General features: G+C 35.8%; 1 protein-coding gene across 1 annotated transcript; it reads left to right on the top strand.

The window, feature by feature from the left end:
• Positions 1 to 4,098: 4,098 nt before the first annotated feature.
• Positions 4,099 to 66,342, top strand: LOC308263221 (SAM domain-containing protein SAMSN-1; the record flags this gene model as incomplete). Its single annotated transcript, XM_080696133.1, has 8 exons — positions 4,099 to 4,155; positions 28,823 to 28,894; positions 33,611 to 33,754; positions 38,241 to 38,370; positions 41,456 to 41,607; positions 47,312 to 47,518; positions 50,200 to 50,350; positions 66,140 to 66,342. 8 exons carry the CDS (start codon positions 4,099 to 4,101, stop codon positions 66,340 to 66,342), a joined length of 1,116 nt encoding a protein of 371 aa, XP_080552259.1.
• Positions 66,343 to 144,179: the final 77,837 nt, after the last annotated feature.

The following is a 144,179-nucleotide window of genomic DNA, read 5'->3' on the forward strand; positions in this document are numbered from 1 at the left end:
TGAATTTTTTTCTTTATCATAGGTAAATGATATTCTGCATATTTGAATAAAATGTCCATTTTTAAAATATCATTAGTCTATTTTACATTAAATGTTCATTTTAGCGATGGAGCCCACCATAGCAATATTATTTCTCTTATTTTTAAGTTTTCAAAAGATGTATGTCTGTTGTCTTCTTCCAACATAGCATTTGAGGTATAGACATTAGTATTTCAGACTATAGTTACTAAGATAGCTCTTGTCAAGGTCATCCTGATGATACATGGAGCTCTAAGTATGAAGGCAATGCAGAAAACCTAGTCTCATTATGAAAGGTTTGGTTTTGAAATTCCTCATTCATTCAAATGTTCTAAAATAAAATGTAGATTGGATTCATCTAAATGTCACTAATTTGGCTTTTCAACTTGATGGTAGGAGACAGAAAAATATATATAGAGGTCTTGGGCAATCAATGGCTCAGAATCAAGGTTATCAGACAGAATTATCCTATGACACCTGCTTTTCTGACCTCTATAATTTGAATTTGATTCCTTCTTTAATTTGGATTTGATAGTGTATTAGCAATCCAAGAAATATTTGTTCTGCTAAATGTGCTAAAAAGTGCTACAGAAAAACCCTTTTATGACTCGTGTTAGTTTTATATACAATACACTTCTATTTCTGCCTTGTGGTTGCAGTTTCTTTAAAATTTTGAGTCACCATCCATGACGCAGATAGTAACCAATATATATGCCACAAAGTCCCAATTTTGTTTCATCCTGCCTGGGTCATGTTACTGTTAAGGTAATGTGAAAACAAGCACAGACACTGTGCTTTTGCAATTTTCTTGTCTCAGCTCATACCTTAAGCAACATGTAGCCAACTGATTTAATTATTATCTGGAGTTAGAAGTACTCAATATTGATTTTCGTTTTCTTTTTTCTTTCTTTCTTTTTTTTTGTTTGTTTGTTTTGGTGGTACTGGGGTTCCTGGAAGCTCTTCTACCTCCGAGCTACACTCCCAGACCTTTTTTTAAAATTATTTTTATTTTGGAAACAGAGTCTCTTAAGCCAGCAAGGTTGGCTTTGAACCTGCGCAATCTTCTGTCTCCACCTCCCAAGTGCAGGGATTACAAGCGTGCGCCACCACGCACGGCCTCAATATTGATTTTCTAACCCAGTCCTATTGCGTATGCCTTTGGCTTTGAGCTTGCTGGATCACCCTAGGTCACTCATTAAATACTTACGTATTCTTTGAATCATAAAATAGAAGTGGATTGATTTTAAAAAAGCATTTGAGACCTAGTTATCTGGGGTTTCTTGAACCAAAGAGTTTAACATGGTTATACTGTAATAGGACCTCAAATGTCACATTTATCTTTTAATCCATAGAAAGCATTTTCTCCAGTAGAAGTCTGGGAATTGTATCTTCCAACTATAATCTGGAAGGAAAATATTTCACATGCATTCTAAATGTTTCTTAGGGCCTTAATGATGATCAAATGTTAAAGATGATGAGCTGAGATTATATCTAAACTGCTTAAGTATGACACTTGTAGAAGTGCCATACACATATGTAAATATGGGCACTAGGAATGTGTTTTCTATTCATTGGTTATCATTGTACAAATGCAAACAAGGAAAACACCACCTCAAACACAATTTTTTGATATTGCATGCTTCTATAGGATCCACAGTTTTTAGCACAAATCTTTTTTTTCAAGTGATGTCATGTAATAATTATGGCTCTTTTACCAGGCATAGTAGTGCATGCTTGTAATTCCAGTACTTGAGAGGCTGAGATCTTAGCCAGCCTCAGCAAGTTGTGAGGCCCTCTGCATCAAAATAAAAAATAAAATAGGGCTGAGGGTGTAAGTCAGAGGTGGAGTGCCCCTGGGTTCAATTCCTAGTACCAAAAATATGTATGGCCTTTCTTTGGTGTTAGCTTTTATTCTCAACAAAATATTATATTGTATGCATAAGTATTATCATTCCCATTTTACTAATTGGACTCCACCACATTGAATTAAATTTCTATTTATAGATACAGAAATAGCAGTCATAGGATATAAATGTTTCAATGAATAAATATATTTTTCATGATTTTCCATTTTTCAAGAGATGGAACAAAATATATGTTTAGTTTTCTGCCTCAACTAAATCTCAAATAGAAAGTTTTTTAAAAAGGTATACTTCTAGGGAATTACCCAACCTCAGAGTTCTCAGATTTTCCAAAGTTATTCCCCTACTGGTATTTTAAAAATACTAGCCCATTAATTTTCAAAGTAAAATTTCACTCTGTGTGTGTGTGTGTGTGTGTGTGTGTGTGTGTGTGTGTGTGTGTATTTTTTTGGTGATACTGGGGTTCCTGGAAACCCGTCTACCTCCAGGTTATACTCCCAGACCTATTTTTTTTTTTTTTTTAATTTTGGAAACAGGGTCTCTTAAGCCAGCACAGCTGACTTCGAACCTGAGCGATCCTCCTGTCTCCGCCTCCCAAGCACAGGGATTACAAGCATGCACCACCATGCCTGGCCATTTTTTATATTTGATACAATAAGCCTATTATCTATAAACTTGACAAGTATATATATTCAATCTAATTGTAGGGAAAAAAAAGTGAAGTGAATTTTATTGGGTTTTTTTGTTTTTTTTAGTCAAAAGGCTTGATATAATGTCAGATAGCACATAAACTTACTATTTCTTAAATGAATTAGTAAAATTTGAACACCAGAACTGGGCCTCAGGAAAAAGAGACTTAGAGGTATGATAGAAAATTGAAGAAATAGAGCTGGTTGATGTGGTATCTGGGCAACCTGTTGACTAAGAAGGTAGGACTGTGGCTTTTCAAACTAGGGAATTTATAAACAGAAATATGGGTTGACTTTCTTAAACCAGCCTGTTTTACTAGAACACACAGTCTAGATATTCTGCACGTCTCTTTTTGGTCAGTCCTCAGTAACAAGAGAGCTTGAAGTTCTTAATTTTAAAGCTGGATATCTTGGTTTTAAGTTTATAATTAGAAATTTTAATGTGAAGAGGAAAATCTCTAAATTATATTAGTGCTATTCCAGGTGTAAGAAGTAAAAACTCTTAGCACTTCATTTAAAAGGACCCTTGAGCCAGGTGTGGTGGCACACTGTAATCCCTGCGCTTGGGAGGCAAAGACAGGAGGATCACGCAAGTTCGAAGCCAGCCTCGCTGGCTTAAGAGACCCTGTTTCCAAATAAAAAAAAGTATATATATAATAGGTCTGGGAGTGTACCCCGGAGGTAGAAGGGTTCCATCCCCAGTACCACCAATAAATAAATAAATAAATACAAATAAAGGACCATTGATCCTTTGGATCATCATTGGAATATTAATTATCATAATATTGCATTATAGTTTGTAGTAGAAATACAATTTGGTTAATTGAGGATTCATTTAAATGATTTTCTTATTAATCAGAACTTTACAACATAGTAATACATTTAAAAAGTAACCTATATAATAATCAGTTACTTCTAGAATCAAGTTTCCATTTATATTTAAGTGAATTTAATCCATACTCTTAAGTATATACATACATGTTTAACTAGAATACCTATTATTTAAATTATAGTGCATTTTATCTTCTAACAGTGTTATTTACAAATGTAAAATTGAATAATCTGAGCATTTACCTGTTCTTTTTTAATAAGAATTTAAAATCTCAAGTTTTATTTCATTTATTGGCTCACATAGTTTCTTCACTGTACTCATAGAATGTGATAGAGGTTTTTATTTTTATATAAGAAGAGAAAGTGAGTTTTGTTTTAAAATCATTAGGGCCCTTAATGATCACTTCAGGCATGTTAAATTGTAAGATTTGAGAACCTATCTCAGAACGGAACAGAGGTCATAAAGAGTTACCAAAGAATTACGGTAAGAAAGAAAGGAAAAAAAAAAAGAAAGAAAGAAAACTTTACCCCTGTAGATGTTGAAGTCACATCCTGATGAAAGGAGGAAGTGACAGATCTCTGGGTGCAAACTTATCTGATGCTGTACATCACAGACCACAGACGGCACACTGCGAACCGTTTTCAGTTGTTTTTGTAACAGCAAAGAGCACACTCATTAAGAGCAGTTTGAAGTCAAAATGCTGAAGAGAAAACCATCCAATGTTTCAGAGAAGGATAAACATCAAAAACCAAAGGTAGGTAATTTTATACACAGTTAAAGCCAAATCTTTTAATAGAAAATACACACAGACAAACACATATGCAATGTTCTTGTCTGTCGGTCGTAAGTGAATTCAGGCATAAAGCTGAATGCTTCATGGCAAGTGTAGAAACAAGCAAATTACAAAGTTGGATGTTGACATCCATCCAGCAGTTACTGTCTCTGAATTGTGCCTTGTATGTGATCATTAACGTCTGTAAGGAAAGTTTGAGTTCAGATCACAAACTTTGAAAATCAGTTTGGTGGTCTTTGTTTGAAAGGCTGATACTATGAATCTAGCATATTTTACATGACTCTGAGTTTTTCAGTGTCTAATAGTCCATAGAATGAAAGCTTCTCAACATTAAGTAATGAAAATGTAATAAAACGGGAGATATTTTGACTTAACTATATGATTTTCCTCACTTATAAATGTTAAAATATATAGATTGTTATAGATATATGCTTTATTCCTGTTTTCTTTCTTGAAAATTATCTCTAGAGAGGATTGGGCTATGTTTTGAGAAATATCAAAACCCCGTCAATTGCTATATTTGACAAGTTAGCGTTATGTAGAATATCACTCTATTCTTTGTCTTGAAAATAATGTCCATTTTTTTTTAAAAAAAAGTGGGACATAGGATAACCAAGTTTAGATTCTATTATAGAACTCTAAATTAGACGTAGCATTAAATACAAATATTTATGAGATACTAGTGCCACAATTTTTCCAATACTTGTATGTTCCTTGACTTTCATAGGTAAACTTGTTTGTGAGATTAAAAATGACCAAGTTCAGATATCTATTTAAACAATTGATTTATTGTTTGCTATCAGCATTTATTTGTTGGAAACATATTTTCAGAGAAAAGGGTTAGGAATTGATTGTGACCTTTTGAATTGATAGGGAATTGGAGAGTGGTCACTGTTTCTGAAACTCTGAAATTTTCTATCTAACATCTCTGGAGGAAACTGAAAGTAAATTATTTCCTTTCTTTAAAAACTAAGAATAAATGATTTTAATACTAATTATTTTCTGATACAAAAATCTGATAAAAGATATATAAGCATGTTTAGTTAAAAATATGGCCAGATAACATCACAATTTCTTTTCTCAAATCAAATAAAAATTGAAGGTAACATTTTCTAAAAGGTACAAAAAAAAGGTATTTTTTAAAGAAAGTGTCACTTATTCTTCTATCTAGGATTAATTTTACATAAAATTTGCCTGATTAGATGTAATGAATATTTAATTGAAAATAACATATTTGGAAAAAAGTTAATGTGAAACAGTAGTTTTCTTAAAAGTAAATAAACCAAGCCAGGCATGGTGGCGCATGCCTGTAATCCCAGTACTTGGCAGGCCGAGACAGGAGGATTGTGGTTCTTGGCCAGCCTCAGCTACTTAGTGAGGCTTTTTCAAATTAGTGAGACCCTCTTTCAAAATAAAGAATAAAAAATAGGTCTAGGGATGTAGCTCAGAAGTAGACTGCTCCAGGCTTCCATCCCCAGTACCTCCAAAAAAAAGTAACTAAGCTATAAAGTATCTTATCATCACTATTATATATTATAATGTAGTCACTACATATGTATTATGTACTAAATATATTAGTCTTAATCCATAATTTAATAATATATAATTTAAAATTATTTTGAATTGTTTTTAGAAGAATTCTTTATCATTTGTTTTAATAGCAGTAACTATTATAATACTTGTGAAATATTGTTAATTTTTCTCATTCATAAAATAAAAATGTTTGATAAAATATGCATCAGGAAATAAGACATATCACAAAAATAGCCACATTGAAAACATAGTAACATTTTTATAAGCAAATTCTTATTTTTTTAGATACATGGTTTCATTCTATGTGAATTTAAAGGGATATTTGAGTTTATATGCTCAAGTGTGTTTTTCTTAAATTCCAGATCAACAGGATTCTTTCTTTCAATATGAAAGTAATATTTTACAATTATTATAATTATGTCTTAGAAACACTCTTAATTCATACTTATTCTATTGTGAAATTTTATTTTCATATTTTAAAATAAAGAGTAGAATCTATAAGGGATAGCAAAGATAGGTGTTATTATTATGATCCACACAAATAAATCACTAGAAGAAAAAGAGAATACAAATGTTTTCATATGCTGGAAGGGAACGTAAAGTTTATGTTTAGAAAGACAGACTAGGACCATTAAAAAATTGGTCTGGATGGGAGTGGTGGCACATGTTTGTAATCCCTGCACTGGCAGAGACTGGAGTATCGCACAGCTTTGAAGCCAGCCGCTCTGGCTTAGGAGACCTTGTTTCCAAATTTAAAAAGTATAAAATAGGTCTGGGAGTGTAAACCGGAGGCAGAAGGGTATCCAGGTACCCCAGTACCACCAAAAAGAGAAAAAAAGAAAAAGAAAAAATTGGTCCGAAATACAGAATATCACTTTCACACTGATTACCCCTGACCAAGAAATATGCACTATTGTACTATACGCTCAAAATTTTGAAGATGAATTTATTTTTTAAATCATAAATGCAGAAGTAGGTAAAAAGTGACAATAATAAAAATATGAAAAGTATATCTAGTTTATGTAAAGTTCCATAGGTTATAGTTCAGGTAACTCAGTACTTAGCTCAAATGCAATGTATATTATATTTAATGTTACCTCAAAATTTATAAAACTGTTTATTTAAAAGGAAAATCAATGGGCAAAAGTTAAGTTCTGGCATTCTCTTGCACAATAGGATGACCATAAATGATGATAACTTACTATACACTTTAAAAAGCTAAAAGAAAGGACTCTAAATATTTTCACTATAAAGAAATGATGAATGTTTGAGTGTATGTTTAATTTGATCTAAATATTACACAATGCCTATATGCAGCAAACCATCACATAAACCCATAGATAGATTGTTCTTATGTTTATATACTAGTTAAACATAAATTTAAATTAAAACGGAATAAATGGAGAAATTTATTATTACTATTTTTAAAAAGGCCCTACAGTAACCAGAAAGTTAAAATCATTTATGAATATACTATGCAGTAATGGATTTTCGTCTATATCCAAAATAATATATTATTTTCTTATATTCACAATACTTATCAATAACCATATTGAACAAAAACATAAAAAACATATTAAGATACTGTTTTACCAACTATAATTTTATCATTAATGGACATTTTTCCCTTTATTCCTCTGTTTCTCTATTTTTGAATAGCTGATAAACAAAAGCAATAACATTTGGATTTGCTGAAAAGCATTCATAATATAGGCTGAGAGTCAGAGATCAGAGATATCTCATAAAGAAAACTAAAAAAATTTGTTTAATAATTAGTATATAATAAACCCATTACATACTGAAAACATACTAAATTCCAAATAAGTTCAATAAGTTATGGTGTATGAGAAAATTCCAAATAAGAAAGAAATTTGGCAAATAGTGATTAAGTATTCTACATTTAGATCCATTAAAATAATCTTGCTTAACATATTATATTTTCCTTCTTGAATTTTTTTAATCTTCTTACTACTATTGCCCAGTACTGATACTGATCATAATTTTAGAAACTTTTAAGCATATCCAGGATTCATATCTGATAAGGTACTATTACAGCACGTTCTATAAATGCTTAAATTATAGAACACAGTTTTACTTAACCAGGCATCAGAAAGAAGTATTTGCATGCATTAGTGCTTACTTGAATGTTGCATGAGAGGCCCAGGCCCATTTGTTTTCTATTTCTTTCGTGTAATGGTGCCGTACCAAAACTGTAACGGTGCCCTTGTTGGGTGCCGAAACTGTAACAGTGTGAGATGTAGCCGCAGGCTCTTGCTCTTAGCTATTTGTAGAAAACTGCCAGAACTGCTGCAAGCTTAAGAAACTTTTATTATTACAAAGGCAGAAAGAAAAAGACAGAATACAAAGCACTACATCAGAAGTATGTAGTAGAGTAACTTGAAAATAAGTCCCTGAAGTTTTTGAATACCGAATAGTTTTTATAAAGATACATTATCCTTCATCTAGCCCAACCCATAATCTCTGACCCAAACGCCCACTAACTTTGTGCAGGCTCCTTTTTTAGGATTATGATTATGGAGATCTCTTGCTTGCCCAAAAGCCTTCTTCCTGCCTTGATGGGGTTTAGGCCCTGGTCTATCTGCCCCTCACCCCAGGCCTGTACCCTCCTCCTGCATTCTTGGAGAATGTTAGCCTATCTGTTAGAAGTTATTTATTATATAAACTTGTCTTTAAAATATGAAGGTCCTGGGTCCCAGCTCTTCTATGTACTTAACAATTATTTTGGTGAGGGAACTCTGCATTATAACAAGTGGCCTGAGTGTTTGGCAGCAACCAGACCCTGACTACTTATTTACACTTGGAATTGGTACTAGAGCAATTTTCCACTGTATTTTGAAATTAGCACCAAAACCATTTCTGGGACATTATTTTATGCCAATTGTGCTCAGAGATATTTGCATATTAATTTATTAATATTTGTAACAACTCTGTGAAAGAATCACTCTTAGCCTTATAAAGAAGTCTAAGAGAAAGAAAAAGTTGATTGCCTTAAGCAAAAACAATTAGATAATAAATAAAGCTGTGTACTATAAAATACATATGATATCAATTTCCAATATTACTTTTCTTAATTATAATATTGTCACTGTAGGCAAAAGGATTATTGAAATTGTTTCTGTTTTAATATCCTGATATATTTGAAGGAGAAAAGAGAGATCTTGAAGGACCAAAGTGACGTCATGACAGGCTTCAGTTAAAGCTTTAAGTAGAGTAGGCCTAAGTTTCTGTCCAAAATTAAGTTCCTGATGCCCTGTAACCTTTTCCCTATTCCCTGGAATGAAGCTTTTAACTGTGCTAATCTGATCTTCCCCTAGCAACAGCCAATCGGTGCAGCGTATATCTGGGTCTGGTGGAGCTTATATCTGGGTCTGGAATTTGCATGTATCCCAGGCAAGGTCATGCTGCCTGGAGTTAGAGACCCCCACTCATCCTGAACATTCCTGAAATAAGCTTCCCAAGGCTGAAAGCTAAGGGGGGCGGGGTGGCAGCAGATTTATGTTTTAAAATATCCAATCAATGCAAAGGTGGGTTGGGCAGCCTTTCTTAGGGAATATAAGCTTTGTTCTTGTGAGGCAAAGGGCTCTCCCCCATGACCACTGTGTTGGTGAGTGTGGAGAGACCAAGCTCAAGCTTAAATCAACAGTCCTTATGCCTTCTAGCATCAGACTCTCCTGGTGATCAATGGTGGATAACTGACTGGCATAAAAATCTTTAAGGGCCTTTGTAAATTGGAAAGGAATTTAAGGGTCCTCTATTCCTTTCTGTGACTAAGCACAGAAAGTCCATGTAAGAAATCTGTCTATATATCTACTCAAATTTAAACATTTAAAATTGAAAACAAAAACAAAAACAAAACAGTACTTTCTTAATATTGAAATAATAAAAATTATGACAATTTTGAAATAAGTATAGATGTGTTTTTTTGCACTTAGCTTAGCACTTTTAATGTGGTAGACTCTTAGTAAATATTTATAAAGTGAATTAAGTTTCTTGAGTATAGTAAATGAAGCATTGTTCAGGATGGATATCCACTAGGGCTATATAATTTCATTACTTTTTGTACCAAGTCTATCAGTGCGTATTTAAAAAAATAAGCCATGTGTATGTATATAAATACAACTATAATTCATTTCTGAGTTTTAAGAAGCCTAATTTACCAAATATTGTGCAAAATCCCTAGAGGGGCTCATTATGACATAATAGTAGAGCTTTGTTCCAGGTTACAGAATATGGTAGATACTTTGAAAATAATTTTAAAAAAAGAATAGATTCCACAAATAAAACTTGGTAGTTGTAATTAGAACAACTTGGCCTCTCTTTGGCTGGGATTAATGATCTGTGTTAATAATTATTTTAACTGAGCTTTTCTTAGTTAAAGAAATTCCAGTTATTGTAAAGGGAAATATTGGAATGATGGCACTTCTTGAAATAGCTTTTTTTTTTTTTACTGTTCTTTTTAATCTAAAGTGCATACTAAATGAGACACCATTAGTGTCACAGATGCTAATTTTCACTAGCAATGACTGAAGTGGCATTCTTCCCCATTTGCATTTGATCCTAGCAATGATGAGAGGTGATGAGTTGATTATGAGCTGTTTTCACTGCGCTGCCCGCTGTGCAAATTTATGCTCCTAGACAAGGATGACACATAGTTGTGCCATTAAAGAGCTTTCTTCACTTTTGTATCAGGACTGTTAAAATACATTTTAACTCTTATTTAACCAGGTATCAGGAAAAAGTATTTGCATGCATTGGTGCTTACTTGAGGCCAGAATGTTTCATGAGAGGCCCATGCCCATTGTTATTTTAAATGTTCTCAAGACCCTTATGAGATAGGCATTATTTTCCTCCCAGTATATAAAAGGGAAGTCTGTCCTGCAGATGTAAAATACTTTGCCCACTGTATCGTGCCTGGTTAAAAATAATTTGATTCATATTTTTTTTAAAAATTAAAAGTTGATTCATGAGACATCTTTTCTGCTCCTGTTTCTCCTTCATCTGGGCTGTAATTTTTAGACATTTCTCTGGATTTGGTTGACTAGATTTTCAACGTAATATGTTGATTTGCATTTTTTCATTTTAGAAAATGTTAATTTTGAATAAATATTTATTAATATTTATTATTATTATTCCCCCTAAAAAAAAAGAGAGCTATCTCAAAACTTTCTCTTCTTTCTATGAATCTACTTAGTACTGAATGTGGTCCTATGGACCAATAACATTGGCATGCCAGGAAGACAGTTTCTGACCTGCTCCAGGACTACTAAATCAGAATGGATATTTTAGCAAGATGCTCAAAGTTCTGTAAGCATTTTAAATTTTGGAAATGAAGTAATAATTGGTGATTCACCATCTAGGTTGACTATTTAAATCACTGGAGAGCTATAAAAATACTGATGATTCACCTGCATCCCCCAAATATTCTGATTTTCCTAATACAGAATATGGCTGAGTACCAAGAATTTTAAAAAATTTTCAAGTCCAAAAGTGTTTTTTTTTTATTTTCAAAAGAGCTAAAAGTTAATTCATTAATTCATTCACTCATTTTCCAATGCAAAAAATATCAATTGAATGCTCACTATGTATGATTTTTAGGGTAACTTAAATCTGAATGAAAGATGGACCTTACTTATTTCACCATATTTAATTGACTCAAAGTATTGAATAAATTTTATTCATGAACACATCTTTCCAGCAAAGTATTTATTTATAGCTTTTCCATTTTATAAAGTATAAATCTGTAATTTAGTTTTATTTCAAGCAAGTAGTAAAGGTTTGGGGCCTTTAGACCGGAGACTGGAGCTTAAAAGTGCCTAGATAATATTCCAAATGGCCAGAGGATAAATAGCTGAGAGAAATGGCAGGGTATAGTCTCTCGTTTGTTTTGAAATTTGGATTTTGTAGCCCATAGGAAGAGTGTAATGTCATGACCCTGATTACTAATGCATTTGATTTGATCTCTTAAAAGTCAATTTAATCAGGCACTTCTATCCCTATTTTTTTCTTGCTTTGCTTTGGAAATAAATGGCTTAATTATCCATAAACATTGTAGTTTTTTTTAAATAGTGGAACCAAATCTGTACTCTATACATCTAAGTTTCCATATTTAGCATTACCAAATTGATGGATTTCTCATCCTGCTGGTGTTCAGGACTTAGGTGAGCTTTCAGAAACAAGACTTTCATATGAGCTGCTTAATTGAGAAAAAAAATGGTCTCCATTAAGAATTGGTTAATAAGAATAGAAAAATATGTAGCTAGCAATGGCGCCACATGCCTATAATCCCAGTACTTGGTACATGCCTATAATCCCAGTACTTGGGAGGCTGAGATAGGTGGATTGAAGGTTTGAGGGCAGCCTCAGCAATGACGACTCAGCAATCTACCAAAATCCTGTTTCAAAATAAAACAACAACAAAAAATGGGTGAGGGTATAGTTTGGTGATAGAATGCCCCCCAGGTTCAATTCCTGCTACAAAAAAAAAATGTTTTTAAGCCATCTTTGATGGTAGAGGATATGGTTTATGTATATAGAGAGCCATTGTGACCATAGGTAGTAAAGCCCTTTCTTCTCATGAGAAAAGTTTTGAAAGTTGTTACCTCATATACATTATTTTTCTAGGGATGCTGTAACAAAACACCACATTAAGATGTGAGCAGGGATGGCTTCTCCTTTGGGCCATAAGGGAAGTCAGTCTCTCTCTGTCTCTCTCTCTCTCTCTTTGTCTCTCTCTTTGTCTCTCTCTCTCTCTCTCTCTCTCTCTCTCTCTCTCTCTCTCTCTCTCTCTCTCTCTCTCTTGTCTCTCTCTTTGTCTCTCTCTCTCTCTCTCTCTCTGGCCTATGGATGGCCACCCTTCTTCTACCTCTTTCTCTTTGTTTTCAGGCTTCTGGTACATCAGTGTTCAGATATTCTTTTTCAAAGACATGACATGTAGAATTAAATTAGGGCCCACCCTAATGGCCGCACTTTTAACGTAATTATCTCTTTGAAAGTCTTATCTACTCATACAGTCACCTTTTGAGGTTCTGAGAGTTAAGACATCACTACATAAATTTTCAGGGTGGGGGGGATGAGGACACAAGTGAGCAAATAGCATAGTCTATTGCTCCAGGTAATTGGAAGTAAGGATTTGAATTCCTTCCTTTCAATTACCCTAGATCCCTCACCTTTTCCAGGTAACTAGTACCCTATGTCGCCAGTCTTGCATCTGACTCAACTCTCACCAAGGTGCCTCCCTTTTTGCCTACTCTCTCCAGTCTTTTTCTTATTCTTTCTCTCTCCCAAATGTACCCGTTACATCTCACTCGTCATTCATTAGGAATCATTTGAAAACTAGTAAAAATAAAACATCTGTTCTACCCCACTGGCCAATGCTTTCTGCCTACATATTAGAATCACTGAAGGTGTTTTCCAACAATTCCTATGCCTAGGCCCCTCTACCAGGTATTCTGGTTTAGTTGGTCCAGGCATGGCTCATATTCTTGATACTCTGATCACTCTGTCTCTGGTTCCATTAGTTTTGAATGCCTCTGTGCATTTTTTTTAACTCATAACCATTTAAATACCTAGCTAGACTTTCACCCTCTCAAGAAAGCATGGACTAGATACTCTAAGACAGAGTGTTAGGAAGTTGACAACTTGAAGTAAAGTCTCATAAACGTGGGTTTGAATGTCAGCTTTGATATTTCTTAACCAAGTGGCTTTGAACATTTTTAAACCTCGTTTGCGCCTCAGTGTTGTAATCTGGAGGAGAAGTTTTAGACCATTTAATTACTGTATGTTAATTTACTAGCCCACGTATGTTTTTGCTTAATAATCTCTTCTTTTCTAATATCATAGCTCTTATTCTATGCCTCTGTGTTTCTCTTGCTAGAGTTTATTTCATTGTGTTCTGCAGCTAGATCCACTATCAAGAACAGGGGATATGTTTTTCATATTTGTGTCCCTGAGATTTGGGAGAACTCAAGAGAGATTGAACCCAGTGTGTTTGAATTTTAGACTCTATATACTTCTATCATAGAATGGCTGTCACCAAAAAACATTTCTAGAACAGTGCATAGTAATGATTTCTCAATGCATATATGATGAGTGTGGAATGACTAATGGATAGTATTACTCATTTACAGACTGTAGTTTGTAAGTAGGTCAACACTTTCATCAAAACAAAGTAACTGATTCTCGAATCAGAATGTAAGAAGCAAAACAATATTCAAAAATTGTGTAATCTATCTGAAGGACAGAAAAGTGTTAGCAAAAGAGTATTGCTTCAAGAGCCTAGAACTGTGTGGTAGAGTAGAAATGTGCCTTCTTGTTTGTGGAAAAGTACAGAGTAGCTAAAGCAAATATTCCGTTTAGCTCAGCAGACTTACTCACCTTGATGAGATGTGTACTTCACACTATTATAATAACTTCTTATCTCTAGCCTGGATACCACCTAACTGACTCCACTGTGACTCTACTACACTAGTCAAACAAACTCCCAGCAATAATCTGTCCCAAGAACTGTTTCTTCCAGGGGAGATAATTCTGTACCATAGGCATTCTTCTTGACTGGAATCTATCATAGCAAATCAGTACTTGGTATTGCCATTTGAGGTATCTTATCAGTTTGGTTTATGAGTCAGTTACCCTGAGGTTGCATATTGCTACAAACTTGAGGTGAGGGCCTGATAATAGACATAAAAACTGCCCAAACTGTTGGCTTTCTAAAAAGACTGACCCAAGTTGCCAAAAGGTAACACTTCCAGTAACTTTTCTCTACATAAAAAAAAGTGAAGAACTGATAACCATGACATTTCTTTTCTGTAATATTCATAATTTTACTAGTCTAACTTTCTGAAGTAAGATTCAAGGAAGATTCACATTGCATGAAATTTTGTTTTACAATACGTAGTGCTACCACATTAGATCTTTATTTTCCAATAACAATAATTAAAAGAAATGGTAACAGCTATTGTAACAGTTTTCTAAGTTAAGGAAAAGTAATAAAATACATGATTAAATATATTTCTTACACTTGTGGTTGCATTTTATTTATATTGTTACTTATTCCATAGCTATCACCTTTTGTTTGTTAGCAGCATTTGTTTGATTTGCTTAAATTTGAACATATACAAATTTTAAATCAGTTTAAGATTGTATCTCATTATAATTTCCTGTCAATTTTAAAGCAGCCATTACCAATGAAGCAAATGTTTATGATTTTAAAAATATACTTCTGGGGTCTGAGGTACAGCATCTAAACAGCATGTGTGAAGCAATGGGTTGGGTTCCCGGCATTGCAAAATAAAATCATTTGTATATGTATTTATATATATACATATATATACACATATGTACACATATACATACTTATACACACATATGCATATGTATGCACACACATATATATGTATATATTTATGTACATATGCATATAGGTATATACAGAGAGAGAAAGATCCTTTATAGATTAATATTGTGCAAATACTGGACATGACATTGTAGATCAAGGAATTTTCAAAAACCAACTATTTATACCATTACTATATCATTAAAATGAGTTGATTTCTACTATATTTTGTCTCTCAATAGAGTTAAATATCCACACAGTCAAACCCAAATTTGCTGAAAAGAAAAATAAAGAAAAGAAAAGAAAAGAAATGTTAATAATGAAGAAGTTAGAGAATTCAGTCATTCTTCCAAGTACCCTACTACAAACATACTACTATTTTTTCCACCCATTCTTTCCCTGTTTGGGATTACATACCATATATTTACCTTACATAAACATGTCTGTTCTTACCAAGAAAAAATGTTTAAATTCCTGAGGCTGGTGGCAGCGGGTGCTGGTTGGAGAAGGGAATGTTTATAAGCTTTATGATATTAACTGCGGCACTCAACCTCAGGTGGCATAAAGCATGCAAAAAAGAACTTTCTGTCAGTTTTATTATTTCTAAAAAGGTTCCCCTTGAAGCAGAAGAGTGACCTTGCTCTGCTGAGCTGACATATGCCACTGGATTAATGGTTGAGCTCTGCTGGAGGGAAGCTCACGGAAACATTACAACTCCAGAAGCTGGGCTGGCGGTGACCATTAATCAGGGGGACCAAAATCATGCATCAAATACACTCATTTAAAAGTAGTAAAAATGACTTTAAAAAAACTTTTTGAGAATTAGCTTATTGTTTGTCATTACTTGTGTTCAAGGAGATGGCTGCATGACTAAAATATCCCTGGGGAGACCTTTAGAAAGGTTTCTATGTACCCAGAGAGCAAGAAAATGCAGAAGGCATTTAAGACTAACGAAAGTGACAAGAAGGTTTTGTTCCTGAGAGTACGATGGGAAAGTTTATTAAATGGACTCTATTTTCTAAACTCAATTTTTATATTTCTATTTAACCATGATTTTAAACTAATGGGTAATAAGACTATGTGCCTATTTGTGATTGTTTATCAGATTTTTTAAAACTGGGGTAACTGGATTTCATGGTCTAATCATGTCACTGTTAAATTTATTAGGAAAATTTGCAAGGATCTAATGTTTGAGTCAACATATCCAACCACAAAATACATTAAAAATATCAGAGACTTGAAGGTACTGGACATTCTTCTATTGTGTTGCCTAATGAAAAACACATTTTATCTTTCTCATTGAAAAGAAAAATGGACTTACATCTAAGATACTTAAAGATATTGTTTAATTTAACTAAGGTGGTAATAAGTTGCCATTGTTTTTAAACTCCATTTGATGTTAAGCTTAAATGACATAATTTTGCTTTAATACTTTAATAGTTTGTATCATATATTAGTACTATTATGCTTAACATATATGATTTAATTTCACTAATAGGTTGTAAAATAGAAGAATCAAACACTTATTAAGAAAAGCAGCATAAATTCAATATTTAAGTTTTCAGTTAATTTGGTAAGGCCTGTTACAATCAGTGTTTCAAAGTTATTCCTTTTTTGTGTGGGTCTGGGAATGGAACCCAGGGGAATTCGACCTCTAAGCTTCACCCCCTGCCATATTTTATATTCTTTATTTTGAAACAGGGTCTCACTAAGTTGCAGAGGGCCTCACTAAGTAGCTGAAACTGTCCATGAACTGCGAACTGCGCTCCTCCAGTCTCAGCCTCCAAAACACTGGGATTACAAGCGTGCATCACCACACCTGGCTGTGATTCTTCTTACCTTCTTTTACCATTACTACCAATATACCTTTTGTTATTAGCCATAATCTACATAAAACTACATATTCAGAATTACTTGTTTGCAGAAATATTAATTTGAAAATTATAGTTATTGAACAAAAATAGTTAATAATGGTGGGACAAGTTAAAATATCATTTAATAGTTGATTATAAACAGAAAAAGTACACGCAACAAAAAGTTTCTAAACTTATAGGAGGATTAGACTTTTGTAACTGGAAATTTGAATCACCCATTCTCAGTATCATCCTCTCTTAATCAAAGCATCTGAAAATAAAATAGTAACACACAATTTGCTCAAGGAAATTACTTAGGGTAAGGATGGCAAATACACGAAACATATGTAATCTGTATTTCCTGATTTATCTCCTTACCACTTTCCCCCCAAACACCCACTCTATGTGTAACAATTGTTGACAGGGTAAATCATGGCCTCTTTAAACCTGGAAATGGCTCCAGAACCCTTCTCAAACACAACTCTCCACAGGCTTTTAAAACTATTAATTAAAAACTTCTTTTTGGTTTGAGGTTGCAGAGATAGTTGATATAGACAACAGAAAAAACTAGTGAAATATTCTTGTACCAAATTTGAAAACACTTTTTATGTGAAAAAAATGATCATGTTCACAAGACATGATATTTCACTCTCTCCTTTGGAAGTATGGGAGGGGATTATATTAGATATTAGATATTTTGTTATTTCATCATTAATTTAGCTATCAGCATCTTTGGATTTGGGGATTTCTCAAAGATTCTTTCTGCCAACAACTACACAATCTCTAAAAGTAATTTTTGAATGTAGCTAAACAAATTCATATTATATTGATTTCAGCGAATTTAATGCTCATGATATGTGATAATTTTAATGTATTGTTCTATAGACTATAAATAAGTTATAGGCACATACACATAAAATCCCTATCACACACTAAGTTTATCAGTATTGTTCAAATATTTGTAAATGAAGCGGTATAAATTTCCCAGTTGACATCTATTATACATCTATAAAGTATCTTTGTTTTATGTAAAACTATAATTTCCTTATAGTAATTGCAGTTATATTTGTGTACTTTCATTTGAACATATCTCCATTGAGCTCTTATGGGATGAAATGATTGAGTCAATGGTACCCACAGAGTAAAACATTTCTCTAGGATAGGTACTTATTTTATTCATACTGAATCCCTGACCCCAAGTCCAAAGTATAGCCATACATGCCACTTAAGTTTGTTCATGCCAAACTACATGATAAAAAAATCTTATATTCTCTAGTTAAACACCAGTAAATTATTTTTATCAGATGTGACATGATTAAGTTATGATTACTATTTGTATAACTATAAAACATTTGCTATTTGATATTTAACTTAAAGAATAATGTAGGACTTCTTATCTGCTATAGTTTTTTCTCAAATGTCATAACTAGATTTGTTTTCTCTAAAAATGATACAACACTTAAGTTACCCTTAAGGTAATCAATGTGCACTGAAATGACATCAGTAAATAGCTTCACAGGGAAGAGAGGCCTTGTTCTTGTCCTTGGCTGGGATTGAGTAGGTGGATGAAAAGAAGACTGACATTCCTGGAATGAAAAACAAAATGAGCAAGGGTTTAGCAACATACCTGAATATATCCATGCTAGTCAGAAAGGAATGTGAAAATTCGTGCTTGAACAGATTGACGAACATCGTTAGTCTCTCTACCTTGGAGAGTCATGAATATGCCATATCTTGAGTTTGAGCTTTATGTTGTAAACTAAGAAAGAGCTTCTTAAACATTCTGGACCACAGTTTTCTCCATTTACAAACTAAAGAAATACTGCAAAGGGATAGTCATTCAGTGAAATAATTACAAGTCAGCTTGACATGGAAATTGACACATAGCTTCCTCTCCGTAACCACCATGACCATTTGGAGTAGATTTTGCATTTTGAAGGAAAGAATGGATGATAAAATGAATACCTTAGGAAAATTTGGTTAGATGCTGGAAAGGCAAGAATTTGAAGATGAAAGAGTGAAATTTGACGCATTGGTTCAGGAATTAACATATATTTTCGTAAACACTAATTGGAGAAAAAAGTTCTTCAATAAGATTTGGGGAAAAAAGCCAGGTGTGGTGGCGCATGAGTGTAATCCCCGCACTTGGGAGGCAGAGACAGGAGGATCGCGCAGGTTCAAAGTCAGCCATGCTGGCTTAAAAGACCCTGTTTCCAAAAATAAAATATAAAATAGGTCTGGGAGTGTAGCCTGGAGGTAGAAGGGCTTCCAGGAACCCCAGTACCACCAAAAAAGATTTGAAAAAAATATTAAGCAGATGCGGAAGCTAGAAGTGTGTGTATGTGTGTGTGTGTGTGTGTGTGTGTGTGTGTGTGTGTGTGTGTGCAGTGCATTGCATGTTGTGTTGTGTGTTCAAATGCCCCAAAGAAAGCAGTGAGAAAATTCAAGTTGTAACGGCGTAAGAGGAAGGTTCAGAGGGAGGTCAAAACAGATTTCCAGGAACCGCAGGACAGAAGTAAAGCTTCCTTTGGCTTATTCACCTTCCAAAAACAGGTAGAATGTGACTGTGAACTACATAAGCTAGAAAAAGTATTTCCATGCAGAAATTCCTGAAGATTCCAGGAAAGTGGTAGCACAATGAAAGAATTCCAGGAAGATCAAGAAGGAGCATTTATTGTCGTTCTTTATGAGTTTAGTAGTGAAGAAAAGAGAAAAGAAATAAAAATTTTGCAACAAAATAATATAGGAGTGACTAGGCCCATTAGAAGTTTTCTAGTAGGGAAGTCAATAATCTGAGCAGGTTAAGGTTGTATGATTGTGGTCACTTTTTAAAGCTTTTTATTTCTTTTATTTTTATAAGTTTTTAAAGAATGTGTTATAACAAATGACTCAGCTTTTGCCACGTTATGCTTTTCACTTGAAAAATAATATTTAAGAGATATCCACATATTATTTAAGAACTTTCAATGAAAAAAAATAGAATATTATTATTTCTATTCGGTTTATAAAAGCATAATATGACTTAGTCTTTGGGTGTACTGTAAAAAAATTATCTTTTGTTACTGAGGGTTGAATACATGGGCATTCTCCCTGTGAGTTATAGCTCCAGATATTTTATATTTTTAAAATTTAAAGCAGGGTTTCATTAAGCTGAAGAGGCTGCTCTCTAATATACAATACTCCTGTCTCTCACTCCCAAGTAGTAGCACTATAGAAGTGTACCCATGGGCCCAGCTTGGATGTAGTGTAAATAATAAGACTGATTGTAAATTATGGGAAGGTATAACAATGTTTTAAACATTTGAGGATTTTTAAAAACGTATCAAATGTGTAAATGTTTTGTTATATTGAATAGAATGACATGAATAGCCACTTTCGTTGGTTATGGGTCATTCTGTCTTGTTTTTTTTCTTGTTTTTTTTTTCCATTTAGGTATTCTGTGAAGCACTTTCAATTAGCAGAGAACATTGTAGTGGGACATCAACTTCTGAAAGTAAAGTTTTAGCATGGAAATGGGGACTAAACGTTTAAAAACCACAGTAGACTCAGATTCTGCAATTCCTTTACATATTTAGGAGTTGACTTGAAGGCAGCACATCAGAGAGATAAGTACACTCGCTTTCTTCTCAGAAGCCACACGTACATCGAAAACCTGTAGGGCACTGATACATGTCTAAGCTTTGGGTTGTCATTGTCCAAGGTTAAAATGTTAATGTGGAAAGCAAGATTTTTCCAGTTCTGATTGTGCTTTAGACGTTGCTTCTCTTGACACCCCATACAACTTCCATGGGCACCACATGATAGTGTCATTATTTGACACTGAGGCAATTCTAACAGATTATTTTCAGTGAGTTAAATTTAATTCACACTCTTCTAAAGATCTTAGCACCTGAGTTAGTTAAAACAATTAAATCCTCGAATGCTTTTGGATAGTCTGACAGGCTTATTGAGATTTAGTATTTCATAATAGAATATTCATACAAGGGTGTGCTGAAGCAGAATTCTGATCTTCAAGAGCATATTACTAACCAACACTTGGTGAGCAATATTTAGAAGATGTGAGAACTTGTTGGCAGAGCGTGTGTAATTTTTAATTTGCCAGTGTATTTCAAAGCGCTGCAGATGTCTGACTCACATATGCAAATTTTTCTTTGCAAAAGACCGTGAAACTTTTCCACCAGTGACTTACCCAAACATGAAACAATGCTGAAGACATAGACCCCCCCAAAGTTGGTAGCTGGTAAAGAAAGAAAATAAAGGCCAGTTGTGATTTTTGCCAAAAGCTTGATTCACACTTCTAGAGAGGAAGACTAATACTAGTTTTCCTGCAAGTTGACAAATGTAGGCTGGTCGTTGTTTTAGGAAATTTAATTAGTTCCACTTCTTGTCAAGCTAACTTGCCACATCTCCCATCCTGATCAGACAGCATGTTTATTTGAAAGAAAGATCAAAATTCTGTAATGAAATAAAGTTTTTCTTTTTTTCTTTTTTTTTTTAGTACTGGGAATTGAACCCAGGGGCATTCTACCTCCAAGCTACATCCACAGCTCTATTTTATTCTTTATTTTGAAACAGGATCTCACTAAGTTGCAGAGGGCCTCACTAAGTAGCCGAGGTTGGCTATGAACCTGGGATCCTCCTGTCTCAGCCTTCCAAGTACCAGGATTACAAGCATGTACTACCACACTCGATTCAGAATATAAAATTAAAAAAAAAAAACTTTTCCCGAGTTGTAGTTTCTACAACAATTTCCTCGTTGAGAAGGATTAAGTTATTTCTAAGAAACTGCTACCTTTATATCTTAAAAAGATATTCTATAATTTATTAAAATTTTATGTGAGCAGGGCGTGGTGGCACACGCTTGTAATCCCTGTGCTTGGAAGGCAGAAACAGGAGGATCACGCAGGTTCGAAAACAGCCGCGCGGGCTGGCTTAGGAGATCCTGTTTCCAAATAAAAATGTCAAAATAGGTCTGGGAGTGTAGCCCGGAGGTAGAAGGGCTTCCAGAAACCCAGTACCACCAAAAAAAAAAAAAAAAAATTATGTGAAATTAAAGAAGAGGTATAATTAACAAAAAGAACAATATTACCTTCAATTACTTTATGATATTTATTGTGTTGTGTAGGAATATATATATATATATATATATATATATATATATATATAGTGTTCAAATGCTCCAATTAAAGCTTGCTCAGCACTGTTTTTGTGGAAGCCAAGTAGACTATATAGAGGAGTGTAATCTACACTCTGTAATCATAGATAAAATTCATAATTAATTAAAAACACCAATGTATAAAATAGGTGCACTAAAATGAATTTAAATTCAAAAACTTAATTTTTTCTTTCAATGGCTATACCTTCAAGTAACTATAAATTAAGCAATATTATGATTTTTTACAAATAGGTTTCTTAACACAGTTGAGACTATTAATTATTTATTATCTTTTAAACTAGGTATTATACAATATCTTATTTTAGAAAATTCCAAGCATTTGTAAAATAAAGAGTAGTACAATTTATCCCATATACATACTATCCAGCTAATCATTATACAATGGTCAATTGTGTTTCTTCATTATGCCCCCCCACTTTTTGCCCCTCATTAGATTTTTTGGAATTAAAAGGAAAATATTTAAGTACTTCCTCAATAACATCAAATAATCATTTTTAAATTTTCCTTAGTTGAGTCAGGCGTAATGGTCCACGCTTGGAAGCCCAGTACTTGGCAGGCTGAGACAAGAAGATTGAGGTGTGAGGCCAGCCTCAGCTACTTAGTGAAGCCCTCTGCAACTTAGACCATGTTTCAAATAAAGAATAAAAAATAAATAAAAGAAGAAGGCTACGCCAGGCGTGGTGGCACACACTTGTAATCCCCGCTCTTGGGAGGCGGAGACAGGAGGATCGCGCTGGTTCGGAGCCAGCCTTGCTGGTTTAAGAGACTCTGTTTCCACATAAAAAAATGTTAAAAAATAGGTCTGGGAGTGTAGCCCGTGGGAGTGTATACCGGAGGTAGAAGGGCTTCCAGGAACCCCAGTACCACCAAAAAAAAAAAAAAAAAGAAGAAGAAGGCTGGGAGTATAGCTTGGAGTTAGAATGCCCTTGGGTTAAATCCCTAGTATTGCAAATAAATAAATAAATAAATAAATAATAAATAAATAAATAAATAGCTCAATTGTCTTTTGGATGTTTTTGGTATACTGGTTTATTTGATCTACATCTAAACAAGATTTACAGATGACTGTATTTGGTTGATAAAACTTGTAAATACTGTTAATTTCTACTCTACCTACCTTCTTTCATTGTCCGGATTTTTCTTTTTTTTTCTGATTGACTGAATCCTCTTGGCTATTTTGTTACATACTCCTCTGTTTCTGTATTACATGAAATCTGGTCCTTAGATACAAAATCTTAGTGTGATTGTTTTTCCCCCCTTCTTTCTCTTCTCTCCTCTTTCATGTCCTTCAGAGAATATTTTCATAATGGTATTAAGTGTTTTCATCACCAAACACATATCCTTGTTGTCTCTCTTTAGTGTCCATTGATAATCCATTATATTTTATTAGGTGTTTGCAAAAATGATAATTCTATAATTTCATCATGCTTCATTTATTAACTAGAATATATACATATACAGAGCAATTTCCATGATCAGTTGTTTATGCTAAAATATAATTCATATAAAAAGACATATTAAATGTTTAAGTGTTTCTCCTTACTTGCCAATTTTCATATACAACTATAACATTCCTCAAGATAATCACATGGTCACTGGTACTTTTCTTTTCAGTATAATTATGAACCCTTGAATATTAAAATGTTTTATAAATTATTCTTACATATATTAAAATTAGACTATTTTTATACAATCTGCCTCACAAAGAATTTTTAGTATGCCCTCTAAATTGTTTTGGAAAATTTGTGTTATGGTATCACAAGAGGTCCAAGCTTACCTTCTATATTTTCTGTCTCACTCCTTGAAAAAAAAAAACCTGATTCTTTTTAAATGAAAGTGCTTGGTGTTACTATCTGAGCCCTATAACATCAGTTACACTAGTTTGTAATTATTCCAGATTTTTTCAGTAGGCAGAACTAGAAAGTATATTTAAAATAATTTTTTTAAAAAAATATACTTTTAGTTGCGGGGCGTGGTGGCACACGCTTGTAATCCCTGTGCTGATCCTGCAGGTTCGAAGCCAGCCATGCTGGCTTAAGAGACCCTGCTTCCAAAAATAAAATAGGTTTGGGAGTGTAGCCCAGAGGTAGAAGGGCTTCCAGGAACCCCAGTACCAAATATATATATATATATATATATATATATATATATATATACACACACACACACACACACACACACACACACACACATATACTTTTATTGGTGCATTTTAATTTTAATTCTATATCATAGTGAGGGTCAATGTGATACACATATGCCTCTATATCCTACCTCACCCTATATATGCTAGTGAAAATGGTAATGATACCTTCCTATATGGACATAGATTTATTTGAAATGTTTTCTTTATCAAACCTCCTTCTTTCCCTCCCCAGTCTCTTGACTATTCTACTGGTCTCTTTTTTCTTTATTTATCTTAAGTCCCTTTTGTTTCCTATTTTTTTTCTAGCTTCTATATAGGAGAGAAAATATATGATCCTTGACATTCTGAAACTGGCTGATCTCAGCATAATATTTTTTAGTTCAAAACCATGTAAATGTTCTGTATATTCATAAACTAAATTAAATCAAAATAAAAATAATCCCTAATTCTTCAAAATTAAAGTGAAATAAAGAAACCTAATTCCGTATTAAATTGGTTAAGAGAGAAGAATTCCAACACATTGGAATAGATTGCTTTTTTATTTTGATTTAATTTATATTATAATTCTTTGGAACATTTACATAGTTTTGAAGCCAAATCTAAAAACCAAGGTTTATCCAGAGAATTATATATATTTTTCTGCCTATTCTACTTTTTATTTTGCCTTATATCTCTAGGCACAAAAATATAAACTTACCTAAACTAAAACACATATGTATTTCCACATTGAAATAAATGATAGCCTATCTGTAAATTCTTTTCCATTTTTTTCCACTTGTACTATATCATAGAGAGCATTCAATTGCATTATGAAAAGATGTATTTTATTTTTTTACTGCTGCATGCATTTCCATTGTGTGTATTTACCACTTGTTATTAAACCAATATTCTTGATGAAATTGAAATTTGTAGCTATTTGATAAAAATGGTTCAGTTAATGTGGGTGTAAATCAATTCAGATCCAATTGTATTTCTGGCATAAACACAGAAATTTAATTGCTAACACAAAGGGTAAACACGTGTAATTTTGCTATAGATGTTGCCAAATTTTCCTCCCTAATCATTATTTCATTTTAGAAGTGAGTTTCTATTTGCATAAGAAAAGACTGTGTTTATTTTTTATTTTCATGGGGGTGGTTCTGGGTATTGAATCTAGGGCTTTATCAATGCTAATCATGAGCTCTAACACTGAGCTACATCTCTTGTATATATTTATATGAAGCATACAGACCAAATATGATCTAATGTTAATATAAACTAAAGAATTATCTAAAATGTGAATTTTTTTACTCAAGCTAATTTTTCTGTTGATAGCTATTTGTTTATATATTAGGTTTGTCTTGACGGGGCTTCCAGCACTAGATAGTTGCAAAATCTGATCTTTTATGTATATACAATACAAAGTTATCCATATTCTCATTTGTTAAGGATTATTATATAGAAAGAATATTTTGCTTTCATAATGAAAAGACTAGTCAGTCTTTTCACCAAAAATAACTTATCTGTAGAAATTATGTTTGTTCTTTATTCATACCTCAAAGTAGAAATTAAACTCCTTTCATCATAAGCTATAACCTATAAATACATTATGAAACTTCAGAAAGTCACTAATTTAAACTATGGAACAATGAAGTTTTGAAAATATCCTCTTCCTCCCTTAGATAAATGTCTTAAGAGTTTCCTATAAAGTATTGATACACTCCTCTAGCTTAAAGTTGTCCAGTGATTAGCAATGAGATGACTGACAAAACCCAAAGTAATAGTCTTCTATCTTTCTAAACCACTATACCTCAATCCGCTTTTCTTCATTGATAGGCTGGGGGGGGAGAATTAATTTTCAAAGGTGGTGACTATTGATTGCTTAATGGAAGAAGATAGCGTAGAGAAACGCTGAAGCAGGTCTATTTTATACCCTCCTGTGCAACAGGACCCATTATCCAGCAGTGGAAATCATTCTGTAACTCTCATTAATATTTAAAAGGCAGGAGGCAGGCTACAAAATTGCCATAGGCATGGGCTCCAATAAGCCATAAGAATAGTTTTAGGAATCTAAAGAGTAATAGGTTTCTCTGTATTCAGATTATTCATAAGCAGGACAACAATACCCTCCATCCCCTCTGTCATCTCTGAGTGACTGTGATTGAAGGAAATACCTATTAGGCTACTAGACTACTAGACGAATGCTTTGGTTAGTCTCTTTAGGTTAGTAGGCACTGCATGAAAACATGTGGTATTCTCCAGTGTGGATCTCAATTTCAGGCCTTCCTCTTCTCTCACTAGAAGTAAGGAGGGCTGAAGGGCTTATTCAGCAGGGGTGGCAAGTCAGCAAAAGGCGCTAATTGTGTCTAACACAGCCATCATCCTTGGGGCAGATTCTGTAGCACACTGACTGTCAAGCTAAGCCCTTGTCACATGTCAGGATCTTTTTATTTCAGTTCATTTAAAAGAGAACAAGGAGTTTTAAAGATAGCTGATGGGGAAATGTGTGTGTAAGAGTGCTGCTAGGACTGGGAGACTTTGAAGCTGACGCAAACTGAAATGAATCATGATTTCTAAGAGGACAATACAAGGTCTTACAAATTACTGACCTCAGTTATTAACTTTTTAAATTACCAGGTTAATTTTTTTTAGTATAATTGGCTTGTTTTTAAAATATGGTGAGTTTGAAATGAGATAAAGTTCTTAAACTAGAATGTAATCTAGTTTTTTATAGATTTATAGGTACACAAAGAACGTAAGATCAGATATCTATCATCCCAAACAACTAGTAAACTTAAACATAACATGAAGAAATATCAATTTTTTGAATTAGTGACTAAAGAATTTTTTAAAATGTGTTAAAGAGAACAATTTACTTTGTAACATATCAGCAGTATTTATAGTCACCTACCTAGACTGACTTGCATAAGAATAAAACTTTAGACTTGCAGGCAAAAACTATCCAAGGAAATAGTCTCTTATTAACATGTTGAGCATATTCTCAGAATCAGTGGAAGAAACTGATGCAGAAGCCTCATCATAATTCCATGTTAAATGTGGAAAAATTCAGTTTGTCTCCAAGTCTCACCCTGTGAGAGCCTAAATGCTACTTTCAGTTTATTAGTAGGTCTAGTTGTCTGTATTCTTTTTTTCTCTACTCAGCAAAGAATTTCATATGATCAAAGTCTAGAAATGAGAGCTGGGTGTGATGGAGCATGCCTCTAATCACAGTACTTAGGAGGCTGAGACGAGAGGCTCTCAGGTTTACGGCCAGCCTTAGCAACTTCGTGAGGCTGACAGCAACTGAGTGAGACCCTTTTTCAAAATAAAAAAATAAAATGGGCCTGGTAGTGTGGCTTAGAGGTAGAACACACCTGGAATCTACCCCAGTACCTTCCTCCCATAAAAGAGCTAGAAATGGGAAATACACTGTGTTTATTTTATTTATTTGTTTATTTTTGTGTGTATGGTACTGGGGATTGAACCCCAGGGGCATTCTACCTCTAAGCTATACCCCCAGCCCTATTTTATTTTTTATTTTGAAACAGGGTCTTACTAAGTTGCAGAGGGTCTCACAAGTTGCTGAGGCTGGCTATTAACCTGCGATCCTCCTGTCTCAGCATCCCAAGTACTGGGCTTGAAAGCATGTGCCACCACACCTGACTTTTCATTTTTGCTTTTATAAAAAGCATGATTTGCCGGGCATGGTGGCCCACGCTTGTAATCCCCGCGCTTGGGAGGCGGAGACAGGAGGATCACGCAGGTTTGAAGCCAGCCGCACTGGCTTAAGAGACCCTGTTTCCAAATAAAAATATAAAATAAAATAGGTCTGGGAGTGTAGCCCGGAGGTACAAGGGTTTCCAGGAACCCTAGTACCACCACCACCAAAAAAAAAAAAAGGATGATCTTTATGAGGCATAGTGGTGGTTCTACTCATGTGCTTGTTTTTTATTTTGTTTGTTGTTATTGGTTGAATGGCTAGTTGGCTCTTTGGTTGGTTTGGTAATACTATCTGTCACTATATACTGGAAATAAGTTAAAGAAGTTTAGCTCATTTAAAGAAGGCTCATTTTTTGAATTCACAGACTCTTTAGATGCTACTCTTAGAAGCAAAAGTAGCTGAATATGGTGGTGCACACATGTAATCCTAGTACTAGGGAGGTAGAGACAAGAGGATCCAAGGTTTGAGACCAGCCTCAGCACTTTTGAGAGACCCTCAGGAATTTAAGGAGAGCCTGTTTCAAATTAAAAAATAAAGTAGGGCTGGGGGCATAGCTCAAAGGTAGAATGCTCCTGTGTTCATTCCTTAGTCTCAAAAAAAAAAAAAAAGAGTGGAAGTTATACTGTAAATCAAAAATTACCAACCAAGATTTTTCCAAGGTACTTAACACTATAAAGCATAGGAAGATATTGTATCAACTGTAAAGATTAAAAGGTTAATACTTATAACTTCAATGCTTTTAATATTCCAGATATTCTTATAGCCCACTATGCAAGACAGTGCTTGTTAAATTGTAATCAAATATATTTATTAGTTTCATTACCAAAGTTTACAAAAAAAAGTTTCCTTTTTCTTTCTAATTTTACAGCGCAGTAGCAGTTTTGGAAATTTTGATCGTTTCCGGAATAACTCCATATCAAAAACAGATGATTCAACTGAGGTTAGTACTTTATCCCATTTCTAGGAATTTTGTACAAAATCATATTATAAAAATTATGAAGACATTATCACTTTGACAAAGTATAGTAAGAAAAATATATTTTGAATTCATAACCTTACCTACATATTTTAAATAAACAAATAATTATTTAGTACTTAGTACAATGCTGAACATTAAGGTAAACTACTAAGATGCCTAAGAGATATTTGAGAAGGCAGAACATAAATTTAAGAAGATTATTACAATTTAAAGTAACACTAAAAATTTTGAATTTTCTAGGGATTTTCATCATAAAACAATATATATGTGTGAGTTATAAATGTTTTACATTAGTAAGCAATTTAGTGGCTGGGCTATAAATTTGTTAAGAAAAACATATGGCTACTAAATTACATTATCAAGTTTTTTACTATGCACATTGAAATGTCCCACTGGTGACCATTATACACATTTGTAAACAACACACATTTTTAAGCTTAAGAAAAGTTTCTCATAAAATTAAGTTTATATTGTACTATAATAATAATAACAGCAATAGTAATATATTTAATTGAGAACTTACCATGAAGTAAGTGCAATGTAAATACTACTTTCCTATAACATAGGACCTATTAGTATTTGTTCTGTTTTATTATTGAAGAAATATACTTGCTTCATTGAGTAAAATTACTTTTATATTATAGAGCTAATAAATGACAAAGATAAATTCTGTTATCTCATAAAATTGTGGCTATCTATAATAAGTGATTAATGAAAGGCACAACAACTAATAAAATAGTACAGAGAAAGCCAGGAGGCATGCATGGTGGCACAAGCTTATAATCCCAGTTCAGTACTTTGGGAGGGTGAGACAGGAGGATTGAAGGTTCAAGGCCAGTCTCAGCAAGGTAGCTAGAATCAGAAAAATAGACCCAGGACCCTGTTTCACAAATGAAAAAAAGACTGGGATGTAGTTCACAGATTGAATGCCTCTGGTTCAACCCCCATTACCATATACACTCACACATACACACACACGTACACAAGCACACACATATACACACACAGTACAAAGGAGAAATATGTGTTGAGCAAATTTAAAATATAGTACATGTTTATCATTTAATTTGATTCACCATCCTCACAGATGATACAATTTTACGTCCATAGGCTATAGATTTTATTCTTACATACAGATGTATCTATAATATTTGAAAATATTTTATTTTAGTAAGAGACCAAAAATGAAAATAAAATGTCAACTTTAGTAATTTATAAATACTTCTATTAGAGTATGTATAAATGTATGTATTTATAGCATATCTCCTTTTATCTATTTAAATATGGATATACATTATACATACATATGTGTGTGCTTGTGTGTGTGTCTATTCAGGGAGAGAGAGATGGGAGTTGTTATAATTTTATCTAGAATTGGCATCTTATATGAACTTTTAACTTCCCATAATCATATATAGCAATAGTCTAAAATTATTTAGTTTACAATTCTAGAGTTAACATATAAAAGTAGTTCTGGCTCATTCCGGTTCTTTGATATATTACAATAGCCTAATAATTTGTGAAAGAATATAATAAACCTGATAAAGTAGTTTGCACATTTTTCAGATGTTCAGCATTCATTTTTCATCCATCCAACAAATATCTGCTCTATGATAAGATTTCCATTAGGCACTTAGGAAATTCTATTGCAAAGCAGATGAAAATTCTCTCTTTGCAAAGCCTGGAGGTTAGAGAAGGAGTCACATCTTAAACAGGCAGCAACAACAAAACCATAAGTAAATACCTAAATAAAAATGTGGCTCAGGCTAGAAGAACTACATAAAAATTGCAAAACTTAAAATTATATAAATATATATCTCCTTTGACATTTCCATACATAATAATAGAAAAACTGAAAAAATTCTTGTGATACATTTCTTGAAGCTTAGATAATGGTGAGCCATTATCTATTATAATAAAATATACTTTCAGATATATTTTAGTTATAATTTAACTAAATTTTATAGTGAAGAGAGAAAGTTTAAGTAGAGAGGGAAAAAAGGTTAAACTTTTAAAGTCTTCCCAAATTACATTTTATTCAGGCTTTTTGAATTAAACAAAGAATCTTTGCCCTTACAACCTTGAGTGTAGAGATTAATAAAGTGCAGTGAGGGCTTAAATGTGCTGTCCATTCATATTTGTCATAGGCAATTTGGGGTAAGATACAAAGCAAAACAGAATATTGATTGAGAATGATGTTAACTATGTGGTTAAACTTTCATATTAAAATTGTCAAAGAGAAGTCTCCCATTTTTTACATTCAAGGACTGACTGGCTGTCCACCTGTTTGAAATGGTGGGCAGTGCTAAGCTAGATGACCTTCAAGGTTTGTTTCTTGCAAATCAGAAATTGGGAATGTGCAATCCAAATATGTCTCCAAGAAAAAGGAATGTTGTGAAGTTTTACATAATGAGTTTCTTTTATTCAAAAAAAATCATATCAGATATGTGCTTGGAAGTATTTTAGACAAATAAAGATAACAGTTCAAGCCTCTATTCTCATGGAGCATACCTCAATTAAGAGACACAGACTGTAATTAAGTGAACGAACATGTATTATCAGGTGATGTTTAATGCTTAGAAGATGAATAAATCGGGTTAAACAAACAGGACAGAGAGACAAGTTTTGACAGTAATCAGAAAATTTTTGTCCTGTCATGTGACATGTGAGTAGTAACCTGGGTGATTTAAGGAAGAAATCTGAGCTGGGCATGGTGGTGCAAGCTTGAAATCCTTGTTCTTGGTAAGTTGAGACAGGAGATTCACAGGTTTGCAGCTAGACTCAGCTACTCAGTGAGACCCTCCAAAACAGAGTGAGACCCTGCTTTAAAGTAAAGATTAAAAAATAAGGCCAGGCGTGGTGGAGCATGCTTGTAATCTCCACGCTTGGGAGGCGGAGACAGACGGATCGCTCAGGTTCGAAGCCAACCACGTTGGTTTAAGAGACCCTGTTTCCAAATTTTAAAAAAGTATAAAAATAGGTCTGGGAGTGTAGCCGGGAGGTAAAAGGGTTTCCAGGAACCCCAGTACCACCAAAAAAAAAAAAAAAAAAATAGTGCCTGGCAGTGGTATAACTCAGAGGTAGAATGCCCCTGAGTTCAATCCTCAGTACTGCAAAAAGAAGATAGGAGAAGGAAAAGGAACAGAAGGAGGAGAAAGAGGAGGAAAAGGAGGAGTAGGAAGAGGAGGAGGAGGAAGAGGAGAGGGAGGAAGAGGAGGAGGAGGAGGAAGAGGAGGGGGAGGAAGAGGAGAGGGAGGAAGAGGAGGAGGAGGAGGAGGAGGAAGAGGAGGAGTAGAAGGAAAAGGAGAAGGAGAAGGTGAAGGAGAAGGAGGAGAAGGAGAAGGAGAAGGAGAAGGAGGAGAAGGAGAAAGAGAAGGTGGAGTAGGAGGAAGAGGAGGAGGAGGAGGAGGAGGAGAAGGAGGAGAAGGAGAAAGAAGAGAAAGAGAAGGAGAAGGAGGAGAAAGAGAAGGAGAAGGAGAAGGAGGAGAAGATGATCATCTAAGGGAAGCCAGGGCAAAAGCCTTGGCAAGAACCTAATAGAGAAATAGTAAGGAGGCTAGCCTGGCAAAAATTTAAGATAGCTACTCAAACAGTAGTGTGCATCTGTCCATCCAAATCATATGAAGAGCTTGTTAAAACACAAATTGCCCCCAAATATGTTGATGGCGCTAGTCCTGGGAGCACATTTTGATCGTTACTGCCCTAGTGAGCAAGACACTGCTGAGAAGTAGCCGGGTATGAGATAGTAAGGATATTTTATTTTCTACTGATTCCATAGATTGCAATATATTATTATTTTATAATATATAATATAGTAATGATACTATATTGCATTGTTTTGTGTTATGATATTGAACTTGGTGGGCTGTGAACATTTTGGGTTTTATTCTGAGTGAGTTGAGAAGTCATTGCTTTAGCAGAATTCTTAATGCACCATGCAGAAGCTGACCAAGTAAGAGAATGAATTAGTACAGCCTATGAGTTACATGAAGATTGCAGTGCCAACAGATGGAACCAGATAATATTTATTATAATTTGAGATGTGGACAATGTGCAAGTGTACTCGCCTGAGTAGGTGAAAAAACTTTCAGGTTCTCAGTTGATTTAATTAACTTTGAAACTTCTTAAAGATGATGATCGTGCCCATCTCGATTTCTATGCGTTACATTAGGCTATATCAAAGCTTACTCAGCACAGATGCTACAGGTTTAGAAACCCTCCAACAAAACACCAACCATCTATGTAGACACACACTCACATTTGCTATTTATTTCTATTGTTCTCATCCCAAAATCAATGATTAAGAGGGCTCTTAAAATTACTTAAAAATACTCAAATTAAAAAAAAGAAATCAGTTCAGGGACTACGATGTAGCTCAAACTTAGAGCACTTTCCTAGTATGTACCAGACTCTGGGTTTCATCTCCAGCGGGAGGGTGGGGGATTTTAGATGTAAAAGTTGGAATCTTTACCATCATAAGTGGTACTTTTTGAATTTTTAGTAACCAGGTCAGGATAGCTCTAATAATGTGCCTTTTGCCCATATTGTTTGAGATTTGGGAAGCTGCTGCACAGAATGTATAAGAAGTCCATCAACTTGGAGTCTTTTAACAAAGTTTGCAAATCAGTGCTCGTTAGAGCTTTATTATTTGTCTTTTTGAAAACAATTCTAACCCAGGTACCTGAAGGGGAACCTATAAATGAAGAACAAAATAAAACATCAAATAATGGAGGAAGTCTGGGTAAAAAAATGAGAGGTATTTCATGGACGATGAAGAAAAAAGTGAGCAAAAAGTACATCAAAGCCCTTTCGGAGGAAAAGGTAAGTGTACCCTCTTCATCATTTATATTTTCTATTTTTTCAAAAAATAATTCAGTTCATTTTCTAGATGGAGATAAAGTATTTTGTGCTTTATGAAGTAGTTAAAATCTATTTTCTCTCTCATGTAGGCAAAAGAAAGTATTATCGACACCCTAAAAGTTCAAGCTTCTATTATGTAAAGAACATTATTCTTTATGTTGTAGTGTATATCAGGACTTTATTTCTGTTTATTGGCAAATAATATTTCATTTTATTAGTAAACCACATTTTATGTATCCATTCATCAGATGATGGACTTTGAACTGTTTTTACTTTTGAAGATTATTATAAATAATATTGCTACACACATTTTTGTGTAGTTTTTTGTGTGGACATACTTTTTCATTTCTCTTGTTTACATGGTAACTCTATATCTGATAGTTTGATAAACCAGAAAACTGTTTTTCAAAGCAGCTGCCTCATTTTATATTCCCACTATAAATGTATAATGGGTTCCAGTTTCTCTATATTCTTGCCAGCATTTATTGCTGTCTGTTGTATGTGTGTGCTGTTGCTGTTTCTAAAGCTAGTCATTCTAGTGGAGGTAGAGTGACATCTTATTGTGAATTTGATTTACATTTCTCTTGTGACTAATGGTTTGATGGTTTTTCCATGAACTTATTAACCACATCTATATTTTTGGAGATGTGTTTATTTAACTCCTTTGTTCATTTTTTAAATTGGGCCCTCTTTTTATTGCTCAGTTTAAATATTTTTATATATTCTGGATATGAGTCTTTTATCAAGGATGACTTGCAATTTGCTATGTTTACTGCCATTCTATAAATTGTATTTTTACTTCCTTGATAGTATTGTTTGCAGCATGAATGGCTATAATTTTGTTGTAATTCAAATTATCTTTTACTTTTGTCAATTATTGTACTTTTGATATACTATCTAAGAAATCATGTTCAAAAATAAGATGTTTATTGGTAAGGTCAAAAAGCCATACTCCTGTTTTCTTCAAAGACTTTTGTAATTTTGGCTTTATAATTTTGGTGCATGATTAATCTTGAGTTAATTTTCCTATTTGGTATATGAGGGGAGTACAACTTCATTCTTTTGCACATGGAAATGCAGTTGCTCCAACTACTTTTGTTGAAAAGACTATTCTTTCCCCATTGTATTATCCCTGCACACTTGTTTAAAATCATTTGGCATATAAATATACAAGCGTATCAATCATAAAGATGTGGGTTTATTTATTTACTCTCAGTTTTGTTCTGTTGGATTATATGTCTTAGTTATATTCTGCTTTTTACCACCTCCATATAGTTTCCATCCACATTTGGCTTTCCTTCTACATGGCTTCCTTCCTTGGCTTCTCTTTCTTTTTTTTTTTTTCCTTCTCTTTTTTCTCTTCTCTTTTTTCCTTTTTTATTCTTTTTCTCTTTTTTTCTCTTCTCTTTTTTTTGTACTGTGCCTGAGGTCCTGTATACTCTAATCATTTTACCCTTTTCTTTTGTGTGATCTAATCTAGCCTCCTAACTTTGTTTTCCACAATTACATATCTAGCTAATATCTCCTTATTTATCTATTATACTTATATAGCCCATTGTTTATTTAATATCATTACTTAGATGTCCAAAATGTACCTGAAACCTAGGATAGCTAAATTTGGAATATAAATTATCTCTACTTTTAAAAGAAAACAACGCATCATTATCTAGTATTTCCAGTGGCAGCAGACAGTACTTTTGTAACTCTAGATATAATGGGCAGGGTGAGGGTAGAGTATGAATCAATCTAAAGTCCTTCTTTCTGTCACTTTTCATATCAATTTATTAGCACATAATTTTGGTTCTTACTCTGAAATATATTTTAAACTCTTAATTTCTCCATGCAAACTGTACCTGCTTGAAACTAGGTAATCAAGCACCCTTGCCTGGATTACCATAAAATCTACCAATTTTTTTTCCTTTCTTCTACCTTTTGCAGCATAAAATCAATTCTCCACTTGAAAGCTAGAAAAAAAAAATCACTGAAAAATAAAAATCAGGACACATCACACTCCTGCTTAAAAAATCAAAATGTCTCCAAAATACACTCTCTTACTACAGTGTATTCAATTCCATCCTCTTAGAAGGAGACCTTAAGAAGGGAAACATCAAAGATTTATTGGGGGAAATTTCTGTGAATGCTATTGAGGAAGAAGAAATGGGTGGGGAAAGCCTTTTGACTGTAATGTAATGCTAGTCTGACTTTGTAAAATGAGAGGGAGAAGGAGGAAGGACAGTTAGAGGTTCAGATTTCAAAACACTTTTGAGAAACCTTGGCTAGGTGAAGGGGGAGTTCTTAAACCAGTTTTTTTTTTTTTTTTTTTTTTTCAGTACTGGGAATGGAATCCAGGGGCATTCTACCTCTGAGCTACACCCCAAGCCCTACTCTTTATTTTGAAAACAGGGTCTCACTGAGTTGCAAAGGACCTCACTAAGTAGCTGAGGTTGTTTGCGAACTGCAATCCTCCTGTTTCAGCCTGCCAAATGCCGAGATTAAAAGCATGCACCACCATGCCTGACTCTTGAACCAGTTTTCCATTATAGGAGCCCCATGTCCCGCCATAAAGGATTCAAATAATACTCCTACTGTTTCAGTCACTGAGAGGAGGAAGTATGTACGGCCTCAGTGTAAATACAGTGGTGGATGAAGAGGAGAAATGACTGAAACTGTTACTGTTTTAATCAATTTCCTAATGCTAACAATTTAATACCATGAACTAGGCAAATTATAAAGATTAGAGGTTTACACGTCTGTTCCAAGATTGTGGGATCTCATTTGGCAATGGCCTTTTTTAGGTGAAAAGTCTCAAAGTGGTGCATGGCATTACAAGATGAGAAGCAGTGAACGGGCACATATATGTTCTATTTTTTCTCTTTTCTAATGAAGCCACCAATATTTGATCATATTTGATCATGGAGGCTCTATCCTGATATCTAATAAACCTAATCACCTTCCAAGCTCCACTCCTAAGCACTATTGCCAGATCAAATTATTTCCCCTTAATACTTCACTATATGGATTAAATAACAACATGGAATTTTGGAGGGTTCAACACGTGTTCAAAAAAGAACATTCTGCTCCTGACCCCACGGTTCATGTTCTTCTCACATTATGCAATATAGTCACCAAAGCAGAGTCCTCCAGAGAGAGAACTCAGTGCCTCTTGATGAAGCTGCTCTGGTCCTCTTCTCTGAATTCATATATTAATACTCATTCTCTCACTATATTGGCCTGTTTAACCCAGGCCGATTCTGAGTTCAGTTCTTTTGTTTTTATGTTTTAGAAGTTATCTCCAAAGATTCATATAAGTTATATATTCTTGTCGTTCAGAACACGTTTTGCTATATAACAGAATTATTTGGACATTATTCCATCTAAGTCAATCAAGCTATCTAATCCTAGGCGCTAATTTTCTCACACAGTCTGCTTTTATTTTCTCCATAGTACGTATAATTCTCTGAAATAATCTTGCTTGGTTTTTGTACACATGTCTACCCAAATATTCTTGACATACATGCATGTAGACACACATGGTCTAAACATTAGAATATTCTTCAGTAGAGAAAGTACTCTTTTACTTTGTTATCTGGTTTTCTTCCCATGGTATCCCCAGTTACTAATACAGTGGTGAGTACCTAATAGGTAGTCTATGAATTGCATTGAATGTGTGGCTGAATAAATACAGGAATCAAGCCAAGTATAGAGCATATGTATATTCTCAAGTTAGAAATGCCCCAACATGGAAATATTGAATAATATCTGGTGAATATAAAGAAATTCATGGGCTTTGTCTAAACTATCTAAGTATGGAAAACACTTGAGATGTTTTCAAGAAAATATAATTTGTTTTGAAATTGTCTGTCTTTTCTAATTTTATGCAAGATTTGCTTTTTACTTGAATAGATAGCAAGCACTGTGTAAGATTTGTAAAGCTCCCTAGATAAGCTTTGCTTTAGAATTGCAAAGTGTGCATGTTTTATTCATATCTAGTGATCTGGTAGGGTGCAAATAACTGACGTGAAACAACTGTGCAGAGTTTAAACCTGTAGTATCAGATCTCAAAGGATTAGTAATTGTGGTAAATAGAGGAGAAGAAGAATATGAAGAAATAAAACTGCTTTAACAGATAAAGCATAGAAATCAATAATCCTAACATTTAGTATTAGATCGTCTAATATGATATTCATCCTAATTTGCAAAAATGAGCCGTTCAACTTCAGCTGAATTCCACAGTAAGGAAAATATCATCTAAGAAATCTTTCGAAATATACTTTAAAATGTTTTGCTAGAAGCTGAACTAAAGATTAATGGCTCTCATATTTTATGCTGATGTATTCCTAAGTATTTTATTGCTTAAATATTTTGTGTTTGTTACATCAATGTACACAGTGAACATTTCCATGGAAATCTGCTCTCTGCACTTAACCTCTGATATGTTTCTCTGAAGGATGGAGAAGATGGAGAAGATGCCCTCCCATGTCGGAATAGTGACCCAGTGATTGGGATCCACACAGAGAAGGTCTCACTTAAAACCAGTGATTCCATGGATAGTCTCTACAGCGGGCAGAGCTCATCAAGTAAGGCTAATTATTAAGGGAAATGATCCTAAATGTGAGGTCTGGGTTAAATTAATTAAAAGCAGCAATTCTGCCCTCTGGGGTTTATTTATCAAATTAGCAACAAGGTTCCAGCTATTTGAAAAAAGAAATGGTGAAAAGGTAGGATGTGTTGAATCTAGATGGAGTTATTACCATTTAAAGTGATACCAAAAAAATTCAATTATGTATTGCTTTACATAAACCCAGCCTGGAATTACCATGATGGCCCATGTGTTATCTTACGCAACTTAATTTTTGATATTAGAGGCAACTCATGTTGCTTTCATAGGAGTTCATGTTTTACATGAGTTTTAATGCTATCATCAGATGGGCTTTGGGGAATGTGACTTGAAAAAGTAGTGCTTGGTAATTAAATCTGAATCCCTGTTTCAGTTAACATTCTTAGTGCTACAATACAAAAACCAACCACACAACTTAGAGAAAGGAAGATTTATTTGCTCACAGTCTTGGAGATTTCAGGCTCAGTCCATGTAATGCTGGGTTCTACAGCATTCAGGGCAAGGCAGTGAGGAGCAGAGACAGCGAGAGCAGGGGTAGGAGAGAAACATATATAATCCCTAAGGTGACACCCCCAGGAACCTCTCCTTAGCAGTCAAGCCCTGTTTCTAACATTGCTACCTTGTTTCTGTAAAGGCTAGGAGACCAGTCTAAATCCAAGCCATTATAATCCCTAAAATAAAAACATGGGGGTAAACTAGCATTATATTGATGCAATATGTTTAAAATAAATTGAAAACTTTAGATAAATACAATCCTGTTCTTTATCTCTCTTCTTCTCTTCTTCCTTTCCTCTCTTTCTTTCTGCCTCCCTCTGTCCCTTATTCTTCTCTCTCCTCTTTTTTCTTCCTTTCCTTTCCTTTGTAACCTTGAAATTTTCTAAAAAGTTCAGGACATTTTTATCAATTTTATCATTTATTGTTAGCATTAGTAAGCAAAAGGTGACATAATATGTAAATACTAAATGTCAAAAATGTCACCAATTAGATGACAAAAAAGGAATGAGCAAAGAACCAGCAAGGGTTTTTTTTTTTTTTTTTTTTTTTAACAAATCCTTGATACTTTTCTAAAAAGGAAGCACTCAAGATTTAGTCACATTTTCTGCTACAATATTTGCATGGGACAACTGATAATATAGGATGCCTTGTGATTTTCTATATGTAAACTGTTACACATCCCCCTAATCTTTTCAGGGGGTTTATGTGTCCTTTTACATTGCTTTTTTACATCAACTCCTTCTGTTATTTGAAGATGGATCATGAAGACCAGATGTTTCAAATATGAGTAGGAATATCTCATTCCTACTTTTCTATTGGCTGTAGGACAGCTATTTTGAGAAAAAAGCTTGTGCAAAAACATTTGAAGGATGCATTTGTTTGTGTGAGTGTGTAATTCAGACTTCATTTGTACTCATTTCTCCTGGAAGTTTTAAAATTCTAAACTGTGATGCTGAATATGGGAAGAATTTTATGAACTATAATGTACCATAAAAACCCAGCCCATATTTACCGGGGAGGCCCGTGTGTTATTTTATACAACTTAATTTCTGATATCAGGGCAACTCATGTTTCTTTTACACAAGTTCATGTGCAATACTGAGATTCTTGAAGAATCTTTAATCTTCTTTCCATAATGGATGATATTGAAACCTGCCGTGATGCCTCCCTGAAGAGAGCAGCCTCAGGCCAGCCTACAAGTGGAAGTAGGTTGTGCTTAGGACCAAGGAGGAGAAAGAAACAAGTCACTCCCACTCTCATTCTGGTCCCCAGGCCGGCCCAAAATTGGAATTTCTCCTCTTTTTTTTTTATTTTTTATTTTAGCTAAGGCTCAAGATCAGAAAGGAAGAGGATCAGAAAACAAGGAGTGATTTTCTGTTGTTTGATTTTGTTTTAAAGTACTTAATTACTCTTAATTAATTGGTACTGAGCCTAAAGACTTATTTATTTATTTATTTATTTATTTATTTATTTATTTTGCTGGTACTGGGGATGGAACCCAGGGGCATTCTATCTTCAAGCTACACCCCAGCCCTATTTTTTAATTCTTTCTTTTTTGTGTGTGTGGTACTAAGGATGGAACCTGGGAACATTCTAGTTCCCAGGTTCTATACCCCAAGGTATATATCCCAGTTCTATACCCCAAGGTATAGCCCCAACCTATTCTTTATTCCTAATTTTGAAACAGGTTCTCACTGAGTTGCAAAGGGCCTAAGTATCTGAAGCTGTCTGTAAACTAAGATCCTCTGTCTCAGCCTCCCAAATGCTGGGATTACAAGTGTGCACCACTACATCTGGCTCCCCAGCTTTATTTTAGTTTTATTTTGAAACAGGGTGCCACTAAGTTGCTGAGGGCCTTACTAACTTGCTGAGATGAGCCTGAACTCTGTAATCCTCCTGTCTTAGCCTCCCAAATACTTGGATTGCAGGTGTACACCACCACACCTGGTTAAAACAGTTTTAAAAGCTCAGTTTAGAGTGGTTTCAAAACATGTTTTGGGGGGATCTGGCTTTAAATGCACTTCTTTCCCTCACAGTCACACAACAAGCAAAGTTAATCACCTTTATATACAGATTTTTGCCTGAAAATGGCCTCTGGAGTCTTTTTGCTACAATCTTGATAAAGTTGTAGGGAGCCTGGTAATGCTACCTTTGACTGTGCATGATTAATAGAATTCAAGGATCAAAATGTTGCTTGCTTTCAATTATTATCTTACTCTATATGTATTAAATTATCTGGCATGGTCAAAAGCTAAGCCTATGCATTTCTTCACTTCAGTAAGTGTCTACTGCTTAATAAGCTGCGTGCTGGATCAGATCATAGAGAAGAAAACAAGAGGGTGATTGGGTTGGTGACTGAAAGAGAGTGTCCAGATTGGCAAGAAGAATATCAGAAATAACTAGAGGATCAGAAATGTCCTAGAGGACAGAGGTCACTGATAGAGTATGGCTGAGAAGTAAAGCAAGCTGGCATCCCTTGCTTCAGTATTCAGAGGATGTTCCGAATGTCAAAAGCCTTTGGTGACAACTGCTACCTTTGCTTCCATCAGGTGGAATAACGAGCTGTTCTGATGGTACCAGTAACAGGGACAGCTTCCGACTGGATGATGATGGCCTCTACTCAGGACCATTCTGTGGCCGTGCCAGAGTGCACACGGATTTCACACCAAGTCCGTATGACACTGACTCTCTCAAAATCAAGGTGGGCTAACGTCAGTCACATCTGCCCTCTGAATCATTTGTCAAGTGCTGGTCTGTGGTCTGTTCCAGGAGGTATAGTAAGTTTACCACATGGATGGCTATAGGGATGTGTGTTGTTCCTTGTGTTTAAACTGGGGACTAGCTTATAGTGTCAAGAATTTGAACCGAATGTGTGAGATGGGTTTAGAGGGACCAATCTCTTTAGATTGTTAGTATAAATTGCTATTAGGTAGATAATACAAGCTCAGAGTCTATGGCAAGAGGAAGAAACGGCCTAGATTTTTTTTTTTTTCTGAAAACTTAAAGCTTCATAGTTTTCTGGTAATGAATAGTTCTGCCTGATACTTGGTACATTAAAAATAATGATAAAAGAGAGGGAAAGAAAATGAAATTATCAGGCAGGAGCCCAGCAGTCTGAAGGCCTTGAAAATCAGACTAGGCTGGGCATATAACAAATTACACCCAACTGATAGACTTACAACCACACAAATGTATTACTAGATCCCAGTCTCTGCAGGTCATATATCTGGGCAGGGCTTGGCTGAGTTCTCTGCTTAAGGATTTACCTAGGTGAAACCAAGGTGTCAGCCAGCCAGCTTAGGACCTCACCTGAGGATTGGGAGCCTATTTCAAGTGCACTTGCTATTGGCAGAATTCAGTGCAAAGTCCTTTCTATCACATAAGGTCATATAATTATGAGTGTAAAATCCACCATTTTTGTAGCCTTGCTCATGCTAAAGATGAAAGGCTGGTTACATTAGTCCAAATAAAAGAAGGCTTCCTGTTAAAATGTCTTACAGCTGTTAAATGACAACCTTTTAGTATCACACAATACTACTAATGAAAAGACATAAATTATGAACTTTCTATTTCTGGCAATACCAAACCATTGTTAACTCATGATTATGACATGTTATGAAGTATCACTATGAGCATTTGACATTTAAAGACATCTGACATATATTCCTTCTATGATATCAAAGCAGGGTAAGTTTAGAGGAAAAATGAGAAAAACATTCTTCCCCATAGTCAGCTTCCTAGTCACTTACGTGAAATGATTCAAAGTCTAAGTTCAAGTCTCGGGGAAAGGATGCTGGCAGCCTAGAATCCTTTTCAAAGACAGGGCAAGAAAAGGGAACAAACACAATACAGTTTGACTCAGGATAGCTTTTCAACTTCTTAAGACACAATGCTGTCCACCACTGTTGGTGCTGCCTAAGGTGATTTTTGTGAAGCTCTTATAGGACACAATAAGGATCTCACAGTTACCACAAAACACTGAAACACTGTTACTTCCAGCAAGGGTATTACCAAAATGAAATTGAGTCTCCTTGGATAACTTGTGGGCTTTCACAGAACATGTAAGTTTATTCATTTAAAGGGCATAAGTTACAAGTATGAGTGTAAAGGATACTACAAAGGATTCAGTATAGTGCTGCCACACCAAGATAGTTTGTAGATCATCTGGGAAGTTTTCTGGTTTGTTTAGTAGGTAGCATCAGACTGCGTGTAGAGGCCCAGAGAGGCAGATGACCACAAGTCAGAAAGACCAAATTTTCCCACCACATTAAATTCTACTATTACAAATAAAATTTGTATTGTATGGGAATTTTTTTTTATTGGTGCACTGCATTCATACATCATAGTGGGATACCAACTTTTGTAGACATACATGCACACATCGCCCAATCAGTCCCCACCCGATCCCCACCCCATTCCCTCCCCATCCCTCCCTCCCATGCTTGGCTTAGTGGTTGACATCTAGTATTATAGCAATTTATCAAAAATTAAAAATGATAATCTCACATAACAGTTTCATTTGTCTGATACCAAGCTTTTGATGACTTAAAGATAACATTTCAATATTTCTTTTTACTTTCTTTCTTACCAGAGAATTTTTTTTCTATTTTTTTAGGTGAAACTATCATATATTTATATATTTATTTTTCAGAAAAAAAAATCTATCCTAATATGGAATATGGACTCTAGATACCCAAAATGATCTTGAAAAAGAACAAAGCTAGAAGACATATATTTTCTGATTTCAAACTATATAAAGCTACAATAATTGAAACAGTGTAGTACTGTTCTAAAGGCAGATATATAAACCATTGGAGTTAAATACAAGCCTAGAGCTAAATTCTTCCCTATATTGTCAAGTTATTTTTGACAAGGTTTCCACGAACATTTGGTGGTAGAAATATATAATCTTTTAACTAAATATTGTTGAAACATAATAATTACATGGAAAAGAATAAAGTTGGACCATTACCTATCCCATATACAAATATTAACTCAAAATAGATAAAAGACCTAAATATAAATCTTAAGACTATAAACATTTAGGAGAAAATCTGGGTCATAAAACCTCACAACACTGAAATTGGCAGTGATTTCTTGGATATGATTTCAATGGCACAGGCAACAGAAAAGTATACAAACTCCCTAAAAAATAAAAAAAAAATTGTATATCCAAAGACAATGTACACAGAGTTAACAGTTACTAATAGAATTGGATAAAATATTTCCAAATGCTATATCTAAAGGTATATTAATATTCCAACTAGAAATCCTAAAAATTAACAACAATAAAGGCAAACAATACCATTTAGAGATAGGTAAAAGACTAACATAAGTAATGAATCTCCACAGATAACCAATCTTAGTTGACTGTTGAATGGAAACTCTTGTTTCTCTGGTTCTGGTGTGTGTTACCTATTTCTTCTTTGTAGTTAATCTCTTTGAGTATATTCTCTAGTGCTGGTTTTGAAGACATAAATTCCTTCAGTTTCTGTTTGTCATGGAAGCTTCTTATTTCTCCATCTAATTTGATAGAAAGTTTTGCTGGGTAGGAAATTTTTGGCTGGAAGTTGTTTTCTTTCAGAGTTTGAAATATGTTACTCCAAGCCCTTCTGGCTCTCATGACTTGGTTTGGGAAGTCTGGAGTGATTCTAATTGGTTTGCCTCTGAATGTCACTTGGCCCTTTGTTTTTGTTGCCTTTAAGATTCTCTGCTTGGCTTCCACATTGGTCATTTTGACAATTATGTGGCGTGGGGATCCTCTTCTCCGATCCTGTCTAAAGGGAGTTCTATAAGTTTTTCTGGACCTGCGTATCGACCTCTTGCTCTATGTTTGGAAAATTTTCTGCTATTACTTCCTTGAAGAGATTGTTGATCCCTTTGGTTTCACTTTCTTTTCCCTCCTCTATTCCAATTATTCTTAGGTTAGCTCTCTTAAAATGGGCCCATATTTCTTCAATATCAGATTCCTGCTGTCGGATATTTTTTCCTAGATTAGAAACTATGCGTTCATTTTTGGAATGATCATCTTCTAAGAGCGAGATTCTGTTCTCCATGTGGTCTAATCGGTTGTTTGTGCTTTGAATTGAGGCCTTTACTTCATTAATTGCATCCTTTATCTCTTTTTGGCTCTCTCTGAGTTCTTTTCGAAGCACCTCTATTATTTCTACAGTTATTTTCCTGATCTAATCTTCTAGAAATCTCTGATTTTCTGTTTTATCGGGTTCTCATGTTGTGGGGTTGTGGGCATTGATTACTCCAGTATTATTCCTCTTTCCCATTATTTCGGAAGTTTGTGCCTTCTCTGGGTTCTTCCCTTGGGTCACTATGACTTCACTTAAGGTGATCTGGATCTCGAGTCAGTAGTATCTCAGACCCCACTACTCCTTTACTGGGTTGTATCACAGAGTCTCCGACCCAGAGAGTCGATAGAGGCTGCTTTAGACTGTGGGGGGTGCCAGGTTGCATGTTCTCCTATGGTGTGATATCTCTGCCACCGCCCCTCCCCCACTGGGTCAAGTCCCAGGGAGTACAGTACTGGGATTTCTTCTCTGTGGCCCGCAATTTGACTCACTGTTCTTGAGTACGCAGATGTAGCTGTACTGGATTCGGTGAATTCTCTGCTGCTGCCGCCGGTGGCAATATGGCGCCGCTGCTCCGCCCTCGGCCGTGAGGCTGGCGTATTACTTCTTGGTTTTGATTTCCATTCTGAATCCCTGCGGCGTGTGCTGAGCTCAGCCACTGGGAGCTTTAGATTTTACCTGCGGCGAGAAATCCCGCCTGGCTGTTCCGCAACGGCTCACCTCAGCTTGCTGTTGCCGTCTGGTGAATTTGCCGCTGCCGCCGACAGTATGGCACTGCTGCCGCGTCTTCGGGCGTGAGGCCGGTTATCTCCTCTGTGGCTCTGAGCTCTGTTCTCAGTCCGCTTTCTCTCTGGAGCCTGGTGATTTTTTTGTTTCTCTGGTGATGGTGTTTTCTGGCTATGAAAGGCGCTGATTTTGTGGTAATGGAGATTGGTTGTTAGCGGGGCTCTTAAGCCCCGCTTTTCTCGGTCGCCATCTTCCCAGAAGTCCTGTATGGGAAATTTTACACTAACAGATCATCAGGAAAATATATTTTAGTAGCATATTTAATGTTACTAAAGGAAAGAACTTTAAAAGTGGAAAATATTGCAATCCGTAATATTCTTTCTATAGTGGAAGATTGTAAGACTTAACGAAGTACCTATGACTCTTAAGTGTAGGCACTTATTTGCATAGGAATCAATTATATTTATAAGGATATACCCCCAGGGAATTTTATACTCTTGTCAATAATTGGCAGCCTATAAGCAAGTATGGTCTTATGTGTGAATAAATTATATACCACTTGGTGTGAACATCCCAGTGTGTTTCATTCTTACTTCAGTAAAACTTGGTTGTAGAGGCCAACCTACATATTACCTTCTGTTAATTAGAAGAATGGCATTAGTACCTTGAGAATCGAGTAGCATAATTTAGTACACCCGTATCTTGCTACATGTTTGGTGTGTTCTTCATAATTAATTTCATTATTCAAATGGCTTAAATACTTTTTGTGGCATTATGTTACAGTGCAAGTGATGTTTCTCAGGCAAACTAGAATCTCTGATAGAGTCACAGAGACTGTCCTTTCCCCTTCCCAGCTAGAGAGCCCATCCAGGAACGATGACTTGATCTTTGCTACATATAAAGTTTTGACAGTATGAATGTAAAGAACATCATTTTGCAGTTCAGAGAATTTAGGATTGAGTTCTGGTTCTATCATTAACTCTTATAAACTCTTTGAAAATTATTTAATATTCTTGTTCTTTTCCTGTAATATTTAAGATAATATGATACCTCACCTATGTATCTAATGGGTATGTTGTGAGCATAATATGTTCTCTACAAATACAACTTGATATGATAATTAAACCCAAAATGTTTTCTCAAATGTATACTTTATATTTATTTATTTATTTATTTATTTATTTATTTATTTATTTGTGGTACTGGGGTTCCTGGAAGCCCTTCTACCTCTGGGTTACACTCCCAGACCTATTTTATATTTTTATTTGGAAACAGGTTCTCTTAAGCCAGCACGGCTGGCTTCGAACCTGCGTGATCCTCCTGTCTCAGCTTCCCAAGTGCGGGGATTACAAGTGTGCGCCACCACGCACAGCTCAAATGCATACGTTAAAAGTGGGGATGTTGTTCAAGCATGTTTAAGTTCACTTTATTATTAGTAAACAATTTGCTTGAACAACTAAACTCACATCAATTTCTGTTATATGTGAACCCTGTTGGCACAGTATCCTCTGCTCAAGTTTCCTGTAATTTCTTTTGTTACCACTTTTCATTGCACCATAGTTATTTAACATCTGATTTATATGCTTTTGGCCTTAGAAAGGAGACATTATAGACATTATCTGCAAAACACCAATGGGAATGTGGACAGGAATGTTAAACAATAAGGTGGGAAATTTCAAATTCATTTATGTGGATGTCATCTCAGAAGAAGCAACAGCTCCCAAGAAAATAAAAGCATACAGAAAGAGTGAAAAAGGAAATCCCAAAACCCTGCAGGAATTCTTAGAGAACATTCACCTTCAGGTATGTAAACATTTGGCCTGTTTGATTTGGGGTGCATGGTGCAAATGTATAGCCTAATTTGAGGGGATTGGATCAGGATTCGCATAAGTTTTATTTAATAATATAAGATTTACAGCAAAGAAAAATATATTTTCCTGCCAGGCGTGGTGGTGGATGCTTATAATCCCAGCATTTAGGGGGGCTGAGACAGAAGGATCATGGTTCTCAGACAGCCTCAGCTACTACTTAGTGAGGCCCTTTGCAACTCAGTGAGACCCTGTTTGAAAATAAAGAGTAAAAAATAGGGCTGAGGGTGTAGCTTGGAGGTAGAATGCCACTGGGTTCTATCCCCAGTACCGCAAAAAAAAAAAAAAAAGGAAAAGGAAAAGAAAGAAAAAAAAGAAGAAAATACATTGTCCTAGAACAGCTTTTATTTCTTCTTTATTACTTTTATTATACAAGGACAGGTCTTGATATAACTTTCTTTGGATTAAACCCTAATGGTACTTAGCAGTGATAGTAGAGATTAATGTTGAGAAAGTGCAATGAAAAATAAAAAAATCTAAGAGAATAAAAGACCTAGGAAAAATATCTAAATGAGACTGATAAAGAGAATGTGAGGAATAAAGTAAAAGTCTAGGGAAGTGAAATGGAAAATGAAAAGAAAATAGTACTTTCAAAAAAGCAGAGATCAAAAGCAAGTTCAGAGATGATAACTAAATACAATCATTTTAAAAGTAATTTGTTAGAAAATAGTGATCATTAAGCCCTGTAATGATTCAGTTACAGAAACTATGCTGTCTGCTTTTATAATCCAATTATTTCTTGTTACATTAGCAAAATTTTTATGAAATGTCTGCCTTGTTAAATGGTGTGTACATATAATTTACCTAGGTCTAGTCAATTTACAGTTTTTCAACCCATTTCTAAAATTAACTTAGCAGCATTTTGATAATTTTCAAAATTCATCCAAAAAGTAGCCAATTAAAATTTTCCTAGGCGGGCGTGGTGGCACACGCTTGTAATCCTTGCGCTTGGGAGGCAGAGACAGGAGGATCGTGCAGGTTCGAAGCCAGCCTCCTTGGTTTAAGAGACCGTTTCTAAATAAAAATATAAAATAGGTCTGCGAGTGTAGCCCGGAGGTAGAAGGGTTTCCAGGAACCCCAGTACCACCAAAATAAATAAATAAATAAATAAATAAATAAATTAATTAATTAATTTTCCTAATTGATTTCTCTGAATAATCTGGCTAATGTTTTGACTATAGACATACTATCTAGCATTTCTACATTACCATTGCTTTGTTCTAAATGTGACCCTTTTTGAAGAAAGTGTGGGTTTGAATCCTACCTCTGCCATTTTTTTTTCCTGTGACCTATGGGAAAAACCAATGTCTGAGGTAATAAAATGACTTGCTCAAGAACCCAAAGTCAGATGGTTGTGTCAGAATGGGAATTTTGGTGTTCTCTGTCCTAATTCAGTGCTCTTCTAGGACACACTGCTTTAAAAATAAATGTCACTCTTTCCTTCCTTGGTTACAATAAGGTTGGTAATAAGTTCTTCCTGATTACTTAAAACTTTGAGACTTCCTCTTTCTTATTCAATTTTAGTAACTAAAATAAGGATATTGAAATTATGATCAAGTAAAATGAGAGGATGTTTGAGGAAGTTGACTTTGTTTTGCATTTTTTATTCTGTTAGGGAAAATGGTTATATAAATAACATACCTATTACAACATCAGGAGTTGTGAATTTTATTTTATTTTGTTTATTTTATTTTGCAGTACTGGGGATTGAACTCAAGGGCATTCTACCTCCTACCTACATATCTTGAAACAGGATCTCACTAAGTTGTGGAGGGCCTCCCTAAGTAGCTGAGGCCTGCAATCTTCTTGTCTCAGACTCTCAAGTACCAGAACTACAAATATGTGCCACCACACCTGGCTTGAATTTTAAACTAATATATACTGGTAAAAATGATGGACAAAATATACATACTGAGAAGAGGAAGTTCTTTGCCCAACTACCCTGTTTCTATGTTTAATAAAGATGTTACATTTTTTTTTAAAAAAGTCTGTGATTCATTAGATTTACACAATGCCTTTCAACTAAAATGCTAAATTCTGTATATAGAGTCCTGTTTCAAATTCATTTTAACCTACTGCAAAAAGTTAATGAGAATAAATTTGTTTGTGATCAACCAAACAAGAAATGGAGATTCATAAATGTTAGTATATTTTTAGAGGCATTTTATTGATAGACTTGAAGAAACACTAGCTCTGTCAATTTAGCTAGTTGAGAAATATAAAACACCAAATGGTATGAATAATCCAGCTATCAAATTGATCCATTATTTAGCATTACTTAGCTTAAGGTAATCTTTTCTTCTTTCCATTTGCCCTTCCAGAAGTTGAGAATTATTCAACAGATTCCTTTAAATGTCCTAGCGTTCATATGCAGAAAACTAGTACAAGCAAAATAAATACAAATTTCTATTGGCAAAGTTTTTGGCATATATATATATATATATATATATATATATATATATATATATATATATATGGAAGTGGAAAGCATGGCTCTAAGCTAATAAGCCTTCCCACCACATATATATTCCTATGCTTTCTTTAAATCTAAAGAGAATGAAAAATAAATATTTTAATCTGATTCTGTTATGTGATACATATTTTCCTCCTCCACAGGAGTATGCCTCGACACTTTTGCTCAATGGTTATGAGACCCTAGAAGATTTAAAGGATATAAAGGAGAGTCATCTCATTGAATTAAACATTGAAAACCCAGAAGACAGGATGAGGTTGTTATCAGCTGCTGAAAATCTTCTTGATGAAGAAAGTAAGTATGCATACCTAATCCTCCCCCTAGCTGGTAATCACAGTTTAATGTAAATAGTAAAATCATTAAAAGCAAAGCCGTTTTTATTTACTGAAAATCATACAAAGCATTCTTTCTCCAAAATAAGAATGTTCACAGAAGCTTAGAAACAACAACTATGGTAAAATCTATAATTAGAGAAAAGGAATTTATCTCCCCCATTAGACCCTTTGAAAATGAAAGAACTTTTCTGGGTCCCTCATTTTAATTCTTCGGAGCTGTTAATTTACACTCAAGTGGATGCCTGCATTCCCAAAGACTGAGAGAGTTAGAGACAAATATTTAGTGACAGCATGAGCCATTAGTGAGAAATGTCACACATGGCTTCTGTAGAACAACACAGAGCATGGCTCTAAGCTAATGAGCCTTCCCACCACATAGAAAAATTCACTTCATTACCATATAGTCACATCTTGTGTGTGTTTATAGTATTCTCTCGAAATGTTATAATAGCTTGCAAAAATATTCAGCACTCACTTTTATTATCTAAGATGGTTCTCTGTATTTGTAAGTATAAACTGAAGAGGGAATAATACATGAAGCTTCACTGTTGGCAGAATACAGCTCTGTCTACTGGGTCTGTAAAGACAGGATAGGTTTTACTTTTTACAATTAGCCGTCCAGAACACCCTTCTCCCTAAATCTAGTCAGATCCACAGACCTTGAATGAGGGTGTGCCAAACCGCAAAGAATATTCTGAGAAGGGGAAAAAAAGAGGGTACAGAGTTTAATTTAAAAATGAAAAAGAATTTAGATCATCTGATCCAGCCTTTTCCTTCAAAAACATTAATAGAGATTCTTAACTACTTTATTTGAACATGTGCTTTGAGTAAAATTTTGGCCCAAGGTCTTTATGTTCATTATCTTACTTAGCGTTCTTCGCACTTCTCTAAGAGAGTACTGCCTCCAGGCTGAGGAGAGGCTGAGATGATAACATGTCTTTAGATCAAATTCTTAGTGAATTATAGAGATAGGATTCCAACCCAGTGTTCGTGAAGCTGTGCTCTACTTTCTAATGCTACAAGTAACAGCCCAGATGGAGAGCAAGTAAGAGAACTGTATTTAGCATCCAGACCTCCTGACTTTCTTTTGTGGGCTATTCTATACTCTCTCTCCTAAGGCCTACGAAATTGAGAAATAACACATGTTTACTATTCGCATGCTTTTTATGTAGTAGGAATTAATTTACTTTTTTAGAAACCATTCCTTGCTTGAATCCTACTTCCCATCTTGGGCTTGCATAGATCTTCATCTTTTCCAAGAGCTTTCACATGCATGAATAATTGAATACCAAGCAGAACTGATTTCATCATTAGGCCTAGGTTTTTATGTGCTTTCTTCAAAGTTTTGGGGCTGGAAAATAAATACAAGAGGACCATAGTGTCACAGAGGCAGAGAAAGACAAACTTTAAGAAGGTAGTCAGTTATCCAGGCGTGGTGGTGCACACTTGTAATTCCCGTGCTTGGGAGGCGGAGACAGGAGGATCCTGAAGGTTCGAAGCTAGCCTCGCTGGCTTAAGAGACCCTGTTTTCAAATAAAAAAGATTAAAAAAAAATAGGTGTCTGGGAGTGTAGCCGGAGGTAGAAGGGTTCCCAGGAACCTCAGTGCCACCAAAATAAAAAAATAATAATAATAATAATTTAAAAAAAGAAGTCAGTTAGGTGTGGTGATGTATGCCTGTAATCTCAGTACACGGGAGACTGAAACAGGAAGATCGCATGTTCTAGGCAAGTAGGAAGTTAGTGAGTCCCTCAGCAAATTAGTGAGACCCTGTTTCAAAATAAAAAATAAAATAGGGCTAGGGTTATAGCTCAGAAATAGAATGCCCTTGTGTTTAATAGAACCAAAAGAAAAAAAGAAAAGAAGGTAGCCAATTTACTCAATAGTTACAAGCCCAACAACATTGATCTATTGAAAAACAATATGACAATTTCTTTCAGGTAAGAGTTTCTTTTTATATCTTCTTATTTGAAGTCACAGTTCCTCAGTAAACAATTTTGCCCAAGAACCAGATTCTGTACATTTCTCGTATTGATCATGCACAGTGTTATTGTGAACATTCTCTTAAATTATTTGATCATGAAGTGTAAGGAGGGAGAAGACCATTTGTTTGCTTTGATACTGAGGATTGAACCCAAGGCTGCTTTATCTCTGAACTACACTACAAGCTCTCTTTTATCTTTTTAAATCTTTGGCACAGGGTCTTTCTAAAGTTGCTGAGGGTCTAGCTATATTTCTGAGGCTTGCTTCAAACCTCTGACCCTCCTGTCTCAGCCCCAACTCATAGACTGGCATTACAGATATGTTCCACTGCTCTCAACTGAGAAGAGTATTTTTCAGAACTCATAAATTATTTTATACAATACATGTGTTTTGTCTAATGTACAGATGAGGAAATAATTCAGAGATTAATTTTAAAGAGGCCTAGCAGCTAAATAAAAAGAAGTGTGATTGTGTGTGTGTGTGTGTGTGTGTGTGTGTGTGTGTGGTGCTGGGGATTAAACTCGGGGCTATTCTACCTTCGAGCTACACTCCCAGCCCAAATTTTCTTTATTCTTTATTTTTAAACAGGGTCTCACTGAGTTGCAGAGGGCCTCACCTGGATCCTCCTGTCTTAGCCTTCCAAGTACTTGGATTACAAGCATGTGCCACCATGCCCAGCTAAGTGGGATTTTAATGAAAGGAAAACTGTTTTAAGCTCAAAATCCTATCTCCCACATGGGTAAACTAGTAAATATGGAAAAAAATGATTATGTTGCGGGGGGGGGGGTGCGTGGTGTGTGTGTGGGGAGAAGTAATTCCCCCACCACCACCACACACACAGACAAACAGAAAAACCGTGGATTCTTGTCCTAAGCTAAGAATAAGTATTCATCGCTTGGACAGCTGCTGAAGATTTAAAGAAGTTTATTAGAAAGATAGAAATACAGAGAATAGAAATACAGCCCCATGCCAAGATGGCATGAGGGGATGACTCGAATGAGTACACCAAAGGGCTTACACGTGGACCAGACTTTTTATATCCATGACCTCCATCTTGTTTGTGTGGCTCTGACATAGTGAAAGTCCCTGTAAGGTACCTCCCCTTGCAGGGTGTGGTGAGGTGTCTCCTTTCATAAAGGGCAAGGCCAAACCCTGCCCCATCCCCCCTTGATCATGTTGATCTGTCTTTAGAAAGAGGAAGCCCTAGCTCTCCTCTATTGACTTGTTAAGTACTTTGAGCTAGGTTGATTTACACTGGAATAGCTGCCTGTTTTTAGGCCGAAACCAAGTCCTTTCTTTATCCATGTCTGCCTCCATTTTGACACAACTATTTTGAAATATAGCAATTATTTTCTTTTGAAATATATTAATAATCAGAGCTTTCCCAAATCTTCCTAGGTCATTCCTCAAACTGGCACAGATTAGTTGAAAATTGAAATTTTCTCCTACTTCACCAATTTCCTTAAGGTTCAGTGTCCCAACTTAGAAAATGGAAGTTTATGTTTAAGCAGAAATAGATACCTGGCAACGGCAGGACATCTGAAAGGTGAGAGGCCACCCTAGCTGTCTCACAACAGGGTTTGTGAAGAGAAGGGGCAGAGAGCCAGCAAACATCACTTTCAGTGATAAAACAGTCCTCATTGGGGACACACACAAGGAAGCTGGGTCCAGGGCCAAAGGCTTTTGTGTACTTCAATTCTTCATTCTACTTCCCTCATCACCTGTCTAGTTTCTCTTTAACCAAAAAAACAGTGATTTACAGGTGATAGCTGTATGAGAGCTGGGTAGTTTTAAAACCACCTGACCCAAATTCTTTCTTTGCAAGATGGCGAAACTAAAATCCAAAGAGAGAAGCAGCTTTCTCCAGCTCATCTACTGGAACTCAGTCTCCTAATTCTATTAGTAACAAATTCCACCATATCCTGGTCTGGGGGAAAAAAAAAACACAGTATCTCCAGGCAAGACACAATTTTCAAATGTTTAATATATATATAAAAGGACAAATCTCAGAAACTGTTTTCCTGTATAAAACTTTAGAAAGTGGTGCCAGAAGGTCAAGAGAAGCAGATCACTTAACAATAGTCAGTAATGTACAAAAATACACACCCAGGGCCAATCTGGGAGATGAAAAATAGAAAAATGCAGATTCAACAGTGTTACTTATCAACATAGAACCCTGAGATTTTTCTTATTTTAATCTTAAGGTCTAAAATAGTATTAGAATATACGTGTCAAAAAGATGCATATTGCATGTTAGGCTATTGTGACTGAAAGCTATTTATCTTATATGAAACTGCTTTGCTCAAGAAATAAAGAAGAATGACTTCCATTCGTTGATAAGATGGCGAATTCTGATGATTTGGCACCATGCTGCTGCATACTTATTTTTATCTATCCAGTACTCTGTGAATCATATCTTCTACAACCATGCTCAAGATTAAATGCACAACCTTCATGTACCTTCAATGATAAAAGCCTTGAATGTATGGCTATATAAAACTGAGACATTATTAAAAACAAATGCATGTCACAGTCATAGGCTAAAAATAGTTGGCTTCTTTGTTGCTGTTGAAGAATGGGGTATGCAAATTGGCCGAGATTGTATGTATATATTTTTTATTTTGATTATTGAATAGTGCCAGTGTAGGGAATGTCAACAAATTCCTGGCTTAGGGGTTGTTTGTTCCACTGGGAAGTTACGCTATTTTTCTATGCTAGTTATCTGTTATGAAAATTTGAGTGCACTGGGCATGTGTCTTGAGGATAAGCATTAAAACCTTGAGATAATGTGGAAAAGACCATAAGTCCCATGTGAGTCTTTAATATATCTAGAAGAACTAACAAGATAGGGAATGGGACTAGGTAAAAACAGAAATCTAAGGTTTAGAACAAGAAATTTTTCCTTTTCTCTTAGTCAGAAATCAATAATGTTGTTCCCATTTTGACCTTGAAGTTGTAAACCGGATTAAAGTTTTTAGGTCACTGCGTGGCAGGAGGTAAAGATGCTTCTTCAACAAGCTGATAGAAGGGCTGGTGAGTGGTGTTAGAGCTGATCACAGGATTACAGCTGAAGGGGGATAATGACTTTGGGGTTCTGCAATCCCAGCAAGACAGGCAGAGATTTTCAGAACTTGCTCCCTTATTGCATTAGAGCTGAACAGAATTAGGTCACTGACTTCCTCAACTGGGAATCCAGATAAGGTTAGAGAGAGAAGAAAAATTGTGGTGAGATCCGGCTCTTGAAGGAGCAAAGAGAGTGGCATCGTTTACTTTGTGCACATTAGAATTTCTATATTTGTTGTATGCATTTAAAATTGTTTGTTTACTTTGGGAGTAAATATTCCCAGCAAGTAAAAAAGAGAAGAAAGTGTGTGTGTGTGTGTGTGTGTGTGTGTGTGTTTGTATAAACACAAACTTCAAAGTCCCTTTGCCTTATTCAGAGATGCTTCTTTAGAATAACAAGTTAACTACTGCTTATAGTTCATATTTTCTATCTATTCTGCACTTCTCTCTCTCTTTCTACAGTTTAAAGCACTTTGATGTGTTTAAAATTATGTCTACTACAATGTGTACTATTGTCCTTGGGGGGAAAGAGTGATGGAAATATCTTGCTTTCCCTAGAGTACAAGGATAATTAAATTTTAAAGTGAAAAAAAAAATAGTGACAAAATAAGCAAACTTTACAGAATCTGTTACAATATATTTTAGGTGCCTGAAAATTCTGGTCACAGTGCCAGATGAGGAAGAAGGGGAGAAGGTGGGCAGTGTGCCAGGCCGCTGACACCAGCTGTGGTCACAGCAGCCCCTCATTGCTCAACCATCCCCAGTCGCGCCTTCCTGCCTTTCTGCCTGCCCAAATCGATGCAGGGCAAATGGCGGGGCCCAGCCAGGAGCTGGAACATGAGCCGCTGGCAGGAGAGCTCTGTAGTTATGCCAAGCAGCAGTCCAGCAGTTGGCCTAACAGCGTGCCAGCCTAGCCTGGGGCCTTAGCCCCTGACATGTGTACCTGGGGTTTCTGACTCGCTTGCCATATGATGTGAATCTAGATTCAAGAAAGTACAGCTTTAAAAATAAAAAAGATATGGTAACTATCCACATATAAAAAGTAGAGGAGGCATGCCAGCATTTTACCTGTATATATTTACAAATACGTATTTAATATTTATTTCTAGTTATATCTGCTTGGCTTTATGCAATTTCATTTCTTCAGATTTATTTCTGGTTTTACTCTGTATGATTTTATTTATGACATATATCACATTCTATGTAATAAACGTATAAAATAAGACTTATAAGATAAGCATTTTTACTCTTTTGCCAGGGAACAATTTCACAGATTTTTTTTTTTTTTTTGCCTTAGTCACCCATGGGCCTTTGTAATGAATATTTATATAGAGCACTCCTGGACTTTTTTATTTTTATTCTGCACTGTGATTGTTTCCTAGGTATGGCTTTGTAATGGGTACCCCCGCCAAACAAGACAATAATCATCTGTTACCATGTGCTTTCCAAAGCCCCCAGTCCTACACTTTGCATCCCGTGGATGATTAATAAATACTTATAAAATGAGTGAATGCTACATGAAGGGATTTGCAAACAGTAATCAATACTGTTTTTCTGATGATAACAAAAACTTGGCTACAATCTCTCCTCACACATACAGATTTTTATAATAGGCAATTGGGTATTGCTTGGTGTGTGCAAGATTCATTTTATGTATATGCTAACTAGGAATGTATGTGTTTGTGCAAAAGTGAAAATAAGTACGTTTATAGAGAATAATGTTAAAAACTCAGATTTGAAAATGTGTTTTTTTTTATATCCAGAAATTCTAGTCCTAGAATTTCTAGTCCTAGAAATTTCTAGTCCTAGTCTCCTTATGGTCTTAAGTTCAACATAAAAATACAAGCTGAAATACTAGTATATTTAGTCAAAAACTTTAAAAAATGCAAATTTCCACCAATAGTGAATTGTTAAATAAGTTAAGATATACCCAAAAAATAAAATAGATTTAAATTGTTAAGGAAATTATATAGTGTTCTGAGTGTACTGACATGAAATAAGAACATATTAAATGGTAAAAGCAAATAACAAATAATATTCAGGGTAAACAGTAATCAGATTTACCATTTATGTTTATCTTTTTTAATGACTAGACCCAAGAATTAAATTGGCATAAGACAGATAAACAGGAACAAAACCAAAATTTTACTAAATATGTTTTCCATGGCAAGTGAGCTTTCATAAGAAAATTAAGACTCAGTTACAATTGAGAAGTAAACTGTGAAAATATGATAATGCAAAGGAGCTTGGGATTGAAGAGTTAATTGGACAAAAGGATGTATAGGAAAATAAGAAATTGTCTAGCAGTTTGTACGGATTTCCCTTGGCCTCAACTTGTTGTCCTTGATAAGATTGATATTTTTCTCCTTATGGTATAAGGAGGACAACTTTTACATGGGATTTTCATCTCCTCATTTTAACTAGGTGATGGAAGATCAGAGTGATCTTGTACCTGCTTTTTTTTCAAGTACCTTTAACTCAAAAGAATCAATATTTTAAAGTAGCCTATTTGGGGATGGCATGCGCTTACTTTTTCATCAAGAGAACACGATTAATTAACCTTTCACCTTTTGGAAACATGAAATTGATTCCCAAGTCCCCTAATTAAGTAAAATATAATGATAATTTTTAATGCTGTTTGATCATTATTAAAATAATACAGTATGACAAAAATTTAACCAACAGTTGAACTGGAACTAAAGGCTTCCATATATAGTTGGTGTCGCCCAGATAGGTGATCAGTTACGGTGAGATCCAGTGAATATACCTCTGACCCTACTGAAGTACCCGACACAGTAGAAGTGGTGTTTGCTATGGATATAAGTGAAAAGATTTCCTCTCCAGTGCACATCTCATTAGACAATAGACTATCATGCTAGTCTGCAAAGATGTGCAAAAAAAGAATCATCTCAATCCACATTCACTAAATGCCTCAGGATAACAAGAGCAACTCAACTGGTTGTTTTTTCCATGAATGGATTTCTGTTTCCCATTTTTTGTTGTTTCTCCCCAAAGATGAATAAATATTTAGGTAATAAAAATAAAATAGTCTCTGTAATTAGAAAATTTAAATGTCCAGATATCTTAAAGACACAATTAAGATAAAATCAAAAGTACCCAAGAGCCATGTTATAGTACTTGCTAAATTTTCCTGCATAAACAAAGCTGCGTTTGTACAGAAAAATACAGCTAGAGCTACCTGAAGAATGACTAGGTTTTAGTTTGAGAACTTAACTGGATCTAATACCTGAGGCTTATGTTTATAGCCATCAAAGATGTGTTTGGTTGGTTATCCTCTTTGGAGATGGCACTAGGCTGGGGGAGGGGATTATTCAGAGCCAAGAGGTATCTTCACTTGAATTTTATCAAAATTTCTATTTTTATCTTTTTCTGTTCTTATTTTCTTTCATTAGTCTAAACATCACTTTGTTTACTAAAAAAAAAATGTTTACTGAGCACTTTGGCCAGGCACTTTTCTAAACCCTCTAGGTTACATTATTTTATAGTATTTGGCCCAAAGAAACAAATGTCTGATGGCAGAGCAAATAAAATGCATCAAATTCTGGAAGATTTGGATAATGAAACCTGAGAAAGTTAAACAAAAATTAGTAGTTTTCATTTTTATTGAACCTTAACTTTGTAATATGTGAGTATGCGGACGATTTCTCTCCTTAGAGTATGAGAACTTTTTCCCAGAATAAGAATCTCATTTTATTTTCTTAAAGCTTTCTTCACTTTTAGTATAATTGAGATTGCCCACACTTAATTAATTAAATGTCTAACTCCAATATAATTATTTTATGAATAATTATACTAGCTGTCTTCTGTTTTAATCACATGCCACTCTTTTCAACAGTAATAACTAGCTTAGAATGTTGATCCATGGGATTTATAAAAGTTTATAACCATTTTGGTAGAAAAAATATTTTAATTCTCAGATTTGTTCTCAGTAACAAAATATTTTCTAAATAAATTTTCCTAAGATAATAATTTTATTTTCATTTATAGAAAACAAGACCCTGCTGCTTTTCGATTTCACATTATCCCTGCTATTAGCTGACAGCTATAGGAGAAATCCTTATATCAATCATTATTAATAAATCTTCAATATACTCAGATTTGAAAATATGTAGCCTTTTGAATTTTTGAAAATGATACAAAGTTTATGCTGAAAATTGTGTCATTTTAATTTTTTGTTATTTAAAAATAGAATAAAACATTGTTGGTAATTGAAATATAAAGAAACCTATGTAAAATTTGAACATTTTAATTTATAAATTACATATATATGTGTATATGTGGTTATAGAATTGTAGTGATAGAATACATACAGTATGTATACTTTTTAAAAACTTAACATGTTGGAAACTCTTTGGTATGAGAAGATGCGCTCAGATATCCTATGGGAAGTCTGTAATTTTGGAAGCAAACTGTTTCTTATTCCAATGTGTTACTTGCCTGGTTAGCTCAGATGATTGGACCATGGGAAAAAACTGATGAAAGTTGTGGTTTCAATTTCTGGGTAGGCCAGTTAGCGTTACTGTGTTTCATGGTTATATGAAGGGGCTAAATGACTTAGAAAGAAAATGTGAATGCATTTCATCCCCTCTGCAAGAGGAAAAAAAAATCCGTAGCATAAGACCTAGGGTTTGTGCCAATCCTTGTCATCAGTGTCAGGATGAAAAGAAACAAGAAGAGAAAAATCTTGACCCTCCAAATACGAAGACTGGATATCATCGAGCTTTCATTTCCATAATAAAACATAATGACCTACCTTTTCTTTTTATAGTTACAGTTGAGGGGCCCCAGCTGATCACCTGCCTGAAATTATTGCAAGCCTGGTGGGAAGCGTTTGAGGAGGCATAGTTGTATTTTCATTTCACTAGGAAATCATTTAGCAAATTACCGCTTTTCTGTAAATTACTGTGCTGCATAACTTTCATACTGAGAAACTATTTCTTTTTTCCATAAGAATTGCAGATGAAAAGGTTCTACAATAAATAACCTGTATTTAAAACAAAGCAATCCCTAGAATTTAGAGAATGTGATATAGCATTTCTCAGGTGGAAATAAAAACAAATACATTTTTATTGTTTATATTAAACAAGGAAATATTCTCCAAGAAAGTCGGTTTTTCATTTACTACTTCTGTACTTTGTTACCCTTTGAAGTGGATCTGTAAAGGCATTTGAGGATGAAATAGCAAGTTAAGTACTTAGTTTTGAAAGGAAAGGAGATAATTTTGGAAATCAGAGGTCTTTAAGCCTCAGTTTTTCATCTTGAAAGGAGCTCCACAATTGGTAATCAACCTCAATAGAACAGAGTCTTAGGAGCAAACAGATTTTATTTTACCATTTCTTGCTTAGGATATCAGTCTGAAGAAAACTAGATCAGTCCTTTTAATTTTGCACTGAGGTTAGAGGCCCAAATTAAGTCTGGGGAAATGTGGCCTTATACCCACAACTCTTATGAGTGGAGGGTGGCACTCCAAATGCGACCCTTGCTAAGGGGCCAGGATGCATACAAAGGAACTAATTCCCCTGGCATTTTCCAGAAACACTTGGATAATGGAACACAGAACTGGCTCATTTCATCTCAGTAGCAATAAGATAGAAAAGCAGAGGCAGGAGAGAAAGCAATTCCTTAGAAAATGAGTTCCCATTTCAGTGTGGCCTTTTCATAAAGGAAGGGCTCCAGGACAAACGTGAGTGACTGATACTCATAAAGATGAATGAGTGGTAAGTAAAACTCCAAATCTTAAATATCATTATGACTGATAAGTAGAAAATACTTCATGGTAGCTAAAATTTCAAAATAGATGCATATTAAAATTAAGGCTCCTAGACTTGTTTACAACATTACTAGAACTCATAGCTGATATTTGGGGTTATAGTTAAAGTTGTGGCACGTCTGGAGAAGATTCAGAAAAATGGCATCAATATGGTTTTGCTGTTACAGATTAAAGCCTTGGGGAAAGGTTAAAAGAACTGTTAACATTCATTTTGAAGATAAGTAGCCTAAGAAGCAATTTTTATCATTTTCTCTAGCCTTTCTCAATCAGTATTCTTCATGTAAATCACAGGACCAAAAAATGTCTTAAGTGATAGCTTTTCCATCCTCCCTTGGATTGTACATAGTTATTACCATCCTGACACATATTTAAAGAGAAGTTAATTTGTTTTGTACTACAATACAACAGGTCACAAGGGCTCAGTTTTTAGGTATAACAGAGGGTGGATGACAATTGGGTATATAGAAGAACATATACTAATGTTAGCAAACTATCTGAAACCTAAAATATGTATTTTAAAAGCAGAACACACACACACACACACACACACACACATATATATATATATATATATATATATATATATATATATATATACATACATATACATACATATGACATACATATGTATATATGTTCTTTGGGAGGAAAGAATCTAACTTGAAATTACTTATTGATTCAATTTTATTAAATGTATATTATATGACCTATATTCTGCTAGGTGTTAGAGAAATAAGTTCACACTTAAAAAGGGGAGGCAGGTGACCCAGAAATCAATACAAAATAGTTTGGAGTTGGGTAAAGTGGCACATGCCTGTAATCCTAGTCCTTGGGAGGGAGATAGGAAGACTACAGGTTTGAGGACAGTCTCAGCAACTTGGTGAAATCCTCAGCAACGTATCCAGAACCTGTTTCAAAATAAAACCTGATATAGATTAGGTTATAGAATGGCCCTGAGTTCAATCCTCAGGGCCATGTCAATTAAAAAACAATTAAGGGCCCAGAAAATTCTACTTTTCTTTGCTCTTTCATATACTCTCTTCAAGATATACTTTCTTAGAGTTTCTGATTGTCTGATAGATAATTGATGGATTAATTGGTTGAGCAAGCATGCACGCTTATACTGAAAACATGTGTTAATAAAGATTTCCTTTGTCTTTCTCTGTTAACTATTTTTCCACAACTCTTTTGTTCTTTTTCATGCTCTAGAAAAATAGCATGAAAATTTCCATTTATCTATATGTATATATGTGTGTATGTATGTATACAATATACAGAGTGGGTTTCCTAAAGACAAATTAATTTGCATTATAATAGTCCATCAAAAATTATATAGTTTTCTTCTTTCAAGGCTTTTAAAGTTCAGATATAGTTTCTTCTGTCTAGAATTAAGCACAGTGGAATGGGATGAAGTTTCTGAACGGATTTGTTTCTGAAGGCAAAGTTCAGAGTTCTTGTCCCAACTTTTTTTTGTGTGTGTGGGTATGGTGATGTAACCCAGGGGTATTCAACCTTCGAGCTACACCCCCTGCCCTATTTTTTATTCTTTATTTTGAAACAGGGTCTCACTAAGTTGCAGAGGGCCTCACTAAGTAGCTGAGGCTGTCCTTGAACCACGATCCTCTGGTCTCAGCCTCCCAAATTCTGGGATTACAAGCGTGCACCACCATGCCCAGCTTGTCCCAACTTTAATGTATGTGCTTGGTTCTCTCAGTATGGGGCATTTCCGATATCTAAGGAGAAGAAGCCTCAATATTAAAAGGGGAAAGAGACAGAAGACATACTAACATAGCTAAGATCCATTTCTTCTCTAAAGAATTTAGTTTGTGATGCAGAGAAATAATCATCTACTGATGTTAGGGAAGGCAAAGAATTTGATAGTGACAAAGAGAAAGCCAATGCTAACAGAATCTTGAGAAAAGTAGCATTATAATATTGTTAAGGTTTTTCAAATACCTCTCATTGGAGCTCTGACATTTTGCTCTAAAAGATAATGCCAGTTGAATATAAGAAAACTGCTTTAATGGTAGGCTCATTCCCATTCCAAAGTGGTTGGACTGATTTTCAATCCCACCAACAATATTTTAGAGTTCCCACTTCTCTACATCCTCGCCAGCATTTGTTGCTGTGTTTTAAATGATTGCCATTCTCCTTGCAGTTAGGTCAAATCTCAGGGTAGTTTTGATTTGCATCTCTCTGGTTGCTAATGATGTTGAACAATTTTGCATGTATTTATTGGCCAATCAAATTTCTTTTGTGAAGTGTCTATTTAGTTAACTTGCCCATTTTATTAGGTTATTTGCTTTCTTAGTGGTGAGTTTCTTTAGTTATCTGTATATTCTAGATATTAGTCCTCTATTGGAGGAGTGGTTGGCAAAAATTTTAATCCCACTCCATTGGTTCTCTGTTGAGGTTCTTGATAGTTTCCTTTGCATTACAGAAGTTTTCCAGTTTAATGCAATCCCAGGTATTGATCCTCCTTTTAGTTTCTTGTGCCTTTTGGTTCTTGTTGAGAAAGTTTCTACCTGTGCCGATGTGTTGAAGGATCTATGACCTCTTCAAGGAGCTGCAAGGTCTCTAGTCTGATTACCATGTCTTTGATCCATCTTGAATTGACCCTCGTGCAGGGTGAGAAAGTAGGGTTTATTTTCATTTTTCTTCAAATGTTTAACTAGCTTTGCCAACACCATTTGCTGAAGACACTATCTTTTTTTCAGTATACAATTTTGGCCTCTTTGTTAAAAATCAGTTGGCCATAAGTGTGCGGATTTGTTTCTGAGTCTTCTCTTCTGTTCCATTGGTATATGTGTTTGTTTTTGTGCCAATATGATCCTGTTGTTATTAGTATAGCTTTGTAGTATAGTTTGAAGTAAGGTATTGTGATACTTCTTGCATGGTTCTTGTTGCTGGGAACTACTTATGGCTATTCTAGATCTTATGTTTTTCCAAATAAGTTCGGAAAATAGACTGAGGAATTTAAGGACTGATTTTTTTTAATTTATGAGGAATGACCTTTTTAATTTAATGGGTATTGTATTGAATCTGTAGATCACTTTTGAAATAATGTCTATTTTGATAATATTTACTCAGCCTATCCAAAAACGTAAAAGATCTTTTCATGTCTTAATGCCTTCTTTGACTTCCTTTTTTAATGTTTTATAATTTTCTTCATATAATCCTTTTACCTTCTCGGTTAGGTTTAGCCCTAAGTATTTTATTTTTTGTGTGTGTGGGATATCCTGATTGGAAGTAGTTTCTGGATTTCTTTTTCATTGATTTATGGTTAGCATAGAGAAAAGCTTCTGATATTTTTAAAATCCAGCAATACCACTTTTGGTTATCTACCCAAAAGAATGCAAACCAAACTACCAAATTAACACATACACATCTATGTTCATACCCACACAATTCACAATTGTCAAACTATGGAACCAGCCAAGATGTTCATCAATAGATAAATGGATTACAAAACTACTTTGTATATATGTATATATACAAAATTATATATAATTTCCATTATATATATTTTTATATTTACTCAGCCATAAAGAAGAAAAATATATGTCATTTACAGGAAAATGGATGGAACTGGAAAACATTATGCTAAGAGAGATTAGTCAGTCACAAAAAGTAAAAAATTGGATGGTCTTCCAAATATGTGGAAGCTAGGAAGAAAAAGGGTCACATGAGAAACTCTAGAGAAAGGAGAAGCCACAGATGAGCAAATAAGGCAACCTAATTTAGGCAGATGGGAAGGGGAGGAGGGAAATTCCCTAATGTACATGATATACATTCACAAACATATCAAAGTTAATCACTAAGCTAACATGAGATGGAGGGAGAGGGAGGAATGAGCTGAGAATTGAAGAAGGGCTAATTGGGTGACTTGTGCATGTATGCCTCTACCATCTTGTGCCTCATTAAGATGTATGACTACAATGCACCAGTAAGAAATTTTTTAAAAATACAACTGCTTTAATGACCCAGATAATCAACTAAGCAAATGATCATTATTTGGTACTACTAAAATATGTAAAACAAACTAAATATTCATATGACAAATTTGATGAAAAAAATTGATGTATTATTCTCTAAAAGCATCCTGGTTTCTTATGTCTGTATTCCCAATGAACACAGACACAGGGGATTTCTGGATGCTTAAAAAAGCTTTATTGGAGCCGGGCGTGGTGGTGCATGCTTGTAATCCCTGCATTCGGGAAGCTGAGACAGGAGGATCACAATTTGAGGACAGCCTCGGCTACTTAGTGAGGCCCTCTAAAACTCAGTGAGACCCTGTTTCATAATAAAGAATAAAAAATAGGGAAGGGGGTGTATCTTTGAGGTCAAATGTCCCTGGGTTCCATCTCCAGACCCGCAAAAAAAAAAAAAAAGCTTTATTGGTCACATTCCAACTAATTGAAGTCCTACTGTATGCTGTTGCCCATAGTGGTTCTTTATTCATTAATCCACATTATAGTGATTCTGGAATTTTTCAAAAAGATCACTATTTACTTGGATTGCACATTTAAACCATCAGTGAATTTTTCTAATGATATTTTAAGGAGTATTTGGACAAGGAATCAGTCATACTGTGGCTACAATCTGCTTTCTCTGGCAACTAATTATTAATGAAAATAAAAGTCCATACCGATCTTTGCTTATGTAGGCAGTTCACATGAATTCTATGAAGCTACAAGTGAGCAATGAAGGGCAAACTCTGTGCTCTAAGAACACAATGGCTTCAATATTTGAGTGCAAATATCCCTTTTATTATAACTAAATATATCTTTTACTGGCAGAAGTCAAAGTTGGAACAATTAAAATAGGATACTGTTTGAAAGTGGATGAGTACATAAATAAAACTTTTTTTTTTTTGGCCTTGCCTAACTCTTGCCCTTTTTTCCATTTGTAGATATTGAAGAACAAGAAAATGAATCTGTGCCCCTATCCTTAAGCCCAGACATCTCCTTAAATAAGTCACAGTTAGATGACTGCCCAAGGGACTCTGGTTGTTATATCTCATCGGGAAATTCAGATAATGGCAAAGAAGATCTGGAGTCTGAAAATCTGCCTGACATGGTACAGAAGATTACTATCACAGAGCCAAGTGACTGAACCCTCATTCTCGGCTATATATCTACAGATGCACTCCATTTTAACTCTTTTTGTGCTGCAAGATCCAATAGAGAAAGAGAGCTTTGTAAATATAACCCAAAGTTAAAACGTCTTAATCTGAGGTGATTGTATATAAAAGTTCATATCTCTAAGTTTCCCGAGTACTGTAAATGAGATGTATATTTAACTACTGTATGTTAATATTTTCCTTGTGTGTATTAGACAGAAGTAATATGTAAGTAAGCCTTTTCTTTATGTGATCTATGTTTTGTTTTAAAAGTACAAAATGATAAAATCTGAAAAATATCTCACTTTTCTATGACTGCAATGTTTGAATGTACATATATTTATGTATATATACATTCATACATATTATTGGATATATAGTAATAGAGGCTATTTATGTTGGGTCAGCTTGTCCACATAGCAGCTATATTCATTTTAATATTTATTAGGAATATGTGAGTTAACGTTTGGAGGCATTTTATCCTTGTTCATAGTAGAGTTTTACTAATTATCTTTTGTTGATCTCTTCACTCTGTTATCTGGAATAAAATACAGATAGTAATATACTCTCACTCTTCATTTAGTAAGACTAATTCTAATAATTGTGCAGATGTTTTGTATTTAAGTATGAATATTCTTAATTTTGACATATCCTAATGTTAATTAAAAAACTAAGTGTATATTATACATTCCAGATAACTATTATGCGATACATTTTAACATTATATTTTAGACGAAATTTCTCCTACCAAACAAAGTTATATAGTCAGTTTTAACACTTTTCTTTCTGTTTTCTTTTTCTTGTTTTGTATGTGTATGATAGCAGGGATTGAACCCAGCGGGCATTCATTCTACAAACTACACCCCCGGCACTTAAAATTTTTCTTTGAAACACAGTCTATCAAGGCTGCTGAGACTCTCTTTATGATGCTGAGGCTATTCTCCATTCTGAAATCCTCCTGTCTCAGCCTCCCAACTACTGGGATTTCAGGCATGTACCACCACACCTAGCTGAGTTCTTACTTTATGAATATTAATTATTCACAAATCAATTATCTCACCCTCAACTCAACACTTCATTTCCAGATCTATGTCATTCAACTTACTAAATACTCCCAGGAAACCTCAATTTGCTGTAGCCACATCTCTATTTTTCTCTATAAATGTGTCTTTTTTTTATTATTCTCAGCCTATCTTTACTGATACCAACATCCAGCCAGTTATTGAAGCAGGAAATCATTTCTCTCTTTATCTTACATATATTCGTACAAATTCAATAAGCAATCAACCCCTATGGATTCTACGTCTAGAAATGCTTACATATTCAGGTTTCCTATCCATTCCCACAGTTACTGTCTTACTTTAAAATCTCATGTTATCATGTGTGAAATATTACAATATTTTTCCAATTGACCTCCTCCCTGCTAATCCATCCTACACACAGACTCTAGAAAAGTCTTTCTAACACACAAATAAAAATAAATACTTTCCTGCTGAAAAATGTGATGGCTTCTCATTTATTTTTAGTATAATACCTAAATATTTTTCCATGATATTTAAGGCCTTTCCCAGCCATTTTTTGCTTACCTTCCGAGTCACATCTCTACCCTTACTTCTACGCTCACCATAACGATCTACTTTCAGTTTTACAAATCTGCTGTACCCTTTATGGTTTTCCTTATGCTATTCATTTTTCTCAAGTGTCTTCTGCTGTTTTTACACTGAAAGTCTCCCGTTGTTCTCTATCTCAAAATTACTACAAAAAGTCACTTAATCTCATAAACCCCCCCATGATTTCCTTTGGTGCTTTCTTCTTTGTGTTTTGATAGCAATCCATAAATTGTTGGTTATAGCAATTCTCACATCAGACTTTACAAATGTGTATGATAACTACCCTTCCACATGACTGTGCTGTCTCTGTGATAGAAACTATTGTGGTTAGTGTTTTCATTCCCAGATGTTAAATAAGATCTGGCACTAAGTAGGCATTTAAAAATTTTGCTATAGTATATTGAAGGTGATGATTATTTCATATATATTAGGTTTCATTTTTATATTTAAACAATTTTACTTACCCTGTAGATAAACACCTTTCCAAGTTATTTAAAATTTTTAAAGAAATAAGTATTAACAATTCAGGAAAAAAAAACAGCACACACACACACACACACACACACACACACACACACTATTTCAAATTTCAAATGCTGGGAAACAACATGACACTGTTAGTCTCTTGTATGGTTTTCCAGATTGATGAGATGGAATCCCACAGGTCAGACAAGGAAAAACCCCACAAATCTACCTTTATCATTCCCCTTTCAAAGAAGAAAATAGTATTTCAACCTCAAACATCCAAGATTCTCCCTCTATAATAGCCCCACTCCTATGTCTACTGATCCCCATAGATTAGAATCTAAATCACAGATATTGGACATAATTGTTTTTAAACATTTACTCAATCGACTGCCTCAGTTTGGTCAAAGAAGGATAAATTCTTTATGGAGATTTCAAAAAATTCTAGATTGGGAAGCATCTAAGAAACTACTTGCTAATAAAATAGCAGACATCTCCAAAGAAGTATACTCAGGCAAAACTTCAGTCCCTTAAAAATAAAAGTCTGGTCTCCAGTCAAAGATTTAAAGAAATGCTTTTGAGGCAAAGAGCTGCAAGGGCCTTGAGGAGGTGAAGCAAAGATAGAGACTGGATTCCTGCAAAGGAGGGATATAGAAAGAAAGCAGAGACACCATAAAATTCAAGTAGCTACAAAAGCAGCCTTGTCTGGGAGTACTGCACTGAATAGAGACAGACATATGTGTAGTGAAAATATATACCACATTAAGGGGGTGTTGCTGCCTTTTCCAGATAGATCCCTGAGGCTCTGTCCTCAGTTTATTCAGTGTGGGGGAGAAGATACTCACAAAAGGAAAACAGTTCTTTCTTTTGACCATTGAAAGCCAAAAAAAGAGAAGTAGAAAGGCAGGAAATATCTCAACAGTGGATATGAGGAGTCAAAACTTGAATCTATTGCTGCTTTTGTCTGTAAGAGAGACCTGAAGCTGAACCCTTTAAGATTAGGGGCTATTGACATTTTAATATTTACAGGACAATCATATTGGCTTTTGGTTTCTAGGTTAAAGTCTGGTTAGATTTCCAATCTCATACATTTTTTTAATCACTCAGTGATATTTAGACATGGAAAATACATGCTGCCCAAAACTATGTCAAGAAAAGTTCATGGAACCAGAAAATCTGCATTCAAATCACAGTAGATTCTCTTCATTGGAGTTAGTTAAGTCTCTTAGTATATATACAGTTGTAAAGACTTCCTGGGATGCAGTAACTATTTGATCCCAGAGATTGTCTGTAGTTGTAACCCTCAGTATATTATGACAATAGGCATAATTGAATAAATTTTATTCCATATAAGTGGATTAAGCCCTCATCATACTTTTTGAAAGGTGGAAAACTTCAGATCATTTAAATTCTAGTACCTTCCATATTCTATTGTTGATATAAACATAAATGAATATCATCTTGATATTAGAAGCTTTTCTTTTTCAATCAATTTTACAACAGAGTTAGTAGTTAAAATAACATTAAACATTTCTAAAATGATTGGCAGCAAAAATGTTTAGGTTTCAGACAACATCTAATTCATTGAGGTTACAGTCAAGTGCCATGCAACTTCCTGAAAGAGACCAAATTGATGACATTTCATGTTAAGAAACTTCCGTTACAAGAATAATTTCTGAGAAAAATAATATGAAGAAATTTTAGATACTCCCTCTCTCCCCACGCAGGCACCCCTGTAGTTCCATCACCCCCACCACCTCCAACAAAGAAAGTTGCATAACTAATTGGTATGCAGCCTTCAAGCACTCTCATAAAGTGAGAAATCATGCTAAAATTATGTGAAAGTGGAGAGAAAAATGAAAAGGAGCTAAATATAGATAAAAGAAAAACAGTTTCTAAATTTGACCTGGTTTTTGGCCATGGAAATAAAATAAAAGGTAGATTTTATTTTTTCCTACTTGGTATTTTACCACTGAATTCCTCTGAATTTGTTTACCTAAGTACACACACTGGGGGGTCATGAAGTTGAACCATTTTCTTAGAACTGCATAACTCTGGGCAGGTCATTTATTCTCTAAGATTAGCATTTTTCCCCTTAAGCTACAAAATGGTATGAATTAAATGAAATAATGGATACAAAGTGCTCAAAACAATGCAGGCAGTATATGCATAATAAACACTGTTTTATAGTCACGATTTCATTTTTATCTACCGATGTATGAATATAAAATGAAAGCAGTATACATACTACCATCATGCAGACGTGGACCTGCAGCAATTTGAAATTCCTAGGACACAAATTGTCTGAGGGGTAGGACAATAGAGTTGGCCAGAAGGAATGAGCAGGGGTCATCTGGTTTAACAGAACTTCTCAGACAAATGTATTTTTATTATGATAGAATATTTCTTTGTTTATGTATCTATTCGCCATTTGTATCTCTTCTTTTGTAAACTGTCTATTCCATTCAGTTGCCCATTTCTTGCTAGGGTTATTGATTTTTTGGTGTAAAGTCTTTTAAGTTCCTTTAGACTCTTGAGTTTTTCCTCTGATGTGTAAAAACTTTTTAGGTTAATGCCGTTCTACCATCCTTGTTTTAATTTCTGCAACTTCGAGGGTTTTGTTGAGGAAGTTTCTACCTCTGCCTTTAGATTGGTGTGTTGAACCTATGCCCTCCTCTAGTAGCTTCACAGTCTCTGGTCTAATTGCCAGGTCTTTGATCCATTTCCAGTTGACCCCTGGGCAGGTTGAGAGGTAAAGATTTAGTTCCACTTATCTACAAATGGATAACCAGTTTTCCTAATATCATTTGTTTAAGAGGCTATCTTTTCTCCAGTATATGTGTCTGGCAGTTTTGTAGAAAATCTGCTGGCTATAAGTGTGTGTATTTGTTCCATTGATCTATGTGTCTGCTTTTGTGCCAATACCATTCTTTTTGTGCTATAATAGTTCTGTAGTTTAATTTCTTTCTTTTTTTTTTTTTTTTTTTTTTTTTTGGTGGTACTGGAAATGGAACCCAGAGGCTCTACTCCCAGCCCTATTTTATATTTTATTTGGAAACAGGGTATCACTAAGTTGCTGAGAACTTCACTAAGTAGCTGAGGCTGGCTTCGAACCTGTACGATCCTCCTGTCTCAGCCTCCCAAGCATGGGGATTACAAGCATGTGCCACCACCCTCGGCTAGTATAATTTGAAGTCAGAAATTGTGATGCCTCCTGTATGGTTCTTATTGCTGAGAATTGCTTTGGCTATTCTAGTTTTTTTGTTTCTCCATATGAAATTTATGAGTGATTTTTCTAGGTTTGTTAAGAATGACATTGGTATTTTGAAAAGTATTACATTGAGTATGTAGATAATTTTTGGTAAAATGGCCATTTTGCTAATATTTATTCTGCCTATTCAAGAGCAAGGGGAATCTTTCTACCTTCCAAAATCTTCTTCAATTTATTTTTTTAGTGTTTTATAATTTTCACTGTAGAGATATTTTTAACTCCTTGGTTAGATATTAGTCATCTGTCTAATAGGTAAAGATTAATTTAACTCCTTGGTTAAGTTTATTCCTAGGGATTTAATGCAAATCAAGACTATCTTGAGATTCCATCTAACTCAAATCAGAATGGCAATCATCAAGAAGTCAGATAACAATAAATGTTGGCAAGGATGTGGGGAATAGGAACTCCTCTACATTGTTGCTGGGATTGCAAACTAGTTCAGCCTCTATGGAGATCAGTGTGGAGATTCACTCAAAAACTGGGAATAGAGGTCGGGTGTCGTGGTGCATACCTGTAATCCCTGCACTTGAGAGGCAAAGACAGGAGGATCACGCAGGTTCAAAGCCAGCCTCGCTGTCTTAAGAGACCCTGTTTCCAAATAAAAATATAAAAATGGGTCTGGGAATGTAGCCCGGAGGTAGAAGGGTTTCCAGAAACCCCAGTACCACAAAAAACAAACAAACAAAAAACAAAAACAAAAACTGGGAATAGATCCACCATATGATTCAGATATGCCACTTATCAAAGGGTTTGAAAACAGAGAACTACAGTAATATATGCATACCAATGTTTATAACAGTGCAATTCACAAAGGCCAAAATATGGAACCAACCTATGTTTCCATTATCAGATGAATGGATTAAAAATTATGGGAAATACTACAATGGAATTCTAATCAGCAATAAAAAGTTATGTCATTTGCAAGAAAATGGAAGAATCTGGAGAATATTATGTTAAGTGAGATTAACCAATCACAGAAAGTTAAGGGTCATATTTTTTCTCTAATATGTGCAAGCTAGGAAGGAATTGAAATACCAGAGGGGCTCCAGACAATGAAGGAGAAATCTCAGTGGATACAGGAAATGGTTTAAGAAAAGGGGAGGAGGTTCTGAGGTTCATTAATGGAAATTCTACCATGGACCATGTGTATATATGTGAAAATCCCCATATCAATCTTAGTACTTTGTATTGGAAATGGGGGGAGTATGGAGAGGCAGGGGGCGCCAAGTGCTTTGTGTATGAATGTCCTTGTTAACATAATTTATATTATAACATGTTCTTATATTGCACCAATAAAAGCATATTAAAAAAGAATATTTGAATATTTGTTTATTCCTGACCAGTTAAGAAAGAGGCTATCTTTATTTTTCATTCTTTACTCTTGTCACCTGATAGGAATGATTGTTTTTGAACAATGAATGACTAAATATATGAACAAATATCTGTATAAATGAATTATAGAAAACAATACGTTGGGGTTATCATTACTATTACCACATGTGGGCCCTGGCTTCTTACAAATTAGAGAGTAAACTCTGATTGACTTACAAGCAACAGTGAGGTCCTTAGGAAGGCATCCTAAATATAGATGTGTACACATTTACAAAGCATTTAGGCAAAGGATCTGTCATGGGAAATCAATGTGTAAAGAGAGGATGAAACCAGGAACATATTATGCGAGCCCTTTCATTTCTTCATCATGCAAACTTCTCACATTTGAATTACGAAGAGTTAGAGTATTAGTATGTTTTTGTGCTGCACAGTATAAATTCTGACCATAGGAAAGAGTCTAAAAAAATGACTTTGATATATTCAGTTATCTCTTCTGACCACTGAGGTCCCTGATGGGCCTGAAGGCTGAGCACAATTCCCTCATAGGGCAGAAGTGGAATCCTGCTACACAAGGCTAACTATCCTTTCCTCTCTGAGTTCATGGGCACCAGGCCAAGCAAGCGGGCAGGAATCATTCCATTTGCCGAGTAAAATGGGGTGAAAAGCACTTCTGGCACACTTTGTCCATATAAATTATACTTGTTTGCAATTCATCAACTTCTTCTCTCCTTTATTTCCATATGTAATGTAAATGATCATCTTTCTCTGAAGCTCCATAATGATGCACAACTCAAAAATGTGATAGAATCAGCTAAAAGGGAGCAGATGGAAGTTTTTTCCCTGATATGCATATTCATAAAAATATAGAGAACTCAACAAAAGGAGATACATAACCACTTGTACCCGGGGGCCTCATGGACTTCTGTACAGCAGTAATTTGGATTTCAGCAACTATTTATTCTTGAAACCTTTATTCTCTCATTCCTGAAGCAATCATTGAAAATGCTCAAAAAGAAAAAATCTTTCTATATAAATATATCTCTCTTTGAATTTTTGTTGCACCTTAGGATTCGTGGTTTAAGAAATAATGGCTAAATATTTTACTACAGAAACATAATTAAAAGACAAATCAAGTAAATAAGTAAAGTCTTCAGTGTTCCTTTAGCAATACCCACTATGGATATTTAAAAGTACAATGTTATACCAAAAAGGTGAGACAGGGAAAGTACTTAATTATCTGGATTCCATTATCTATTTTTAAAAGCTACCAAGTCAGGGGCTAAGGTGGATGGCCTATATAAATGCACTGAGGATGTTGCTAGGAGTTTAGCTGAAATAAAATAATCAATCTTAATAGAAAACATAGGACATGGTTTAAAAAAGAAAATCTTTCAAGGGGTGGCTATAGGTTTGGGTGGAATAATCAAAGAACTGGCATTCATACCAAAATTAGTTGTTTCTGACTCCCTGTGTCTCTGTCCAATTCATTCCTGCCTTTGGGTCTCTTATTGGGCTCAGTTAGTGGGAAGCCCCATGGGGAACCAGAGGGAGAGAGAAGAGGGAGGTCAGGGCATTTGTTCTTCCCATGAGGGTACCATGTGCTGGCTGTCTTCATTGTTAAAGGTCACTAATCCTCTAAAAGATATTTTTTACTTGACTGTCTTCCTTCAGATTTTGGTAACACTTCCTTTTCATCATCTACTAAGACTTAGCTTAGTAATACATCTGTGTCTTTTAGCTTTCACTTCCTCAAGGATTCCTTGGTTCCTCTACTTTCTACTCCACTCATGCCTTTATAATTGATCTCTTTCTAAACAAACCTCCTAGAGTTATCCTAATTTGATTTTTCTATCTGTTCCCTATAGGGAGTGAGACTTTAACATCGATCCACCATCCCTCATGACAACCAGTTACTTAGCCCATGCTCCAGAGTCCAGTGAGCACTGCTCTGTGACTCTGGTGTAACTGTATTACATGGTTTCAGGTCATTTCATTCTATTTCTCTAATGGCTTCCATTGCTGCTAACAATCAAGTTGCTTCAGGAACAAAAGGACAAGGATAAAGTATTTCCACTAAGGCCACCAAAACCTAAGTCATGTACTCTTTCATTTTCTTATTCATCTGTGTCATAGGGCTTTCCCAAATATTTCTTCATTTTCCATGGAGGTAAAAATTCCTGAACTTTGAATGGCTGGCAACACTCAAATAGGGGATTTTTCACTATGCAGTTTATGCCACTTTAACTGCAAGGAACACTTCCCTTTCTTACTAACAACCATACCCACAATCATTTTGCTATGAAATATAGAATTATCCCTATTAGGTCAACACATATCTACCAATATTAATATTCATACATAACTATGTAATGAAATAGAATGAAGCCAGTGTGTATTTTAGTTGCTTGCCACCTGTTGAGAAATACCTGACACTAATAGCTTTTTTAGGTATATGCCAATTTGATCCTACAGAGATACTAGAATTATACCAGAAACTCATCCCTTCTAAAATTCTTTAACTCTAAGTTACATTTTATCTGCAATATGACTCACTAACATGAGTCTCTCACATGCAAAGTCTTAGGCTCCTTAATCTCAGAAGAGGTGACTGTGTAAATGTATGCCCAGATAATTTGCATGATTAATGAAAATATGTTTTAGAATATTAAACATTTAAGATGTTAGCATTTAGTAGGCTTTCTGATAGGAGTTAAAAGACTATTAGAATGACTGATGAATTGCTACAGTACATTAGCCCTTAGAACAGAGAACGTGTTAGAGGACATTTATGTAACATCCCAACATTCTTGTTTTTCCTTCCCTCCTAGCCCCACAACTACATTGTTCTTTTGTGACGTGGGCTCAGTTTTTCAGCTGGCTAAGCATAGAACTTCATAGAGTTTTCAGGAACTTGCAAATTACATGAAAAAATTTGACATCGAAACAAAAACAACGCTATTAATCGGGAGTTTGGGCACAATTATGAGGCAGGTAGTAGAAAATTAATAAACAAATTCTATTGGAGGAATGAGATACTTCGTTTCATGGGTAGAAGGATGTTACCTCATCAATAAAAAATAAAATAAATATCTTTTATTCTTCCCTGGTCAGTGACAAGGTTACTGACAGTTTAGCTCTTCATAGCTAGGGGATATAGAAACACTTATTCTTTTCATCTGTTGGGAATTACACTTCAAAATGAAGCTCTACCAGCTGAAATACTTCTAAAATTTTATTTTTGTGGTACTAAGGGTGGAACCCAGGGGGTTTCTACCTCTGGACTATATACTCCCAGATCTACTTTGTGTTTTATTTGGAAACAGGGTCTCACTAAGTTGCTGAGAGCCTCACTAAGTAGCCTTTTGTCTTTGATTGCTGCAGAGCTTATCAAGAATCTATGTGGTTATTTATTTCCTTTTTCTTTTAGACTTATAGATGAAATATACCAGGAAATATTGCCATGCCGGTGTTTATATCCCCTCTGGGTAAAAAATAAAATACCATTGAAAAGGTAGGACCACACAAAAGACCAAAATATATTCTGAAGGTAGGATCAGTAAACTGTTTAATGGCCTTACTTTGGGGGTAACAATTAACATTAATTTGTGTGAAGTATTATTATGAAGTTATGAGCTCCCACTCTGAGTATTACTTACCAAAGCCTGCCTTTTTAGAAATCATTTTCTTTACGGTATTATTTAGTTTATAACTCTCCAATACACATATTATAAGGTATTTTTATTTCTGTATTAGTGAGCATAGAGAAAATTATATTACTTTACATTACCTAAAATCCCATACTGAGTCATTAATGTACATAGCAAGAGAGCAAGCATAGCATAGTAGGCTGAATAATTGTCCCTAGAGGCATCAGATATTAATCCATGGAACTTTGTAAATGCCACCTTATTTGGGAAAAGGGTCTCAAATTTATTCAGGTGTGAATAAATTAAGGACCTTGGTGCCCTCCCCCATTTTTAATATGATTCACATAAAAATAAAAGAGAAAGCAAATAAAAAGAAGAAAAACTTTTGAAAAACATAAAAATAAATTAAGGATCTTTAGATAGGAAGATTGTTATATGGTTGGGCCATGAGTATAATCAAAGATGTTTATATAAGTGACAGGCAGAGGAAGATTTGATGCACAGAGATAAGAAGGCACTGTAAATACAATAGAAAGATGAAGATACTGGATTGCTGATTGGGAGGGTTGCAGCTATAATAAACCAACAAATGCTGGCCATCACCAGAAGCTAAGTGACAAGAATTGGATTCTCTCCCAGAGCCTCCAGAGGAAGCCTGGCTCTGAAGATGCACTATGATTTTAGTCCAGTAATATGGATTTTGAACTTCTGATATACAAAGCTAGGATAGAAAAAAAATCCTTTTTTTTTTTTTTTTTTTTTTTTTGGTGGTACTGGGATTCCTGGAAGCCCTTCTACCTCCGGGCTACACTCCCAGACCTATTTTATATTTTTGAAACAGGGTCTCTAACGCCAGCGCGGCTGGCTTCGAACCTGCGCGATCCTCCTGTCTCTGCCTCCCAAGCGCGGGGATTACAAGCGTGCGCCACCATGCCCGGCAAAAAATCCATTTTTTTAAAGCCTCCATGTTTCTGCTAATTTGTTTTAGCAGCCACAGGAAACTAACATGGCAAGTAAATTATTTATGAATCTAAACAAGAGGATAACTACCCTCTACTCATGACATTCACTAGTAGACTGAGAAAACATTATATTAGAAGTAAGTTTAATACAAAAATCTATGAATCTATATATTTTTAAAAATCTCATGCATTTTCCTTTATTTGCACATATGTTATATTTGTGTGTTCAGATAACTTGAGATTTGTTTTCAACAGGACAAAAACATCCTTCAAAAAATAATGAACTGGGTGAGGTGGCACACACTTGTAATATCCACGCTTGGGAGGTGAAGACAAGAGGATCACGTTGGTTAGAAGCCAGCTTTGCTGGCTTAAGAGACCCTATTTCCAAATAAAAATATAAAAAAAAAAATAGGTCTGGGAGCATAGCCTGGAGGTAGGAGGGTTTCCAGGAAACCCAGTACCACCAAAAAACAAAAATGATTTTTTAATATGACAGTTAAGTACATACTGTTTCTAGCCTTCAGATGCTTTTATAGATAGATAGAAAATGTTCCCTAAAGAGCTCATTGATTAATGTTCGGTGCTGATGTTTTTGAGTCATGTGGGTTGTAATCCAAGCAATGGATTAATCCATTACAATTTTTCTGGGTGGTGGCCAGGGTGGGAGAGTATGGAGGAGGAAGTGGTTCTACCTCCCCTTTTTCTCTCTCTTGCTTTGGGCTCCAGGATGTGGGGAGCACAGCCCATGTACTCAACCTCTCTCCCCTTCCCACCAACATGCCTTGAAGTCCAGATGCAGGAAGCCTTACACTAAATGACCTGAAATATCTCTGAGAAAAACTGTGAGCAAATAAATCTCCCTTCTTATAAGTTACATGGTTAGGTCTTTAGATTATAGCTGCAAGAATTCTAACCAAAAAATACTTTAAATGTCTTTTCTTTTAATTGGTGCATTGTATTCATACATCTTAATGAGATGCAAGATGATGGAGACATACATGCACACATCACTCAATTAACCCTTACCCAATTCCCACCCCATTCCCTTCTCCTTCCTTCTTCTCATATTTGGCTTAGTACATTGATATTTTTGCTAAAGTACATCATGTGCATTAGAGAGTTTCCCTCTTCCCCCCTTCCATCCCCTCAATTAGATCACCTTATTTGCTCATCTATAGTATCTCCTTCTTCATCTAGAGTTCTTCCTATGACTCATTTTCTCTCTACCTTTCCAATATTAGGGAAAGCATCCGATTTCTTATTTGTTGTGACTGACTAATCTCACTTAGCATAATGTCCTCTGGTTCCACCCATTTCCCTGGAAATTATGTAATTATGTTTTTCTTTATGGCTAAGTAAAATTCCATTGTGTACATAACTCATAGTTTTGTAATCCATTCATCTGTTGATGGACATCTTGGCTGGTTCCATAGTTTAGTGATGGTGAATTGTACAGCTATGAACATAGATACACATGCCTTAGTTTGATAGTTTGGTTTCCTTCCTATTGGCTAGATACCCAGAAGTGGTATTGCCAGATCATATGGTAAATTTGTTCCCATTCTTCTGAGGATCCTCCAGACTGTTTTCCAAAGTGGTTTCACTAATTTACAATCCCACCAATAATGTATTAGTGTTCCTACTTCTCCACATCCTCACTAGCATTTGTTAGTTGTGTTTTGAATAATTGTCATTCTATTTGGAGTTAAATAAAATCTCAGGATAGTTTTTATTTGCATCTCTTTAATTACTAATGGTGTTCAGCATTTTTAATGCATTTATTGGCCATTTTAATTTCTTCCTTTGTGAAGTGTCTATTTAGTTCACTTGCCCATTTTTTTTTTATTGGGTTATTTGTTTTCTTAGTGCTGACCAGTTAATGAGATGCTTACTTTCATCCCTACCTGGACCATACTTGTGTGGGCTAAAGAACATAATGGAAGTTTAAAGTGTTTTTGTAACTTTGAACACTTTTTGTAAATCAAAAGCACCCTGGTGTTTTGTTTGTTTGTTTGTTTGTTTGTTTGTTTTTGAAGAGCAAGAGATTTCTTGAAGACCTGGAAATATTTCTCCAGAAACGGGAAGAAAAGTGATTTAAAAGAATCATGAAATTTATTCCTTTATTTCTTGGCAAATATATACGTAGCAGTTTCTAGGTGCCAGGTAGCTCTAGCAGGATCTGGGAATAGAAAGACATAGCACCCATTCCCAAGGAATTAAGAGTGCAGTGTTCTCCTTTGGTATATATTAAAGAAATAAATTTCTATGAAATGGAATAAGCTATAGCAGCAATATAGGCAAGTGATGTGGAAGCAACATTTATTAACAAGTTGTTTTATTACCAAATAATTCTGGAAATTCAAGATTTTTGGCCACCTTCCTGCTTACTATCCTTAGCAGTCCGTCTCTGTCTGTATGAGCTTTAAAAGAGTTACTCCTGCTTTGGCACTGGAAGTAAGAACAGAATTAATACATTATACTGGGGAAGTTTCAGATTTCTTATTCTCGTGGCTAACTAGAGACATTCATAGGGAAAAACATATTGAAGGTTATAGTAGAAATAATTGAACAACTTACAATTCCAGATAACAGAATAAGCAAATTGTAATGTTTTTTGGCAATAGTTTAAAAAACAACTACTTGTACAGTAAAGGTTTCTTAATTAAAATTTATCCAACTGAAAGGCCCATTTATCTGAAACAAATGTTTGTGCTACTGACATCAACCAACTCTTCACATGACTAGCTAGCAATAAACAAAGGAATGATGCTCAATGAATATCAATTAAAACAAATTGCTTTTAATAAACCTTGTCCTAAAAATATACATTTCTATATGGGCATATATTTATATGTGCACATGAATGAGTTCACATGCCCACACATACACTCTCCCTCTCTCTCCCTATTTATCTGTCTCTCTCTCTCCCTCCTCTCTCTCTCTCTCTCTCTCTCTCTCTCTCTCTCTCTCTCTCTCACCCCCCCACACACACAGTAACTCATTTTCTTTAAAAGGACAATTAGCACCGATTGCATCTTAAATATTTCATCTTCATTTTACCCTTAAAGTCCTAGTTTTAGCCATTGTTATAGTTAATAAAGAGTGGTCTCTTTTTTTTGTTTTTGGTGGTTCTGGGGATGGAACCCAGGGGCCCTCTACCTCTGGGCTACACTCCAGACCTATTTTATATTTTATTTGGAGACAGGGTCTCTTAAGCCAGCTGAGGCTGGCTTCGAATCTGCATGATCCTCCTGTCTCAGTCTCCCAAGTGCAGGAATTACAAGCGTGCACCACCACGCCCGGCTAGAGTGGTCTCTTAAAGATATCCTAAATTGGTAGTTGAGGAAGATGTAATCGAGTCATGAGGATTATAATCCAAGAAGTGGATAAATGCATTGTGATGAATTTATCTAGGTGATGGCCCAGTATTGTCCGTGTGGCTGGAGAAGATGGGGCTTGGAGAAGGCCTCAGACTGCAGCCTTGTGAACTATATATGGTTATTCCCCTTACTCTCTCTTGCTTTTGGCCTCTATAATGTGAGAGTGAAGCATTGCAAATACCATCTCAGTCTTCCTACTGCTATGTGCTGAGATCCTCCATCCCTGGCTTCACATGGATTGAATCTAAAGTCATGAGCAAATAAATCTTCCTTCCTCTAAATTTAGTGGTCAGGTTGTTGGATCATAACAGTGAGAATGCTGACTAATACAGTCATTGATAAGACATGAGTTTCAGGTAGAACCAGCTATCTAATGATAAATGGTCAGAGTGCTTGAAATAATAGGCCAGTGCAGAATGAAAATGTGGAATCTCTTGTTCACAATTATTAAGAATTTTGAGACATCAATATCAGAATATTAAGCCAAATCTAGGTCTGTGTAAAAACACAGCCCTGTGTATCAACATGGGTTGTATGTCCATTAAGCAGGACCTATTCCAAGAATTTCTTATTAAAAGTCCCCATTTGGATTCTTCTAAAGACCATACTGTAGATATATAAAAATAGAAATACCTTGCTAAAAGTCACATTATGATCCTATTATTTTTAAACATGTCTATATTCACAAAAAGGCATTCTTTAGTGCACATTAAAATTCTATTATGATTAAAGTTTTTCATGCTTGCTTGATTTTGTGTTTCTTGTTTTGGTCAGCCTCATTCATGTAACTTAGGCAGAGAAAATTCTCTGTGTTAACCAAACTGTGGTATTAACCTCCTGGGCCTATTCTAGCTCTTTTGCTTTTAGTTGGGTACATGGGATCAGTTGTAGCCTAAGGTGGGGTTTGGCTGATAAGATCCTTTTTAATTGATGCATTATAGTCATACATCTTAATGGGGTACAAGATGATAGAGGCATACATGCACACATTGCTTATTTAGCCCTTCAACAATTCCCACCCCCTTCCTCCTCTTTCCCTCCTTCTCATGTTTAGCTTAGTGACTGACTTTAGTATGTTTGTGAATGTACATTAGGGGATTTTCCTCTTCTTTCCTCCCATCCCCCTCAGTTAAATTACCTTATTTGCTCATTTATGGTTTCTCCTTCTTTGTTTGGATAAGATCTTCTTTGCAATCCATGTCCTTTTCTGACTAGGTTTTCCTTATTCTTCCCTGGGATCCTACCATCCCTTCATCTACTTGGTGAGAAGGTAGGCACCCTGGAACTTGGATCCCCTAAGAGAAAAGCCTGAATCCCTGGCTCATTTTTTTTTTTAAGAGAGTCATTCAGAAATGATGCTTGAGCCATGTTGGAGTGTACTATAACATTAAACTTTATTGCACTAAGCTAATATTTACATTACACAAATATTCTGTGTTAGAGGACAGGAGAATATGAGTCAAGGGGCTGAAATACCCAAGGTATCAAGATAGCTGAATAAGTGTGTGTGTGTGTGTGTGTGTGTGTGTGTGTGTGTGTGTGTGTGTTGTAGGGAATTACTGGGGATTAAGCATAGGACATTTTACCTTTAAGCTATACCATAGCCTTATTTTTTTTTATTTGAAACAGTCTCACTAAATTGAGAACAGCCCTTTTAAGTTGCTGAGGCTAGAAACTGTGATCCTGCCCCTGTCTCAGCTTCCCAAGTACAGGAATTATAGATATGTGCCACCCTGCCCAGCTTTGGTGAACAATTCTGACACAGAGGCTTTGAGCTACTGTTTTAGGAACTGCTGAAGTCACTTTGGACTATAAAACAATGTGCTAACCAATACCTGTGAGATTATCGTATGGATGTTTACATTCTCATAATAGCATGAATTCAGAATTTCTAAATGTATGCATTTCTTCCCTATGTATTCCTAGAGGATTCTGTAACATTGTGAGGACTTCAAAATCCACAGCAATGCATTATTAGGGATGCAGTGACCAATAGCAAAAATTACACATTGCCCAGTATCCCCTGAAATCTCACAAATCATTACCTGTCTGCTTGTAGGACTTACAGACCTCAAAAAATTTAAATTACTCGAGGAAGTATTTGATGAAAGGCCTAGAAACTGGGCTGACACTAAGTATCTGAGCACACTGTTCTTAAGTATCTCGGGGCCTGGTGTTATTGGGAAGGAAAAGGGGAGATGGCCAGAGTGCTTAGAATAATGGCAAGTGTTCCTTTCCCTTTGGCTGCAGAATGTCAGCATTTATGGGAAAAAGTCGATCAAGTACTTACTGGATCTGCTTCATCAAGCATAATTGTCACCATGTGACTGGCAGTTATTGGAAGCTCCTGAGTGAGACAGTGCCAGAACCAGTAGCAAAGAACTACCTACAATATAGAGAGCAAAAGAAAAAATAAAGTTTTTCCTCAGCATAGGAAATCAACATGATACAATGAAAAAAGACGAATTTTAGATTGTGAGAGATTCAGGAACAGACTTAGTTTCAGTACTTATTTGCTTCAAGTTCTCAATCACCAAATATTAAGTTTATTCGAATGTAAAATGTCTACATTTCAAGGTTGCTATGAATCTTAAGCAAGTAAGGTACCTAATAAAATTTCTGCAAGATTTTACTTCTATGGAGTTCAATATTATTATTAATGTTACCTTTAAGAATTAAAAGTAAAGGAGTAGTTCTATGAAGTACTTTCAAATTTATACCATAAAGAATCTTACTAAGCCAGACCTGGTGGCACACACCTGTAATCCAAGTTGTCTTTGGGAGGCGGAAACAGGAGAATTGCAGTTTCAAGGCCAGTGCACAATAACTTAGCAAGACCCTGTTTCAAAATTTAACAAATCATATATATGTATGGATGGAGGTATAGCTTACAGGTAGAATGTCCCTGGTTCAATTCCCAGCACCCCCATACTTTTAGACACATTGAAGTGTCAATATTTTTCATTATCTGCTTCCCCACACATCCAGACATATACTCAAATTCCAAGCAAAGCTTCAATTGTCCCAACACTAAGAAGTTGTAGGAAATAACAATTCATTAAATATTTATGAAATATTGAACTATCATATTCATACCAAGATAGTTTAATAAAATAAATTACTTCCTCATCTTGGATGCTTAAAGAAACTCTAAGGATCCCAATTTATATAGGTTTTTCTACTGTCTCTTTCATTTTCTTTATTTTTATAAGTTTTTATTTACTATTCTTTACTAAGTCTAGGATAAATTGCCTGTGAACAAAATTCCCAAGTTCTACAAACCAAAGTGAAGGATATAGATTTAAGGATCATTCACAAAAGCATTTCTGAGAAATTAACCAGATGCCATATAAATTATATTAATAAATAATCCACTATCCACTATTTTTTTCAATAATACATGGTGTTTTCTCTCAACAAGTTTGCAGTCTATCTGGAGAAGCAGGACAAATATCAAAGACTGCAATAGCAAAATAATTTTGTAACAAAAGATTCATCATCATGCCAAAATAATGAAGAAGACAAGCCTCACTGTTATGAGAGTGAGATGTTTGCCCTCTAAGCTATGATATTTTAGCTTTCAATAAATATAAATTTTATATGTTTTTTCTGGGTTTTCTTCCATTCTATTGTTTTAAGAGAGTAAAAATTCAGGCATACAATTAGTGTAAGATTATACACTTTCTGAAGTCACAACTACTTAGCTGTATACAATATGATTTATGAGGTACATTGCCAATTAAAAACAAATTTAGAGTAATTACCCCCAAAGTGTTTGTTAGTTTTAAAAAAGTAGACCAAATGATTCATTTAAACATTCCTTTTTCATTGAGTTCATGGGAAATTGCTTACATTGTAGTGATAAAAGGAAATCTTCAGCCTGTATAATCTTTCCACAAGCAATCTTTATTAAAAATCATGGTATATAACTTATTAATTGATTAGTTGTGAAAGAACTGTTAAAATCTAGGAACTAGGGATATTTGGAACCTAAAAACATGGTCTCGGAACTACAAGGACTTATGTAATACAGCATACAAGTGGGCATATGTGAAAATTTAAACGATCCCATTAAAGCGGGGAAAAAGGGTTGCCTTCATTATCCCTGAATTTAAGCTACTAATGGTGCCCTATAATAGAGGGTAGATCTACACCAAACAAAAAGAAGTCATTCCCATTCTCATTCTAACTCCAAGTCTATAAATCTGAGAATGATGTGGATGCCCCTACTTTTGACCTCAAATTTCCCTTATCTATAATAATATCAGACAAGTAGGAAGAAAATCCTGAGATGAAAGGTTTCTAAACACCAATTACTAGAGTTTCATAAATAAGCATTTTCACAAGATTATGGGCTGAGTACTAGTTGGATGCTGTAGGTAACTTTCTGAAGGAGAGAGATTCCAATCTTCATGAAATTATAGATGTCAAAGATGGAAGGAACCCAGAGAGCGTTTGTTCCAGTTTGTTCCAGGCCTAGAAGAGAAAAGAGATTTATTCGTGGACACACCTATTCACATGTAAGAATTCACATTTGCACTGAGATCTGGAAACAAGCCCAGGCTGCTTCATACCATGCTGTTTAACCGTAGGTGAAACACAGGGCATTGGGCAAACTTAATTTAACAAAATGCTCCTGATTGAAGTTAGGTATCAAGAAAAGGCAACTTCTCTCATCTTTACAAATCTTTTGAAATTTGTGTTTTCTAAAGAACATATGGTTCCAAGGTAGGAAAAAAGTGGAGTCACGTTACCCTACATATCATTTGTCTTAAGTAAAATCAAAATTTTAAAAATGAATCAGCAATATAATATTGGCCTTTTAGAATCATTTTGAGTACACTATCTCAGAATAATAAATTTAATAATTAAAATAGGTTTTACAGCCAGGCGTGGTGGCGCACACTTGTAATCCCCGTGCTTGGGAGGCTGAGACGGGAGGATCGCACAGGTTCGAAGCCAGCCTCAGCTATTAGTGAGGCTCTCAACAACTTAGTGAGATCCTGTTTCCGTATAAAAAATATAAAATAGGTCTATAAAATAGGTCTGGGAGTATAGCCTGAAGGTAGAAAGCCCCTGGGTTCCACCCCAGTACCACCAAAAAAAAAAAAAGAGGTTTTACATAGCTTTGTCACAACTTCATGTGAAATCTGGGGTGTCAAGCCACCAACTTAAAGACTTCTGGAAGAAGTCTTGAACACCAGTGTAGCCTGCTAAAGCAACATTTTTATTAGCAATGTGAAAATGAATAACATTTACTGGCAAAAGATTGTGCTATGGTTTTTATCAAATCAAGACCAATTTGTTGAAAAAAGTTGAGACACCAAAAAGAAAATTCATTTCACAGACTTCTGAACTCTTAAATTTAAGATCTATACTTTCCCCAAGATTTTTCATTGCCAGATGATAATTACAAAGGCATGGTAATCAAGGGCCTTAAATCAAACATGCATAGTAGATCTGCTGTCACTGCAAGAACCATCTCTTCCCAAGTTGGCAGGAAAGGACGTGCTTGCCTTTCAACTGGCAAGAGTAGTCTTGGCTGGCATAGCAACTAACCCAGCCTTAAATCTTTCTGAGCTGTGTCCTGTTAGAGTAATTTGGTTAATTGAAAGTGTCTGTCTTTGGAGAACTCTTTCATAGTGTTAATGTCAATTGCAGGTTGTTAAAAAAGATCTCGAAAGCTTCAGTGCTACCTGACTGTCTACAAAGCCCTCACTGATCAACAGTGCCATCCAAGAGTCCACCTACACAAGGATCCATCTTCTTTTTCAAACAGCACTCATGAACAAAATGCCTTTGAGAAAATGGGAAGCCTCCAGTAAAGTAGACAATAATAGAATTTTCTGTCCACCCTGGGTAGTGTTGTCTCAAGAAGTATTGTGAAATTGGAGGAGCCCCAAAGAAAAATTGGCCAACCATCTTTAACTTAAAAAATAAATCTAGCTTTGCATGGTAGCGCATGCTTGTAGTTTCAGCGCTTGGGAGGCTGAGACAGGAGGATCGCATAGGTTTGAAGCCAGCCTCAGCTACTTAGTGAAGCTCTCAGCCACTTAGTGAGACCCTGTTTCCAAAAAAATTATAAAATAGGCCTGGGAGTATAGCCCAGAGGTAGAAAAGCCCCTGGGTTCTATCCCCAGTACCACCCAAATAAATAAATAAATAAATAAATAAATAAATAAATAAATAAATAAATAAATCCATGTTACAGTTCACCTGGGAAGAATAAAGAGAATGAGGAAAAATAATCAAAGTATAAATTATTTCACAATTCAGACTATAACCCCAGTTGAGATACCACATGTTAAAAATTAAGTGGGAAGTGGTATATAATAAAATCACAGTGACTCCAACATTGCTTCTCAGTATTACTTCTCAGTTACTTTTTTTAACCTTCAAAGTATCAATCTACTAATATAAAATGAGCAGCCTTTAATTCTTACTTTGAAGTAGAGGTTAAATCACATGCGATGTCTACCCAAATAAAGTTCAACAAAACAAGCTGGTAGTATTGGTGGGAAAGAGAAATCAGTTTCTGAGAAGGCAAATCCTTTTTGTTTTGTTCATCTCTTCCCATTCTGGCCCAGCTCAGCCCAAATTAGCCTGCAGTTCCCCCTTTTCTTGTGTCTCTAAGTCCCTTATCTAATCCTGTTTTCATTATGCTCTGCTGGTCTTACCAATTCTCCTGCATCCAATGATTCACTTCTACTTGTCTCTTTACTTCTTGCCTGAACACTACCTTGCTTCAAACGTGCCCTTATTCCTTGTGGAGCTTACTATTTCAAAGTCTCCTCAGTTACTCCAAATTATCAGTTATCAATCTTCATAAATACTTAGAAACATTTTAGGGAAAACAATTAATCTAGGAGCTTTCAACACACAGATCTAATCTTTAAGATCTGGTCAGATGTGCCTCTTTTCAAAGTCTATCTTTTAAAGATCTAAAATATGCATTGGTGAGCACTATGTATTGCATGTCCTGGGATAAGACTATCTATTTAAAAGTAGTCTCCAGTTTGGTAAAACTATCTTCTTAAGTTTTTTTGTAAACCAATTCTTTGGAATTCTGGATGTCTTTTCTAATGAAAACTATAAAAATTATAAATGATTAAGTCCCAGACCAACTTCAAATATCTATCTAAGCTAAAAAATACATACAGAATAATAACATACTAAAATATATTGGAGGCTCATTTGATTAGAATAGAGATTATATAATTTAGGCTTTTTTATATTAGAGATGACAAAATGGAGATGTTAAAAGACTAATTCTTTCATCCTCAAATAGCATGTAAGAGGTAGTACTAGGAATTTACTGACAAGCCTGGGTGCTATCTCAATTAGCCCACACAACAATCCTGAAATGATTAGTATTATTATCCATATGAAGAAAGTGACGCTGAGAGCCCAAGTAATTTGGTCAAGGTCATACAAAGAACACCAAGAGAGATGGAGCTGGTGTTTATTCTCTGTTTTCTCAAACTTTATGCATGCTTCAGCCCACTGTCCCTCTTAGAGCCATCATCGTTATTTGTCACAGTTTCATTGAGAAGTTAACAGTCTTGCATCACACTTGTTTTTTGGGAAAAAGGTCATTCTCATCACCCCCAACCTCAGTCCACTAACGATGGCCCTATGGACTAGGATAGAGGCCAAAGGGGAAATGCATAAATAATGAATGAAGAAGTTGAACTGAAACATGGGAGAATATGAAACTCTTAACTCTTATCCTATTCAACCTACTGGCTGATAGTTTTTTTCTCTTCTTTTCATAGCTCTGTGGGTTTTTTGCCAGGGCTGTTTAAACTTGTTTTATCTTGTTTGCCTCCCATTTGTGTTATAACTTACTGAAGTCAGGATTTTGTCCCACCACTCTACCGTAACTGCTACAATAAGGGTCGCAGTGAACTCTTAATAGATCATTAAAATTAGTATAAATGCTCTTCGATTTACAATGGGGTTATATCTTTATAAACCAACTGTAAGTTGAAAATGCTGTATGTCAAAAATACATTTAATACACTCAACCTACAGAACATCATGGCTCAGCGAAACAGTACTATAGAGTACCAGGTTGTTTATCCTCAATATCACTTGACTCCCTGTCAAGACTCACTATCACCAAGTGTTGTTCTGAAATTCCTCCCAAAAAAGATCAAAATTCAGAGTTTGAAGTATGGACTCTACTAATTGTGAATTGCTTTTATACAACTGTAAAGTTAAAAACTGTTAAATTAAACCTTAGGAAACTGGAGATGGTCTTTCTTTTTTAATACATTTTCTTATCTGTGTTGACATTATCTAATAGCTTTAACTGTTTACTTCTTGAAATTCCTTTCTGAGTGTGTGTGTGTGTGTGTGTGTGTGTGTGTGTGTGTGTATTTGTACAATGTATCAATTAAAAATGGGGAATGATATAGGACATTGAGAATATTCAATATATTTCTAAAAATATAGGATGCCATGTGGATGTATATACAATTGAGAAAGACTTTATATATGTATATATCGGGGTCTCACTAGGTTGCTAAGAGTCTCACAACCTTGCTGTGGTGGGCCTTCTGTCTCAGCCTGCAAGCTTCCTGTCTCAGCTGCCCAAATACTAGGATTAGAGGCAAATGCTACTATGCCAGGCTTCTTTTTTGTTTATCATAAGATTCACCTCTGAACCATTCCTTATCTATCTAATTCAAAAGCACTTCTTCCCCCTTTTGGTTTTAAGTGTTTGTATTTTCCATAATCTGGCCCTAAATGTTCTTTTCTTTATAAACCAATATTTTTCACCTTTGTCTTGACAGTAGAAATTATTAAAAATTATCATAGATACATTTCTGAATGGCAGAGTACTGATGACCATAAATCTTCTCCTCCATAAAAGCAATGAAAATACTGCTAAAATGGTCAAAATAAACGTTTTTAGATTTCTTTAAATTAGCAAAAATCTTGCAAAATTCCAAAGAACATTTATTTTAAAAAAATCGTTATCCTTGCTAAAAACAGCAAACACTATGGCATTTCAACTTACTCTATGATTCCCTTTCTTTTTTTTTTCTTTTTTTCTTTTTTGCGGGTCTGGGGATGGAACCCAGGGGCATTTGACCTCCGAGCTACACCCCCTGCCCTATTTTTTATTCTTTATTTTGAAACCGGGTCTCACTGAGTTGCAGAGGGCCTCACTAAGTAGCTGAGGCTGCCGCGAACCGCGATCCTCCAGGTCTCAGCCTCCCGAAAGCTGGGATTACAAGCTTGCGCCACCACGCCCGGCTTATGATTCCCTTTCTTAACTCCAATAGCCTTCAAACCAAAAGCTACATGAGTGCACAAACTGTCAAACCTACCAGCCGAAAAGCCTTGGAAGAAAGTGAGGGGGGTTAGAATTCCCTAAAAATTCCATCCCTAGAGAATTGTCAATATTTACCTCTCTGTTACCTCCATTGCAAGGAGGATTTGTTTTTATTTGCCCCAAGTGAGAGCCCAAGATGGTATGCCTCTACCATCTTGAATCCCATTAATATGTTGATTACAATGCATTGATTTAAAAATGGGGGAAAAAGAAAAGACTGGAGAATTATATTTTCATGTGGAACTTTGAGAATATCCAATAAATTCCTAGGAATATAGAAGGCCATGTGCACTTGCATGTGTAAACAGTTGAGAAAGACCCTCCTACTTCATCTGCAGATGACCTTGAGGATATTTACAAGAAGGAAATGAAGGCAAAAGTAGAGTTTGGAACTGTTTGAAAAAGGAAAGCAGTTTAATCTTTAAATCCTGGGAGAATGTAACTTGAACACAGGCAAAGTCCCTCAGCAGTCAGGCAGGTGCCCTGGCTGAATGCACTCAAGGAACTGTCTATCAAGTCATTAGCTGACCATTGAAATAACTGAGCAGAAATATTGAGGAATATACACAACAAAATTTTCAAACTTCACAGAACTAGTTCAAAAAATCCATTTAACAAACATTCTTAGCAACAAAATAATTACAACCAGGATGGAGCTGATTTCTGGAGTATGCAACAAAATGTCTCCTTTTCAGGGGGAAATATACATGTAAAGAATCAGAAAATTATGTCCCATGCAAAAAAAAAATGCCATTCATGGGAGCTATCTTTGAGGGACTCATATATTAGACTTATTAGATAGACAATTCAGCTATTATAAATATTTTTGAAGAACAAAATAAAATCATGTCTAAAGAGTTAAAGAAAAGTTTAAGTACTCTGCCTGACCAAATGCAGAATTTCAGTGAAAAAAAGGATCGTTAAAAAAATAGAAAAAGAAAGAAACAGAAAAAAAAGGGCAAAGAAATTCTGTAAGTTGAAATGTATAAAAACCTAAATGAAAATTAACTAGAGGGATCCAAAATCAGATTTGAAGCGGCAGATTCAGTGAATCTGGAGATAGATCAATTCACACCATTGAGCTAAGGTGGAGAAAATAAGGAAGAAAAACAATAAAAAAAAAAAAAAAACTATTTGAGCCGGGTGTGGTGGACCATGCTTGTAATCCCAGCATTCGGGAGGCTGAGACAGAAGGATCAAGGTTCGTGGACAGCCTCAGCTATTTAGTGAGGTCCTCCGTAACTTAGTGAGACCCTGTTTCAAAATAAAGAATAAAAAAAAAAAATAGGGCAGGGGGGTGTAGTTCGGAGGTAGAATGTCCCTGGGTACCATCCCCAGACCCGCAAAAAAATAAAAAAATAAATAATAAAAATTTAAAAAATTTTAAAAACTATTTGAAAAATAATAGCCAGACATTTCCAAAAATTTGTTTAGTCTTCTTTAATTTCTTTCACTAGTGCTTTTATAATTTTCAATAGACACATTTTTCACCTATTTGGTTAAATTTTATCTTAGGAATTTTTATGGTATATATGTTGGGTTATTTATATAATGTCTTTCTTAGATAGGTCATGGTTGATGTCTAGAAATGGTATTGATTTTTGTAAGATGATTTAGTAACCTGCAATTTTATACTGAATTTATCAGTTCCAGCAACTTTTTGGTGGACAATTAAGAATTTTTCATATACAACATCATTTCATCAGGGCACGGATGATTGCATTTGTTTCTCTACATGAATGCATTTTATTTCCTTTTCTTGCCTAATTACTCTGATAGGACTTCTAGGGCTATGTTGAATAGGGATGCTGAGAATAGCTTTCTTGTCCTGTAACTGATCCTAGCAAAAAAGCTTCCAACTTTGCACTGTTGTGTACGATGTTAGCAACCCAATAGCATTAAAACAAATGAACTGATTTTAAAAGTAGGAAAATAATTTAAATAAATGTTTCTCTAAAAAGTACACATGAATGGCTAACTAAAATATGAAAACATGATGCAAATTAAAGCCACACTGACCAATTACCTCAACCTGTTAGAATAGCTATTGTCATACAGATGAATGATAACAAATATTGGCAAAAATGTGTAGAAAAAGAAACCTTTTCCTTTTTACTGGTAAAAATTTAAATCAGTACATTTATTTTGAAAAATACCATGGATGTTTCTCAACAAACTGAAAGTAGTATTACCATATGATCTAGCAATTCCACCTTTGGATACATCAGATATATATTTAGAGAAATTGAAATCAATATACATGTAGCATTATTCACAATAGAATAGCCAAGATACAGAAACTGAGGGAGCCAACATGTCCATCACTGGTCATGTGAATAAAGAAATGTGCTATAAGCACACACACACACACACACACACACACACACACACACACACACACACATACATATGCATATAAGTATACAAATAAATATATTTTAATATATATATAAGTATATAGGGAATAGTCTATATAAGGAATACTATATAGACATGAAGAAAATTGTGTCATAAGAGACAACATAGATAGAAATGGAGGACAGTATGCTAACTGAAATAAGTCAGAAACCAACTTATGATTTTACTTCTGTGTTGAATCTAAGAAAAGTCAATACCATAGAAAGGTGGTTACCAGAGACCAAGGAAGTATAAATGATGTCTTAATGCATTTTGTGTTGTTATTACAAAATAATTGAAATTGAGAATTTTATAAAGAAAGGAGGTTTATTTATCTCATAGTCCTAGAGGTTCTAGAGCATGGCACTCATATCTTCTCAGCCCTGGTGAGTTTCTCATGGCTGATGGCATTACAATGGCAAGAGCAAATGCAAAGGAGACCATATGGTGAAAATGGCAGCAAAAGAGGGAGCCCAGCAGCCATATTTGCTTTATATCCACTAATTTTCATGAGAATTAATTAATTCTAAGAGTTTAGCATCCATTCCTTCCGAGGATGGCAACCTCCCCATGACCTAACCACCTTCCAGTAGTCTCATCCTCTTAAAGGTTCCTCCATGGCAGCACCTCCTTAGTGGAGACTAAACCTCCAGTAAATGAAACTTTGGGAAACATATTCAAATCCTACTCTAATCATAGCAGATGAGAAAATGGAACTCTTGACCAAAGAGTATAAGGTTTCAGCTAAACTAAAGGAAAAATTGTAGTGATCTATTGTACTCCATGGTGGCAACATTTAGTTATAATAAACTATATATTTTAGAATTGCTAAAGAATATATTTTTATGTGACCATCACAAATCATAATATGTTGGTGAGATGATGAATATGTTCATTGGTTTGATGTGGTCTCACTGCAATGTATACATACATAAGGACAAGGTATACCTCATAACATATTTAAAATTATTCTTTTCAATTACAAAACCAAAAATGACAGTTGTATAAACTAGTAATTATAAAACTCTGTGAATGCACTTAAAATACACAAAGGTGAATTTGTATATAATAATAATAAGCACAAAGGTAGGAAGAGAGAGAAAACCATGCTATTTCAACTAGGATTTTACAGTTAAGAAGTTAATTGTAATATTCAGAGCAACAATCCATAAAATATCTGTTAAAAAGTAGAATAAACAGCCGGGCATGGTGGCACATGCCTGTAATTATAGTAGTCAGAAAGCTGAGACAGAGGAGGATCACTGGTTCCAAAAGCTTCAGCTTGGATTAAAAAAATTAAATAGGGCTGGGGGTATAGCTAAGAGGTAGAATGCCTCTGGGTTCAATACCCAGTATCAAAAAAGAGTAAAATAGACAAAGGAATTTATTATATAATAAAATAACTATTTAACATCTATATAATAGAAACATAAGGAGAAATAAAAAGCACAAAGACAGTAACAGAGAAATCTTACTTTTCAGTAATTAAATTAAATGTAAACCCCTAGTATAATATAAAAAGTAAAGTTTGGCCAAATGAATTTTAAAAACATGATGCAACAGCATATTATAAACAAGTGATGCAAATACTATTCAAGAATGCAAATAGGTTGAAAGCAAAAGAATTTGAAAGATATACAAACAGCTAACCAAAAATAGAACAGGACTAACTTTTTGCAATTGTAGACCAAGTAGATTTTAAGACAAAAGTTATTGTTAGAGAAGAGAAGAGAAATATTTAAAACTTAAACAGATGATCAGCAAGGAAAGAGAAGATTACAATAACCCTATAAATCAACCAGGTCTAATAGATATTCATATAAAACTCCACAACAAAAACAAGCAGAACACATTCTTGAAATACAACAAAAGAAAAACCAAGTAACTCAATTGAAAAAAAGACAGATTTTTTTTCAAAGAAAATACACAGACACATTCTCTATCTAGTGAGACATTAGGGAGATGCAAATCGAAATCACACTGAGATACTACTTCCCACCAACTGGGATGGCTAGAATCAAAAAGACAGATTACAACAAATAATGAGAATATAGAAAAGTTGGAACCCTGCTGCATTGTGGAGAAATGTGAAATAGGATAGCTGCTTTGGAAAGTACTTTGTCAGTACTTCAGCAAAAGTTCCCATTGAGTTAGATGTAGAGTTATCTTATGACTCAGCAATTTCAACATAAGTTATGCACCTAAAATAACTGTAAAAACTATTTTCTTGACAAAATATGGACACAAAGATTTATAGCAACATTACTCATGGGAGCCCAAATATGGAAGCAACCCAATTGTTCATCAACTGATGAATGGATAAAATGGGGTATATTTCTACAATAGAAAATGATTTGGCCATAAAAAGAATCAAATATTGATACAATATGGATAAACCTTGGATACACTGTGCTAAGAGAAAGAAGCCATGTAAGCGATTATTATAATTCTGCTTATATGAATTGTTCATATTAACTGAACATACTAAAATGAACAAATTGTACACTTTTAAAAAATAAACATTGTATTATGTTACCTCTGTCTTAATAAGGCCAATATAAAAATACTAATATATCAGTTTACCTTCATATGTCACAATTTAATTCTTGTAAAATGAAACCTATGAGTTAAGAATTTTCAAAGCACTTCAACTGATTCTTTTGTACAGCCAAGTTTGAGACCCACTGGTCTCTGCCATATTTGGGAGAATGGTTCTCACTCTTGGATGCCCACTAGAACCTTCTAGGGAGTTTTTAAATGATTGTCTCCTCCCTCAGGCATTCTGTTTAATTAGTCTGAAATGCAGCCTGGACAACAGAATGTTTTAAATCCTCATTTCTATGTGTAGCAAAGTTAAGATACACTGATCTTAGCCATCTGACCCACTCTAAATTTTCAGCCAAGCGCTTCCACCTACTAACTTATTTTTAATGTTCTACTTGATCTCGTCCAATCCATTTCCCAGACTCCTTGGAAGAACATAATAAAATGCAAATCTGATTATACCATTCCCGGTTTAAAATCTTTCCCTGGCTCTCAAGCATTTCCTGAATGAAATCTAAACATTTAGATTGATTTTTTTTTTGTAGTGCTGGGAATTGAACCAGGGATTTTCTATCTCAAAGCTACAAACCCACCCCTATTTCAGTTTATTCGGAAGCAGAGGCTTAAAGAGTTGCTCTCTGAGAGCCTCGCTAAGATGATAAAAATAGCTTTGAGCCTGCAATCCTCCTGTCCCTGCCTCCCAAGTACTGGGATTATAGGTGTGTGCCGCTACACATGACTTAGATTGATTTTACGCTTATAGTGAAAAGGATAGCTTGCCAGGGCAGAAATTATAACCTCAAAACCAAGTAGGGAATAAGCATAGAGTAAGAGCTTAACAAATAAATAAAGCAATAGATAGATGGTTATTTTAAGTTTTTTTTTTTCAGATCATATATACAGCATTGAAGTAGACTAACCGTTTATTATTAGAATGTTTAAATTATAAAACAGAATTAGTTGTATGAGGGTGTGATATATATATATCCTTATGTATCTATGTGCATTTCATATATATAGGCATACACATATACACACATACATATCCATGCACATGAACTTTGATTTGCACTGGTTCTACCTATGATTTTTTAAACTTACATATTGTATAAAGTTGAAACTCATTCAGTAGAAACTGTACTTGAGTTTTTAGCCTTTCCCAGCGTAATCATACACAATATGATCCTCTTTTCTGTTCTTGAGCAGTGAAGAGAGGTACAGTTTTCACTCAGTCCTAAAATCACAGGGGGAATCAACTAATCCTCTACATTCCATATTGCTAAGTTATGATATTTAGTGGGCTAGGTGTATTAAGTTCATTTTTATAGTCATTTCAATTTGCTGGGCATGGTGGTACATGCCTATAAGTCCAGTACTTGGGAGGCTGAGATAGGAGGATTGCAGGCTCAAGGACAGCCTCAGCAAGCAGTGAGACTCTCATCAACTTAGACCCTGTTTCAAAAGAAAAATAAAATAGAACTGGGTGAGTAGCTCAGAGGTAGAATGCCCCTGGGTTCAATTACCAGTACCACACACACACACACACACACACACACAAAAAGTAAAAACAACAATCTTGATTTATGATGAGTTTATCAGGATGTAACTGCTGTGGAAGCTGAGCATCTGTACTGTATTATGTAAAACAGGGAAGAACCTACATAGAAATAAAAATATTAATAGTGGCTCTCTATGATGGTATTTTCCTATTTGGATTTTTCTGCTTCCTTCTTTCTATATGTCTTACTTTATAATGAAAATGTTTTTTTTGAGAGAAGATTATCTAATTTTGTTCCCACTGAGTCTACTCGCCAGTTTCTTTCTAATGTGAACCAAAAGAACACTCTCATTTTTTCCCTTACTCCAGTGCTAAGTTAGACACAAAAATTCACCGAAGCTGGACAATGCAGTGGAAACCAGGACTCCGGGGCTATGGCAGAGTTTTGGGAGGCAGTTACATCTCAGAGTCCTATAGCGTATTCCTCTCTGCTCTTTTGTAGTCTCTAAAGATGATACTAAAATAAGTGAATTTTTAGTGAAATAGAAAGTGAATTGAGTAGTTTATCCTATTTCTAGTTAGTATGATCACTACTTACCAATTATAATTGACTACTTTCATGTGGGAAAAGACATTAAAGAGAGAAAAATATGAAAAGTGACATGAGTTATTTTTTAATCTAATGCTGTGCATGAGAACTGCATACTTAATGAAATAAAAGACTATCTTATAACTCAAATATGTATTTGAGAATAAACATTGCAGTTTGGTTTAAACATTGTTTACTTAAAAAACGATAATTACATCCTCAGAGTAGCAAAGGTTGATTAGAAAAAAATGTTTCTTATTAAAACAGTTTAGATTATGCTGTGGATAGCATAATATTCAGGTACCATTTTGGAGTGAGATGCACTATTTTTCTGATTATGCTATAACTCTGACTGAAGCATATGGCATTAAGTCTGAACATTTTAACTGTATTATATTTCCATTGAGAAGCTTTTCAGATTTACAAAATTTAGAAAGCATTATAAAGCTATTACTTTTCTTTTCTTTCTTTCTTTCTTTTTTTTTTTTTGTGGTACTGGGGTTCCTGGAAGCCCTTCTACCTCCGGGCTACACTCCCAGACCTATTTTTACAGTTTTATTTGGAAACAGGGTATCCTAAGCCAGCGCACGCGGCTGGCTTCGAACCTGCGCAATCCTCCTGTCTCTGCCTTCCCAAGTGCAGGGATTACAAGCGTGCGCCACCACGCCCGGCTTACTTTGCTTTTCTAAAACCATGATTCCCAAACAATTCTAGAGACAGAACAATATAAGCAAAGTAAAACAGTGCCCAGTCACAGATCCCTTTGATTTGGTCATCTTAGGCCATAGACTAGCTGTCTATAAGCTCCTCTCTTGAGATTTTCAAGGTTAGAAACAGAGGTTAAACTCAGAAATCTTTCAGGAGTGTGAGGCAAATACAGCCAGACCAGGGACTAGGAGAATCCTAGAAATCTTAAAGCAGAAATTAAGACACAAAGGAACAATTTAGAACTTAAGTAAAGTGTAACTTTGAATAGAAAGAGAAGGTCAATGGGCCTTACCTTCTTGATAATGAAAGGATTTTTCAGATGTTTGTGCGAGTATAAATCTCACATTTCATAAAGATTACCTGGCCTCTTCTCACTCTTACCTGCCCCTCTCCATATACCTACTAAGCATTACCATCCTTTCCCCTAATTATGCCATATGTTCCCTAGGCTTTTCCTATTGCTATGCCTTAGAGAGTAAGTTGTTTCATATATATCGGACATGATGAGGTTTACATACATGTAAACTGTACAATGCTGTTTTAATATCCAGAAATACTTGTCATTGGGTGGCTAGACCTAGAGGTCCCTTCATTTGACTTCATTCTACTTCTCTAGCCTTCTCCTTTATATTTTGGGAATATAAGAATTAAGGAAACTTAAAGAATTCAAAGTAATAAATGCACTTATCTATAGATGATTGGCTAATTAAGTCTGACCTAAATCTAAACATAGAGTTACTATTACAGTGTGATATTAGGGCCACGTTTTTTAAGGGAACATAACAATGTACTGGATCATATCTGTTTTAATTCGCCTGTTGTTGCTGTGACCAGTAAACCTGAACACAAAAGAGAAGGAAAAGTTTATTTGGGCTCATAGATTCAGAGGTTCAGTGCATGGTTGGCATGATCTAAGACAGAAACAGCATGATGCCAGAGTGTGGTAGGGAAGAGCTGCTTAGCAAATAACCCCCAGAAATCGGAGAGAACATGAGAAGAATGGGCCAAGAACAGAGATAGTACCCAAGCTGACAGCCCAGTGTGATATACCTCCTCCAGTCACACCCTATTAGCCTAGGGTTACCACCCAAAAAGTCTATCCTAATTATTAACACATGAATGGATTTATCCATTCTAATTATTAATCCAACAATGAATTTATCCACTGATAAGACTGGAGCCCAGATTCTATTATTTCGCCTCTAGACACTTCTGCCTTACCTACACAAGAACTTTACTGGGGGGGTGTTTTATAGCCAAACTATAACAATAACTGTGAGTGAGAAAAAAGATATCTAAGATGATTTTTAAACAATGTGATTTGGCTGGGTGTGGTGGCACACGCTTGTAATCCCAGCATTCGGGAGGCTGAGACAGGAGGATCGTGGATCGCAGACAGTCTCAGCTACTTAGGGAGGCCCCTCTGAAACTCACTGAGACCCTATTTCAAAATAACAAGAATAAAAATATTGGAAAGCAGGTGTAGCTCGGAGGTCAAATGCCTCTGGATTCCATCCCCAGACCCACAAAAATAAAATAAATAAAAATAAACAATGTGATTTGCTCATATATTGCTAATGCACTGCTAACAGATTGTCTATATTGGTTTCTTAGTGTAGTTGTGACACAAAGACTAAGGAGATAAAATATAATATGAAAGAAAAGTGTTCTCAGGCCTCATGCTCTGGAAGAAGCCATGCTTGGAGGTGTGTCCCTAGGAATGTAGCCTTAGAAGACAGAGCCTGGCTGGAGGTGGATTTGTAGCAGTATGACCTTGGTGACCAGATATTTTTCTTTCCCTCTTTCTTAGCTGTCTTTGCTTCTTAATGCTATGCCCTGGGAACCTCTAGGCTAGGCTCCTACTTGGCAGCTGGCATAAAAGGAATGTATATGTATAGACTAAAGTCTCCAGAGTCATAAGCAGATACTTATCCCTTTAAGTTTTATGTGTCAGGTATTGGATCACAGAGGTAGGAATGCTGACTGAAACACAAGAATAAATCTAACATGCTGATATTATAAGGCAAAGTCCAATAATGATAGTAAAAGAAAGCAGTATAGAGATTTCATAGCCTTAGTTTCTAGTATCAACTCTATTTTTGCCACAAATGGCAAAGAGAGACTCTCTGAATGATCTTAAAAGTTTTTAACAAGACTAAAATTAACTTCGTTATGATACCATGAGACAGAATGAGATTTACATTAGAGTACTCTGAAGATAGTTGACTACCTGCAAATAAAGAGCATTAAGATTATTTTTACAGAAACATACCAAATTAGAGACTGGGTGAGTTCATATATGTTGGATAAAATGTGCTTTACTAATTTTCAGCATATCAGTTTCTCTTAGAATTAGGCATAGAACTTCTGCGTTATAGGGTTTCCGTGGGCTCAATTTGAGTAGGTTCTCCCAATGGCTTTCCCAGTTTTTTCCCTACCATCTGAAAAAAAAGAATTGGCAACACTTGGTAATACACATCTAGAGAGGAAGGTAGGGTGGAGAAAAGGAAGACTTGATGAAAGAAACAGTTCAAACAATCCTATGTTATATTTTGAAACTACCAATACAAATTTCGATATTATGAATTGGGAAGGAAAATAAATGGGGTGGAATCCGAGGGAAATGCACTGGGAGCTATGTGCGTGTATGTTTCTAACACACTAAGCCTCAATATTATGTATTGTTATAATGTACCAATAAACATATTTTTTTTAATCTCACCTATATACGAATAATTTGCCTTCTTTCTTGCCTAATGGGTTTTAGTGTTTTTAGGTCTAGTGATGTCTGTGAATATCTGTTATCATATTCATTTACAATTTCCCCTGGAAGATCATTTCTGCAAATTTTTAAAGTTATATTTGAAAAATAATGGGGAAGTATTTCAAGAAGTCTATATAATAAGAAGGAAAGAGCATAGAGGCTCTCACTCAAGATGGCTTACCAAAAATTCTTGAGTCTATCTTCTCTGCTTTCTCAAATCCCTTTTCTAATGACACAAGAAATAATAGATAAAAATAAATCCATAGTATCACTTGAAAGCCAGGAAATGTACTACCACCAACTAGAAAAGCAAACGAATCAGAAAGGTGGAGTTTCTGGAAGATATTATAAAACAAGTGAAACAGATTGACAATGAATGAACCCTAACAAGGCTGAGAAACTATAAGTCCCACACAGATAAAGAGAAACTCAACCTAGAGAAAAATTTTTAAGGACACAAACAGCAAATAGTGCAAAATCTGGGAGATGAAACCAACTGTGGGAGCTGTGTAGGTAATTAATTAAAGAATAATAAAACAGTTGTACCAAGAATCATCTTCACCCGAAAGTACTGAATTTCCATTTGCAACCAAGATGAATGTCTCCAGTGGTAATACAGAGTGAGAATTTTATACCAAAATTGAAGTTTTGAGTTGAAGAAGTTGAGTAATACCTCAAGAAAAAGATACAATCAGCCGGGCGTGGTGGTGCAGGCTTGTAATCCCTGTGCTTGGGACGCAGAGACAGGAGGATCTCGCAGGTTCGAAGCCAGACTCCCTGGCTTAAAAGACTCTGTTTCCAAATAAAAATATAAAAAATAGGTGTCTGGGAGTGTAGCCCGGAGGTAGAAGGGTTTCCAGGAACCCCAGTACCACCAAATAAATAAATAAGTATAAAAAAGAAAAAGATACAATTATTATAAAGGAAAGTTACACAGCTACTCAATCATCTTTTTTTTTATTTTATTTATTTTTTAATGGTTTAAAGAGGGTTTTGTTACAGTTTGAATTTATTTATTTTTTTTTAATTTATTTATTTTTTAAATTGGTGCATTGTAGTCATATATCAATCACATTGGAGTACAAGACTTGAGAGGATATACAAGCACACATCATCCAATTAGCCCTCCTCCAGCCCCCATCCCATTCCCTCCCCCTCCCTCCATCCCAAACTTCTTTGGTGATTTACTTTGATACATTTGTTTATGTACCTCCTGAGTTTTAAAGAGGCTCCGTCCTCCAGTAATACATACCCTCTGATTGGTCACATTAGTTGCTTCACTATAGGGCCCTTTCTATAGCTCAACCTCTTCCTGTTGCCCTTTTCCTCCTAGTTATTGCTGATTAAGAGAAGCGTCTGATTTATATTTTCTGCGATATTTCTCTGTGCATGCTGCGTTGCAAGTACCAATCCCACTCTTGATGGTCCCAGTAGTGGCCTGGCTACTCAGTGGACTGATCCAGACCTCGCTGGCTCAAGCAGCAGCCTTGCATCATGGGAGGCCCCGGTTCTGGTCTCGCTGGCCCCTGAACCGGTCAAACCCCTAAGCTGGCTTTGGTCCCGACCTTGGAGGCCGCAGGAGTGAACTTGCCTCACGCCAGGCTCCGATGCTGGCCATTGGCCCCTGCACCGGTCTAAGCCCTCGGCAGGATTCCAATCCCGGCCTCGGAGGCCCCAACACTGGTAATGCCTCACGGCAGGCTCCGATGCCGGCCTCACTGGCCCCAGCACCGGCCTAACCCCTTGACAGGCTCTTATCCTGGCCTCAGAGGCCCCAGTACCGGCCTTGCCTCAAGGCAGGCTCCGATGCCGGCCTCGCTGGCCCCAGCACCGGCCTAACCCCTCGGCAGGCTCCGATCCCGGCCTCGGAGGCCCCAGCACTGGTCATGCCTCAAGGCAGGCTCCGATGCCGGCCTCGCTGGCCCCAGCACCGGCCTAACCCCTCGGCAGGCTCTTATCCTGGCCTCGGAGGCCCCAGTACCGGCCTTGCCTCATGGCAGGCTCCGATGGCAGCCTCGCTGGCCCCAGCACTGGCCTAACCCCTCGGCATGCTCCGATCCCGGCCTCAGAGGCCCCAGCACTGGTCATGCCTCACGGCAGGCTCCGCTGCTGGCCTCGTTGGCCCCAGCACCGGCCTAACCCCTCGGCAAGCTCTTATCCTGGCCTCGGAGGCCCCAGTACCGGCCTTGCCTCACGGCAGGCTCCGCTGCCGGCCTCGCTGGCCCCAGCACCGGCCTAACCCCTCGGCAGGCTCTTATCCTGGCCTCGAGGCCCCAGTACCGGCCTTGCCTCAAGGCAGGCTCCGTTGCCGGCCTCGCTGGCCCCAGCACCGGCCTAACCCCTCGGCAGGCTCTTATCCTGGCCTGGGAGGCCCCAGTACCGGCCTTGCCTCATGGCAGGCTCCGATGCCGGCCTTGCTGGCCCCAGCACCGGCCTAACCCCTCGGCATGCTCCGATCTCGGCCTCGGAGGCCCCAGCACTGGTCATGCCTCACGGCAGGCTCCGCTGCCAGCCTCGTTGGCCCCAGCAGCGGCCTAACCCCTTGGCAGGCTCTTATCCTGGCCTCGAGGCCCCAGTACCGGCCTTGCCTCAAGGCAGGCTCCGATGCCGGCCTCGCAAGCCCCAGCACCGGCCTAACCCCTCAGCAGGCTCTTATCCTGGCCTCGGAGGCCCCAGTACCGGCCTTGCCTCACGGCAGGCTCCGATGCCGGCCTCACTGCCCCCAGCAGCGGCCTAACCCCTCGGCAGGCTCTGATCCCGGCCTCAGAGGCCCCAGTACCGGCCTTGCCTCAAGACAGGCTCCGATGCCGGCCTCGCTGGCCCCAGCACCGGCCTAACCCCTCGGCAGGCTCCGATCCCGGCCTCGGAGGCCCCAGCACTGGTCATGCCTCACGGCAGGCTCCGCTGCCGGCCTCGTTGGCCCCAGCACCGGCCTAACCCCTCGGCAAGCTCTTATCCTGGCCTTGGAGGCCCCAATACCGGCCTTGCCTCACGGCAGGCTCCGCTGCCGGCCTCGCTGGCCCCAGCACCGGCCTAACCCCTCGGCAGGCTCTTATCCTGGCCTCGAGGCCCCAGTACCGGCCTTGCCTCAAGGCAGGCTCCGATGCCGGCCTCACTGGCCCCAGCACTGGCCTAACCCCTCGGCAGGCTCTTATCTTGGCCTCGGAGGCCCCAGTACCGGCCTTGCCTCACGGCAGGCTCCGATGCCGGCCTCACTGACCCCAGCAGCGGCCTAACCCCTCGGCAGGCTCTGATCCCGGCCTCAGAGGCCCAAGTACCGGCCTTGCCTCAAGGCAGGCTCCGATGCCGGTCTCGCTGGCCCCAGCACCGGCCTAACCCCTTGGCAGGCTCCGATCCCGGATTTGGAGGCCCCAGCACTGGTCATGCCTCAAGGCAGGCTCCGATGCCGGCCTCGCTGGCCCCAGCACCGGCCTAACCCCTCAGCAGGCTCTTATCCTGGCCTCGGAGGCCCCAGTACCGGTCTTGCCTCACGGCAGGCTCCGATGCTGGCCTTGCTGGCCCCAGCACCGGCCTAACCCCTCGGCAGGCTCTTATCCTGGCCTCGGAGGCCCAAGTACCGGCCTTGCCTCATGGCAGGCTTGATGCCAGCCTCGCTGTCCCCAGCACCGGCCTAACCCCTCAGCAGGCTCCGGTCCCGTCCTCGGGGGCCCCAACACTGGCCTTGCCTCACGGCAGGCTCCGATGCCGGCCTCGCTGACCCCAGCACCGGCCTAACCCCTCAGCAAGTTCCGGACCCGACCTCGGAGGCCCTAGCACAAGCCTTGCATCATGGCAGGCTCCAATGCTGGCCTCGCTGGCCCCAGCATCGGTCTAACCCCTCTGCAGGTTCCAATCCTGGCCACGGAGGCCTCAGTAGTGGCCTTGCCTCACAGCAAGTTCCGATGTCGGCCACTGGCCCCGGCGCCCGCCTAACCCCTCAGCAGGTTCCGATCACTGTCTCTGTGGTTATTATTTCAAAGGTTCCAGTTGTAATGTATCAGATCTCTTCCTCCCCCGAATATTGGCCACTGGCATTGCCACTGCCTCCACCGTTTCAAATCCTTCCCAGGCTCTTTTTCCACTCTGAATGTTGTCCAGTGTTCCTAAGCATGCGTGATGGTAGCATTCGACATTTGGTGTAATTTCTCCAAAAAAATAAAGTTGGTAAGATCCGGTTTCTGCTTCTCCTGAATACAAGTCTCCACCACCATCGCGAAGAACTCTTTCAACACCACATTTCTCCTTGGTCTCCGCTAAACTCTCTCCTTATATGTGATGTCTGAGATTCTTAACAATATAGAGAAATAGCAGTCCTCTTTCACGGCGAATTTTTCCATAAGTTCCAGTGCATTTAGATAAGTTTTGTCTGCATCTCCAGTGTCCTGGCATCCATAACGGCTTTCTTACCACCTCTCCGATATTTTTCTTTATCTTTTTCTGTTCTGGGCCCGGTTTCTCCAGGGGTCTGGCGAGCTACTCGCAGTTTGGCCGGGACCCAGAGTCCCGCGATCCGGGCCCCAGCTGGCGTGCCCTGGCCCCAGCTGGCGTGCCCTGTGCTCGACCCCCACCCAGAACCCAGCGTCTTACTGGGCCTTGTTTCTCCAGGGGTCTGGCGTGCTACTCGCAGTTCGGCCTGGGGCCCAGAGTCCTGCGACCGGGGCCCCATCTGGCGTGCCCAGCCCGCGACCCCCGCCCAGAACCCAGCATCTTACTGGGTCTGGTTTCTCCAGGGGTCTGGCGTGCTACGCGCAGTTCGGCCAGGGCCCAGAGTCCCGGGACCCGGGCCCCATCTGGCGTGCCCCGCCCGCGACCCCCGCCCAGAGCCCAGCGTCTTACTGGGCCTGGTTTCTCCAGGGGTCTGGCGTGCTACGCGCAGTTCGGCCCGGGGCCCAGGGTCCCGCGACCCGGGCCCCGGCTTTTGTGCGCCGCACGCGACCCCTGCCCAGAACCCAGCGTCTTACTGGGCCTGGTTTCTCCAGGGGTCTCCTCAATCATCTTTTTAATCGACAGTATGCAGGAGGAATCGTGGATCTTTCTGAGCCAATTTTTTTTTTAAAGCTGTAAAGAAAATAAAAGTTGTAAAAAAAAATAAAAATGAAAGGACCACAATTTCTTACAAGGTTTCCCCACTGGTGGTGTAGGACTTGTCCCCATGCTTAGGGTGAAATTTTGGGTAATTTCTTTTCCAAAACAGGAAACTTCTGAGCATGACTAAGGATGTTAACAATATTGCCTAGATAAAAGGCTTAAATCAAGACCTTCTATAGTGATCACAAAGATGTCCCCATGCCTATCCATACCATCATTGTTCCAGAGAAATGGGTAGAGGTAGTGGATGAATATTTACTTGTATTTAATTACTAGGTGATCAGTGATCAGCTAGATAGTATGGAATTTCTAATTTAAGAAAAAAAAGAAATAAAATAAAAAGATAATTTTTTTGATAACCAGAGAGAATTGGACATGAATTTGAGAATTAGATTACTACTATTTTTCTTGGTTATACTGTATTGCAGTTATCTTTTTAAGTATTTATTTGTTAAGTTAACATGGAAATTATTTACAAGTGAAACTATATGATTCCAGAATTTACCTGGACTAGTGGTTTAGTGAAGAATTCAAATAGGGAAAGAAGAGAGAACAGAGGTTGATGAAACTAAATTGCTAAATACTGGTGTCTGTTGAAGTTGAGTGGAAAGTACATAAATGTTTCTTGTATTATAATCCCTATATTTGTTCATGTCTTAAATTTTCAATAATAAAATTGTCAAAATAGTGATTTTTAAGTTTAAACTCTCAATATAAAATACTATGTGAAAAAATGAGAGACACAAAATTTGGGAAAACAGAATGAATGGATGATTTAAAGATTCAAAAAAAAAAAAACCCACAACTAATCTCTATTCCAGGAATAAGGTAAAAAGTAAGTTAATTTTGTCCAGATATTCTTCAAAAAGTCTTGACTAGAGAAAAGAAGTAGGTACATACAGAAGTACAGTGAATGTGAGCTAAGAATAGAAACACTAGTTGAAAGTTTACTTGAAAAGCAATTAGACTCCCAAGATTTTCTCTCCCATGTTTCTCAGCCAAAGGTCTATAGATTTATCTGTTAGAATTCAACTCTAACAGGATTGGAAGATAGCAATACCAGGCCTCTGAATCAGGCATGTCCTAGTGAAAACAAGTAGTAAAAGCAAAAGCATATACATTTATTTAATTAATTTTTTTTGGGGGGGGTGGTGGTACTGGGGTGGAACCCAGGGACTTTCTACCTCCAGGCTATACTCCCAGATCTATTTTATACTTTATTTGGAAACAGGGTCTCAGTAAGTTGCTGACAGCCTCACTCAGTAGCTGAGGCTGGCTTTGAACCTGTGCGATCCTCCTGTCTCAGCCTCACAAGTGCAAGGATTATAACTGTTCCCACCACACCCGGCTTATTTATTTTTGCAGTACTAGGGATGGAACCCAAGGGCATTCTACCTCCAAGCAACACCCCCAGCCCTATTTTTTATTCTTTACTTTGAAACAGGGTCTCACTGAGTTGCAAAGGGTGTCATTAAGTAGCTGAGACTATCCGTGAACCAAGATCCTCCTGTCTCAGCCTCCCAAAGGCTGGGATTACAAGCATGTGCCACCATGCCTGGCTTATATTTATTTTTAAATCATTAATTTTATTTTCTCTCCTAGCTTAAAGAATGGGGATAACCAGATTGATACCATACAGGTAGAAAAATAATTTTATCTGAATAAGTTAAAATAGTCATAAGAAAAGATATAAAGATACTGATTTGAAATACCCAATGGAACTTCAAAATATAAATAACTTATCATTAAACCTATAATCAATAAGTCACACACATACATATAAATATTCTAATCAGTTCTTTATTGTCCAATTTCTATATGTTGTCATACATCCAAAAATTATTATACACCTATGAAAAGTTTCTAACTTGAAAGTTGAACCACAATAAGCCAACACCAATATATAACTTAAAGAAAATGAAATTTATGCATGGAGTCTAAGGAGGAAGAATAAATATCTAATAATAAAAAGGAGAAGCTTTTCCATCCATGAAATAAGAACTACTAACTCTGCAAAAGAAGTAGCTTTATAATAAGAAACCTTTTGAATTTAAAATATTAAAGAAGAAATTAAACTCTTAAAAGGTAACACTTTAAAAATTACACATAAAATAGAAAAAGATAGGGCTTGGCATGGTGGCGCACACTTGTAATCCCTGCACTTGGGAGGGAGACAGGAGGATCACGCAGGTTCCAAGCCAGCCGTGCTGGCTTAAGAGACCCTGTTTCCTAATAAAAAAAAGTATAAAATAGGTCTGTAGTGTAGCCTGGAGGTAGAAGGGTTTCCAGGAACCCCAGTATCACCAAAAAAAGAAAAAAGAGAAAAAGAGAAAAGAAAAAAAGAACAAGAAAAAAAGAAGAAAAAGATAGGAAATTATAGAATAAATATAGGCAGAACAATATCCATAAAGGGGTATACACCTACAATTCCAGTGCTTGAGAGGCTGAGATAGGAGGCTTGGAAGTTCAAGGCCATCATCATGCAATAACTTAGTGTGAAAGTGTAGTTTAAAATAAAATACAGCTGGGGATGTACATCAAGAGTTACAATGATTAGTATCTTCCTAGAAAAGAAAGCAAACATACAGAAAATAGAAGGTTCCAAAACCTAACAAAGACAACCTTAAATTTCAGCTTAAATTAAATTTAAATTTTAAATTAAATTTTCTGAATTTAAGTATCATTCAATTTGTGACCAGCAGAGTGGATTATTACATGTATGTGAATTACCATTGTGAATTTTTAGGATACTAGATGAATAGATTTTACAAGAGTTCCAGAAGAAAAACAATGACATAAAAACAGTTTATTCTTCTCTATAAAAGCATTCATTACAATAAAGCAAAACAATAATGCCTTTGAAATTCTCTGTGAAAATTATTTCAAAACTAGATTTGCATATCTAGCCAAACCACCAAAATAAAAGTAAAATAAAGACACTTGTACATTTTAAAATGATATAAGATAAAGATATTTTTAGACATAAAGGTTATTGAATAACTGATCTTCAATGTACCCTTCTTAGGAAATCACTAGAGGATATGTTTATCAGAATGAGTAGGCCAAATACACACACACACACACACACACACACACACACACACACACACACAGGAATATTTGGAACTGACTTAAAGTAAAAGTTGGAAAGAATCTCAGAAAAATTATTTAAATGCCTTCAATACCAATATGGAGAAAACCCATTCCATTTTGGAGCTTGTCAAAATGCTAAAGGAAAGTCATTATCAAGTAGATTAAACTCTAGTATTCTATATGAGCAAGCAAACTAACAAGGCAAATATTATATAAACCTCAGAAAACATTTTTAAAGTTATAATAAAGAAGAGAAATTTAACAATGTAGTAGGAATCAATATTCCATTCTCCTTTTCCTTCTAAACACCTGTACATCTCAATATCTTTGCAATTACATAAGACATATGACTAGTTTTGACTAATTAACTGTGAGCGAGAGTGACAATGGCCTCTGGTTTAAAATAGTAAAAAGCCCTTGTATTTTCCACTTCATTCTCTCTTCTTTATATTGTATATTATTACAGAGCTAATATAGAAACAAGAACAAAATCTTCTAGACTTTTAAAAGTCCTGAAGAGTCAATATAAACCTTACCTGAACAATAGCCATTAAGATTGTGATATGGATTAGCCTATTCTCACTAATACATGGTTCCATGTAAGTAGCATTTCCATATATAGAATATAAACACTAATTATTATCCTAAGTCATGATATGACTATACTGTAGGTAAAGAAAATGTGTCTTATGAGAGTGAGATGCATATGGTGTGAGGGAGGGGTAGCCCTATGTGTTGCTGTGGTGTAAATGTTGTATATCAAAGGGAACACTATCTCTCTTCTACAGTGAAAAATCAACTTTAATGCCTAAAAGTCAATGAAATAGTCATAGGAATGTATCTTATCCCCAGATTTGGGACTTACTTTCTACTTTAACATAAAAAATCTCCTCATAACAAGCGTATATTAATTTGGTTTTACTTTTGGAGTTAGGTTCTCTAAGTAATTATTCTTGACCATTCTTGACTGGATTCCCTCATTCATAGTGATAAAAGGGTTAGGGAGGTGGCAGGAGGTTATTGCTGGCAGTAGTTATGTTTCCTTACCCAACCCCTGATCACATTTAGTTGAAGGAAAATTATCCATCTGACATGGGAAGAGATGTATGATCCTCTCTTGCTGAATTTAGAATTAAAAACTGAAATACCATCCAGTTTGTTATGCTCTATTTTCCTGAAAAATGACCCTGATCTCAGTCAGGGTCTGTGCCCATGAGGTAACTATATCCTCACAGTGTTAACTGAATAACAGAAGATACCCACAGAGATAATGGCCAAGTTCCTAAGGATTTCACAGTTCCTAGACTTGGAAAGCTCCCTTTTCATGCATAAGCCAACTCAATTTCTTGAGCCAGAGTGTTCCAAGTGTTAAAACTGTGTTTATCAATGTAGATGCAAAAAGGAAGCTTAATTCTTTCCTTTACACCTAAAAATACGTGCTTCTTAGGTAGAGAGAAAAAACTCAACCAGAATCTCCCCTCTGCCTAGACAATGTTTCTCTGACAACTGCACAGGTTAGAGAATAGGCCTCTCACTCTTCTTCCAAAGGCACAGAAATCTGCCCAGTGAGCATTGTTGAACCTTGAGAAGGATAAAATTAGATCCAGATGATGTCACCACAATGTCTTATGTCTCACTTAGGGGTCATGGCACAAAGTTTTAAGGAATCTGGAAAAAAATGCCACCCCTCTCTAATATGTATTTTTTAGTAGAAGAAACTAACAATATCTGTTCCCCCATCTCTATAGAAACCCTGGAATCCTTTTGCTGACAGTGTCACTGCAGTTTTATAGTGACCCCACTCTCCTGGAAGACAGAAGGAAAGTCAAGTGCATTATACCACCAAGAGGATATAAGATAATAAAGAAAAATGATTAATCAATATTTGTGAACAACACATTGAAGCAAAGAGAGAGAGAATCTGCATTAGCTCCAGAGTATAAACCACTTTGTATAGAGAGCACTTCTGAATCCACTCCGTCATTCTTGATTTAGCAAATGTGAGCTTTTCTTCTCTCTCAGCTAACAGCCAAAATAATTAACACAGGGTTTACATGTACTGGGAAAGTGCTGTGCTGAGAAAAAAAAAAAAAGAGAAATTGTACAAACCCTGTGGCCAAGCACTTTGCTGCCAGAAATAGAACTGTGAACATCAGTCTGATTGGAAATGTTGTTGTGCCTGAGTAAAGGTGGCTGAGACTCTGAAATCAGCTCCACATTTTCCATATTCTCACCCTATGTCAGGTTCTCAGCCCGTCTCATCAAGATATGTGAACATTACACAATGCATTAAAACCAAAAGGATTTGAAGTATTTCTTTTGATGCTGCCATCCCAAACTTCCACCAGAGTTTCATATTTTTAGTTTCTTATAGCTTTGTTTGCCTTTTTTTTTTAATGAAAACAGATCTATAAGACCACACAGTTCTCTGTGCTTACTTTAAATGTCAGAAGAACCTCAGAAAGGTTAAGTGATTAGTCAAGTGTCACACCACTAGTGAAGTGCAGAAGACAATGTCAATGTCAGGCCCTCTGGCCCCTAACTAGAGCTCCTTCCATCACTCTGTGCTGAAGTTCAAGTCTTTAAGAGAGTCGCAGTATGGTAATGGAAATAATGTCACACATGAGAAGATTGGTGGTCTTCAGGGCATATCAACTTCCCATTTGTGAGATAGCAACTTCATTTCCAAAAAGAGAAAGCCATTCAAAACATACAAATGTGTAAACTTTGCACAAGTACATTGCCTACACAGTAACTATGAATGTCACAAGTATAATCATGTAGAGTGATGTGAAAATTTTACCCTATTAGAGTCTAAATATCTTGATCATCCTCATCCTCAAAAAAAAAAAAAAATCAGTCTTCTTGTCACCACAATTGAACTTAACTCCATTACTGAATCAATACTCCTGCTAGCAAATATGCCTTCTGGAGTAGCCTTGCTACACAAATTAAAACAGCTTTGGAAGAAGGGAGTGGTAATTCTGGGAAACTTGAGTGGGAGAAATGACCTCAAAGCAGAATTTCTTTAATAGAAGCAGGCTGAGTAAGTGGAGGGTGTAGTAGAAGGGGGTAGAACTGCCTACATTATAATAAATTTTCTTAATAAAAGAAGAATATAGACATTTTACCTTTAAGGCAGAAGATAAAATGATCAAGTAGATCTTTTTCCCAAATAAATACTGTTAAGCTACATTTTCATGGCCAATCATAGTCTATTTGTAGGTGCCCCTTGTCTCAAAAACCAATTTGGCTTATCTGTTTGCTCTTCCCTACATATATCTCAAAAGCTTTAACGGATTCAGGGAAATAGATGACCCAGTCACAAAAGTGCTTGCTTCTCCAGAGACTTGCCTTTAAGTTGACCTTGAGTCTCAAAAGCCAAAGAGTGCATTTGTGTACCCTCAGGACAATATTATATCCAGAATAAATGAACTGAAAAAGAAGAGATAGGCAGTGTTGGCCAAAACCACTCATTTAATCAGCCAAACCAATAGATAACAATGCAGGGCCCCCATTAAGCTGCTGACTTTGTATGGGCAATAAGTGGTTACAGGAAATGTCTGTTTAGATTAATATCACACCACTATCATTCTTTTACAAGAAATTTTAAAATGTGAACTTGTCTAACTTTTTATGTGGCTTTTGTTTCTGTTCTTTTCATTTAAAATATTTTGTTGGTATTAGAGAGAAAAAAGTAACAGTCTAAGTTTCAGTCAAGCAGCATATGAATAAGAGAAAATTTTATTGTTTACTATAAACTTCATTGTACTCAGATATCACCTTTTTTTCTAAATCCTTGATATCTGGAGAGGCAACACATAATTTTGTGATGATATTAATAGGATTAATATCAATGAAAAAAATTGAAACTAAATTTCATATGGCTTGTGGCATAAATAAAAACTATTGCTATCAATTGAGGGAAATTTCCTCAATTAATACTCAATGGCTTTGCGTGGGGTGTACCTGCTTGGAGTTTCCAACTGCCACCTACTGACAAGGGCTATTTTTAAAGTTATTTAAATAAACAAGCAAAGCTGAAGTTTGATTTTGCTATGCTGACTTGGAATAAAGTTATAAAGAGAATTTTTGAAAGGCAGTAAAACAAAGATATAACAATTGTAGCTTAAAAGCATCTAGTGTGTTCTAGATGCTGTGACAGGTTTAAGATGGAATTCTTTGATATTTCTCTTGTGGATAGGTGAGGTCGATTACTCCTTTTACAGCCTGGGTTGGTTCTCTGATTGCTTTGACCAACCAAATATGTCTTCCAGTGTGTCTGCATTAGTTTTGGGACCTGGCTACTAAGAAGCTGTAAGAGCTGTAAGAATTCTTTCTTTCTTCTTTCTCTCTCTCTCTCTCTCTCTCTCTCTCTTTCCAGCATAAGAAGACTCCTCATAAGAAAAATGATTATCCAACTGGGTGCCTTAGTACACATCTGTAATCCCAGTCCTTGGAAGGCTGAGACATGAGGATCATAGGTTTGAAGTCAGCCTTGGCAACTTAGTGAGACCCCATTTCAAAATAAATAAAAAGGTCTGGGAGTGTATCTCAGAGGCAGAATGTCTCTTGGTTAAATTCCCAGTACCAAAAGAAAGAAAAAAAGAGGGAAAACAGATTATCTTAATAGCTTGTTGAAGAAGGAGTCAAGTCTACCTTCCCAGCCATCCAGCTCTATGGACTCCATGTCAGATATATGATAGGAGGCACTTGGACCTCTCAACTAGCTCATCATCTGCCAGATAACTTCAGTCACCAAGTGATTTCAGGTGATGAAATAGAAGGACAAAGTAGAACTGTCCGCCTTTAAGTTCTGCCTATGAATCTGACCCAAATTGTGTGATATTATTAAATGGCTGCTTTTCAAAGCCACCAAGTTCTGGAAGGAACATCAGAAAATGCTCCACTGTAAAGGTACAGGGTATGTACAAATATAAACTTCTCTATATTTATATAAACTTTATTTAAACTTCTTTATATTTATATAAATTTAAACTTCTTTATATTTATATAAATTTAAACTTCTTTATATTTATATAAACTTTAATCCTCATAAAAATCCTTCTGTGCATGGAATACTTATTTTTTCTACTACAGAGGTCAAACTAAAGAAACTGAAGTTCATTGCCAAAAAGGACAAAGTAAGAATCTAAGTCTGGACAATTTGATTCCAGAATATATCCTCTTAGTTATGATACTTTGTTCATCAAACCTGAAAAAAGTAAATAAAATTACCAATCATTAAATATTTATAAATTTTTTGAAATACTGTATAGCACTGACAGGTATAATGTAGTAGGAGAAGCATGTCTAACAATTTAATCTAATAAAAATAGATATATTCCCTGGCCCACCATTCAACATAAACTATCTTCCTTCAAATATTCCACCTCCTATCCAGTGGTCTCTATTCTACAACTATTTCCTTTTTAACACTTAACCCTATATGAAATCACCTTCTTTTATCACGTACTTATTGTCTTTCTTCCACAAATGCAAACTCCATAGAACCGAGTGGCATACTTTAGCCTCTGCTTTTATTTAATGCAGCAAAAATGATCCATCAAATATTGCTAACATCTCTTCTTCTCATCTTGTTTTACCTTTTTTCCTCTTACCTTTAAAATGCTAAAGGCATTCAGGATAAAATACTTAAATGTTGAGGAAAAAAAGAGTACATAAGAATCACTAGGGTTCTTCTTCCCTTTTCCAGGGAAGGCCTACATTTGAACGAGGGCAAGTGTTCTTAATTTGAGACCCAGGAATGAGATCCACATGGCCTACATGTCTTTTAAAATTTTATACAAAGCACAGATATATAGATTTGTATGATTTTATCTTGAGAGTCGAGCAGTAACTTTTTATTATATTACAAAAGTGTTTTGAACCAAAAAGTATGGAAATCTATTTTGTAAATGATGGTTACTTGATTTGTATTTTCACTGTCATCCATCAAAAAATACCTATTTTTTCATAAGGGCCCAGTATGTGAGTACCCATATACATGAGGGAAAAATGAAAATGAAAGGCTTTATGAAAAAATATTTCTTCTAACTCCATTCATTGTACTCTGATACTTTCTGTTTTATTTTACTTTACATTTAAAATGCTGATCTCAATTCACAAAAATGTGTTACACAATTTACTGGGGAAAGGCATTGATAAGAGACAGTTGAGTCACATGTTCATCAATTTTTGCTAAGAATCCATGGAAAAGAGAAAGTATGGAATATTAGCACATGGGTAGAAATGTATTTTAATGCAGATAGGAGTTTGTAAATGTTCCAGCCATTCTAGGTAGCATTTAATTATCCACACTCCTGAGTTATTTTCAACTTCAGAAAATACATAGAAGTGCCATGCAAGGGAGGACTTGGCAAGTGCATATGCATATCCATTTGTGTGCCCCGAGGCTTCAGTGGGGGCAGAGTAAAGAGGGCCAGGAGTATGACTGTTTGATCTTTCACAAAGGAAGTTCTTTGAGAGCACATCCTGTGGTGAGTCTACAAATTACCTACAGAACTTCACACAGCATCCTGTGGGTTCACTGAATGGGGAGACAGCCAGTACAAGCAAAAGATCACTGCACTCTGAATCAAAAGAAGTGGGTTGGAGTCCTACTTCCACTGCTTGGGTAAGTTACACAAACTCTTTGAGCTTCAACTCCTCAGTCTCTAAACTGATAAAAATAAAGGAACTCTGTCCACCCAAAGGATTAGGATAAAGAACAAATGAAGCAAGGCTGGATAAACTTAAGGATCCCTTTATTTGGGGGTTCAACTAGATCTTTCAAATTGAGGAGAATGTTCATTAATCTAGCAGTTATTTGCAACTACTCTATATTCACTAACAAGTCTATTTCTTTAGACTAATAACAGCACAACCTTCATGATTTCCATTTCAATAATTTCACATGCAGACTGCCACCTCTTTTCCTTGCAGCTCATCCATTCTGTCTACTCAAGAGAGGAAGGGCTTTAATTTCTTCAAATCTTACTAGCAACTGGCAGCACCTTGGGATGGAGGGAAATAGAATTGCTTAATGAGATGGAATGAAGGAAGTGGGGAAAAGAATTAATGACACAGGCAGCTTTGATGTGGTGGGAAAATCTGGACTTTGGAGAAGAAAAAAAACAATGTTTAAACCACAGAAACTTAATCCACTACCTATGGGTTATAAGCTGAACAGTCTTCCTCAAATTTATATGTTGGATTTCTCACCTCCAGTACCTCAGAATGTAACTCTAAAAAGAGATAAGGTCCTTTAAAAGAGGTAATTAAATCAAAGTAAGGCCATCTGGGTAGGCCCAGATCTAATAGAAAGTACTAAAACTCCTCTGAGAAGAGAAGATTAAGACACAGACACGTGAAGTAAAGAGATCATGGAAAGGCACAGGGAGAAAATGGCCAACTATAAGCCCCAGGGAGAGGACTCAATTTGGAGCCAACTCTTAATCTCAGAGGACACCTTAATCTCAGAATTTAGCCTCCAGTACTGTAAGACCACAAACTTTCATCATTCAAGCCACTTCCTCTATGTCACTTTGTTATGTCAGTCCAGGAAAACTAATAACCATATAACCTTCAGTCTGTCATCCGAACTAAACTTGACAAAAAATGTTCTTTATAAATTGATATAAGCATTCATTTTGTTTTTTCTTTTCTCAAGATAGAAGAAAGAGGAGTTTGTCTCAACTGAAGTAAAGCAAAGTAGTTACATATTTCTGGAAATACGTGCTGTATACCCACACTGACAAAACAAGTATCACCTGTAGATCAGTTGCTTAAATCCTCTCAGTTATTCCAACCTTGTTTGGAAATCTTTCTTGTTTGCTCTGTTTGATAAGCATATGTTTTGAATAAAGAAAAAGTTTGTGACTGAAAAATAGTGGCAAAAGTGAATTATAATTTGGTTTTACAAATGAGCTTGTAGTCCGTGGCCTGAGGAATCCAAGACAGAAAACATGGGGATAATCTGAGGTCCCAGGAAAAGTTCCCACAGAACTTTTCAGATCAAGATTTTGGAATGAAATATTGTATAATACTATGAGTGGATGTTCTTGGTTGGCTTTGAAATCTTAAGAAATACTTCCAAAATGATTTTTACTTTTTAATGAAATGTTAAGTGATTTAGGACTTCTAGTGAAAAATGTTAGATGATTTTGGAATTCTAGGGAAAAATTATGACAGGTAATGTACTAATCCTTTAGGTTCAGAGATAAAAGTTTCCATGTAGATGAAAGGACAGTGGATATGGCATAAGTATTCATGCTGCTAAAGAGACAGTGATGGGTATAAAAACACTGCCATGAGAGCTTAGAGCTAAGGAATCAGACTTAGATGAGTGAGTTGGAAAAACTTTGAAAAGCATTGTTTTAGTAAAGACCTAAGTGATGAATCGAGTCACCAGGAAAATGCACGGGAAATGCTTTGACCAAACAACATGCGCAGAATTGAGACAGAATGCATGTTTTAAGAGGGAAATATTACTAGGAACGGGGTTGGAGAGAGCAAGGAGAAAGTAAAAATAGTAAAACTCAAGAAGTAGGTGATGAAGTTAGAACAGACAGGTGTGTGAGCCAACTCCAACAGACCTTTTCTGACCTGAATTTTACATGGAGAAGCAATACAACTCGGTATGCATTTTTAAAAGGCAATTCTGGGTATTGTGTCAAATGGAAGGGAGTCAGAATAAAAAAAAGAAAATAATTATTTTTAAAGGCTAAATGATGGCTGAAATTGAGATGAATTAACAAATTAGCCCCGGATTTATAGCCAAATGGACTGTATGTATTTGTGTACTTGTGGTAGATGGAATAAGACTGATCATGATGTGTGTGATAAAGGGGTGCTAGCTTACATGAGAGACAGCGAAAGATCCACCACAAAATTAACGGTGAGCATCAATTAAGATATTATTTCTTATTATAACACAGTGTTGTACACCTATAATCCATACTTGTGAGGCAAATGCAGAAAGATTGCAGGTTCAAGATCAGCCCCAGAAACTTATCAAGACCCTATTTAAAAAATTTTTAAATGAATAAATAAAAAAAAAACTGGGGATGTAGCTCAGAGACTCAATACTCTTGTATTCAATCCTCATTGAAGTATAGTGGAGATAATTATGTTATAGGAGAACTATTCTTAGAAGAGTTTAGTGACGCTGGGCATGGTGGCACACGCTTGTAATCCCCGCGCTTGGGAGGCGGAGACAGGAGGATCGCACAAGTTCGAAGCCAGCCGCGCTGGCTTAAGAGACCCTCTTTCCAAATAAAAGTATAAAATAGGTCTGGGAGTGTAGTCCGGAGGTAGAAGGGCTTCCAGGAACCCCAGTACCACTAAAAAAAAAAAAAAAAAAAAAAAAAAAAGAGTTTAGTGACCATCTACACAAAGTAGGTTAGGCTTCTTGTGATTGGATTAGTTTTCACAAGACCAAGTTGTTATTTGTTTTTTTCACATGAGGCCAGTTGCCTTGCTGTTTCTCTACCATGTTGTGATACAGTTAGGGGGCCTTTCTAGATGACACTATGCCATTTGACTCCATAGTTATTAGAATGATAAGCTAAGTAAGTCTCTGTTCCTTAAAATTTCACTGCCTCAGATATTTTGATATAGCAACACAAAGTAGACTAGGATAGTGCAAATCAACATATTGGCTTGAATTTGAATAAAAATCAGGTGTAAGGAACCAATTCGAGATGGATCAAAGACCTGGAAGTTAGATCAGAGATGGTGAGGATATTAGAGGAGGGTATGGGTTCAACACTCCAACATATATGAACAGGTAGAAACTTCCTCAACAAAACCCCCAAAGTTCAGGAAATTAAAACAAGAATTAACAAGTGGTATGGCATCAAACTAAAAAGTTTCTGCTCATCAAAGGAAATCATCAAGCCTCTAAAGCCTACAGAATGGGAGATCTTTACCAGCTATCACTCTGACAGAGGACTAATATCTAGAATGTACAAAGAATTTAAAAGACTTTACACTAGAAAAGCAAATAACCCAATCAAGAAATGGGCAACTGAATTGAATAGACATTTTATTTGTTTTGTTTTTTTTTTTGTTTTGTTTTGTTTTTTGGTGGTACTGGGGTTTCTGGAAGCCCTTCTGCCTCCGGGCTACACTCTCAGACTTATTTTATATTTTTTTATTTGGAAACAGGGTTTCTTGAGCCAGCGAGGCTGGCTCCAAACCAGCGTGATCCTCTGTCTCCTCCTCCCAAGCACAGGGATTACAAGCATGCACTACCACGCCCGGCTGAACAGACATTTTAAAAAAGAATCTTCACTGTAATACACTGAAGATTCTTTTTTAAAATGTATATTCACCGAGGGGTGAGGTCATTCCCGGGACCAACGAGGCCAGGACTGGAGCCTGCCGTGAGGCAAGGCTGCTACTGAGGCCTCCGAGGCAGGGATCGGCACCAGTCGAGGGGTTAGGCTGGTGCCGGGGCCAGCAAGGTTGCGATCAGAGCCTGCCATGAGGCAAGACCTGTGCTGGGACCTACAAGGCCAAAATCGGACTCTGCCGAGGGGTAAGGCTGGTGCCAGGGCCAGCGAGGCCGGGATCGGGAAACTGCTGTGAGACAAGGATCGAGCTGGGACTTATGAGACCAGGATAGGAGCCTGCCGAGGTGTTAGGCCGGTGCCAGGGTCAGTGAGTCCGGGATCGGAGCCTGTCATGAGGCTACGCAGGTACTGGGGCCTATGAGGCCAGGAGAGGAGCCAGCCAAGGGGTTAGTTTGGTGCGGGGGCCAGCGAGGCCAGGATCAGGGTCTCCCATGAAGCAAGGCCGGTGCTGGAGCCAGCGAGGTCGGGATCAGAGTCCTCCAGGTGGCCAAGGCACTACTGGGGCCGTTGAGAGTGGGATTGGAACTTGCAATGCGGCATGCATGGAGAAATAGCACAGAAAATAAAATCCAGATGTATCCCCTAATTCGGTAACAGGAGGAGGTCGAGTAGTAGAAAGGGCCCTATTGAAAAGCAATTAAGGTGACCAATCAGAGCGGAGGGGATGGGGGAGGATGGAATCTCTTTAAAACTCATGAGGTATGTAAACAATTATATCAAAGATAATCACCAATTAAGCATGGATCGAGGGAGGGGGAGGGAATGGGATGGGGATTGGATGAGGGCTTATTGGATGATATGTGCTTGTATATCCTCTCAAGTCTTGTATTACAAAGTGATGTATGATTACAAAAAAAATAATTTAAAAAATAAATAAAAAATAAATAAAATAAATAAAAAATAAAAATAAAATAAAAAAGAAGATATACAAATAGCCAGGCTTGGTGGCACATGCTTGTAATCCCTGTACTTGGGAGTCTGATACAAGATAATCACAGGTTTGCTGCCAACCTTAGCAACTTTTGAGGCCATTCACAACTTAATGAGACCTTGTTTCAAAATAAAGAATAAAAAATTGGGCTGGGGGTGTAGCTCAGATATAGAATGCACATGGGTTTGATCCCCAGTTTTGCAAAATAAATAAATAAATAAATAAATAAATAAATAAAGTACAAATGGCTAATAAATACATAAAATTATTCAATATTATTAGCAATCAGGGAGATGCAAATCAAAGCTGCACTGACATTCCATCTAACCCCATTTATAAGGGCAATCATAAAGAAGTCAAATAACAAGAAAAGTTGGTGAGGATGTATGGAAATAGGAACTCTTCTACATTGTTGGTGGGTTTGCAAAGTAGTTCAGCTGCTGTGGAGATTTCTTAGAAAACTGGGAATAGATCCACTATATGATATGATTATAGCACTACTGGGTATCTCTCCAAAGAGACTGAAACAGAACTACAGTAATCTATGCATAGTCATGTTCATAGCAGCACAATTCAAAATAGTCAAATTATGGAATCAACCTAGGTCTCCATCAACAGATGAATGGATTACAAAACTATGGGAAATACACACAATGGAATTCTACTTAGCAATAAAGAAGAAAAAAATTATGTCATTTGCAAGAAGATGGAAGGACCTGAAAAACATGATGTTAAGTGAGATGTAGCTAAGCACAGAAAGAGAAGGGACATTGTTTTCTCTATTATGTGAAGGATAGGAAGTAATTGAGTTATAAGAGGAACTCCAGATAATGAAGGAGAAAACTTAGCGGAGCCAGGGTAAAGGTGTAAGGGTAAGGAAGGAGAAAAACTGAGGTTTATTAATGGAAATACTACCACTGAATATGTGTATACATGTGAATATACTAATGCCAATCTGGGTACTCTGTATTGGGTGGGAGGGAAATGGGTAGAAGGAGCCCACCAAGTGCTATGTGCATGTATATTATCGTCAACATGATTTTCACACTGATGTGAGACTATAATGCACCAATAAAAGCCCTCCTTCAATATTGAGGTGTATAGCCAGCTAATTTTGGATCCTCAAAATCTTTCCTTAGATGCATATGTCCTTGAAAATACTTATTTTTCCTTTGATTGACATGTCTCAAAATTTCATTACATCTTGTAAACAACCTCAAAGAGAAACAAAATTCAGAATTAGACTTCTGAATGCCCACCTGAAACCCAACCTAAGAACCAGATAAATGACAGTAAAAGAGACAAAAACTTTCATTAATGGCTCACTCCTGATTTTAATTCAAATAATCCAGAAAGTAGGCACATTATTTATGGTTCAAACAAATAAACTCAACTGAAGGTCTTTGATAACCTATCATCTTGCCTCTGAAGCATGATATAATTTTGAGGGAAAGAAATGTTTTTACAGCCGGGCGTGGTGGTACATACTTATAATCCCTGCGCTTGGGAGTCAGAGACAGGAGGATCACAGGTTCGAAGCCAGCCCCGCTGGCTTAAGAAACCCTGTTTCTAAATAAAAGTATAAAATAGGTCTGGGATTGTAGCCCGAAGGTAGAAGGGTTTCCAGGAACCCCAGTACCACCAAAAAAAAAAAAAGAAAGAAAGAAAGAAAGAAAGAAAGAAAGAAAGAAAGAAAGAGAAAGAAAGAAAATGATTTTTACATAAGAAATTCAGGACCTTTTGTGAAGATGTCATTGTTCCCACATGAGTTGTGGCAATGAAGAGACAGAAAGTCAGAGAAGCCAAAGAGTGCTGATTTCATCTTGAAAAAAGGAAGAGGCAAACTGCAAGAGTGTTATGCAAGAGAAATAAATAGGGATCTCTCCTGGATACTTTTACAAAACAACAGACCTTCCCTTCATCACCAACTTCTGGTTGTTTTCTCAAGCAAAATAAAGATCAACACATATTTCCCCAAGGTTTCTAGAGGAGTCTTTCATCTCTTTTCAGCCTTATTGTTTATAAAGTTTCAGTCATAAGCAAGGAGAAGAAGCACAGGTACTTCAGAGGATTCCAGACTCAAGTCACAACAGTGAGACAGAATTTCTTAAGGACTCAGTAGAATTTTCTAAACTATGGATCAGATTGCTTGACTCATCCAATCTGTGTGCCTGGTATTCATTGATTTATTTTAAAAGTTTCTGCAACAATTAATTGGTTATTATTTATAATATCCTTCTGGGGTGAATCAATGCTATTTCCCCTGGTGTAGTTCAATACCACAATATTATCTCAATAACTTTTCTGTCAATTTACTTTGTGTCCTGGTCTGCAAGCCTGTCTTATTGTATGATTGCTTTTAGAGCAGGCTTGCTATTGACATTTTTAAAGAAAGATACATCTGTATGCCAGTGGGTTTTTCTACTTACTAGTAAAATGACCCTCTGACAATCCACAGCAAAAGAGTATGAGACCTTGAGTAACTACCTCCATTGGCTGTCAGTCATTCCAAGAATGCAAGTCTACTGGGTCAGTTATGCTAGCTACAGTTTGTCCCTAGTGATACCTATGAATATACAGGGAGCATCTGAGCTTTCATGCCACCTTCTATAAAAGAAACAGGCTTAGAAGTCAAATGGATGTGTGTCTTCTCACTGGGGTAATGATGGCCTTTTCAGGAAGAACATTTATTTTTAAATACAACTAAATGTCCCTCTACAACAGTGTATTAAAAGCAAACTATTCCTTTGCACACACTGTACCTGTAGCAGGGTGAGCTTAAAAAATGTGTTGGATTGAACTGAATCAATTTAAAGCAAGAATACTATGCCTATTTAGCATTCTCTTTCCCCCAACTCAATAAAATGGCTGCTAATGTGCTGGTTATTTATCAGGTACTCTCAGCTGAGAGTGGCAAAAGGAAAGCATGATGAGAATTGATAGTGTACTTCTCCTGTTCCTAGATCCTAAGGTCTTGGCCACAGGAGAGAGTGGCAGTGAGCCAGAAAGAGAAGCCAGAACCTCACAGGGAGGAGGAGTCCCTGCCTCACTCGAATGTGTCTCATAATTATAACTTACTTATAGCTAGGAATGCTAATCCTAAACACGTGGATTAGATGCATCCACAGTTCTGGAATGTCCTGACAGAATCATCACAGGTTCAGAAGTCAAGAAGAAAAAAATTCAAGTACTTGGAGTTTCTATTATTACATTTTAAAACTTACCTTCAGGAAACTTCTGCTATTTACTTTCTTGATTTGGAACTGTAGACATGTTTAAAAATAAGAATTGTATCTGACATGAGTCATGACTTTAGATCCCAAGTATGTAAAACTTGCACTGAAAAGGTAAATGGAAAGATGACAGTGAAGAGTGGTTCATAGCAACCAGGCCCCAAGGCAAGAGTTCCATTGTAGAAGAGCAGCCATGGCAATGCCAGGGCTGAGGGCAGCTCATGGTGGCAGCAGAGTGGCTGTGTGGCTTGGACATCTTCCTGAGAAAGGAATAATGGTGGTTTCTGAGGTCCAGGGTTTTGTACGAAGGTGTTCTTATAGCAGTGGTTAATTTTGTTATTACCACAAACACAAATCACAGTCCAAGCTGGGAATATTAGTTGTATATATAACAGATACACCCTGCAGAACCCCACTGGTTTCTTTTACAGTATCGATACTAAATGAGTAAGGTAGATTAAATCATCAAATTTGGATTAGTGACCTATGAAAATGGTCCCTTTGATGCTCACTGGCAATTGGCATGACATGTTATTCTACTTACTTCCCTGACTTGCTTTTATTAATTTTTTCTTTACTTTTGTGTCTCATATTTGTTCCATCTATTCCCGAGTACTGACATCAATACACTATACCATACTTGAAGCTCAGTGATAAAACACAGCTAAAGTAATAACTCAACTTTTCTGGTGCAGTTTTGTATTTAAACAAGCAAAGGAATGGAATCAAAGGATCTGTATACTAGCCCATGTGATTATTCATATTTGTTAGCCCATTAGACAGTCTCTGAAGTCAGCTGAGCCTCTACTTTTCATCTATAAAATAGAGATAAGAAATTATTTTTATACTCACAGCATAAGACTTGGATTGAATGAGATCATGTGTATAAAATTGTTTCAAGAACTGTAAAGTATAAATACCTTTAGATTCATACTTATGGTCAAAAAGTATGTAATTTTTATCCAGAATAAAAGTGGAAAAATAACCTAAAGTGATTAATCTGAAATATAAATGTAAAAGTAGAAAACTGTAAGAACTAAATCAAAATTGTGATAACATCAGCAATAAACATGTTTAATATGATCCTATTTACCTCACCGCTGAAGATAGAGACAGGGTGGTATTTGCATTTTGAATAATTGTCAATATATTGTTGGTTTAATACCCAAAGTTTGTTTGCATAACAAATATCACAGATGCTAAGCTAATTTTGAAAACTATAATACCACCTTCCTGTGACCCCCAATCTCTTCCCCCATGCTTTAAATTTTATTTTCTATTCATTATGCATTGCCTTCAAGGTCACAAGAAAAGGAATAGAAAGGATGAGTCAATAATGAATATTCTTGCCAGAAGAATAAGCACTGAATTGGATGATTGTTAATAAGAGTATCACATGTAAAAAACAAGTGAGGTAATTTTTTGCCCTATTTGGCATTTTAAAAGCCCTCAGCATTCAGGTCAGAGTTTTCTTTGTTGAAGTATACCAAGTAACTGGGTGAGAGTCAGAGAACAGCAAGCAAATTAAAAAGTTATGTAAATAAATGATTGTGCAAGTGGGGCAATTTTAGTTATGAGAAAAACAAAACAACTAGCTTGATAAAAGGTCAATGGAACATAAAAGATTTAAAATCATTGCACATAGCAAGTAATGGATAAAATGTCATGCATTAAAGATCTTACTAGTAGTACCTATCGCTACAAAGGTCATGTCATGTCACAGACATGTCAATCAAGCACTTTCATTTAAACGTGAAAAGGCCCCATTTTAAAGAACTAACCTGGGAGGCTGAGACAGGAAGATGGCAGGTTCGAGGCCAGCCTCAGCTAGGTAAGTGAGGCCCTCTGTAACTTAATGAGACCCTGTCTCAAAATGAAGTTTAAAAAGTAGGGTTTGGGTTGTAGCTCAGAGGTAGTATGCCCCTGAGTTTAATTCCCAGTACCATAAAAAAGTACTACCTTGAGAATCATAACCATAATAATCTATAATGCCAAGTTGCTTGCTAGGCCTGTCACCTCCTTTTTTTTTTTTTAACATGAATGGCAGAAATAAAGATGCAAACGTCCTGAATGCCATCCCTCAACACTCATAAAATGCTAAAGTGTAAACAGTGCAAAATAAAGTTAGACATTACAGAATAAGCAATTTTTATTTTATTGCTAAATTATTCAAAAAAGCATGAAAATGTAATCCCTATGGTATTGTAAACAGTAACACCCAAAACCATGACTGCTGGGAGACTATTTAATGATGTTTCATGGAGAATATCATGACTTCCATGTTTCTGCACAGTGGGTAATTTATTTTCATTTTGGACTCCACGTAGGAAGTGTTCATTCCTGCCAAAGAAGATGTAAATCTCCCCCTCCCTCCCTGATGCTGCTGAGGTTGCTGCTACCGCAAAGTGCAGTTGCCAAATAGAACAGAGATCCAGATGGAAGACTGGGACACGAGAGGATTGTCACAGCATCACATGGCCACAGAGAGCATTTGGTGATTTTGAACAAAATTCAATTCTTGAAAAGATATCGGTTGAGAAAGATTCAGTACTGCATACACTCTGTCTAAAGACAAAAGCATAAAACAAAAGACAGTAACAAGAAAAGTAAGTAGTAGACATTCTGTTGAGGACCGCTTTGGGACAAGAGAAATACAAGGCAAACACACATACACAAAAAAATCTAGTCCGATCCAAATGTATTTTCTAAACTGATTTGTATTTATTGCTATTTCTTCAGAGAGAAAGCAAACTTGGTAGAATGTGTCAGATACTTCTGTTTGTTTCTAATATATGAATAGAAAAATAATTTTGTAGGAATTATAAATAGATTTATGTATATACATGAGAAATATTAAAAGATACTAAAAGAATCCCCAATAAAGCCACGAGCAATAATGAAGGTCACCAATAGTTTGGAGAGTTTAGCTTGGCTAACAAATTTTGGAAGAGTTTATAAATTGATTAAATTTTGAAAAAGAAAGACATTAACTATTATCATTTGAAGAGTATATGATTTTATGAGTGTATAACCAAAAATAAGCTAAGTTTTGAACTAATAAGTCAGTTTTATGAAGTGACTGCTTGTAGGAAAGTATGTGATATAAATAAAAAAGCTTTTTTTTCTACCTCCAGGCTATACTCCCAGACCTATTTTATATTTTTATATTTTATTTGGAAACAGGGTCTCACTAAGTTGCTGAGAGCCTCACTAAGTAGCTGAGGCTGGCTTTGAAGCTGTGTGATCCTCCTGTCTCAGCCTCCCAAGTTCTGGGATTATAAGCATGGGCCAACACTCCCGGCAAAAGGATATGGTTATATTAGTGAAAAATATAAGTTGGAAAGTAAGATGGAAAAAATATCAAATTTAAATTAGCAATAATATTTGGTAATACCTAGGTATGAATTTAACAAGAAAATAAGAACAGTAAGATACCTATAAGCTTTACCAAATGGTATATCATTTAGCCATGTAGGAAAACTTTACTCCAGATATAAATCTTTCCACATATTAGATAAAGTCAGTGATAATTTGAAACAGAAGACTGACACTTTTTATCTTTGAAATCTGAACAAGTAGACACAGAATTTAAGAAAAGTTGAAAACAAAAATAATGAGAAGCTCAATATTTATATGTATTTTTTGTTATTTTGAAAATAAAGTTTAATACAAATATGAGAATAGACAGATAGGTGGGGTAATATAGAGTTAGGAAAATAATTTATGAGTTTATATTATAATTAATGAATAATAAATTTGACACTTTGTAGCAGTGGGGAAAGAATATTTTGTTCAATCAATAGTATTAAGACAATGAATTGTCATATGAAAAAGAATAGTTTTATCCTTAAATCACATTTATACCACAATAAATTACAGAGCATTTAAAATGTAAATGTGAGAACCGAGGATGCTGGCACATGCTTGGGAGACTGAGACAGGAAGGTCACAGGTTTGCTGTCAGGCTCAGCAATTTGTGAGGACTTTTGCAACTTGATGAAACCCTGTTTCAAAATAACAAAATAGGGTTAGGGTTGTAGCTTGGAGATAGAATGCCTCTGGGTTTAATCTCCAGTACTGCAACAATAAAATAAAATAAAAATGAATAAATAAAATGTAAATGTACAAACAAATTATACCCATCCTAGAAAAAAAATATGAAAAAATTTCTATATTGGAAGCAATACAAGTCAAACCAGGAGTCAACTGCCATTCTTCAACTATTAGCTTGGCAAAATTAAGATATTCTCCTAATATATAAGAGTAGTATAAAATTATCAAAAAAGCGCACACTTTATGATCTAGTAATTTTATTTCTAAGAATCTACTTTATGCATATTTATTAAAATTTGTTTGCAATACCATAACACTGAAAACAAAATCTGGCCAGAGAATAATTAAACAAATCATAATAAAGCTATAGAATAATATATAGTGCAGTCATTAAAGAAAAATGAATAACCTGAACATGTACCTTAGATATATTTTTACTTCAACAAGCAATCTTCTCACTATTATGTGGGATTGGCTCTATTGATAGAATTAGTTGGCTGAGACAAGACAAGCATCTATATTGGATGGGATCCTGAAGAGATTATAGGGATGATTCAAGGAGACCCTGTGCTTATCATCTTGGACATTTAGTCCAAATGATTGATTTTTTAATATACTATAACCATTTCCTGGTTCTTTTCAATTGTTATAGCTGTAGTCTTCTTATCTTAAATGAAGGATGAAAATCTCATCTTTTCAGTTAAGTCACATTTAGACAAAGAAGTAGCAAAGAGGGTCTCCACTTTGATCTGAGTAATAGGAGGGTGAGGATTTTCTTGGTGTATTTGAAGGACCATCTGAGAAAGGCCCAAGTAATTTCACCTGTCCTGTCACCATTGTCAATCATTGCTTCAATTTGTATTTGGTGGTCCAGAAATTGGATATAAACATTCTTACCTCATGTCAAAGTAAAGGAATATCTTTGTTTCTCATAACTATTTATTGAGAGGTAGAAAAAAAAGCATTATTTTGTACTTGGGAATGCAGCTATGATGGAATTGGTGCCAGAGAGTAAAGACCAGAGTAGACGGAGACAACGGAATCACCATGAGCAGTGCTGATAAGTGATGTAGCCAAGCGCAAAGAGCAATGTCTGCTTAAATTTCGTGTTGGGTGAGAAAGTTTGATTTTTTTTCCAAAGGTAAACAGAAAAAAGCTAGTAAGAAAAAAATAGGTTTAAAAGAGAACAACACCTGTAATTTTTAAAATCCCTTCATGAAATAAAATAATAATAATAATAATGGAGGCAATAATCACAAAAATCCTGCAGGTAAAATAATCTCAAAGAATGAAATATTTCCAAAATTCTTTCCATAGCACTTTCTTAGCACTGGTAATTCCTAGACCTAGCAGCTTTTTAAAAGCAATGCCTGAGCTAATGCATGCATGTGCATCAAATCTCCCTGAATTTTCCACACAAACACCTCATACCTCTGCTTTCCTCCTCTGACTTCCCAAGTGATGCTCATTCTACTAACGTCTCCAAAAAGAAATAAAAACAAATGCAAGCCAATAATGTCAATCCTAAAGTGATGTGAACTGTGACAAGGATTTTGTTTTCTGAATTTTCTGCAAAGAGCTCCCAAGCCTCAGTTCTGCTATTTCCAGTGTCAGGGGCTCTCAGCAGTAAGAGAATATCGCTCAGCTCTATTGTCTTGAAAGCACTTCTCTGGTAATTCTCAAGACCTCATTTCTCAATCCTGCAGTGTTGTTGAGCAACAGCATATGTTCTTCAGGGTTAGAATTACTGTCCACAGGGAATCTGGCTCTCTTTGCCCCTTTTGTGTTTTTCTGTGTACTTTTGAAACAAAACATTTGGTCCATGGCCCGCATAAAATGTCACCTTAAAAAGCTTTTACTTATCCAAAGGCAGTTGTGGGAGAAAAAAGACAAAATCTTAGTCACTTTTGTAATATTTTCCATCTGAATGCTGGGTGTCCTCCCCTAGCACCTCTCAGAAGTCCAATGGTCTTTTCTCCTGTCAGCATTTTAAAGACTGATTTTATATTAACTATGACTTAAATCACTGTAACTGTTTTTGAAGAATGTGCATTTAAACATTGTTTCTGACCAGGTATAAAATATCCTGTCTCTCATTTATTTCAAGTTCCATATAAAATTTGGAGATGATTATACATTTTATATTTTATTATTTTTCTCATTTGATTAAAAAATAAAAACAAAAATGAACCATGGCAGTGACCAAGAGGGCCTGGAACTTATAGAGAGCGAGATATCGTGAGTCTAGGCAACCGTGTGCCCTTCTGGAGACTGAGTATGTTGGGTCCCTCTGCTAGAGCTCAGTTCTTCCTGGTCATTACTTCCTTTTTCCAAGTATACACTGGCTTTCTTGATTCTCATCATTTTCTCTCAAGAATTTAATATCTCAGGTATATAAACTCACTTATCTTGTGCTTTCTTCCCTCCTCAAGTTTATCTAAATCCCTAGGAGCTTAGGGAATACCGTAGCCGCATGACCTAGGATTTGTTTCCTTAAATTCATCAAAATACAAACCACCTGCACTGGAATCTCTGAGTGTCTAAGTGTCAGGCAGATTTGAGAATGGGGATACTGAAATGAAAGGGAGAAAGAACAGAACACTAATGTCCTCAAATATGAAAAGTAAAATATGTACAAATATTTTTCCTCCCCTCCTTACTTCTTACTACCTTTAGACTTTGAAGAACCAAGATATCCTGTTGGAAAGGGAGCCAATTTCAAAGCAGGAAACAAGAGAAAAATATCAATAACAAATCTTTTACCCTTTCTACATTTTCGCTTTTAGGGTATAGAAAACCAGAGATGATAATGCTCATTTAGCTATAGACGAAGTATCCGTATTAATACAATGGTTGAATTCAATATTAAAATAAGTTTTCAGGTTCAAAGGGATCAGAGTTCTATTATAATCCAAAAGGAAAGAAAAGTTATATAATATTAGATAACATAAAAATAGAACCACGGAAGGAGAAACAGATATACACTGTGTATGCAGGTAGCACTTTACAGATAGGTGCACTCCACCATACTATGAAATAAGCTGTATGTGGTTTATTTTTGTTTAAAAAGAACAATATTTAAAGTAGAATACTGTCTATGGAGTAATATGGCAATGACACTAATATTTTCTTTTTTTTTTTTTGCAGTTCTTGGGATGGAACCCAGGGGCATTATACCTTTGAGCTACATCCCCAGCCCTATTTTTTATTCTTTATTTTTTTGAAACAGGGTCTCACTAAGTTGCAGAGGAACTCACTAAGTAGCTGAGGGTGTCCACGAACTGCGATCCTCTTACCTCGGCCTCCCAAATGCTGAGATTACAAGCGTGCACCACCATGCTCAGCTGACACTAGTATTTCTGTTCTTCATGTTGTTACTGATTTTGGAGAGAGCAAATGAAATTCAAAGACTAATTAAATAGGTATGTTGAAGGACAAAGACCATGCAATGAAATAATTTGTGAGATATAAATAATTGATATTAAAACTCTATAAAAGAAAATATAAGCATTTGTATTTTAAACATATATACATATATATACATATATATGTATATATATACAAATACATATATGTATGTGTATATATATATATATATATATATATATATATATATATATATATATACTGTCCAGGGTCATGACAGCTTTGAGCCAAAGGGGAAAAGATCACAAAGATGAGGAAAAATAAAGCATTTTAAGGCATCTGAAAATGAGTATCACCCTCTTTAATGAATTAGAAAAAGAAAGACTATCAGTAGGATTCATTTCAGAATGTCACAACCAGGTGGCTATGTGAGGACAGGTGATATTTGTGGTTTTTTTTTTTCTCAGTGATCCAGTATATTATTAGATAAGGACTTTATCTAGTAATATGAAATGACCAGATTCACATTCTCTGCTCTTGCTGAGTTTAAAACATTTTAGTAAGGGATTTAACGTTAATTTCATGAAGAGGTAGAGCCTAAGCCCCCACCACTACTCCCGCCACCACCTTGTATAGGTACTTTGTGATTTATTTGTTATTTTTGTACTTGGAACTGAATCTAGAGGCATTCTCCCTCTGAGCTATATCCTTGATCCGTTTTTATTTTTTTAATTTTGAAACAGGGTCTTGGGTTGCCAAGGCTGGCCTCAAATCTGTGCTCCTCCTGTCTCAGGCTCCAAAGTACTGGGATTACAGGTATATACCACCTTGCATGCCCGGCTGTCACTCTTTTAAATAACATACTCAACAATAATGCTATATGAATTTTGAGTCTAGGTGAGAAAAACAGAAAAGGCTTATACTTTGATCCTTCTGTCCTGCACCATCTATGTCCTGGAGCTTGGAATTATATAAGAATTCCAGTAATCATAAAGCCACTATGTTGGTGAGAACTCAAAGAGGAAGAAATGTCTAAATTGTCTCTCATCTCTTCTACTGTATATAATCTCTTCAGCTCCAGAGCAGTAGGTGAGTGAGGAAACCCTCAGATGATTCTGGGCTGATTCTTGTCCCACTCACCTTCTGACTACAACTACCTGTGAGGCCTCGAGTGACAATCACCCAGCTGAGCCTAGTCATGATCCATAAGAGATAATAATAATAATGACAATAGTAATGATACATATGTTGTTTTTTAGAACCAAAAATGTATTTTGCTGTTTGTTAAGTATCAATAAATCATTGAAACACTGGTATTCAACAGGGGTTTACCAAGACATCCGGGCAAATAATTACCTGGTATATTTATTAAAAAACATGTAGAAATGCATCATATTTGCTATTAAATCATCTAAATACTTACTGTAAAGTATGCACTGTAATTTACCCAAAATTAATTTTTAAATGAATGTATGTAATTTATAAACACACAAAAATATAACTGGGTACTTATCACAATATCTTGCTGATAATTATGTACAATAAAATATTTGGAGACCACTGATATGAGAGACAGAATCTTCAGGTAGAAGTCCTAAGATTGGATTCAGGTTCTTAATTCTTTCCCACCACTTTGTGAAATTATACTGTATTCGTTTTTCCATTTTTATTTTTATTTTTATTTTTTAAGAGTCTTACAATAATTTTATTTACTTTTTATTTTTTGGGGGGGAAGGGATTAAATTTTATTTTATTTTATTTTAATTTGTTTTTATTTTTTTTAATAAATTTTTTATTGAACATAAATGGTATACATTTAAACTATATTTGGTGCCCTCTGCCCCCACCCCCATTTCCCTTCCCCCCTTCCACCAATAATTGTCCAGGTTAACCATGTCATATTCATAATTTTACACATATTCAGATGTAGACCCTCATTAATCAAGATCAGCCAATGGTAACTACATCACCAATGTAAATGAAAATTTCAAAGTGGAAAAGTAACATAAAAATAAAATGTACTACTAAATTATATTTCCCCATATCTTATTATTTTAGGAAAATGTTATGTGATGAATGGGCAACCGGGCTAGGATGCATAATAAGCTTTCTTATTTTTAAGCCACGTTCAAGTTAATTGCATTTTTATTTTTGGTGTGGGGGATGGAACCCAAGGGCATTCTAATTTTGAGTTACACCCCCAGCCCTATTTTTTATTTTTTATTTTGAAACAGGGCCTCACTAAGTAGCTGAGGCTGGCTGCAAGGATCCTCCTATCTCAGCCTCCCAAATGCTGGGATTACAAACTTGAGCCACCACGCCCAGCTTAGTTAATTGCATTTTGAAAATCTAATTAAAATTTATTAGTATCTGTCTATATTATCCCTCACATTATTTTAACCCCTTCTTTCATATTAATGTTAGAAATCAGCTTAAAATATCATCAAAGTATTTATGTTTGAATCCAAATATCTGAATTTTAAAACCAGATTTTATTTTTAAAACAGGAACAGATTTACAGAAAAAATGAGATCATATACCAAGTTCCCATATATCTATATATATCAAATGCTCAGTTTCTTCTGTTTTTAATGTAGTTCATGTTACTATTAATAAACCAATACAGATATATTGCTATTAGTCAATGTTTATGATTTGGTCAGATTTCCTTGACTTTTGTCTAAAGTCTGATTTTGTGCTGGGATCTCATCTAGGATGCCGTATTCCACTTAGTTGCGATGGCTGGCTGTCACCTTTAGCGCCTGTTTCCTAGGACAGCTTTTCAGTATATTTATTTTTTTAATTTTTATTTGCACATTGTATTTACACATCATAATGGGGTAAAACACTTGTGTAGACATAAATGCATATATCACCCAGCCAGCCCCCACCAAGTCCCCGCCCCACTTCCTCCCCATCACTCCCTCCTATGCTTGGCTTAGTGGTTGACTACGATATGAATAAGTACCTTGCGTGCTTTAAAGAGTCTCCTTGCCACCCCCCCCGCATCCCCACAGTTAGGATGCCTTATCTGCTCCTCTATAGGGTCTCCTTTTTAACCTGGAGTTCCTCCTATGATCCATTTCTCCATAGCTTTCACATATTAGGGAAAGCATCCAATTTCTAACTTTTTGCTACTGACTAATCTCACTTAGCATAATGTCCTCCAGTTCCATCCATTTCCCTGTAAATGCTGCAATTGTGGGGTTTTTCTTATGGCTAAGTAAAATAGGACAGTTTTTTAGACTTTGTTTTTACAGAGGACTTTGACAATTTTGAGGAGAACTGGTCAAGGATTTTATAGGTTTCCTTTCTAATAAAACATGTTTGATATTTTCTTCATAATTATATTGGGGTTATTGGATTCTGAGGGGAGAAATTATCACAGAAGTTCCATTTTTATGATAGAACATATAGGGTACGTGCTATCAACATGATTTATTATAATTGATGTTGACCTTGATAACTGTTAGCTGAGTTAGCTTTCATGAGACTTTTTCACTGTAAAGTTACTCTTTTTCTCTCCTTTCCATATTGCACTTTTTTGAAGAAAGTAAGTGAAGCCCACACTTAAGTGAGGATTTATGCTTCCCCACCTTGAGGGTAGAATGTCTTCATAAACTATTTAAAATTCTTCTCCATGGAAGATAACTTCTTATATTGACATTACTACATCAATAGGACTCAGGTATTTATTTTATATGTGGGTTATCATCCAATACTATTATATATTCTTGCCCATAGTTTTCTAGCTTTGGCCACTGGAAGCAATTTCAGTTGGCTCTAGTATCCCTTTGACACTCCCATCAATATGCATTTTGCTTGTGGACAGTTTCTTATTTTCTGGCACTAGAACACTGTTAAAGTGTTCTTTATTCCTCTCCAGTTCTAAAATTAATGATTTCTGTAAGCAATCCCAATTATCTTAAGGTTTGGGTGTTTTCATAAAAACATATTTATGCATATTGATAATATAGTTAAACCTACAATAAAACGCATTGAGATTTTTGTAATTTACCATCGTTATGTGAAAATTGTTAAAATGTAAGGTGTAATACTAAAAGCACTGGGAATATAGAGACTGACAATGTCGAAACCAAGTTGTGGTACTTGAGGAGTTTAAATATAACGACTATCAATACCACTGATCAAAAAATGTGAATTCTATAAGCGATGTTTCTGCATTGAAATACAAAACTAAGAATAACTAAGTCTACACAAAATCCATGTGAGAAAAGTTTTATAATGGTGCTATCCTATCATTCTATACTGTCATCCAGTGTGATTCAAAGGTAGCAAGTATCCAGAAGCAGAAAAAGAAAGATAAATAAGTATGACACAAAAAGTTCCTTAAGAAAAAGTCATATTTTTAAAAAAACAGTAAACTTTAGGTCTGGAAAGGACATTAGCAATGACCTAGAGTAGATTTCTAGGATGATCATAACAAAATATATTTATTTTTGCACAGTACTGAAGACATCTGGCTTGAGATGGATACCCTCTCATGATGAATTTCCTCTCTATGTGTATCTCTCTGGTGTAGGTTTATGTGTCCAAATTTTCTCTTATTATACAGACACCAATGAAATTGGTCAGAATTCATTAGAGCATATCAAAACAGCCTCATTTTAATTTAATCACATTTGAAAGACCCTATCCCAAGATATAATCACATTCTTATATAACAAGGGTTCTCTTCAACATATTAACATGGTGGTGGGGGGTATGATACCACCTATAATATTGCCCAAACTCATTATTTTACAGAAGAAAAAAAAAACATGAGAAGTAAACTGGTTTGTCCAGGATTATAAAATTTTGAGATTGGAAGTCAGTTCTTTGTTCTAGGCTAAAATTTTTCTTCCATTCTACTGTTTGAAGAAATTATTTTAGCATTAAAAGATCTAAAAATAAATTACAACTTGGCATGATAAATTTCTTACAGTAATATTCTCTTATGTTTTACAAAACAATGCTAGAATATATGATCAGATGCAGTAGAAATAAATTTATAGAATTTTCAAGGTACAGTCTATTCTCATCACTCATTTTAGTTAATTGAAATTTTAATGCTTATTTTGTTTTTATTCTTTGTTAAGATTATTTTGTATATTTTAAATTAAGTGAAATTTTTAGTTAGTTGAATTTTTTTTGTGTGTGTGTGGTATTGAGGGCAGAACCCAGGGGTTTTTCTACCTCCGGGCTGTACTCCCAGACCTACTTTTTTTGGGAGGAGTTAAGTTTTTTATTTACAAAGTTCTTACTAATATAGCTACTTTTAAAATACAGCAGAAAGATATTTACTAATCTCTGAAGTGGCACATACATGGCATAGGAAAAAATCTAGCCAGTTAAACTATAAAAGTAGGTAATTGAAAATTGTTAAGTACCCATCAACGTTTTTCAGTACTACCTAAACAAGTAGGAAATAAAAATGTACTTATTCATAGGAACTTGATTATTTTTTAATTAGTCTATAAAAATACTACTGTGAAAGATAACATCAGACTTTGGAAATATTTTACAAAAGGACATTTCCAACTTTACATTTAATTGTAAGACCACAATAAAAAATTGACCACACGTATGTAAGTACTCATAGCACTCTAGTAAAACTGATGGCAACTTTAGATTTCATAAAGAGTATAAATCTTTAACCCATGATTTTTCCATGGTCTTATCCTTTGAAGTAATATTCAATACAGTATCAAACTAAGACAAGATTTGCTAATGCCTAAAATTACCAAAAATATATTGTCTCTGAAATAGCTAAGTTTACATATACTAATATATTGTTTCTGCAAAATATACAAAGTTTTTAAATCCTTTTGTCCTTTTATCAATTTGTAAAAATACTTGAAACAATTTTCTGTATATGTTATAATCATTAATAAAGGCAGATCTTTCAAAATCCACATACTAGATCACAAAAATATTATAAAATATTAACTGCAAAGAGAGCAGTTATATGTCAGTGCATGTGAAGCAGAGCTGCATTTAATCAGGAATATATGCAGATTATTCTAAGTATTGTATTATCATTTGCTCTCTGCACAAATTCAAATAATATACCAATATATTCACAGTAGTATCTGGAACCTACCAATAAAATTTATTTACTATATCAGGGTTACAAAACTACCAATAACTTGAAAAACTTAAACTATTGGTAGTCAGATGAGAGATATGAGCAATAGAATAAATTACATCAAAATCAATATAATTTACATGAGTTAACTTGAAAAATACAGGAGGTAAGCCTTAGTTTTTCAAGAAGAACATCAAAAGGCATAGATTAGTGTTACCTGTCTTATTTCCAGCTTTCACTAAGTGCTAACTACAAGTACCATATGAGTCAGTTTTTTGTTTGAATAATAGTTTATATAGTTCTATAATTTAAGCTTTTTTAAATCTTCGTATTAAATGAGTTGTAGATCTACTTAAAGTATGACTTCTTTCAAAGAATGAAGGTAGACTGACAGTGATGGTGATGGGATACCTGCTAATGATGATGTGCTAGACAGACAGCTCAGTACATGTTTATCATTGCTGGAAGAAGATCTTCCCTCCACTGAACTATGGGATGGCATAAGAGCCATTTGTAGAGCTCTTTTTGGAGTTTTGGAAAATGAAAATGCTCGTGTAATCTTTTTTGGAGTCTTTTTTCTTGCTCTAGATGCTCTACTCAATGTACTATCCATATCTTTTGTGTTTACTTCAAAAGATTCTGGATCTCCCAGACCTATTTTATACTTTATTTGGAAACCGTCTCACTACATTGCTGAGAGCCTCACTAAGTAGCTGAGGCTGGCTTTGAACCTGCGCAATCCTCCTGTCTCAGTGTCCCAATGTGTGTGTGTGTGTGTGTGTGTGTGTGTGTGTGTGTGTGTGTGTAACAGTTTTTTTCCCCTAGATTTTCTATCTCATGGTCTAAACTTCAACATGTTTCTAAGGAATATTTTGAAAAATGTTTTTAGGTTATGAACATAGAAATGTTCAACTATTGGCTGAAAGCTATGTGCATCTTCATTTTCCTATGCTTCCAAAATATTCTCCCAAATATATAAATATATATTGTTGATTTTATTTCCTTGAGTAAATATCCAAAAGATTGACTTGAGAGTCATAACATAACTCTATTTTTAAGTTTTTGAAAAACATCCATACTATTTTCCATATGGCTTTGCCAACAATATATAAGAGCTCCCTTGTCTTTATTCCCCATCTAACACTTGTATCTCATCTCTTGTTCTTTTTATAATAGTCACTATAAGAGACATGAGGTGGTTATTCATAATCATTGCAGTTTACATTTCCCTGATAATTAGTAATATTGAACACCTTTTATTATATCTGGTAGCCATTTTTTATGTCTTCTTGGGAGAAATGTTTATTCAGATCTGTTTCTGATTTTTAATCAGGTTATTAGTTTTATGCTGTTACATTGTGTGAGCTCCTTAAATATTTTGAATATTAACCCCTTATGATATATATGATTCGCAAGTGTTTTCTTCTAATCCACTGGCTATCCTTCAGTTTGTTCACTCTTTCTTTCGTTGTATAGAATATTTTGGATTTTTCTCTTTCTTTTTTGTCATGCTGGATATTTAACTAAGGGCCTCACACTTGCTAGGCAAGTGGAACATTTTCAATTTGAAATAATCCCAGTTTTCTAGTCCTATGTTTTTTGAGCATTTAGTGTGATAACCAAAAATCTTGGCCAAAGTCAATATCAAGAAGCCTTTTCTCTGTTTTCTACTAGAAATTTTATATTGTAGATCTCATATTTATGTCTTTAATCCCTCTGATTTGGTTTTTGCATAGGATAAGGCACCAACTTCAATTTCATATTTTACATGTATAGATCTGGTTTTTCCAACACTACTTATTAAACATATTATCCTTTCATTTTGATGACTTCTTGATGCCCTTCTTGAACATTTGTTGACTGTATGCTTTTTAGTTTTTTGTTTGTTATTTCTAGTCCATGAGTGTATGTATCTATGTGTTTTTTAAAAAAACTGGGCCATACTGTTTTGATTACCATAGGCTTCTAATATAATTTCAATTTAGGAACTCCAGTTTCCATCTCCCAAATGCTGGGATTACAAGCATGCACCACCATGCCCAGCCTTTAATTTTTTATTTGGAAACAGGGTCTCACTGAGTTGCAAATGGCCTCACTAAGTAGCTGAGACTGTCTGCAAACTGTGATTCTCCTGTCTCATCCTTTCAAATGCTGGGATTACAAGCGTGGGCCACAACACCCAGGTACCCTTCACTTTTGTTGATTGGCTAATCTCACTTCTTGTGGTGCCTTTATCTGGCTTTGATATTGTAAAATGCTGGGCTCATAAAATAAGTTTGGAAGTACTTTCTCAAGTCCTATTCTTTTTAAAGAGTTTAAGAAAGATTGATATTCTTTTTGAATATTTACTTTTCTTTTTTGACAGATTTCCAATTACTACTTCAGTTTCTTTTCTTTTTTTTTCTATTTTTATTTTTTCGATTATTAAGGCTTTCAGCTTTCCATTTCTTCTTGACTCAATATTGGTAAATTGTTGTTGCTAAGATGTATTCTCTTCTTTTAAGCGATCCCAAATTTTGGTGTATAATAATAGTCTTTTCTAATCCTTTTGATTTTTAAGGCATGTAATGTTTCCACTTCCTGATTTTATATATTAAATCTTCTCTGTTTTGCTTACACTATCACAGTGTGTGTTTTTCTTTTACAAAAAAATCTATTTCTCTTGTTTTCCCCTATTCCCTATTTGATTTATTTTTGCCATGATCCTTATTTTTCATTCTTCATACTTAACATGACTTCAGTTTGTTCTACTTTTTCTAGTTCTTTGAGGTATGGTATTATATTACTCATGATATCTTTTCTTTCCAAGGTAGTCATTTATCACTATAAATTTTCCTCTTAGATCGCTTTGGCTACAACTTCTAGAATTTGGTATACAGTTTTTCCTTTTTTTCTTAAGATTTTTTAAAGTGTTTATCTTTATTTCCTTTTAACTTAGTTTTGTTCATGAGCATTTCATTTAATCTTCACACATTTTTTATTTTTCCAGTTTTCCTCCTATTATGAATTTTCTTTCATATCACTGTGGTTAGAAGAGATACCTGATATGACTTCAATCTTCTTAAATTTGTTAAGTCTTGTTTTGTGGCTTAATATACAAACAATCTTGAAGAATTCTTCATGTGTTATTTAAGAAGAACATGCATTCTGCCAGTGTGAGATGTAATATTCAGTACATGTCATTTACATCCATTTGTTTTAAGCAAAGTTCAACTCCAATGCTTCTTCATTGATTTTCTGTTTAGCTAATCTATCCACTGTTCAAAGTAAAATATTAAAGTCTACTATATAATTATATTGCTATCTATTTTTCTTATATTTGCTAATGTCTTCTATATTTAGCTTTTATGTTGAGGCATATATAATCATAATTATAATTTTCTTTTGCTGAATAATAATCTTTATACAATAGCCTTCTTTGTCTTTTGTGAAATTTTTTATTTAAAGTATATTTTGTCTGATATAAATATAGTCACTCTTCTCTTTTGGTTACCATTTGAATAATATATCTCTTTTGTTATCCCCTTCACTTTCAGCCTATTTATGTCTTCAGTCCATTCAGCCTCTCTATTTCTTCTGATTAGAGAATTTAATTTATTTACATTAGAGGTAATTATAGATGAGTAGGGATTTACTACTGCAATTATGTTAGCTGTTTTTTGATTGTTTTATATATGCTTTGTTTTTTTCACATGCTGTATTCCTTTGTGATTATATTATTTTCTCAGTTTTATGCTTTGATTACTTTATCTTCACCTTTTGTGTATGCACTATAATTTTTTGTTTTGTTTGTTTTGTTTGTTTGATTAAAATGAGGCTTACCTGAATCACCTTCTAGTCACAACAGTTTTAAGCTGATAGTAACTTAACTTTAATTACGTAAAATACTTTTATTCTCCCTCCACATTTTGTTTTTAATGGTACAAATTGCATCTTTTTATATTTGGTATGCCTTAGCAAACTATTATAGCTATCATTGTTTTAAATGGTTTTGCCTTTTAACCTTATACTAAACATAGAAGTGATTTACACACACCACTACAATATTGGAGTAGTCTTTATTTTATGGCATATTTACCTTTACTAGTGAATTTTATACTTTCATAAGTTTTTTATAGTTCCATTGAGCATCCTATAAATTCTGCTTCAAGAACTCATTAACATTTCTTGTGAGGCAGGTTTAATGGTGGTGAAATCCCTAAGCTTTTGTCTGAAAATTCTTTATGCTTCTTTCACTTCGTAAGGGTGGCTTTCTTTGATACAATATTCTGGGTCAGCAGTTTTCTTTATTTTTTTTTAGCACTTAGAAATTCTTCCTTTGTCTTGGACTGGACAATTTAACTATAAAGTGTCTTAATTACAACCTCTTTGGATTGAACCTGTTTGGAGAACTTCAAACTTCTAAAGATATGGAGACCTATATCGCACTTAATATTTGGGAAGCTTGCAGTCAGTATTTCTTTAAGTATAATTTATTGTCTTTTGTGGTTTGAATATAGTTTTCCTTTCCAAAGCTCAGTTGAAATTTGATCGCCATTGTGAAATTATGGAGATGTATCCTTTAAAAGGGTATTAGTTTAAGAGGGATTAATGTCTTTTTTGCAGGAGTAGGTTCTCATGGGGCTGTTAGTTATCACAAGAGTAGGATGGTATATAGTTAGGCTGAACTAAGTGACATTTTTCTTCCACATGGGTTCATTGCCTTTTTATTATAATATGTTACAATATCAGTTTTCTACTAGATTTGGCCCCTCAAGCTTAAACTTCCTAGCTTCCAAACCTTGAGGTAAATAATCCTCTACTCTTTGTAAATTACTGAGTCTGATACTCAGTATCAGTAATACCAACAGCAAATTGACTATCACAGTTCCCAATCTCTCTCTTCCTTTAAGATTTCCATAATGCATTCACTGTTCAACAGTCTCACAGGCTTTCTTCACTAATTTTTCACTACTTTTTCATGTTTCTCATCTGACTGGATAATTTCAAATAACCAGTCATCAACTTAATGGCTTTCTTCACTATGAAATAATCTGCATGATCAAGTCAGGTGAGTATGGGCCCAGAAGTGATAAGATGTAGCTGTGGCTTAGGCGTAGGGTTTAACACAGGGGGCAGCATATCACTGATATCAATCCATGGTAAAGGGGAATAGCACAGTATCTTTAGGCTTGGGAGGTTGGGGTAGAGTGGCAGCAAGCCCCAAAGCATGGCAGGAAACAGTAGTGACCCAGACTCCTAGAAACATGTAACAGCAATACTTTTGATGCAGGGTGGATATGGCCCTGTGGCATATCAACTAGGAAAGGAAGAGAGTGAGAACTTGAACCCCAGTGAGTCAGAGAACAGTATGGCAGAAACTTGGATCCCTGGGAAAGCAAGGTAAAGCCTTTAGTCCTTAGGGAGAGCAGTACAGTGCAGCAATTATTCCAGTTCCTGTAAACATGAGGCACCACACTAACTTAGACTCCAGATATCTGATTGCTGTGGTAGAGTGATGACCTAGAGCTTGACCTCCAGCAACACCTTGGCCTAAGAATGGTGGGATGCTGAGTGGCCCAGGCTTTGGGTGATGTGCTGCAATGGCAGAAACACTCAAGTTATGGAAAGTTGCCATGACTACTTGGTCCCTGAGAATATGGTACACTTCTCACACCTGTTATCTGTGGGGGCTTGGGGATAAAATTTATAAATACAGGGCTAAGAATGTGGCTGAGTACTAACATGTGTATGGCCCAGGGTTCCTTCTGTAGCACTACAAAAAAAAAAAAAAAAAAAAAAGCAAAACCAAAAACCCTCACTACATTTGAAGCAAAAACTCACAAAAAACGCAGGGCCTGGTGGCACACACTTGTAATCCCCGCGCTTGGGAGGCGGAGACAGGAGGTTCGTGCAGGTTCGAAGCCAGCTGCACTGGCTTGAGAGACCCTGTTTCCAAATAAAAATATAAAAAAGGTCTGGGAGTGTAGCCCAGAGGTAGAAGGGTTTCCAGGTACCCCAGTACCACCAAAAAACAAAAGCAAAACAACAACAAAAACAAACATCTCACAAAAATACATGTTATATATTTCTAGTGGATTTCCTTTATCTCTTCTTAGAAATTAACAAAGCATTTATTTCCTATAATTTATATTTGGTTATCTTAAATACAATATTTTCTTTGTAATGCTCTAATTTTTATATCTTACAAAGATATTTGCATCTTCTTTTATATTATTTGTAGTCTAATTCTTGAGAGGTTTTGCAGAGGCTTTTGGTAGAGATTCAAGGATATTCCTAACTTGTTATCTTTTTTGATCCCTTAATTCCTCAGTTTGGAGTTTCAGGGTCAGTAATAAAATGTAACTGAGGTTCCGTAACTTATAAGATTTAGAACCAGGGGTTTTGATTTTGTAGAAAAGACCCTTCTGTTGTGTGTCACTTTTATTTTTGCTCATGCCCAAGTAGAGTACGCTTTCTTGTTGCTCTACTTGCACATGCTTGCCCTTTTTATGTTATTTCTTTTAATGGCCTAGCACTTCAAAGATTTTGATTTGTGTATTATCTTCACTTTACAGACCTGTCTTATGCCAGATCTTCTATCCACCTCCCGAATGAATCGTAAATGCAACTCCTTCATTACAGGACTGAGACTCCTGTAAATTGCATGGTAAGATGATGCACTTTGCACTCTGGGGATCAATTGCCGCATTTTTAGCACCTCAGCAAATCCTTTACTTCTTTTGAACTTGTGTGCATTTCAAAGTTATTACATCTTTGTTTGCAGCAGTAAGATAATCACATATTATAGTTTGATTGGTTCTTTCTTTAGACATCCCCATGGAAGCATCTTATTTAACTGTAGTATATATAAATTTAAGAGATATCTAAATTAATTTCTTCTTTTCACATTGGAAAACAGACTATAATGATGTTGAAGAAGGACTCCATATGGAGGCAATAATCAAGAACTTGGCATAATCATTTGAAAAATATTCTGAAAATTATACAAAATGGAAAAAGTGTTCAAAGTCATTTTCCCCAATATTGCCTTTGTACTCAGAATGGTATGAAAACAGGACATTCCATGTATTTATAATACATATATATATATATATATATATGTAT

Source organism: Muscardinus avellanarius (genome assembly GCF_963383645.1).
Source record: "Muscardinus avellanarius genome assembly, chromosome: 5".
Classification (NCBI taxonomy): domain Eukaryota; kingdom Metazoa; phylum Chordata; class Mammalia; order Rodentia; family Gliridae; genus Muscardinus; species Muscardinus avellanarius.